This window comes from Pipra filicauda, unplaced genomic scaffold, assembly GCF_003945595.2.
Source record: "Pipra filicauda isolate LSUMZ 115617 unplaced genomic scaffold, ASM394559v2 scaffold238_size1193820_pilon, whole genome shotgun sequence".
Lineage (NCBI taxonomy): Eukaryota > Metazoa > Chordata > Aves > Passeriformes > Pipridae > Pipra > Pipra filicauda.
In genome coordinates, this window is record NW_024104352.1 from 357,159 (window position 1) to 492,963 (window position 135,805).

The window sequence follows — 135,805 nt, forward strand, 5'->3', positions numbered from 1 at the left end:
AAATACTGCACTGAGTGTGGTGACAGGGAACCTAATGCTGGAAGCACCATCATCGCTCAAAAGTGATGAAACGACCACAAAATACTTTGGAGCATATTTTTACAAGCAAAAGCGTATCAGCTCTTATGTCCTCATCAAATTCCAAATCAAACAATTACCTTGCAATTTCAAATGGCAATATTATTGTTTGCTTCATTACCTGCTGTGCTCGCTAATGTTGTTTGTGCAGGATGGTCACTATTTCTCCAGCTTAGCAGCAGTCATGTTTTAGCAATGAGCAGAAAGACCCATTATCAGCCTCCACAGCACCTTGGATCTCTTCAGGATGAATAGTGCAATATAAATGTAGAGGATTATTTAAAAACCCATTGCAAACACTTCTGGTGCATTAGCCATAATAATAGTCTGACTGTTTTATTTGGCGATAATCCAATTCCCTCATCAAGATACAGTACCTGGTGCATGTACTCACAGACCAACCAACTGGCTCATAAAATAGCAGGGTGGCATAATTATCAGGAAAAACAGTGATGTGGTTTTATATTGCTGTAAGTTATGGGTGTGTAGTAAAAGGGGACCATGTTCTTGAGCCAGTGAGCAAAAAGGTGGGGGGTTTACAGCAGCTATAAGTCCTGAAGTGGGCATTTAATACCATGTGATCTTTAGCTGTCCAGCCTGATTTTTGTGTACTGGGCTAATGGCAATAAAGGTGAAGTAGATAACTTGGGAGTTGGAAAATGTAGCAAGGCAATGTTTTCTTCGAGATCACTGAGCAAACATAGACGTGAAACAATTCAAATCAAAAGTAAAAATGTACAGGCCTCCATAACACCACAAATAAGTAGTTTATTTGAAATGTGAGGAGGAATCAAGAAAAAATTTCACTTCTGATATTTAAACAATATAGCCACAATAATACAATTAAAATGGATGTAGTTTCTGTAAAATTTAGTTTCTGATTTAGTGCTTATTAACAGATCTGCAGCCACTCTACAAAGGATGCCTCCAAGGGGGGATGAGGCATGGTACAGTGCCAGCATTGACAAAAGCAGATATATCATATTAATTGGCACCTCTAAATAATATATATATTAATGTTGATAATACTCATCAGTATTAACCAAATAATTCCTGAACAAATGTTGCCTGGGGATCTGTGCAACTGGCAGATTGTTAAAACTTTATTTTTCAACCGAACATTTGTTTAAGATGAAAAAACCTTCCTGGAAGGGTTTACTGAGACGCTCTCTCATGCTGTCAGTGATTGCTAAAGAGTTTGGATCTTGATGTGCCGTTATGTGCTCAAGGCTCAAGTTCTACAAATGGGGTCTGTGCTGGGCTCCAAACTCAGCTCAGTCCTGGAACAGAGCATCTTAGGCTTAAGGATAAGGATTTTTAGAAGCAACTCCACAAAGATATTGTGATCTTCAGCCTCTGCGTTGTTGATTCAGAGTTAAGCATGGAAGAGGGTAGAGGTGGCCCTTCATCACCTTGCCAGCTACTCAGATGAGTGGGTGAATTGCCAACTGAGCAAACCTCAGCTCGCAAATCTTCCTTAGTTCCTGCTTGTTTGTTCCTAAAGGAAAGCCTGGAGAGATGCAGATCCCAATATCTACATATGGCTCAACTAATTAAGAGGTGCTTTAGGCATAGACCTAATCAGGCAAGCCTTAGAGCACCTCTGTGCTGCAGATGCTTCTTTTCTGTAACTACAATGGGGCTCAGTCATTCACCTTCTGTGAACTATGGATTTTCTTCTGCCACAAATAGTGTCACCAGGGAAGAAAGTGTTACTCAACACGAGTAAATGTGACAGCAGCTGGGTCTGTAGTTAAGTCTAATCTGCTCTGAAGTGAGAACTGATGTAGGCCTAACCCTGCTGAATGAGTCAGTGGCAGAACCAGGGCGAGAAGAACAATCCCTTATTACCAGCTCTGCGATATAAACACATGCCTTCCCTCTCTGCCCTCCTAACCCTTCATTAACACAGCGGTAGCAGTTAGATTCAGTTTATTTTTTTCTCAGGATCAACTTTCACCTATTTTTTTGAGTTAGGCAGGAATCCTTCCTCCCCTCCCCTTGCTCTTCCTCAGCTTTCTCTGTTCCCATAAAACACCAGGAGTATCAGACTCCTCATGTTTGCCAACATGAAACAAAGTTTGCTGAAAAATACAAAATGCTTCATATTTGCTTGGTTGCCCCATACCTGTCACCTGGGTGCATTTCTTACAGTTGGCCTTCATTCTTTGTGAGGCACTGCAGCCCCACATGAACATTTAAAAGCTGTGAGTCAGGCCTCCAAGAAAAGTCATGCATGACTTAAAATCACAAGGATGATCAAAAACAATAAAATGCATTTTTTCAATTTGCCTTTGGGTTTTCTAAGGTTGTGAGGCACACCCATTCAGGTCTTCAAGCCCTGCTTTGCAATCATTAAGGCTAGAAATTCAGGGCATTCATTTGTCATGAGATGCACATAATTTCTTGTTTTCAGAAAAAACAGGAAATATTATAAGATCTAATGGCCAGAATTGGCAGCACTGGTGCTGTCACTGAATGTACTTAGTAAAACTGAATGAGTGATTTTTTGCTTTCTATCTAGAATGAGGATTGCTTTTCACATCAGCACAATCACTTCATGTTTAGATTTGTGAAACTACTTGAGAAAGTATAGGTTGTGTTTGCTGAGGCTTTTAAAAATTGTATCAATGGGTTGGTGTTGGACTAAAGTCACAGTGGGGTGGACTGTTCCCTGATTCTGCACTTCCAGCCTATGGTTGACTGTGCCACTGATTTGGCTTGGGTTTGGCATATTCATTTCATCTGTTGACCTTCACACAGCTCAGTACAGTTAGACTGAATACCATTCTGAATTTTTTTCCTCTAAGCCTTCTCTCCTTTTTTTTTTTTTTTCTCGTTGTAAATTTTGGACATTACAGCAAGATGCTCAAATGGCTGGACTTGGCACACCCCCTCATCCAGAGCTTCAGACTAAACACCTCACTGGCAGCCACTTCCCTTGGGTAAACAGGATTCTGCAAAATGACAATGTAGCTTGTCTGGGCAGGGGATGGGACACGTCCCAAAGTAAATAATGAACTCCCTCAGGGGCTCATGGCCATTGCAAACATCACCACCTCCTGCTTCCCGTGGGAGATGCAATTCCTAGAGCTTGTGTTCTTAGATGCAAAGAGAGCTCTAATGGTACCTGCCAAGACACGAGGTCCTTCCCTTAAAAAAAAACGATGAGAAAACAAAATACATATGATAGATGTTAGTCATGTTGCTTATTGCACTGTTGGCACAATCTCCACCTGGGGCTCCTATACTCACATCCAGGATTTGGGGATGAGTCAGACATACTGCATATGCACTTATGGGCAATTGAGCATACACAGAACATAGTGGGAATTTCATGATGTCCCAACTTGCTTTGGCTTCCCTTTGTGCAACAAGATGTCTGCAAATCCTAGACAGAGCTCTTTGTCTCTGAGACAAGGTTGCTGGATGGAAAAAAATAGCATGCCCACAGGGAATTGCATGGATGGAACATCAGTTTTTTTGATAGAAAAATAGACTAAAGTTGCACGTTACTGCTGGTCACGTGGTCTTGGTGATGATTTTCTGAAATCCGTAGACACTGGAGTCGTAGCACTCAAGAATCTCTATTAAACAAAAAGTTTTCAGCCTCCACATATGTAAAATAAAGCTGGTTTCATGTGATTCCCCAGCATATCAAAAAGTGAAGACAAATAAGAACACACTGGACCTGTGTTTTGAAAACTGAAAATCTGTATACCAATCACATGACTTTGGGGGACCTGAAAATTTATTTCTGAGCAGTTGGTGTCAACAACTTTCTAGTTTTCCTTTAATAGCTATGTCTGTGCTTGTGTGGTTTGGCTTCCTACACCTTCTGTAATAAAACTATCAATGTTATTTTGTATATATTAAACAGTTTTATTTTTCCTTCTAGTTCCTCAGTCACTAACAGGAGAGATAATGTTATATGCAAGGCAATTATTCAGGCATTACAAGATGAAAACATGGAATATATTTCCCTGGGAAATAAAGTTTTCAGACAGTCTTTTCCACATATGGAAAAGAAATGAAAGCTCCATCACAGCCTGTTCTGGTTCCCTGCTTCTAGCAAAAGAAATGTTGGGTTTGGTTTTTTTTCTTTCTTGAAATGAGAAAGATTGTTAAAAACAAGGATTCAAAACTGGAAGGAATAAAAAGGCACAAAGCTAACATAACATGTTGAAGAGAGAGTGTTTGTTAGCCTTCAGTGGTACTGTCTCCCTTCCATGAGGCTGTTTTACTGCAGGCAAAACACAACAACATAGCAATGAATAAAATATTAAATGCTGCTGAGACTTTTATAAGGACATTTTTATAGTTCAACCAGGTGCAGTGGCATTCTTTTAATTACCTGGACATGACAAAGAGTGCTGCAAAGCTGAAGTGTTGATTCTCTGCTATACATAAGACAATAAAGGTAACAGCCAGGGAAGGGAACTCAGCTGCAGGTAGAAGATTCTAGTCTGTCCACAGAAATGGTCAGTGCTGTTTGTTCTGATCTACCCATAGTTATTACACTGCTAACAGCTGGAAATAATTTTAAAGGGTATAAAACCCACTCATAAAAAAATATCACTTGATTTAGCCATCAGATGAATTCAATGTACTGTTGTCTTCCCAAATGCTGGCACTCTCCGTTTCCCATTGTGTTTTACTCAATGGAATGTATGTAACACTGTAAGGAGTAACGTGCCCAGTCACCTGCTAATGCTCACCCCTGTCTTCTTCCAGACATTTACTTAGACATTTCCCAACACCTTACCAGAAACTCATTCTTTGGGAGAAGAATCAGTCCTGACTCCACTGAAATATTTTCTACAAGTGGGGCCAATGATAACTCAAACAACATTTTTTTGCAATTAATCAATTTGTCCATGGAGTATAACGAGTGTAAATACTTGCCCCTCTGCTAAACCTGCTCCCTGAATGCTGGTTAGGGAAATGCTTCCTTAGCAAGAGACTGAGCTGAGAACACCCGAGTGTCTGCCATGCCCTCAACTCCTGCTGATTCCAAGGACAACCGAACTCATCCCATTTTCATCTGCTTTTTGCAGGTCTTCTCCCTTCTTCAGGACCTGGTATAATCTTATATAGCAAGCACTCTTTCACACTCAGTGACTCACAACATAAGCTGTTGTAAGGTAGGGAAGTATTTCTAACATCACAGCAGAGACAAATTATGCATCTTGCCCAAGATCACGCAGGAAATCTGTTGTAGCACGCAGAAAAAAATCTTAGAGAAGTAAGTTTGTGTTAGATATGGACTAATCCATAGGTCTTTAATGTTTATTATTGGTCTACTTTCTCTGATTTACTCAAGACTTAATATTGATTTTTAACTGATTTTTTACACTGGGATGTTTTATTAATAGAAAGGTTTCTGGTTTATGGTTTGTATTTCTCCCAATTCCTCTCTTGCAGTAGCATGGGCTCTGGCAGGCCAGCTCCAGCACAGTTAGCACTAGTTTTATATATGATCAGTGCTTCTCCCAGTATTTTCTGTGGTTGTTTTTGACACTCACATAAAAGTAGCACAAAAGGTTGTGTGTCTGTACCACAGTTCATAATCCAGCATTTTAGCACCAGCACATCTCCACCAGTGCTTTAAGCTGTGAGCTGGGCCAGCTGAGTTATAAACTAGGTCACCATCCCTTTCTCCAGTCCTTACCAGGAAGGTGGAAACATCTCAAGGAGAAGAAAGATGCAGACAGAAGGGTGGTGATGAAACTATATCCTTCTGTGGCCAAGCCCACCAGTGCTCATTGGCCAGAGATGACTGGGGGCTGTGATCACTGCTCTGCAGGCTGACACACTGGACAAGGTTGTCATGAGCTGGCTTGACAACCAGTAGTATTCTGGTTGTTAAAACCAGAGTTTGGCACAGGCTAGTGACTCTGACTCAATAAATATTATTCTGATTGGTTTTGCAGCCCATGTGGCTCATCAATGGCTGCTGGTGCCTGAGCTTTGGTTTAAAGTGGGTTGAGTATTCCTTTGTTACATAACAGCCACATCAATGCCTGTCATGGAGACATAACTTAATGTTGACATATTCAACTATATAATTAGCTATGTCAGAAAATTAACAGCAGCAGTGTATTAAACACTATTCTTTGTGAGAGCTACTGAGCATGGTGTGGGGTGGTGTAAATATTTTGTCCCAGTAAGGACAAGAAATTAGGGAAAATGAATATTCCCAAGCACATTCTAGAGAACACTACATAAAAGAACAAAGCACAGTGTAAAATAGATTTTTATAAGGCAGTGTTTATGAAGAATTTACATTACTTATACACCCCAACTTTCTCATAGCTGAAGTGCACAGGAGCCCATCACAGCTTCACATGTGGGACGTTATGTTCTAGCAGGTGTGACTTTCAGAAATAACAGGGTTTTGCTCAGAAAAAAAAAAATTCAACTGCAGTCTGGAGCACTCTACTGTGGTATGTGGCTCTCTTTCTGCAGAACTTGTTCTTTTTTGTGGCAACTCTGATAATTAGCAATTTCCCAGAGGAGGGAAAATTTTGCAAGCCTATGAGATGTCCTCTTTCATTTAGAAGAGGAGAAGTAGAAAAAGAAGGAAGAAGCAGAAGGAAGCAAGCTGGGAGGGTTTTATTGCTCTTCAACTATAGATCTGTCAATGATCCAAATCCTCAGTCTTGTTCCATGTGTACTTTTGCTCAGGAAATCCACTGGGTATTTACTGTGTGTAACTCGGGTAAGCTGCTAATGTGGCTTTTTCATATATCCTGGACAGTGCACAAGATGTTGAAAGATAGTACAGGGAATCAGGGATCAGACTTTTTCAGGTTAAATTAAATTAAATTAAATTAAATTAAACAGTATGTGAGTTGGACCAGACCTGGCTTTATAAAATGTTGCAGGGATAGGGTAGGAATGAGGATGGACAGGCCTCTGCTCTTCTCTGATTCTCTGTCATTGAGGTCCTCATAGGCTACAGCTGTGCAGGAGCTGCTCACATGTGATGGTACCCAAGGGATTTCCGTCTGTTATAGGAGAACAGCAACATGATACTTCTATCTCTCTGGCCCTTCCTTTGCCCTGTGCAGAGTGGTCTATAACCTGTGTTCACTACCAATTCCCTGGGAAACTGCCAGGACGGAGGTGAGAGATGGATGGACTGTTCCTCCTGATGTGATACAATGAGCAAAGTACACTGCAGAAAAGCAGGAAGGCTGCAACCAATTTCTGGCCAGAAAAACTTGGGGATTTCTTGATTGCTTCAGGATCCTTGAATAAAGGGTACTACCCAAAAGCAGCCCCAACTATCAATCTTCCAATAGGCTTCTTTTCCAAGGGAAATACCAGGACAGCAATCATCCCACGTCAGCTTGATGTTCCCTGCCAAAGTTTACGAGAGAGCTCAACGCTGACTGCGACACAATACTTGGATATTATGGGACAAAAATATGTGCTGTAGGTATATTAAAAGTCTCAGCTTCAAATTTCCCAAAGAAAGCATACAAAATCTCAAATGCATTATGAACATCTGTGAAGCTATAGAAATGTCCTGTTTTATTACTTTCTCCAGTAAAACATTTTATTGTTTTTAAATCCATCAAAATCCGATGACGTTTTGACAGAGAAGATTAATTGTCTCACTTAAGGAAACACTGATCAGATCTGCTTTGCTGTAAAACTTTTTATCAGCTGCAAATTTCCAGCCATTCCAGTATCCAAAACTGCATTAGAAAAAGACTTCAGGCAATATAATTTTACAAGAAGTGAGTAACTGCTTGGAGATTTTTGCAAAATGGCTTGCTTCTAAGCAATCAAAGCAACGTTTTAGCTTCTCTAATGAGGTAGTTCCCTCAAGGAGCTGGAGAATACTGACACCAGATAGTCCCTCTGTTGTTGCAGCAGATTTCTCTGGCATTGACAAATAGCCTCTCCGAGCTAGCAAGGTCAGATGGACAGGAACAGAACAAACAAGAACAACAAACCTGTAGTAGTCTGGTGCTCCTGGCATTCCTAAGCAGGTGGGAAGACAGATGAACAGGCATTTTTGTAATTTGGAACATTTGTATCTCGTTCTTTGACAGATGCTCCAGGCATATTGTTTGCTTTCTAGACACCAGGATGTGTCCAGGCACTGAGCACGGGACAACCCTCTAAATCCAAGAATCCAGTGACACAGTATGAGCTCAGAGCTCTGCTACATGCAGCGGAGACAACAGAAAGTTGCAAAAGCAAAAATTGGCTCGGAGCACCCTCAGGGATGCACTAAATTCTGCTGGACTTAAAGGCCTTGGAAGTAGTGCTGCTATTAAGGGATCACTGAGCAGTGCTGCCCTGACAATGGGATCTTTGGTTCCCTTAAATTTCAAGGACTAGAGCAGAGTCAGGTAGGGCCAGCTTTCTTGAGTGCGTGGAGACTTCTCAGTGGCCAAAGCCACCCCGTTAGAGCATCTCTGGTCCCTTTGTACTCACAGTTTAGCACCTGGGCACCAGAGCAGTTGGTAGCCTCTGGGCTTTCTGTTACAGTAACCTATTTGTGTAAGGGCTTATGCATACGGTATCTGGTTATTTTAATGTTACAGAATTTAGGAGTCCAGGTTTTAGCTTTAAATAGTAACTAATATTAATTAACCCCCTGTTTCTACTGAAGTTGAAAGGCATATGCATATAAACAGGATATACAAAGCATATACAGAGGCTGATGTGTTAAGATGGTTCTGTTACAGGCAGGGCTGGGGAGCACAGAGAGGCTCTCAGTGAGACTGGAGTTGCTGTGTTGATGACTAGACACGCACAGCATGAGCCACTCCTGCCCTGAAAGAGTTTACTATCTACACAGACAAAGCAGATGCTGGCGAAGAAAAGCACAGAGGTACAAAATAATTTCTTTGCTGAAAGTTACTCATAAGCCGACAATGGCACACTGTTCTCCTGAATACCAAGCCGTGCTCAATGAATTATTTAACATGGATATTAAAAGCTTAAGTAGGGAGTCGTTAGGGCTTTAAAAGGCCCCAGCCCAGATTTCTAAACAAGGCTATCTAGAAGGAAGCTCCCAAATTTGTAACCATTGTGGCAACACAATCTGCCTCATTTTGAAAGATATCGAGCAGCCCAGTAGCTCCGACTAGGACCAGCATGGAGCACTGTGCTGGTGGAGGCCCTTCATCCTGCGCTGCTCCTGCTCCAGAAACACACCGAGCAGGTGGTTTGCTCTCAAACCAGGTCCCTTGTGCAGCTCCAAGAGTATCAGTGAGCTGCTGGCTCTGAAGCAGGAGCCATCCCTCTGGGCAGGGCAGCACTGACCTGGCTCCACTGGCCCCTTGGATGCTTTCTGGCAGTGGTGGGCATTGTCCCACATGCTGTGCCTGGCATCCTACTTGCCTGTGTTTACAGGTTTGATCCATTAATTCTCAACCTCTACCAGTGTTCTTACCTGTTGTCCTCGGCGATCATTCAGTTTTCCCCAGATGATCTCTTCTCCCTCTCTCTGAGAGGCAGAAAAACATTTAATTATTTTTAGAGATGGACTCATCTCTGACTGGGAAAACACTATATAGAAAATAAAAGCAGAGTATTAAACCTCTGTACAATATGAGGCTTTTTTATTCCAACCATTTTCACAACAGACTTCATGAGTAAGAGTCCAGAATGCCATACATAAATGCCAAGAAATGGGATTTTCATTTCTGCATTTCTTTGATGAGAAATAGTCTCTGGGTTGTTTTGGAAAATGAATGCTGAAAGCTGGAAATCCTGATGGTAATTGGTGTTTTTTTCATTTCCATATGTGCATTTTTCTTTGCAAACTATGTAGCATCGGCACAGTAAATATCTTTTATGTAATTTAGAAGTAAAATGCGTTATGGAGCTTGCTGTTAGAGCTTGATGGTAACATCATATAAACAGAAGCATGAGGGAGTCTGAAAAGATCTTGGGCCAATTTCTGCTCTTGGCTAAAATCCTACAACCCCCTTGAAATCAGTGTCATTCTGGGCTTGCAAATACGAGCTGAATTTCGACTCTAATTCTACAGATCTCTGAATGTGGGCATTGCAATGGAGAGCTGGCATTGCTGCTCCTGAAGGCCACTGCCAAATAACTGCTGGGCCCAATTTCCAACAGGCCTAGCCAGCTCATCCTGTTAGGATAAGGCACAGAACAGAGGTCAAAGTGGCTGTGGATAAAAAAAAATCTGGAGAGACTCAGAATCAAATAAAATAAAATTTAAGACTCAGTTGTTCAAGAAAACCTTGTGCTTATTTCTTTTGGGTTTTTATAGGCTATCTCTCAGGAAGCAGGGGCTGATCCTGCTCTCATTAAAGCCTATGGTGAAAATCTCAGCAGTCTTGGGGGTTGCACACTGGGCCCCAAACAACAAGATTAGAAGAACTGAAATGATGTTAGCTCTAAACACGGGATCCAAAGCTCACTGAAGTGAAGAAGAAACTTCTCATTTACCAGCTCTGAAGAGAAATCTACCTCAAAATGAATACATTAGTGAGATTCCTCTAGTGATTTCTAAAGCTTTAGCAAAAGAAATAACAAGCTACTACGCCAGAAGCAAACATAAAAGGAACCAAAGGAAAAGGTCCTCTGTGTTAGCAGATGGATTAAATGGATTTGGGAGAAGGGAGTAAAAATCAGAAGAAACTCCTTTCAGAAAAATTGTGCCAATATTTTCTAAAGAGGTATATGAATAGATGGTCCTTAAAACCATGAAAATAAGTTGTGCTGGGATATCAGGGTGATGGGAGCATTAACGTGAAAACAGATCTAAGTAATGCAGGTCAAGGAGAATAAACACCATGTCAGTTGGGATGTTATAAATGAGGAAGTTCACTGATTTTTCCATTTTGCCATACATCGTCAAACTGCTGGCATAGCTGGGAAACCTTTCACCTCTCTCCTGGGTGTTTCAGCCTGTACTGGGATCCCCTATTTAATTGTCTGTAGCTTCTTTAGGACATCTCTATCAAAGCAAAATCATGTCTGGTAGAATGAAGTTGTTCCATGAAGATGAACATCCCGCTGAAGTTCCATGTACTTCAGGCAATCCTGTGTCCTGCTGAACATTTGTGCACTCTTAAAAATCAAAACTATTCTGATCAACTTAAGGTGGACCAATAGCTTTTAATTCCTTCTTTGCAGTGGTCCCCAGAAAACAGGCTTCTGTTTTCAGCTACTGGCTCAGGATCACTCTTCAGAAATCTCCTCAGCTGATTTCTGACCCTTGCTCAGAGTCAAGGATGCCCTTCCATGGGTGGTTAACACCTTAGTTCATTTCTCTGATTATACACTTCTCTCCTTGTCCTTATCCTACTTGACTTCAGCCAGGTTTTTTAATCTATCAGTCCTGAGATCCAAAAATCAGAAAATTGAACACTATTTCTCCAATATTATGCCTTCCATTCACAGTGGAACAACATGTACATTTAATTTTTAACTGCATCCTTCATTCTACTCAAGGAATAAGCCTTGCCATTTGGTTTATGATTTTTCTTCCTCAGAGATAGTTTGACTACTGACTTTTTTTTGTGCAAATGGCATAAAAAAACTTTGTGTTGCCTATTTCCCAGTTGTTTTCCTCTTCTAAGCTGTAGCAGCTTCTGACTGTACCAAACACACTGATTCTGAATGCTCCAAGAAACCTACTTACTCCAGCATTACTGTAACTGAGTTTTCTCATTTTGGCACATCAAAAAAACTGACAAGCTTCATACACAACTTCAGCAAGATCACATCTGAACATTCTGCTGCCCCCCCATGACATCTGATGCCATAACATTTGTTCCACCATGTGTTGCTGGTCAATAACTCCTGGCAGGAGGTGATTGTCTTGTTCACTGTTCGCAATTCCTTTTTTATTCCCACTGCTGCCCTGCCAGCTGTTGTGCTGGTCACTCACAACCGCAGAAGAATCAGTTGGCCTTTTCCTAAGCACTGTGAATGTTCCACCCTAGTATTCTGCCTTTATATTTCTAATTATGAGATGGAACTTAGCACAGAGAAAGCAGTCTGGGAGCAACCAAAGGGAATTTAGGGTTTAAAAAAAATCATATAAAAAAAGATGATCATGGAGAAGCTTGGAGGAATGTGATCATCACTCCCCACAGCTCCTTATGATTACTGCCAAGACCATGAAAGCGCTCCAAATAATGTTGTGGGGAATGCTGTGATACCCACATGCAATGCAGGTCATCTTCTGTTCATGCAACCTGGCATTTGGAAAACCTATTGCATCAGCTAAGACAGCCAAGAGTGAATAATCTCTACTGAAATAGCTGTAAAGCTATGTTAGCACTTCCACGCTGGTTGCGCCAGCATTTTCTGGTGTTGATCAAAGCACAGATAGTCAAAATAAAAAAAAATTAGATGCCTTTTTCCCATTAAGTGCTTTTGCCAGGTTTATGGATCTACCTACTCAGCTCACAACCTCCCTCCTAGGGAGGTTTCTACTTGGACTTTATCTTTGCTGAAATCTTTATGTATCCTCTTGCAATGGTCTGGAGTTCCTCTGCTCAAAAAAAGACCCAAAATTTTAAAATCCGTTCACAGTTCCCCAAGGAAATCGATGATCCTGATGGGTCCCTTCCAACTCAGTATATTCTGTGATTTTGTGAAATGGAAACATGTTTTACCCATCCTCAGCTTCTCTGGCTTCACAACTGCTCACTTTTCTTTCTCCTCCAAAACTCCCTGCAAACGCCACTCACCTCCTGGCAGCTCCTCCAGCCTTGGCCTGCTCCTCTCTGCTATCCACAGATAAAATTCCTCTTTTATTTGGCTTGTTTTTTCTCCCTGGAATCCCGTCCTCCCTTCCTATCTGCTTCAAGCCGCCAAGTCAATCATCATCCTTAAATCTCACCTTTAAACCTTCCTGCTCAGTGTGGACTACAGCCACCTGTGACAGGAGGGGAGACTGTATAATAAATGTATTTATATATATATATTTAAGAGAGAGTGGGTGTGAGGTGGAAATGGTCTGTATGAAAACAAGCTGTGGTAGATTGTCTCAGAGCCCCATGGGAAAAGAAAACAGAGACAAGCATGTGACACTATAGGTAGCAAGGGACTCCACAGCTGCCTTCCCACAGGGCACAAGAGGCCACGGGGCTGCGGGTGAGCGACTAACCCCACTGAGCGCCCTGACCGCGCTCCGGCAGGAAACCTTTCCCCTCACGGATCCGAAGGGCAGAGGGAGCGGCAGCAGGCACACACACAGGGGTTTATTTACAGAGGAATGAATTTATTTGCGGCGGGAGGAGGGCGGATGACGCCGTGCCGAGGCACCGCTGCCCGCTCGCCCTCCCGCCGCCGCGATCGCCTCAGGTCACTCCTGAGGGCGGGGGGGGGAGCGGGGGACGGGCCGCTGTCCCTTTAAACACCATCCCGTGGTTGACGTCGCCGCCGTCGCCTTGCCATAATTACTAGCGGGGCCGTAGCGCCGCCCCCTTTCTGCCCGCGGCCTCCCTTGCTGGGCTCGTCCAATCAGCGCCCGCCCGCGTCACTCCGAGGGCAACGAAACACGGAGAAAGGGGAAAAAAAAGTTTGGTGCGGAGCGAGCGGGGCCGGGCGGGCGCGGCGGGCCCGGCAAAGGTGAGGGAGCGCGGCGGGGCCGGGCCGGCTGGGCCGGGCCGGCTGGGCCGGGGCAGCGGCGGTGGCTGCGGCCCCGCACCGTGGTGGGGCAGGGTGTGGGGGGGGGCTGCGGCCGCCTGCCGCCCCCGGGGAGCGGCGGAAGGACTGCGGGACTGTGGGGAGAGTCCCCCCTGCGGACCCCCGGCCCCCGCATCCGGCGGGCGCGGGGCTTGCGGGGCGGCGGCGGGCGCGGGGCCCTCTGCGGGTCTTTTTTCTGCCTTTTTTGGTGGTTCCGTCGTCCGTCTCCCCACCCCCGACGGGCGGCTGCGTGCGCAGGAGCCATCCCGGGGCAGAGGTGTTTGTACTCGTGTCCTTGGGTGGAAGGGAGAGGCAGAGCCGGCCCGTCGCCAGCGCTGCGCCGGCCGGGCCCGGCCCCGCACGGACCGCGGGGGTTTGGGGGGCCATGGGGACCGGGCTGGACCCGGCGGCGGTGCCCTGTGAGACCCAGGGCTTCCCCCGGCTGTCCGGGCCTCGCCGCCCCTCGGGTGAGCCCAGGGCAGCGGTTCTGGCCGGTGTGGGGACAGCTGGGGTTGTGGCACCCCCCTGGTTAAGCCAAGGGTTGAAACTTAACACAGCCTGTCGTAGTTTTGAGTTTTATCGTGTGAAAAGTTGTTTTTGTTGTTGTGCTGGTGTTCACCCAAGAGCTCTGCGAAATTTAACCCAAACTTAACTCCTAGGTGAAAAGCCTGGAGTGATAGATAAGGGATGCAAACATCCACTCGTGTTTCCACGGGATATTAGGATTGGGGAATCCTAAAAAATAAAAAGGGCAGCTGTCTCTACTGTTAATAGCAGCAACAATAACGAAATACAGAAGGCTCCACCACATGTGCTGATGTAATGTGGAGGCATTCAGCAAAACCATGGTAGTTGCTTCAGCCCCTGCGTGGACTGACTTAAGTGCACCGTTGTGTTCTGGAGTCCATTCCCCGAGTGTTTGTCCAGACTTGTCCTATAATAGGTGTCATTGCGTAAGAGTTACAAGGAGCAAAGAGCGTGCCGAGTTTCTTTCACTCTTCTAAGGTTCTTTGCTTGCATCTTAACTGTGCCAAACTCTGTGTGTACTGGAGAGAGAAGGGCACAGCTTGGTAAGCTGCCCTGTGAGCTTCAGGGGAAAAAAAATAAAGAAGAAATTATGCTCTTCCTCCTACTACTTCCCAGCAAATGACTTTGTTTGTCTGATGTCATCTTAAAAAAATTCTTGTCATAGAGTGCTTGTCCTTATCTGAACTGTGGATGATGGTAGCTCAACAATTGAGGAAGTAAAGTCCTTCCTTTGTCTCTTTCCTGTCTCTCTTCTAACTTTTATGGTTTTGCTCGATTTGTTCTTCTAGTGCCGAGGTACTTACACCTGTTGTTTATATTTATTATCACCTAACACAGAACAAGGGGACTGGCTCTCTTCTGATCAGTTATATATTTGTTCAGGCCAAGATAAGTATGTTTGGGGAGGATTTTTCTTTCTTATGATACTACATAACAAAGTATATGACATATCAGTGGCCTAATTCCTTGGGTTTACTACTCTGCAGTTAGAGAAGACATTCTTCAGTACTGGAGAAACTGCCTCCTTTATGTATTTCATGGAATACCTCTTATAATATTTGTTTGTCTTAAAAACCTGTGAATCATATTAAATTTATTTTAATCTGTTATTATTTTACTTCCTGACTAATCTTGAATTTATGGCAAAAATGAACAACAGTGTGTGTGACACTGCATATTTTTAAGAGTGTGATCTAAGAATGTTAGTTTACATTTCAACTTCTTGTTACTTCATGGTCTCAGATGGCACATTGAAAACCTTACACAAATAGCTTGAAAGAGATAGTGGCAAGTTATCAGAGGGAGAGTAGCATTAACACAAACTACTGAAAAGTTGCTATGGTTACAGATAAAGGTAATCCCTGTTTCTGTGAAAGTGTGTCGTTTTGTAACAGCTATATTAATCAGTGTGATTTCTGAGAGAATTGGAAGTATACAAACTTCTGGCTCCATTTTCTTGGCAGCTAATCACTATGCAGCTTTTTCTATTTTTTTTTCTTTTTTTAGTGCTGAATGGGCTATGACTTGCATTCAAGATACTTGATTTGAGCTACAAAGAGTATTATAGATTACATATAAATGTGCTTGGACTATGCTCAATTCAATGGAAACTGTAGTATGCTTATTTTTGCTCCACCCAAGAGATACCTGATGTCAAGGAAATGTCTTTTTAAATGTCTAGATCCTTTTGCAAGGACTTTGACTAAGGCAAGTGTTGTGGCCATTCATCAGCAGAGGCCTTGGTGGTGCAGCTGTACAAGTTACAGTTCCATGTCCTGATTAAAAAAAAAAACAAACAACCAAACAAAAACCAAAACCCACTAAACCAAAAAACTCTGCCCAATCAACCAAATCACAGCCCCCCAAAAAACCCGAACAACCCATGAACAAACCCCCTCAAACTAAACCAACGTGGCAACTGCTGAGGGATTGAGACCTGTTATGGATGTCCAGCTTTATAGGCCAGGGGAATACGAGGCAGGACAAATGATTCTGTTAAGGGTTTATTCCCTACACAGGAGGAGACAGTTGGGATTTAACATGAATGAGTAGCTAAGATTTGGGTGGTTTGAGGCAGCTGCTAAAACTGCCAAGGGAATGTGTTTGGTGTATCTGTGCTGCTGTCCAGACGAGTCACCAGACCTCTCTGAAGAGCCGGTATTTACCACGTGCGCCTCTTTGTTGTTTCCAGGTCTGAGTATTGCACAGCAGTGGTACATCTTGGATTGAAAACAGCAAGAGGAATCTCAAAGTTCAAGATTACTGAAATCTCATCAGTCTGGTATGTTCTCTTCAAACTCCTGGAATAGCAAGTTGAATTCTTTTTATGTGAGGGCCTCCTTAGTTACAGCTAAGGATTAAGTTTCCTGGTAGGTTTCTAGGATCTTGGCTTTTCATCAGCAACTTAATTCTTACGAAGTAATACACTACTGAGAACTATGACCTGTATATTGCTGGGGTTGTGTAGAAAACTGTTTTTGGTAGTGGTGTTTATAGCAGGACAATGAACTCCTGCTCCCAGAACCTTCAGTCAACATACACTCTGAACTTGTTTTCATCTTGCCTATCCAGTTTGGAAATTCCAGGTACTTATGCAGACTTTTAAAACTAAAGTCAGGTTGGAAAGGGGCTATTGCTGACAAACTTTGCAGACGCTGCACACTGATGTATTGAAGAATGCGTAAGAATATGAAAAGGAATGTTGGTTTCTTCACTCAGGGATTTTTTTTTCCCGCTCTTTATGCAGAGTTTGCCCTTATGAAGTTAATGTTGTATGGGTTTGATAAAAAATTAGTAATAATGTCTCAGAATAATTTCTCAAATGCCAAAGTTCTGAAGTTGCTATGCTAATGGGCTTTTAAAATTGATGTATTTCTAAAAATACCCAGCAAGTTTGAGAACTGTTGTTTATAAACAGGATTGCAGCATCTCAGGGTGTGAAAGGAATGGGAAGTTAAATACTACTTTCAAATCTGTCTCTAATAAGAAAAGCAAAGTCAGAACTATAATAATAAGAAATAAAAAGTTCAGCATATTAGTGCTGACATAATTGACAACCAGAGGGTAAAGTCCTTTTCTCCAATGCCAGTTCAGTATGTGCACCCAGCAGATCAGTTCCTTTGCTACTCATTAACATGTACAGAACCAGGAGGTGTAATGTATTCAAGACTGAAAAACAGGTGCAAACCACTGAAGAAAGCTCTCGTGGTTCACACTGATCTCTTGGGAACTGGACAGCGAGTAACCATCTCTCATCTAATCCCTGAACAGCTATCACATGTAGCTTTTGATCACTACTATTCTTGTCTCTGTTTGAACTGGTGACTTAAAGATGAAAGGCTCTGTTCTTGATCTCTTGAGCTGTCAAGTCCTCCAAACTTGCTGTCTTCTGTATATGTAAGATTACAGAACAAATGGCCCTTTAGCTGTTTCATGATTACAATAGTCAGATGAGAGTCAGGTGCTTTCTGTTACTGTCCTCAGTGCGAAGTTGGGTGGCACCAAACTGATTATTTTTTTTTAACACTGCTGTCAAAGCTTCCCTGTTTAATGTTCTTGCAGCTGCAATCTGCTGTTTCCAGGTTTTTTCTGCATTGCCACAGATATTGTAAGAGTAGCAAAGGCTTAACTTAAGCCTGGACCTTAAAGTGGTGCCATTGCATTTTCTCCAGAAGGTATGTGTGTTTACAGAGAAAATAAGTGGCTTTTGTGCAGAAACTGATGCTAAAAAATTAGGTTTTTTTAATGTCTAGTTTCACTAGGTCTCCTTCAGCATGGGATAATAACTTGAATAGCAATTTTTTTATGCTCAGATTGCTAACATCTGGATACAGATTGCTAATCCAGTGAGCTAGGGAACCTCGCAGGATACCCCACTTAGCAGATGATGTGGGAATCTTCACTTTTATGAGGATGGCAAACTACTCTTGGGGCATTTGTAGTATTACTGACAGTTGTGTTGTGTGGGTGGGTTTGTTTTGGTTTTAAATGAGATGAGGTAAGCAAATCTGGGTGGTCAGTGCTGGATGGAGGAGAATATGTTTTGCCATCCCCCTTGTGCTCTGGGTGAGCTATGCTCTTGCTTTATCAGAGACTGGCCAAGCTTCTGCCAACCCAGAGATTCGGAGGCAGGTGGAAGGGGCTGATGAGCACCAGAGCTGGGCTGTGGGAGTTGGCCAGACTGCATGAAGGGGGGAGAGGTGGGGAGGAAAAGGGATGAAATGTCTCCCTCTTAGTGATAAGAGCTCCTGCTTGCCTGCGTAACAGAAGCATGAGCTGAAGTGTTGGATGTTTGATGATAAAAATTACTTGTTGTTGCTGTTGCCAGGTGGTGAAATTGCTGTGGTAGCTATGGAGCTGGAAAGTTTTGGGGTAGTGTGTTTTGGGTTTTCTTTTCCCCTCTCCTTTTGAAAGTACCCAAACAACACCACTGACTTTAGGGTTCTTGTGTCTTCTAACACTAGGCAGTTTGGTTGATATGATTTGTGACTTGTGCTGCTGTTTTTATGGGCCTAAAGTTAATGTGTTCTAAATTGAAGCTTTCCAAGATTGGTTACTGTGATACCTAAGGGACACTTTACTAGTCTGTTTTGTTTGCGTGAACTGTGTTCTTGGTTTTGATTGCTTAGATAAGAGTTGGTCAAAAAAGTGTCATGTAAGTGTGACCTCAGGGTTATCCTCAGGGGACCCGAGATTAACCTCCAGCAGTGCTGGCTCTGGCAGGGCACTGAATTCAGATGCAAGGGTTAAGGTCTGCTCCTTTCAGCTTGTATTTTAGGTACTGAGGGGGAAGTTATGTGAATATTGTTTTTTCTGTGCTTGCTTCATACATAGCAACTTACAGCTGTACCAATTGCTGCTTTTTGGTCCTGTTTGAATTTGTGGCATGGTAGGTTGCTCTAAAATAGGAGGTAACACAAAATGTGCTATTTCACAGTTTTAGAGAGTTAAATATCCTTCCTGAAGGTGTTTTTTATGCTCTTTTTGGTGTTTCACAGCTCAAGGGAGTACTTAGCTGTAAATATTTTCTTGATGTTATGTGGTATTTGCTAAACTGCCTTGGACTTTTTAATCTCTATTAGGGAAGTTAAAACATCTCCATTTTGTGGTATTGGCAGTGGGTGAAGTAAGGCAAAGCAGGCAGCTCCAGCACTGGGAGAGGAAAGGTGGCAACAGCCAGAAGAACAACCTAAATGTGGTTATGCTTCCTCTAGCTTAATATTTTTTAGTTATTTTACACTAAACACATGAAAATGTTTTATGCAAGGCAGCCTTGCTGCCCAGATAAGTCTTGTGTAACCATGATGATACTTTGTGGGTGCAGGAGGGAACACTGTGTTGTGGCTCTTCCTCATGTTGCTTGTTTGGAATGGGGCAAGGTTTGTCTCAAACCAGGTGTCATATCTGCCCTTGTGAAATATTTATCAAGCCTTGTTTATGTTTACTTTTCTTTTCACTGTATAGATGGATAGGGAACCACGTCAGTGTTTGCACTGAGGAAAAAGAAACACTTTTAATCTAAGGATTAAAAGGACAGGGTTTTGTCTAGTGCTGAGAGGAAGCTGTGCCGTGAGAAATGCTGTTGTCACAACGTGACCAGGATCTTGCAAATTCGTTCAGCCGAGTGAAGCCTGAATAAGCACAAAAAGTTTCTGGCAGGAACCGTGGTACCTTGTGGGATGGAGACAGTCACTTCCTGCGGAGCTCCTGCTGACTCATGCTTTAAATGGGTGGAAGTCTTTGGAACCGGCGACCCGATGTATTTTTAGCCGGGGTTACTAATTTATATAGTGTGCTCGGCCTCCCAGGGCAACTCCAGTCACCCTTAAAGCGCGGATGGGCTCCAAACACACATCTAATTTTATCCCCGAAGTGGAGCAAGCAGCAGTTGTGTAATTGCCGCGGGAGAAGAGAAGAGAAGAGAAGAGAAGGTGCTCTGCTGTCCCCCATCCCCGGTCCTCCTGGCCGGGGGGCTGCGTGCCGGGAGGGGTGGGCGCCCCGCGAGGTCTGCATGTCCCGGGGGGGCCGTGGGCTGTCACGGCGGGAGCGGGACGCGGCCCCTTTAAGAGCGCGCGCCGGGGGTGCCCGAGCCCGCCCAGCCTAACCTGCTAGCGAGGAAAAGTTCTTTGCGTGACGGACAGGCCACTCCGCCAATCGGCGAGCGCGGCCCGGCCGGCGGGGCGGGCCCCCGCCCGCCTCGGCCAATGGGAGCGCGGGGGCGGGGCCCCGCGGCCGGGGTAGGTTGCGCCGAAGTGCAGCTCCAAGTGAAGTTAATCTGGGGTGAAGCGAGCAGAGAATTGTGCAGATCTTGGTGGTAGGAATTTTGCGGTTCTAATCGCGTCGTGTGGCGTCGTTCCGCCCGCCAGGGCAGCGGAGTTCATGTGCGTGGGGCTTTTCCTTCGTCGTTTCGCTCGCTAATGATGGCAGGATATTAACATTTATGCAGGGAAGCAGAACAAAAGGGCTCTTTAGACAGGAAATAAGGTGCTGAGAGAGGCTCAAACTTGACCGAGTTTCTTTTGTCATCTGTCGGCTTGCACCGAGTGTTCTGGCGTGGAAGAATCGAGTGGTTCCACATTATCTTATGGAGAAATGTTAATTCCAAAATAGCGAGGATAATGCTGCTGTTTTGGAGTTACACAATGTTACAGGAAGAGAGCTCGATTTTAACTCTAACTTCCCTGATTCTGATGAGATTGGAGGTAACTAATTATGACAGCTGCTGTGGGATTATTCAGTGATAGCATTTGCTCCAAGTCGTTTGTCTTAAATTGTCCTTTGTTGTATCACTGAAGGCTGCTGTGCTGTTGTCTGTGTGTTTGTTCTTGATGAGATGAATGTCTCACAGGTCTTTAGCGTTTAGAACAAAGATATGTAAAAACTATGTAAAACATGGCAATTTTTCTCTTTTTTAATACATTTTATAGGGTGTCTGGGTCTGTCAGAGCTCTGATTACAAACACAGGCAGAAAAATTAAATGTTACTGCTCTGTGTTGCAGCTACTACCCTTCCAGCCAAAAAAAAAAAGGGGGGGGGGAAATTGTATTTTTTTTTTTCTTTTGGAAAAGGTCAGAATCTTTTTGGAAACCTGTATTGTGTAATGATAACAGGTGTTTTATTTGAGGGAAGATTATTTTCAGTTTGTGTACCAGGTTTATCATATATGGTATTTTTAGTGACACTGAGCATCTGAAAGGGCTTCAGGAACAGGAAAAGTATGATTTGCCGTGGGTGGCATGGGATAGGGTGAGAGGGGGGAGAGCAGGAAGTGGTGAGGCAGGAAGCAAGGGAGGTTCTAATGAGGATAGAGACTTTCTTTTAATTGCCATCCTTTCTGTATCTTTGACAAGTATGTTAGATGAGGCCTTATACAAAACAAGGCTTTCAGACTGGGAAATGTATTTTCTTACTTCCCTAAATATTTCCTGATTTTTGTAAAATTACTTGTTTGTCAATATACAGCTGCTCCTGGGAATTGGAAAGAAATACTCATGCCTCTAATACTTGTTGAGTCTAAGGAGTTGATGGGTTGATGGGTTTTGTATGATTAGTCATGGTGATAGAAGAATGGATGTGAAAATTGAGCAACAGTCTTCCAAATGACCATGGAACGCAATTGCTTAGACCTCTATTGAATGTAGACGAGTGTTATTTTTAAAGTATACCTTATTCTTTCAAGTTTTGCATCCAGTCATTCTGTTTTCTCCCAAAATGCTGGGTATAGATTACTTTTACGTATGTCAGTGTCTTGACACACTGGCATCTTGCCATGGTCCAGTGGCTTATAGGTCTGAATCAATAATTCACTCTTGCGATCTGTCTTTCCCTGTTTATAACATTTTTAAATGTTCTGAATTGTATTTAAACCCTGGAAATACTGTCTTAGAATAAGCAGTGACTATATATGGTCTTTTAGCTCAGAGGTGGGACAGATTTCCTGTATCAGGGGAGATATTTAAGACCAGAACACATAAGCATTTAAATACCTGGATTTATATTCATTTTTTAACTTGAATGTGATGCTAGGCCTAGACAAGGTGACTAGATCAGTTGTATGAGGTTAGGGCAAGAAGAATAATGGAGCTTACTTGAATTTCTATAGGCTTGTGATGTGTATATTGAAATTGCTGAAACAAAAGGAAGACAACTAAAGTATTTGTGTGCTATTAAATATTACATTTAGCCAAAAGCTGGTTTTGCTTAGAACAAGAAAAAAGCTGTTTACATGAGGTAGCTTGGTTCCTGTCACTCGATCACTGAGCAACCATTCTTCTTGGGTCCCCTCTGCCCCCCAACTTAGGAAAGTTGTATTATCTGGGACCAGTTTTCCTGATTTATTCAACACAGGAGTGAAATGTTCAACTCTCCAGCCACATGTATACAGTTCTAATGCAGGCTGTTTGTAGAAAGCAAATATGCCCTAAAGGATAAACACACCACTTAGCTGGCACAGCTGTACAACTTCTGTATTCAGGCTACAGCAAATGTTTCTTGCCTGCATTCAAAGCCGTTGCTGGCAGGACCTGTGTTGTCCCTGCATGACGATTGGTTGTTCCAGCATTTCTTGTTCATAAAAACCTTCTCCTGCACATGCTCCATCTGCAAATCTTAAACACTGTGAATGTGCTGTGTGCTGTGGGATTTATGTGTCTGCTTCTTGTGCCAGGATGGAATATGCATCTCTGATGTGAATAAGAGATTCTTAAAAGTGACTGTAGCTCTGTGTACAAAATGCAGGACCAAATTTTGTCTCCCCTGTTTATGAGGCAGAAGATGTCTGTGCCCTACAGGTCACTGTCTGCTGGTGGCACTGCCCAGTGTTGTGAGGTGGGTGGCCCAGCATGAGCTGGGATGGTGACCCTGCTTTCTGGGTCTGTCCAATGCTGCTTTGAGCAGGATTCATGTCTGCCATGGGCTCATCTCTGTAAAACATCCCTGAGCCTTAGGGAGGGCAGATGCCGACCCTGCAAACAGGGATGTGGGCTTTGGATCCCTCCCTGAGGTGCTCCCTGCCACTTTCCCAGCAGAGTGGGCTCTGTGAGGTCTGAAGGTAAAGCCTGGCTCAAATTGTTCTAAATTAGTGGCTCGAGCCAACCCAACTGGCTCTTTTCCCCTCCTCTTCCTCCCCCTGTTTCTCAAGTGGTTTAGTGATCATTTCTGCTAATTGCCCTGTGCCCAAGGCACAAGGGAGGGGGGAGAAGAATAATGACATCCTAGAGAGCGTCAGCGATATCCATAAAAGGGCCACCTGCCCATGGTTTTAGACGTGGAGTTTGGCCTCTGAGTAGTTTTCTTGCAGTTTCTAGGAAAGGGGTGAGCTGAGGAGGTGTGATCAGCACAGCAGTGCTGTTGCAGGGCAGATTGGTGCTGCAGGACCAGCCCTCTCCCGCAGATACAAGGGCTCCTCGGGAGATAGTTGTCCCTCTGTGCAGCTCACTCTGGGTGGGGCGGATCATCTGGCCAGTGATGTTTACAGTGTAATAAGGTTTTGTGAAAACAAGCACTTAATTACACATGACCTACAAACGAATAAAAATAGCTTGGATCTGGATTCTTGCTTTAAAATCTATTAAACAGAGGCATGAAACATTCGGGATTTTTAAACCTGCTTGGGCTTTTTTACCTTTAGAAATATCAGGAACATTAAGTCCTTCCCTGTTCTTGTTGGATCTCCGATGTGTCATAAGCTTCTCAGCCCTTAATTGAAGGGGTGGGGTGATATATTTTTAACAGATCCCTCCTTCCAAGTGTGTTTATAGGGCTTTTGAGCTAAACAGAGATTAGCAAAAACAAAGCTTTGACAGTGCAAAAATAGTTTCTCCTCAATCAAGTTGTGGTTTTTTGCTCATTCTCCAGTTGTTGGCAAAACCTGAGGTTTTTTCATTTGAAAAGTAACTTTTTGGCTATTAAATTATGCATTAAGAGATAAACTGAGTTAAATCCTAACCTGATCCATCTTCTGCTCCATTTAGATCAACTTAAGGCAGTCTTTTGAGTATTACTTAGACAAATGAACACACTCGTTTGAGTATTTCCTAAAAATAGCTCCTTTTTAAGCAGCAGTTTTATTAAATGCACAGTTCTTCCTTTAACTTAATGCTTCAGCAATCTTGCAGAAGCTCAGACTGTCTCCATGCTAAAGACCACCCCTGCTCAACTGTTCTGCCCTGCCAGGATATATTTGCATCACAGGACTAACCTTCAGGATATGGTATTTGTCAGTCTGAAACATAATAGTCCTGTATCTGGAGAACTAAACTATAAACAGTGTGGCTGCCTTGGCAGGCCCCGGCAACCACCCCAACAGTTTAACTAGCCCAGGGTTTAAGACAACACTGTGTCTGTGTGTCCTGTGATTCATGATGCTAATGCACCTTTATCTACGGGAAGGATTAGGGAAACAAATATAAACTTAATAATCAAATTGGAGTGGGAGCTTAGTAGCGGTATTTCTGAGGACAGAAGCGAGGCATTTTCAGTTCATTTAAGCATTTTGCATTGGATGTGGTTTTTAATCAGGGACTGAAGTTTTCACCATTAGCTTGAACAAGACAGCAGGCTGAGTGGTTTTCATGTGTGTGCCATGGAATGTAATTGGGCTGATGAAAGAAAAATATTGCATGAGGAAGGCAGGCATTTTCCACTTAGGTTCTAAATTGTGTTCAGGGCAAGAGACAAGAGAGAACCACTGATTCTGCAGGCAAAAGTTTTAGAATTTGGTACCTAAATTGGACATATTAGTGCATTTTTATACAGAAGGCTATATCTAATTTAGATTGTCAAAAGATAAAATTTGAGTTGTTGAACATGCTGGTTTTGAGGATGGGTTGGCAGAGGATAAAAAATAAAAAAGGATAAAAATTGTTTCTCTACTACCCCATGTATGAATTTAGCATGTTTTTCTAAAATCATATGGAATCAAGGCCTTCATACAATACAATGTTGTCATGAACCAGAATGTTTTCTGTGCAACAGAAATCTGGTATCTGTATCATTATCAAGGTAGGGGCAAAAGAAGTGTTCCTAGATTGAATGGTTTGTAGATTGTTCTTCCTGCCCAGCTCCTTTAGAATTGGGCAAGACACTTTAGAGGTAGCTTTTGTTGCTGATACAGGAGACTTTTCTAAGTGATTTCACCAGACTTCTCATGTTGGGATTATCCTATCCAAACATCATGCTAGTATGACATACTGTTGGATATTTCTGTTAAGTCGCTGAATAAAGTGATTTTGTAGGTATTAATTAGAAGTAGTTATCAAACAAATGTTGTCCAGGTGAAAAGTGACAAGAAAAGTAATTATCTTAGTGGTTTATGATATCAAAAACATTTGAGTATGAGCTTGCAAAAAAAAAAAAAGGAACTGTGGCAACATGGAAGGACTTACCTGGAATGCTCTTTAGGGAAGAGGCTTTAGAATTGCTCAATAGGATTGTTTTGAATATCAGCATATTTTCATGGTGTTTGCTTAAAGTATCCTGGGGGAGGAGGAAAGCGGCATTAGTAACAATAGGCCAAGGTAAGTGTATTATTAGTTACATAACAAACAAATTGTCAGCTGAGTGTGACAAACCATGCAAGGGGTGATACTAGGAGTGCTGAGATCAAGGAGTGTTTGATTTGTTGTGGAGTGTCCTGGCAGCTGGGCATGAATTTTTTGCCTTCTTAATAAGTCCAGTCAAACTTGGTGCTTTGATTGCAATTTAAAGCTCCTGTGCATAGCAGTGGAGTAATTGGCTTTAAATTTTTTTTCTTTTAATAAAACAACAAAAATATCTAATTTCACACTCTGGTCACTTGGTTGATTGTGTTGCCTTCCTGCATTTGCTTTTCTCTTACTTGGTGTCTGTCAAACTTTTGGCTGTTGTCTATGGTTTCTCTTTCTACAATAATTAGCTTGTTATTCTGCAAAGTCATAAAGTGACTGTGACCCATGGTCTTAAGTTTATACCTAGTCATTCTCTATATAAATAAATCAATCCCTGATTAGTTGCTACCTGCTTATCCTTCTGTCTTCAATGTCAGATTCCCCATTGCACAATCGGAAATTGTCTGCTCTGAAGAACACCTGTGTCCTTGCTGCAGCTCTGACACCTTGATTTCTCAAACTGGCAAGGCCTGAGATGAAGAATTTATTGAAACCTCTTTGTATGGCCTGAGAGCTCTGTCTCACCCTGTGAACTTACACAGAGTGGCACATACAGTGTAAAATGTGTATTGTAGTGTTGCTGTATTTCCTCGAGTAGCATCAAGTAAGTCGTTAAAATGGGAAAGTCTTCTCTTGAAACCCAGGGTTATGGGTTAAAATTAATGATTTTTCTGTGTGTGTGTGTGTAAAGGATATAAATATTCTTCAATGATCGTGTGGGGATTTTTGCTTTCACAAAAGGGGTGTGAGACAGAAGGGATTTCTGGGAGACAGTGTAGAGGCGTTGGGGTTTTTTTTCAATAGTGAGGACAGGGTACTTGTGGAATTAGCTTCGCTGAAGTAATGGTGCCTGTGAACACATCTTTAACAAGCTAAAGAGTGTTGTTCTTCCTGGTGTCCCTCTTGTTTATGACCTTATACCATAATAAAAGGGAATATATTATGCTCTTTTTCCATCCTTTCCTGATAGAAACCTTGTTGGCCAGTGTTGGTGAATGGAAGGGAACAGGCACACTGACAGAAAGCCACACCTTGCTGACAACTGAGGTTCAGCATCCTTTGAGCAGATTTTTGTTCCCTGTTTATCCATTCTAAAGTGTGATATTGGCTTTAATATGTCATAATTGGAGATCTGCCTTGCGTTTTCCTATGTTTGTCTACTTTTCCTTTATATCGTGAATTTTCCTTTCTCTAGAGAAAGTGCTGTTACTTTGTTATGTGTCGGTCTATTCTCTGGCAGAATACAATCACTATGGCAAGAGGATAAAAGAGAAGTCAGATCTGCTTCAAGAGTTATTGTTCAAAATGCTTCTAAAAATGTAAATTTCTGTTTACGTGGCTTGAGGAAAAACGGGAAATCCCATGCCACTACTTATCAACTTGGCCTTTTAGATACAAGTCCCTCCCTTGAAGCCATTTATGGCTTTATTTTTCTATGTAGAATTGTAGGAAAAAAACTCTGTACAAAGGTAGCATCATAATAAATGGGGGGATTGGCATCCAACCATGCTATTTTTAGGCAATTGTGCTCTTAACTTGCTGATCTAAGTGTTCTGGACAGTAAGTGGGGGAGACATTATACTAGAAATGTGTGCTCACATAGCTGAATCTTGTCTGGAACCAGAATGAATAGCAGACTTCCAGGAGGGCAGTTCATGGAGCCGTAACTGGAATATTAGTAGGTAAAAAGGATGCCCTGGTGATTAAAGCACAATGTTTGCAATGCAGACTTTTACTCGAAAGCTGTCATCTCTGGCTTTCTCCTCAGCTGAGAAACTGAAATATGTGCAGTCTGTTCTGTATGGGCTTAGGGAAGAAGTGTAAAAAACTATTTTCTGTTCCATGGTGGCAGTGGGGGAAGAAATGCCAGTTGCTCTCAATCAAATTGCTTCCAATATTTAAGCTTTTCTTAAACAGTGTAATGACCTCCCCATCTAAGCAAGTGGTGTAGTTTTGGAAACCTTCAGAAAGGAGTATGTCTCACAGCAAATTTCTGATCATTCCTTTGTCCCTTATGCCTACCCACTGTCTCAGGTTGTTAAAGCTGACACAAGGCAATTCTTACTAATTTTCATTCTGACCTTGTTTCACTCTTGGTGATGTGTTCGTTTTTCCTTGGTTTAAACTGTGAGTCTATGCCTTAGAGTTCAGTTCTGTCACCAACATGGTAGGTTCACCTTCCTCCTGCAGTGCACTGTTAACTTTGACTCTACTGGCACAGAGCAGCACCATAAACCACACACAAGAGCCTATCCAAGCTTTCAAGGAATGAAGTCTTCAAGGTAGATCCGTCCCTGTCCCACTGCAGTGCTGTGGCAGAGGTATCCAAAGCCCCAAATTACCTGTATCATGAAACCATTGCATTGGTTGCATATAAGTACATATTAAATGCATGTGTTTAGGTTACACTTGGATGTTTACATGTTCCCTTGTTTCAGGCAGTATAAAGTAAAAGTTGAGGGGAAACTAAGGAAAGATGCAAAACTTCATAGTGTGACCAGTTGGTGTATTCATATATTTGGTGAAACTTGACAATACAGTGAAGTGTTGGATAAATACCAGTTGCCCAGCATGGTGCTGCTGATCACCTGTGTAATATTTTCCTATGCTTTGTGCAGGGTGATAAATTTTAGTCTATTGACATCCAGTAATTAGAATTATGTAAGCTGACTTCCCCAGTGATTGAAATAATAATTAAGGGATAAAAAAGGCAACAACAAAACCCCCTAGAATAGCATTAAGGTTAAAACAAAGTAGCATCTTTAAGTCCCTTGACTAAATTTAAGTGTATTGCAGAAGATGAGGAATGCAGCTTCGCCACAGGGAACATCATACTTATACCTCTTACACTGAAAACTTGTCCTTAAATACCCTCTTTGTTTAGTCAGGATTTAGCTTTAGGTTGAGCTCCCCATCAAACCACAGTAAGGGTATTGTATAATTTTGAACACTTAAATTAGACATAGTGCATAATTCTAAATAGAGCTACACATCATGCATGATAATCACAGTGTTCTTGGGAGTTAAGCTGAATTCAAGATGCCCTAACCAGAAATGATGATTGTGATGATGGTTTTATTTATTAACACACAGGAACCCTGATATTAGAGCAGGAGCTCCCTTAGCATTAAGCCCACATAGAACTGTAGCATTATAAGCTAATTAAAATTCTGCATACTGCTGTTTATAAAAACAAATTATAACATGTTTTGTGCTTACTGTCAGTTCTCAGCAACAGGTGCTTTGTTAACAAGAAGCTGTCTATTTTGGGAACTCGTGTTAAAGCGGCTTTTATCTCTTCTGGGTTTGATATGCTTAAAATAAGTGAAACTCATGCTCTATTGAGAGAAGATTACTTATTCACTGAAGCTCAAAAGAAGCGATTACTGAATCTATATCTATTCTTTCAGTAATTATGAGGGTAATCTTGTAAGTGTTTGAATCTTCTTACAGATTATTCTTCATCAACTTGTAAAGTAAAACCTGTTTTAAAATATAGCATTAAAGATAGTTTATGGAGTTGCTTTCCTGCATCCATTAAACTTTGGCCTGGTATTTTAAAGGAATGTAGAGAATTCTAGAATCTCCTGGTTCTAATTTTATACAACCTCTGATTTCTGAAATGACCAGCTTCAAAATATGATGCCAAAGAAAGCAGAATGTAGCCCTGTCTGGTCTGTTTCAGAGTAGCCTTTCTTAACTTTTATAGAGCATTTTAAAAGAAGGCATTTCTTTACTGACAGATTTCAAGTGAACCCTAAATTTATTTATAGGGCTGTGTAGAAATACAAAGGGCAACTCAAGGATTCCTGCAGCACCTGAATGCCAAAATACAGGTATGAGATGGCACAAACTGCAGAGGAAAGAAAAGAGCTCCTCGAGCAGTATCTGCAGCTTGCACAGCTCGACACCGGTTCAGCCACACACGATGGAAACTGTGGTTTGTGTGAACTGACTTAGCAGACTGCTGATGAGCAATTACTGAGATGGTTTGATTTTTCTAATGGGTGTAACTCCTGAATTTTTATTCCTCTTTACCAGAGACACCAGAGCAAGCACTCCCTAAAAGTGTGCTCTTTTAATAGTAGCTGGGTATTCCATCACAAGTGTAACTTCATGCAAGGTTTCTGAGGCAGTCTCATCTCAGACAGCCATTTTCCAAAAATGGACCTGCTGAGCCTGTCTGCCTTTAGCCTTAAATTTTGCGTGATCTGGGCAGGCTAAACTTAAGTACAACCTCATATTCTGGGAGAAAAACACTGTCCTCTGGGTTGTGTATGGACATACAGTGCTTTGGGTAGGACAGCATGGCCATTGGGGTGGCTGGCTGGTGTCCTCTGTGTTCCTCAGATACGCCTCTTGGGCTTCTCTCACCATGACTCCCCCAAAGATACCAGATTAAAACCACCTTCCCAAAACACAAGACGTGCTCTTTCCTCTGTTGACTTTTCTTTGTCTATAATTCCTCAGAAACTGTCTTTACTTTGTACAGAACAATTATAGTTACTGTGTTGCTCTCAGTGTTTTTAATGTTTAACTAGTTATTTTTATTGAAGGTCCCTGTCGTGTCTTGCTGTAAACAAGCGTGTCCAGCCCAAGGGTTATTTGCTGGTTTTTCTCTTGAACCTAAGAAGTGACTTTGTGGTGTGCGTGAGTTTTGTTTTGTTGTTTTCACTTGCGTTCAGGTTGACCTCTCCAAAAAGGCAGCTTTGTCAGCTTAGATTTTCTGATAGTCATCACTGAAGAGACAGAAACTTAGAACATGTTGGTGATGCTCTTTCTGAAGACATCTCTGTGCTGGTCTGGACTGGAGTCTGCTGGATTAACTGGGGTTGCCTATAAATGTATTGTGCTGCTGGGGAATAAGTAGTAACTAAGAGGCTTTTAAGTTTTCTAAGTCAGAGGAAAAATTGATGTTTCTTTGAATCTCACAAAGTTTTGATGCTGTCATATGCAGGGGCCTAATTCTAGTGGTGCTGCAGTGTTAGTCTTGAACAACAAAAGTCCAAATGTACACGCTTAAATGTATTAGCAGTGATAATCCTTGGTGTCTTGACTTCTATTTTGCTGCTTTAGGCTCAAATTCAAAAACATGATAAATAAGAGTGTTGAAGGCGTTATACAGAGTGCTGCATTTAATCTTTTAGGTGCTACAGCAGTTAGCACATGCTTCAGCTTAAAGTAGTGGTCATTCCTGCAAAAACCCCACCATCACACTGATAAGCTCTCTGTGGTAGCTTTTTGGAATTCCAACACTTTCATGAAAATTCTCTTGTCTGTATTCTGCCTCTGAAATCCAGCATAAACAAAATGTGTTTCCTCCTACGAGGTAGTAAAATGTACATGTTACTTAGCCTGTTAAATTTGTTTTCCTTTTAGGAATAATCTTCAGTAGAATAGTGAATTTCATGGAATTGCCCCTTTATTATGTGTGGTGACTCTACAAGAAAGTTTGGAAACTAAATAAGTAACACTTGCTTATACTTCTGGTTTTTGTTTGTAGACTTCAAGTGGTCAGTGCAAGTAATTTGATGCTTTTGCATGAGGTGAATGAGAATCTGAGGTACCTACAGCAGTTAATCTTTGGGTCTAGTAATCCTTACTTTGCAAAGGTTAAGCGTGGCTACAAGTAGTAATTACAGTTTCAAAGTAACATCTATTAATAGTGTATGCAGACAAGCATGAGAATCTGAGTCCTTATTATCAGTGATCTCCTTGATACCAGTACAGAATCTGTGTGTCTTTGTTCTTGCCTAGTAAGAGTGAAGAGATTGTAGTGAAATGTTCTCTTGTTCCTCGTGTAACCTTGAGTACAAGAGCAGACAGCTGTACATAGCAATATACACACTTCAACACTGGAGGCTTTGTCTATATGAAGCGTTCCTGGGTTGTATGATATTCTGGCTCAGATTAGTTATGAAAGTTGCTCATGTTCTTTCCCTTCCTAAGACCTGAACTCTCTCTTTTCTGTCCATCTGCCACTTCTGAGCTCGCCCTTTCTCTCGTGTGTGGCTCTTTTCCAGTAGTGTGATTCTTTCACAGTCTTCCTGTAATCTTAAACCTGGAATACAGCTTTCTTAAGAGTCCAAAATTTACCTATATTTTAACTCGTGTACTGAAGGATTTAAACGTGCTGACTTCCTAAGTTTGAGGTGAAAAGAGACTTCTGTAACTTGTTCCGTCTTTTTGTGAAGTTTCTGCTAGGAGTGTCTGATATATCAAAGTGCTTGATTTTAAAATAAGTCTATGCATGAAACAAAAATAAAAAACTGTTCAACAGGAATAGACAGGAACATAAGTAGATAGTGAATGACTTGTCAAGTGAGTTGAGAGAACATCTTATGTAAGTCTTTGGTCACTAGTGTGAGTATTTTGTTTTTGATACTAAGTCATATAAATTCTAGTTCAGTAGTTTTAATTGCAACTTAAGTCTACTTAGTTGTGGACAGGAAGAATACTGGAGGCCTACTGAAATGAATGGAAAGCTTTAAAATGCATGGATTCTCTTGGTGCTGAGGAAGTTGGATCACTCCTGTGTTTTGAAAAATGCAGCAGCTGTGTGTTCTGCTGCTACAGGAACAAAGAGGTCGCTGCCCTTACAGATCTGCTTGCATAGTTGGTCCTTAACCATATTCACTTTTTTTAACTCAAAGCATTCTGATGAAACTGGGTCAGAGTGTAATACACATATAGCTGTGCTGGCAAATGTGAACCAGCTGCAGTCTTTTAGCCAGGGTGAGCTGTAGATGAAATGACATGTCTGACTGCAACCAGCAAGCTGGGCTGAGCTGTAATGACTGAGGCCCCTATTCAAATCTGCCAGTTCTTCTTGGCTCCGCAGCAAGTTGCTGGGACATGGCAATGCCTTAAAGCAGCTACAAATGACTGCTCAGTGAATTTAAATTGGAGCCTTTTGGGAGACAACAAGTAAGTAAAAAGAAAACAGGGTTGTTCTGTAGCTTGCTATTAAATTGTGAGTCTAGTGCTTTATACCCTGAGAAGTGTCCTGCTTTGAGCAGGACACCTGAGCACCAAATTCCACTATGGAGCGATATCCTCAGTCACAACCAGTGCTCTGGTAACTTCTGCAGCAAGATTCAACAGAACTCTGCTCTTGGGCCTTTTTTTGCCATTTGTTTTGATAAGCCTGTAGAGGAATGCATTTCCTATTTATTGTTTTTTGTACCAGCATGCCTTTTCATATGGTGGTACAGGTGGTTATTGGATGTCTGTGCCAGTACATGCTCTAAAGTGAAGTGTCTGCACAACTACGTGTCTTGCTTTTATTTGTGCCTGGGATGAAGCTTTATGTGTTTAAGCAGCGCAAAATACCACTTCTGCAATTTCTTCCTTGCTTCATTAGCTCAAAGAAAATGACCATTAGTACTGGTGCTACTTAAATCAGTGCTGAACTGTTTCATTATAGAGGTGATTATGACAGAGGAGGGAAAATTTTAATCACTTGTTAAAATTGGATTCATTATTTGAGTTGAGTGTCACGTAAAACTGTCAGTGTGTTGGTCTTTCACAGGGAAGAGTAGCTCACACCAAGTGCTGTGCTTTCTCTTTGAGAAACAGTTTCGAGCTGGCATTAGTGAGGTTCAGACTGTCTGGTGTGGTGCTGAGGCAGAATGCTATTTGGGTGGTCTCATCAGCCTCAGCGTTAGCATTTGGGAGAGATCCTTCCCATACCAGTCACAGATTTTAGGAGTGTTTGCAGAACACAAGACGGTACTTCAGCTGGGGTAGTGGATGTGAGGATCTCATTTTCTTACTGCAGCCTGAAGTATGAGGATAACTGGAATTTAGGAGACCTTTTTCTTTGGGGAAGGCAGCTGAACAGAAGGCTGGCTTCTGTGTGTGGGACTTTTTTTTTTCCTTGTTGAGAAGGGGGGGAAAAGAGATTATTCTTAAACCTTGTGTGTTTAATCCTGCTAAATGCTGCTCTCTCTGATCTTGCTGATTAACATTTGAAGCCTATAAAGCTAGAGTATCAGTTATTTGAAACTAGTAGCATATAAACATTTTAATTAAAACAAAGAGAAGAAGATGGGGGGGAAGACCAGTATTGCAGTGCCTGCTCTGTGGAAAAAAAATGTACACAAGTATTTTATTTACTTTACAAAGTATTGGAAGAGGTAGCTCTTTCCTCAGAGAACTTGATGGCCATAAGAGTTACCCTACTTTAGTGCTTCAGCTCTATACATTTTACTATCAGGAACGCCCTTTATATATTTTTGCTTGGTACAGAGAGGACTTTACTCTGAGGATGTGCTATAGTGAGGGGGGAAAGATGGGACCCGTAGCAGCAGTAGTAAGGAGGAAGGCCTTATAGATGCATCAAGTTGTTTGTGTATGACCAGAGTAACAGGAATGGGTAGACCTTAAGCACCAAAGGAGGACTTAGCCTGCAGAGCTATGTCCTGCCATGCTTATAGTAACAATAAATATTTTTGAGAAGCAAATTGAGGTAATTTCGTCTTAAATTTATCAGCTAATGCAAAAAGAGCCAGTTTATTCCATAATCTTCAACAAAGTGGATGTTCTGGGGTTGCACTGAGAGGAGTTGTTTGAGGCTCTTGCACTTCCTTCTAATATGCTTCCTTCTCATTAGTGCTTGTACAACTGGTTATACAAGTATACTGCAAAGGAGAGCAGGGAAATGTGCTTAAAATATTGTAAAGAGTCTGTTGTTCTGGGTTTTTTTCTTTAAAATGAATCAATTCTGCATTCAGAATAACATTCAGAATTCAAAGAATTGCCCTGTGCATGTTGTGCAAGCACAGCTGGGGGGGAACAGACAGAGCCCAGAGGCATTTCCAGGAATTTTACAAGTTCAACGTTTGTTTTGTGACACCTCAAACAAGTAGGACATACATGTAGTCATGTTGATCCTAAGACCTTGCAGTCACTTTAGGTATGAAATTGCTTCCAGTTTCATACTGAAGCCAAGCTAGGAGACCAGTTTTGAAATACAGAATAGGGTATGCACTTCCACTTGGGATTTATTTTACAGTGGGCTTGATGCTCAGCAAGAGCTGACTGCCCCTAAAGAGGGTCGTCCTATTTTTAGACATGTCACTTCCTGTGCAGTGTGTGTCAGTTCTCTGGAGCTGATCTTCTGTCAGATCAGCAAGCTCTCCAGTCCACCAGAATAAATAGTCCTGTTTTTTCCATCAGATGACTGAACTGATCTGACTGGAGGCAGGGGCAGGGGTGTGCAGCAGTGGGAGTGGGCTCGCCCCTTTCACTGCACTGTTCCAGCAGTGACTGCCCACCATTACTGGCTTATGGGATGTTTGGATCTCCCTGCATGAGGAATTATGGACAGTTTTGAGACAAAAATCTGAAGCTGAGCCAAAAACTGGGGTGATTGGAGGTCCTTCCCTCCCCCGAAAACATCTGTTCGATGATCTCCTGCTGTTCATGTTTGCTGAGCTGGGGACAGAGTCCGGCTGCTCTCTGCCTGTGGCTGTTTGCCTCCTGCCCAGGCGGTGGGGAGGAGAAGTCCCTGAGGCTCATTGCTGTGTCATCCCGGCCCTTGCCCTCCCGAGGGAGGGAGTGGATGTGCACGGGAGAGGTATGTCTGAGGTGCAGTGCCAGGAACTGCCAGCACTTGGATCTCTCTCAATGCCTGTTTTTGGCTAGTGGTTCTCCTAATTCCTTAAGCCTCTCTGCTGCTGAAACAAGTGGCTCCACACGTGTCTGCAGCTAGACCCTCTCTCCTGCCCAAACAGCACACGTGACAAACGAGCTGAGAAACCAGTCTGTGGTGAAACTAATTGGCAGAAGATGGAGTGGTTGACTTTAAGTTTGATCACTTCCTTGTTTCATTTTGGTGCATGTGAGCGCTGAAAGGGAGGGCACAGCATGAGGGAGAGGGAGTGAGAGCTTATTATACTAGCTTGGCATTCTGTGGCTTTAGGGTTCAAATGGATGAGTTCAACCATCTCAGCAGCTTACAGGCTGCTAAAACGTGTTGTTCCTCCTGGTCACATGTCATCCCTCACATCAATTCCAGAGGTTTTCCTCTGTTGTGCTTTCTACTTTTCGTGTTTTGGTATGTGATCTGATTGAGCTCACTGAACTGTCAGAAAACTGTATGTGGTGGTGATAGCCCTTTTTTTTCCTGGTGGTTTTTTTTTTTTGGTAGTTCATGGCACTGATTGGGTGGGTGAGGGTCCGGCCGAGCACTGGAGCTGGCATGGGGTATTGTACACAATTGCCCCCTTCAAACACAACAAACTGCTTTGTTGGTGCAATTTCTTTCTCATTTTACTTTGTAACATTGCATCAGTTTGATCCTATCTCTTCTTTTTATTCCTCAAATATTAGCAACCAATGAAGGATATTCTGCTTCCTGTGGCCCTTATTAAAACTCTTCAGAAGAATCCCTGGCACTTCCCCTTGGAGATTTAAGTGTTCTGGAAGCTCATGCCAGTGGCTTGTGCTTTGGCTGGTGACAGTACCCACTGGTTAATGAACTTGGGAACTGGCTTAGCTGGAACTCAGGCCAGCTTTTCCTGTTTTTCATCTGGGCATCTTTGTGCACCTTTCACAATTTGTTTATTAAATGGGAGCAGAATTATTTATCTTTTTACATCCGTCTTAGAGATTGTTATTCTGTGTTTGCATTTGCACCTGGTCCCTTCAGCAACACTGTGTTGGGGAATATTAGCAGTAGCTGGTGCTGTTATTGAGTTCCCGTGTGTTGCTTGAAGCTGATATTGAACAGAAAGGCAATCATGGTACATTTTCAAAGTTAGTGTGGTAGGGTTCTTTAATATGCTGCTGCCTAAAATTAAAAGGATTAATATGTGTATTGTGACATTGAATCTCTATTAGCACTTGAAATTCTCAGTCAAAAGTGTTTTTAATTAGTCTTTCAATCTTAAACATTCTATGCCAAGAGTGACTTGCGTAAGGTTTCATCCTTAAATTGTTTCTAGTTACCAAAGCACAGAAAACTCGTCTTCCTTTACGCTCCCCTGAAATGGCTTTGCTGGATGTTGGGCCCAGCATAAAAATTAAATTCCCACTGCACTACTTGCAGTTTCACTCTGAAGGACTGTCTGGGGAAAGGCAGGAATGAAAGTGGTCTTTCAGCTACAAGTACAGTACTTCAGCAAAATCAAATTTAGCTGTCCTGTGAGGTCAATGGGGGCTTTGTATGTCGAAAGCAAGTGCTTCTGTATTGTGGGGAATGCAATCAACAGCTGAAATAAGCTTAATTGCAGGTTGAAGCTGAAAAAGGTACTATCAGATTTTGTCTTCTTGCCTGTACGTCTTCCTTATCATATATCTTGAACATCTTCTCATCCTAAGAGTCACTTATTGCTGTGAGCAGAAGACTTGTTTCTGTGTTACTGTTGGCTTTGCAACCCAGAGGTTTGCTCTTGGTATCAATTTCATATGTTTTGGGGAAATAAAAACAAAATGCAGTGGGATGTGGGTGTGAGAGGAGATGAGGAGATTTGTCTGGAAACAAAATAATGGGAAAGTTGTTTGTATTTGAAGCCAAATGCATCTTATGTAAAAGGAAATCTTTTTTTACCCTGGTGCTTCTTAATGTGGTTTAATCTAGTTTTATAACGTGGCAATTGGTGAAGTATTCAACTATCTTGAAACCACTTTCCCTCTGTTTTGTTTTTCTTTTCTTTTGAAACGTATACTGATGTTACTTGAAAGATTGATTTCGGGTTTTTTTCAGTGATATTGCTCATTTTTGGTTTGACTTAAAGAGTTAAAATCACACATGCTTCAGCTTAATTTTTAATCAGGAAATATAAAATTACTGACCCAAGTCGATCTTGAATGAAATAATTGATACCTTAATATACATAGTTTCTTAATGAGAAACTGTTTTTTCTTTCAAAACTGATTTAAAAGACAATTGTATATTTATAGAGTGGGGCAAAAAATGGAAAATTAATTTCATCTCACCAAGTGACAGATGTCAAAACTGATTTACAAGTTAGATCACTTGATAATAATTAGGAGGCTCAGAATACTGATGAAAATGGTCATTTGCTCTAGTTTTCTTGTAAATATCTGTAAACCTTCTTAATACAAGCCAGGGACAGAAACATATAAATTATACAGTTGAAGATTAAATCTAAGGATGTTAAATATCATGGCAACTCATATATCTCTAGGTTTTCACACAAACTTGATAAATAGGTATGTGTACCTGGTCTCATTTTTTTGACTGAAAGGGTGATTATTATTTTTTTTTGCGTGTGAAAAATCATAACACGGGGTTTGTGGTAAGAAGTCATGTTGTCTTTCACTAATGACGCAGTGACTAAACAGTGACGTGTGAGTTCATGTGACTGCTGATAATTATAATTATTATGCAGTAAGCAAGCCTGTGTTACCATGCTGGTCTCTCATTTTACAGTTCTCATGCACAGTATTAGGTGTTCAGGTTTCAAGGAGAATTCAGCCTGAGTTGTCTCCCTCACCTATCTCCCCTTACCTGACTGACAGATGCAGTGATGCTTCCAATATTTGCTAAAACAAATTTTCTTTGTGGGTATATATTGAACATAAATTGGTGGGGCTGGGAGGGTCTGAATGTGTGGGTCATGCAAAGCCCACAGATGACTGTATTTGTGGTACTGGGCAGACTTTATGGACTTCTTGGGAAAGGGCACTGAGTTACCCACAAGGCATTTATTCTGGAAGATCTTTTTGCTGAGCTATGGGAAACTTCAGATTTTCAAATGTCAACTGTAAAAGAAAGGTTTTCTCAGGCCTCTAAATACCGGGTTGTATGTATCAATTTCAGGTTTATAGAAGAAGGGAAAATGGCTCAAGAAACGAACCGTAGCCAAGTGCCTATGCTTTGTTCCACTGGCTGCGGATTTTACGGGAATCCTCGCACAAATGGCATGTGTTCAGTGTGCTACAAAGAACATCTTCAAAGGCAGAACAGTAATGGTAGAATTAGCCCTCCTGGTAAGTAACACCGACATATGTGTGTTTGAGCAGCTCAGACTGACACAGTGGACAGCAGCTTCCTGCTCATGTCCAACTACTAGATGTTAGGAGCAGTAAGATGCTTGAGTAAAATGGTTTGCACTCCCTCATGGAATGAGCCCGGATGAAATGCTCATAATATGATTGTGCTGCGATTAATCTGCTCAGAAGTAGACTCCTGATACCTTTGGTAGTCATTTGAGGGTTTCCAATTTGAAGATCTAAAAATGCAGAAAAAATACCAACATATTTTTCCTGAAATTACTGACAGTAGAGGTAAGATTTACCTTGGGGTATGTTTGTGAAAAGCATTTAAAATACAGGTATTTAATCTCTGCAGCCTCACGCTGAAGGATTAACCTGTAGACACTTGATAGTTTCTCCTTATCTTCAGATATTTTTTGTTCTTTTTAGCCCAGCGCCCTCTGTACTATCCTTTCCTTCAACTTGACCTTTTAAATTGAAGAAAAAGCTTCCATTGAAATCTGGGGATCTAAGTTCTACAACTTCAAAATGGATCTGAATTTGGCATTAGGATGCTATGTTAGTGTTTCTCACAGATCCATCTTGGTTTTTCAAACAAATCCCAAGCTTCTTATGTCAGAATACTGCAGCTTATGCTGAGAAAGCTGTTTGTCGATGCTTTAATTAGCAAAAAATAGTAACTATTTCAAATCTCCAGCTTCAAAATTCTCCGCAGTGTAAGTTCTGGGGGCCTGGGGCTGGAATGAGATGGAGATATGGCCAAACATAATTACTTTTTTGTAAAGTTACGTTTCATTATGATATAGGCAGAGATTCAATTACTTTCCTGGCTGGTGTCATAGGGGTCAAAGAGTAATTGCAGTGTGTAACTTTTGTAATCCCAGGAAGTAGTGTAACACATTCTGCATTGGTCCGTGTCTTCCAGCAGCCTCTGTCAGTAGTATAACCGAGTCCTTACCGGTTCAGTGCACAGAAGGCAGCACCCAGGAAACTCAGTCCACTTTAGATTCTACATCGACTCCATCTATGCAGCCAAGGTAAGGTGTCTTTATGTAAAGATCTGTGTCAAGATGGTGAAATGAAGTGTACTGATCCTGCATAGTTTAAATGCTGGGACCTGAATTAGGGGAAGGTGTAAGATCTAACTGCTGACTTTAAAGCATGGGATCTCATGGTGAATACTAGCAGATCTCTCAGCTTCATCTTGCATTCAAATGGAAATTCGTCTTTAGAATTTAGCCTCAAATAGGAGCATTGCCAGCTTCATGCTGTTCTGAGGAGATTTGACTGGCTAGTCTTCTGATTCCACAACTTGCAGTTGTACGTTTACCAGAGGAGAGCTCTTTTCACCTTAGAAATTTGAGGGGTTTGTAAAATGGCAGAGAACTGCTTACTAGAGCTTTCATAAATAAATGTGTGATAATGTGTTAAGAGCCAGTTGTTTCACAAAGATTGGAGAGTACTAGGACAGGGGAAGGATATGTGAATCTTGGTACATGTTGTGCTACTGAACTGATTTCTTATTAAACAAGTAATTTCCATCTGGATTATTCAAGGATACATAATGTCCTCTTGCAAACTGCTCAGACTTACTAAGTGTTCTCCATTTGTAAAAGCTAAATGTTTGTATTTGGTGGCTGCATTTCAGTTCGGAATGACACAACCAGCAGCAACTCAAGTGCTTTGGAAATTTTTTGAGTGAAAAGTGTTAGTGTGTTACACTATGGAAGCTAACTTGCAGAAATACTCATTCCAACTTTTTTTTTAAAAAAATCAGAATGTAGTAAAACACAGGTTGAGGGTGATTTCATCAGTTATTGCTGGCTGGTTCTGCTCAGACTGTGTTTTCTGCTCGCTAGCTTTTTATAGGACGTGTTATCTCGTGCTTGGATCCTGCATATGAACCGAGAGCTAGGTGCCATGCTTGAGGCTATATTTAGTCTTTCCATTCTGAGACTTCTAGTTGGGATAGAAAATATATATCTTACCCTGAAACAACTCTTCTGGTGTGTGTAATAAAAAGAAAAGTCATCCAGGTCAGTGCACAGATCTGAACCAATTACAGTGCCTTGGCTTTGTTCTCATACAACTTCTGTAGAATCATGAAAGAGAATAAAAGCACCTCATTGATCACTGGCTTGATTGCAGGAGAAATAAGTGGATGGTTGCTCTTGGACTTGTACTTCAAAAGAATTGGTGTCACTTATTTGGCTTTTTCTCTAAAATAAAAAGTAGGAATTCAACTTCAGTCTCTGGGAATACCTCAGACTTACAATACTCTGAGGACACATACAGTAAATTGACAGTGTAACCAAAGCTGCAGTTGAAGACCTTTGTGCAGTTCTTGGCAGTTAAAATTGCAACTCGAGTACTCTGGTTGTGCCGTGGACCTCTGCTGGGAGAGTGTCATGGTCTGCTGGCTCATGGGCTGCTGAATAATCCAATTGTTTGACTTCAAAGTGAATCCCTAAGTGGAAAGGAAGAAACAAATAATGTGAATGAGGTAGGGCTACCTCCTGCTTGGGACTTCAGGTCTGCCTTGTCCTGGATGAGCAGCTTGGCTGGGAGCGACTGCTGGTATTGAATTGGTTTCTTGTATATCTGTTCAGGGTGTTCATCTGTGAGTTTTCAGTCAGGCTGTGATTTAGCTGTGTGACTGACAGGGTGTGGAAGTTTGGCCAGCACTGCTTTATGCTGTGAAAATCTAAGGGGTTCTGTGTGCAGGTGCAGCTGCTTTATTGCTGGAAACATAGACATGCTGCAATCTTCTCATTCCTATCACTAGAACACCAAAAGTAGCTCCTCTACAATTATCTTGCTGACTTATGTTATAAAAATCCTTGCTTATTGAATGTTGCATTGTTACTTTTGTGTAAAAAAAAGTACATGGTATGCCAAACTACCCAAAATATTTCCCTTTTTATAGTTGAACTGGTTTATTGCATTCAGTATGAATGCAAAAAATGTTTACCTTTTTTGTCAGTTCAGGTTGTGGTGTTTTTAAATCATTTTAAAAACAACTTCAGAGTGAGAAGTTCTGGCATGCTTTTTCATCAGGAGGTGCTCTAATGTATCCCTTTCAGGAAAAGAACGTGGAAATGCATCATAAAAGTTGTAACTGTCTTCTTTTGCCCCCAGCCCTGTGTCAAGTCAGTCACTTTTAACAGAATCTGTAGCATCATCCCAACCGGATAGTACGACTGTGGACAAAACAGTACCTGAGACAGAAGAATTGCAAGGTTGGTGCCTAGTTTTCAGAGGGAGAACTTAGGAATAATGTTTTTAAACTTTGACTGTTCTTAATATATTCCTGTTCAAGAGATGGCTGGTTCTCAAACCCAAATGTTCTGTGAAATCAGAAGGCAAAATAAGGATAAACTTTCTTTTCTTAAAAGGCAAGTCAAGCTGAAAACTGTTATGTTTCACTGGTGATGTCAGTATCTGCCATAACAAGTGTGTTAATTGGTGTTGGAAATGCACATTGTAAATCAACATTTTTTTTCTGTCTTTATGCCACAGCTATTACATGTAAGTAGAGTTTTGAGTATCTGCTACCTCTCAGAGGAACCATTTGCAGCAGATACCACAGAGGTTTATGAGCATATTTGTGATAGAGGGTGTTATGACATAACCATTGCAAAAACAGCTTTAATATCTTTTAGAAACAGGAAACACCTACAAAAGAACCTTACACCTATGAACTGTAGTGGTGTAATATTTTGACCTACCAAAATTCATTTTATCAAATATAAAATTACCAAACCACAGACTATGCTTGGTCGAAGGAAGATGGCTGAGTGGGTTGTTTTAACTATATTGGCCTAAAATCCTTATTGCTGGTACAGTGTAAAGGTTTTGTTTTTTTTACTTTCTTTCTGTGTGCAAGCTTTCAGAGCTTAAGACTAAAAATTTTTAATAATATTTTTTCGGAAATGCGAAAATGCCAGATAATATACAAAATGTGCTCAGATTTGTAACCTGTAGACATTATAAAAAGTATTTAAAGGTAAGTCACTAAGTATTCTGCCTTTACTTCTGCTGACACAGTTAAGGCTTTAGTGGGTGAAGTCACGTTTCTGTCTAAACATAAGAGTTTGGATTTTCTACAGATACAACTTGTAATTCCACTTAAAGATACTAAATATTAGTACTTTCAGTGTACCTCTGGTATCAAAGTTTTGCTTCTCAGATTTCTAAACCTGACCTGTCCCTTTTTGTGGGGTGGAATGTGAGAGTCATTAGTCAGCTACTGTGCTGGGTAAGGCCACGTCCTTGGTCACACAAACAGTGACTGTAAACCTTAGGAGAAAAGTTTTTATGCTATTACTATTTTTACTAATCTTTGAGATGGTTCTCAAGGTTCACTTCTTACTCATTTGGATAAATTTGTGCTCCTTTTAATTCTCCACCTTTAAAGCTCATTCTTCTTAGTAGAAGGTAAGATAGGTTTTTCAACTTAAAGCTTTTAATTGGGGGGCATATCTTCATTTTTTTACAGTATGTGTTTCAAGGATCAACCTATATCAGGTGTTTAGATTACTCAGCTGAGTCCTGTGTCCTTTTCTTTGTACCCTGGTTTCTAAACTAAGAATACCACCGCCATGTAGTTGCAGTTCTAAATTACAGTCCCTATTTATAACTCACTGTGGCAGGGTCAACCTTATTTCCTTAGGAGTTTTTTCTGTGCTATCCCTTAACTGAAAATTATAGGAAATGTAGTGTTTCCAGGTTTAAATATTTTGATTTGAAAATGTAAGTTGGGAAAGAAAGCAGCTTAGAATGGATGCTAAGAGGATTTCATTGAATTGGTGTCACAGTTGTACATCCTAAAGTTTCTTTTATTTTCCCCACATTTGAATTTCAGGCTGCTGTCAAGAATATAATACAAATGTGTGAATCAAAGTTCTTTTAGTATTGCCTGACTTTCTAGCATTAAAAAAAAAATTAGAAAATCACAACAATGTGGTAATTGGTCCCAGACTGAAGAGCATCTAATGCTACTTCTGTTGATTTAGGGTAGGAAAAGGAGAAATTATGTCTGCTCTAATGACTTGTTCAGTATTTATTCTGCTAAAATCTTGCCTTGTGGGAATGTCTGTTTTGGGGCAAATTGTACTATGCTACTTGTGTAAGGTCATGTATTGTATTTCGTTGAGTTCCCCGTAACTTGCCATTAAAACAAAAATTACCAGGCTACAACAGCATTGAAAGAAAGATTGGGTGAACAATTAAGCTTTCTTAGATTACTATTATTACTTTTCTAAAGCAGACAGATAAATGGGACTTGTGCTGTGTGCACACAGTCCTTGCTGTTTGCAGACAAGCTAAAACCATGAGGGGATAAAAATCCCAAAGAGCAGTTCAGATGTTTTTCTTTGTTCAATTTATGCATTGCAAAAGAATAGAGGAAAAACTATAGAATATAAGTCTAGGCTTTACAATTAGTGTTTCTGTGGTGATACTTGTAGATATGCAACACTGCAAAAAGCCCAGATGCTCTTAGATAGTAGTACTAGACTTTTTTTTTAAACTTTAATGTTCTTAAATACCATGAAGATACCATTAAAGATGACCTAAAATGAAACTCATTAAGTACAATCCAGCTTTTCTAGAAGCTGTCTTCTATTCTGAGCATCTCTCCAACTCATTTTAGATTGCCTCCTGGGCTGTTGTACCTTTTGCTTAACATTACAGCCCTGTTAGGATTAGCCAGTCAGGATTCCTGATTTGTTAGCCAGAGGATTAACCAGGCTGCCTCCCAGCAAGCCTGCAAGCGGGTAAAGAGGCACTTCCCTTCCCTGGGCTTAATGAGTTTAAAACCATCCAGGTTAGGATTCATGCCTTGTATTTCAGGCAGGTTTTCAAAGGTAAATGAAACTTGTCGTGGAAGGCAGGAGCACTCCAGCACATACTTTATGGAGCTCTTAAAGCTGAAGAACATAGGGCTAAAAGTATAAATTGAACTAACAGATGGGCTCTCGGCCTGTTTGGGGCTGAAAACTTGTGAAAGCCAAACCAGCCCCTCTGATTTTCAAACTTATTGTGAGTTGGAGAGGAGCATGTATTGTTAGCATTGCAAAATGCCATCACTCATGTAGTGTGGTGTGGTTACTACTTTGAACAGAGTACAAACTTAGATTTGAATAACTGGGCACATCTAGGTTTTAGTGAGGTAAACCAGTTTAATTCAGTCATTGATGACTGAGTTTAAAAAATTGATACTAAAACAATTAAGCTGCTGCAGCATTTTGTGTGGAGGTAACCTGGACCAAAGGTGAATGCAGTTGAACTAAAGGCTTTAGTTTCAGTGGACCTCATCAGGGCTGGTTCAGTAGGCAGTATGGGAAAGGAATTGATGGATACTTGAGATTTTTGTGATAGTACCAGGGAGGTAGAGTATGACTATGATATAACTGTATAAAATAATATAGGATATCCCGATATACTGGATGAATGCTCCAGGGAGAGAGGAAACATTCAACAGAAAGATTTAAAGCTAAATTTTGTAGATGAGTGTGCTCTTACTTAATTTGCCTCTTCCTAACATTGAAATAGTGTATTTTAGGCTGATTAGTTGAGTTTAGTGTTAAAATGTTAGGAAGTAGTGATCTGCTAAGGATTAACTTCATATTTCATTCGTCTGGTGGAGTGGGGATTCTTCTTCCTAGGTCATCTAATCAGGTGCTCTTAAGAATTAAATGTAGCTTTTTATTCTCTTCCTGTGGGAATGAGGAACCTTTTTCTTTAAGAGGCTCTGCCTAGTTATGCAGGGGTGATAAATGTAAAACATCCAGAGAGAGAAGAGAACAGATGAGGTGTCAGGAGTCTTGCTGAACACAGAGGGAGCCGAGTTGTGCCTTCAGGGATTTGCAAGGGCTGGAGTGAGCTCTGTCTTGCGGGTGCTGTTTTTGTGGTCAGCCAGAGCACACTGAAGGTCAGGCAGGGTTGGCACAAACAAAGAAGCAGGAAAAGCTTCTACCTTTAGGAGGAAATCCAGACTCTGCTTGTTTTGATCAGCTAAGAACGTGTTCTGTAAATCAGGGAACTTTTAGCGGCCAACTCAACTTGTCAGCTCCAGAAAAATGAGTGTGTGTTCATGCCTTACTCCCTTTTGGTTTGGCACCCTGTACTGGTGCTGCCAGTGCTTCTGTGCTCTGGCTAAAGGCAGAGCTGGGGCTGGGGAAGGGAGGACTTTTGTTCAAGGAAAGCAGGCAGCAGCATCCTGGAATCCAGATGAAGTCCAGCAGCTGGGAGTGGCTGCAACATGTTTCCTACAAACTCCAAGCTGCTGGGCAGTCTTGTATTTTACCTACCTTTGTTCTGTTGTGGTCATAACAGCTAGCTTATAGATTGAGCACTGAACCACTGGCACTTGGTCATCTAAGGGTGTCTTAGTGTTTGGGATATTCGTGATTGTCATCCAGGATTTTGAGTCAAATCTCTGGCTTCTGTGCAAATTGAGACCTAAAATTTATGGTTACTACAGCAGATACAAAGTGAGTGACTTGTGGCACAGTAGAAGAATCTTCCCACTCAGTTCTACACTGAGCAGCAGCTCTTAAATATTTTTAAACCTTTTTAATGTGAGAGCCATACGCACAAAGAAAATGTAAGTATGTATGAGAGCCTTGTTATGCAGGGAAGAGTGCCAGTTCTCCCTAAATTTAGCAAATAGTTACAGAGGCTTTTAGTGAAACTTATATTGAGGTAACTGGATTTTGCTACAACAGGAAATGCAAGCTTGAGAGTCTTAGCTGCTAGAGGCTAATTCATGGCATGAGGCTGACTTAATGAATTAATAAACACTGCAGTGTCTGTTTCATATAAAGCTGCAGAAGTTCATTTGAGTAAGTCTTGCCCCTTCTGGTACTTACCTCTCCTATTTTAGTCCTTGCTGCTTTTGATTCTTATCTCGAAAACCTTTGGATGTTATCTGTCCGCTCAGGAGTGTGCCCTTTACAGCCTTTTAAAACCATTGAAGCTTTTTTGCCAACTATCAATTGTTAGAAATTTCAGGACAAAGAAGAGCTCTTCTTGTAACATACATAGTGATTTAAAAGGATTTAATAAACCATGTGTAATAGTATCTTTGCTAGATGAACTTGTGGAATATACTGTCCCCTCAGGCAAAGTCTTTGCTGGTGATCAGGTATCTTGCTACCCATTGATGTTGCTTAGTACAGACTATAATGTTTTGATACATAGACAAAATGGTAAGTGCCCTTTCCTTTAAAAATAAAAAATCATCAGAATAGCAGCACAGGAAAAACCCCACTGGAATTGTCATGCAGAAGAGCTGTCGACTGTCGTAGAACTAGCACAGAACTGCATCTGACAGTCTCTGCTGAACAAAAGTCCAGCTGCACAGAGATGCCTGCAGCTTTTTCTCTGACAAATGTCTGAGCTTACTGTTGTGTTCCTTTCCTCACAGCACTGGTTCTAGCTCTGCTTCCATTGACATTTCTCCCAGCTGGAGCTTGCTTTTGTTCTTTGCTGCAAATACTCCTAACTTCTGTGTGCCTTACTCACTGGAGACTTGTTCTGCTGTGGTCTCATTAGGCAGAGGTTGGCTCTTAGCCCTTCTTGAAATGAAGTTGGGGGTTTTGGTTTCTATTTCTGTTTTGTAATGTAAGGAATGTGCAAATACTTGAGGAAAAGCAGCCAACTTCTATTTTTACCTGGGTCAGGCAAATACTACCATTACTTGTTTGTATTCTCCCATACAGCCTATAACCTGTTTCTTTTAGATGTGAGAGAACATTAAAGTAGGTTGAAAGTGGCCTTAGCAAAAGCATCTTTAAAATTAGGTGTTCACCTGCTTCCTTCTGTGTTTCAGGACAGTGTAGTTCCTCCCTGTAAGTCTGTGTATCCAGAGCTGATGTTTCTCACCCCAGGTAGTGACTAACTTCTGTGTAGGCTTTTTCCAGGTGTGCAAGAGCAGCAGCATCACAGTGGTAGATATTGTTCTGAAACACTACATTCTGTGTGGTCTCAGTGTTGCAGCCTTCAGCAAAAATAGTGTTGATTCAGGATTTGAAAGAGGGTGTTTGGCTCAACCAATCCTGTTGCATACAGTGCTTCTTACAAGCAGATTGTGGGAACTGGGCTGGTAAGCTGTGGGGAAACACTGGGGTGTTGGATTTTCGTCCCATATCTGAATCTTACTCTTAAACCTAATGTTTAATTACTCTGAGTTTTTTATGGTATTGTATTGTGAACTTTATGTGAGCATTTAGTGAATCCTCCCCTTAAATTATGTTGACGGTCTAGAAGGAGGGAGTTGCAGTCACTGCTGAGACACCATTACACTTCAGGTGTGGAAGCTGCAGAAAAATGGCTAATTGTACATCATGAACTTTAAATTATTGTAGGACTTAGAGGAGGGGAGAGACAGACTTTTTTTTCCACTGTTCTTATTAACTTCTTTAATGTCAGCTTCAGTGTCAGAGAATGCAGAGCCTACACCTGAAGAACAAGACAAGTCGCTTGACAAACCAAAACAGAAAAAGAATCGTTGTTTCATGTGCAGGAAGAAGGTTGGACTTACTGGTAAGAAATACTGATTTCAGTTTTCTGAGATTTGTTGTTCAAAGCCTTGGACTTTTGAAATGTTCTCTTAAAGGGAAGATGGGGCATGGTCGTCTCGATGTTGATTTGAGATAACACTTAGTCAAAGATGGTTTCTGCTGACTCTTGCTAGATTAGTTATTCATGTATTATTTTGTTTTTCAGCCTCCTGTCTTTAAGTGAAGTTCATAATTCCAAATACTTCCCTTAGGAACTCTGCTTAGCTGAGGAATTGGATGATAGTTTGCTACCCTTCACTAACCAGCTTTGCAGTGGTCAAGTGAAAGGGCCTGAGAACTTGAGTTCTGCAGGGTGAAGGTTCATAAACAAAGAAAAGAGCAGAAGGTGTCTAGGAATATGTTCTATGCTAGTGTATCGCATGATAGGAAGGAATGGTCAAATCAAATCTTCCTGTGATCACTTAAAAATGTATTATTTGTGATTCTTATGCTTTCTGCAGCAGAGGCTCTTTGGCTGATTGACACTGGTGACTGAGATTTATTGCTAGTGAGTGAATACATTCAGGATTTAAAACAAGCCAGTGTAATTAAGAATGTTGAAATGTCTAAGCTGCTGTTTCTGTCCACAGGGTTCGAATGTCGGTGTGGGAACGTTTACTGTGGAATGCACCGTTACTCAGATGTACACAGTTGCTCTTACAATTACAAAGCTGATGCTGCTGAGAAGATCAGAAAAGAGAATCCTGTAGTTGTTGGGGAAAAGATCCAGAAGATCTGAACTGCTGCTTCTGCTGGAATACAAAAATCCTTTGACCATCTGCAGATTAAATTGACTTGAGCTTTTTTCCTTAGTCATCAGGAACGTAGAGCAGTGTATCTTGCCTAGACCTTTTAATCATGCATGTCATCAGATGAATAGATTTTTTTGTTTTCATTTTTTTTTTTGTTTTGAAAATGACTCTGAACATTATTTTCATTGCAGTTTTCTGTGGCTGAAGACTTAAGTAAACTTTACAAATATTATCCTTTAAGATCATTTTAATTTTAGTTGAGTGCAGAGGGCTTTTATAACAAACGTGGAGAAAATATTGGAGGGCTGTGCTTTTCCAGGATAAAACATGCATGCGTTAACTTTGCAGTTTATTTTCTTGTTGTATATAGCTTTTCTCTGCAGCACAATTTCCTTTTTTTTTTTTTTTTGATAATGCCTTGTATGGCACAACTAGTTATCAGTAACTGAATGTATTTTAATCATTATGGCTGCTTCTGGTTTTTTTTCCCATTAACGAGAGGTTATACATGTTCGCATATTAGCTTGTTTGCACCCTCTACCTATTTATGTATGAATCATTTGTAATGAGAGTGTGTGCTGAGATTGTGTGGGGGATTTTTTGTTGTTTTCTTTTTTTTTTTAATTGGGGTTTGTTTTTGTGTGTGTGGGGGGAAGGCTGTATGCACTTCATTGACTGCAGTTTTCATTGGGATTTCATCCATCAGTTTGTCTGTACACAAATATGAAGAATGATCTGAAGTACCTGTGCTGTATTTATGTTTATCCACGTCTTAACTTTGATTAAATAAAATTTAAAAAAATCTGAGCCCCTGTGGCTGTCACTGGCATATATAACTTGGATTTCTCTTGCTTTCTTTTAATGGGGACCTTCCACTGGTGATTTCTTTACTTACAGTGTATTTATTCACAGCAATCATGTCTATCCCAATGCCAGCTAACTTTTGATTTATTTTTTTTTTAACCTTTTCACTGGTAACTATCAGACACCAGTTTCCAGAAGCTATTTACTTTGTGTGTTGCTTCTGCCCGGGGAGTGCTTCCCATGCAGTGTGTCACTCATGTGCAGGAGTTTGGGTCATTTGTGACAATGTACTTGAGCTGGGGCAGACCTGCAGGTAAAACTGATGTGATCAGTGGAGATGTGGAGCAGCCATGTGTGTGATTCTGGTTCTAGGAAATGGAACCGTGGGGTTTGGGATCCACTATCTGACAGACAGCACTGCAGGAGGAATTGTTCTTTTATTGTCTTGTGAAGGTGCTCAGTAAGTGTCTTTCTTCAGGTGTCATGAGATTAAAGTCTGTGCCTCAACCCTTCAACCCCCCTGGTCTTCTCCATAACTTTGAGGTGGTTTCTGTAGCGCCATGGAAACTTCAGCCAGTGTTGCTTATCACCAAACCTAACACCACACTAAAGTAGCACCAACTTCCCTCCAAATGGTACTAATCTGCAGTTGAAATTTCACTGGCTGACTTGCTGTTGCTTTGAAGCATTTGTGAAATAAATGTAATTGCATAGCTTTATTTAAAACATTAAATTTTTAATCAAAGCTGGCTCCATCCTTTAAAATTCAGAATGCTTTCTAGAAGCTATGGCTGGCAATTAGTAGATAAAGCACTACATTTGGGATATAAACTGTGCAGCAGAAGGAGCTTTCTCTGGTAGCTATAGAAAGTAATCTGCAGGACCCAATAATAAAAGAAGTAGCTTGTGCTTGCAAAAATGTTGTAACCATAATCTTATGAGCACATGGGTTTTATAAAGGAAGGAATAAATAACTCTGACTGGCAAGTTTCAGTAATGGCCTGCCTTATCAGGGGTCAGAGATCCTGTATTTCCTCAGATCACTTCCTCTTGCACAGCACAGACCGTGGAAGAGCAGCAGCGTCATCTTTGACGGGTGTTTGTTTGGTTTCCTCTTTGCTGCTACTTCCCTATTCTCTAATCCACTTTGATTTCTCCCTCTTCCCCTTTTCTGGTCTCTCCCTTTTCCTGAGTGTGTCCTTTTCTCTCTCCTATGCACCCTCCCCACCAATCTGCCTTGGGCATGACTGATACTTCTGGACCATGCGGAGTGGAGACACCAGAGATTTCACGATGAGGGGAAAGCGAGTGATGTTTGTATTTTCTGATGTCTGAGAGACTGAAAAAAGAAATGATACAACAAAAGTGACTGCCTTTGGAATTCACACACTACCTTTACCACCACCTGTTAAAAAGCAACAATCTCTGGCTCCTGATCACAGTGTAGGAAATGCAGCTGTGCTCCCAGGATCCTTTCCTGGCAGTGCCCACAGTGAGGCAGGTCTGCATTGGGCTGTTCTGCTTCCACACCTGTCCTTCTCCAGGCCATCTAACGAACCTCCTTTGGCCTGGCTCGTGCAGGTCTCTCAGAGTTAAGAATATGGAAAGAGTATATGCTCCCGATGCATGGACTTGCATTTGGACTGGAAATCCACCTTTCCCTGACACCTGAGAATTGTGTGTCATGTTTGTTTGCCTTGGCATTGGCTCTGTGTTATCCTGGTGGCTGATCTGCTTTTCATTCTGTATTTTGTGTCATCAGCTCGAGGTTAGCAGGTTAACATTTTAATTAACACCAGCATATTCACAGCACTACAAAATGCTTGAGTAAATGTCTTCTCACATTGGACAGGGTGTTTTGGAACACGCTTTCAATGTGGTTTTGCTTTGTTTTTGGAATAAGCAGGTTCTATAACCCAAATCCTCCAATGTTGCTATGAAACATTTTCACTGTGCTTAAAACAATTCCAACAGCCAGTGAAACGGAGTTGTACCTTAGGTACAGGAACTTTACAAGAACTTCTCCACAAGTTTGTGCTATGCATTGTATTATTTAAAGAAGTACCCCCTTTAAACAGCACCTTGTGAGCCACTAATAAGTGGCTATCCCAGGTGGGCTGTCATGGATGCTGTTGTATCATCTTGCACAAATCTCTGGCTGTAAAACTTGATGCATTTCTTCTGATGACTGCCAAAAAAAAAAAATTGAGCAGGAAACCAATTCCTTGGCTTGGCAGTCATAAATATCTAATTTTTTATTGGAAATAGGTGGTCTTTGCTATTTAGTTCTAATTTCAAGGATGTTCCCTCAGCGGTCTCTACTTCTGAAAATGGGTCAATTTTCTCCTGCAGGTGGGAGAAAGTCAGGACTAGAAGCAGAAGGATTGGCCTCCCTGCTCTTTATGGTTGGCTGCATTTTTTCTCTGGTTTTAAGCTGCTGGAACTATCTGGGGAAAGTAGAAGGACTCAGAGAGGTGCAGCTTTGCAAAACTAAAATACACACAAAGTGCAGTTTTGGGTGTGAATTTTGCAACTTCAAGGACTGCTGAGCTCCTGGTGGGAGAACTGCTCAGCGTGGGCATAATCGTTTCACCAGCATCCTGGCACATAAGTGACCCCTCAGAAGGTAAATGAGTGGGTTTCCCTCTGGTCTTGCAGCTGTCTGGTCGCATCCTTGACCCACAGCAAGGTACCTGTTACAGGAAGGCCTCAGTTTCGTGTGAGGGTTTATAGAATCATAGAAGCATTAAAGTTGGAAAAGACCTCCCAGATCATCCAGTCCAACAGTTAACCCAGCACTGCCAAGTCCACCCCTAAACCAAGTGCCACATCTACACATCTTCTGAATGCCTGCAGGAAAGGTAACTGTGGGCAGGGAGACCCTGTTTCCCCGGGGTCGCTGCCTGCTGGGAGCAGTCAACAGCTGCTGACTCAGGCAAAGCTCTGGCACTGATTAACCTGCCAGGGGACCGGGCAGAGGGGTGGGATGGCGACTGAGCAGCGATTGGTTTGTGTCTGAGGACAGAGGGTGGGATTTGATGCTTCCCTGCCCTGGGCTACAACACCTGGAGAGGATCTTCCTCCTCGGAAGGCGTGTAGCACCTGGGAGGTGGGTGCTGTCATCTGGGAGCGGGGACTGCTCAGGGTTCAGCATGTCTTTCATCCAGGTACACAAGGACTCGGATTTTCCTCTCCAAAATCTCCCCTATGGGGTTTTCTCCACTAAGGAGGAGGTGAGTAACAGCAAACTTTGTCCTTGGGGTGTTGTAATTGTTCCAGGGCTATGAGAGAGCACAATTTCCCGGCAGCCTGGGAGAAAGGAAAACTTCCCAGCCTGAGACACTTGCACAGCCTTCCTGGCTTATCAGCAAAGCTGTAGCTGCTGCATTTCCTTGTGTGATTATTTTGATGTCATCTTCTTTAAAACTGCGCAAAAGAAATGAGAGGTGTTAGTAGTGATGAGAAGTACTTTGGCTAATATGTATGGTCGTTTTTGTGTGTTTGACCATTTCTGTGAAATCATTAAATCTGTTTGATCCTCTCACTCCCTATGTAGAGGCACAGCACAGTTCACACTCAGTTTTTTTAACTCAATCTCTCATCTTTTTTGTGACTGATTGTAATCACAGTGTCACCCTTAAGAAGCCACATTTAAATAGTGCTCTTAGTGAGTTTGGTTAGTGGCTGCCAAAGCATTCAACCAGGGCACCAAATGTATGTTTTATCTGTTTTTGCAGCTGACCTGTTGTGTTTTACTGGGCATGTTTATGCACTGCTGCACTAAACATGTGCAAGTGTGTTACATTTAAAGCTGTGCCCAAAGGCTACAGGTTGAGCCAGCTTCAGATCTTGTATTTTTGATCACATACGAAAACATGGTTCACCTTTCTGCCAAAAAGGTAGCTCCCAGTTTCTGTTTTCATGAATACTGAGCCCAGCTAGGCTGAACCTCACACCTCCAAGTGCCTGACGGGATGGAGGCCCAGAGATGAGTCCTCCCGGAGAAAAGGAAACATGGCAAGAGCTGCATCTTGGAAGGAAAAAGCAGAGAATTTATTTATCATTGCTCATGGAAACTTCATGATTACCTCCTGGTTTCTGCTGCTTATCCGTGCAGGTTTAAAAAAAAAAAAAAAATTAAACCATAAGATTGTGTTTTCTGATGTGGTGTTTTCTAAAGATAAAACTGAGATGGTTCATTTAATCTCCTCCTAGATGTGTGTGCTGTTATCTAGCAAGGTTGGATTATTTTTCTGCCTTCTTCAATAACTACTTGAAGAAAACATCTTCACTCAAACCCTGTGACAAGACAAGCAAGGACTTACGGAAATTATTTAGGAAAATAACATTCTAAAAGTAGCCCAATGTTTTAATGATTTCAGGGTAAAACAATTGATGTCATTCCTGACTATCCCAGTTACAAATTAACCTGACGTGACCTTTAGTTTTTTTTCTCCAGGAATGTTTGCTGAATAAATACTTACTACCACACTTGGAATCTTGTTTAGAAATTAAAGGTTAAAAAAACCCCAGGTTTAATAGCACGGATGGTTATTTTGGTGAGCTTGTTTTCAGAGTGACTGTGTCTAGTTTGTCTTTATTTGCCTATAGACACAAATAATTGAAATTTGTCTGCATTTTTTAGCCCCACGCAGCTGTGGCGGAGCTGCCGTGGGTCTGTCCGTGCTGCTGCCCCGCCGGCACCGCCGGCTCCGCACGCGCCGGGGATGAACGGGGGCTTTGTCTCTTGGGCTGCATCTGTCCAGCCAGAGCAGCCACAACCCACCGTTCCTCTCTGTTCCCGAAGGGAGGATCTAGGCTGGGGTTCGCATGCGAGCCGCGTGGTGTGAGGATGGGTGGTGCAGGGCAGCCCCGTCCCATGTGGTACAGAAACAATGTGCCTGGGCAGGGTGCTCTGCGTGCCTGGTGTCGTCAGGGCGGTCCAGAGCACCCGGAGTCCTCTGGGAAGGAGCTGGGGTGCAGAAATGCCTGTTTTTCTCTCCTGTTACCTGGTTATAGGGATGGGATCCATCCTGCCCACAGTCTGTCTGTGCTTCAGTTTCTCACTTGTAGAAGGGGCAATAGCATTTGGCTACTTCACAGCATATTCCAGGTGTATAGGCTTACTCTGCAATGCTTGTCATTAATGAGGGGTGGGCAAATACTTCTGGAGGAAAAGGAGAGAAACCTTCTTGTTGTGCTGTCTTTTCCCCAAAAGATGGGGCTGAGGCTGTCTTCTGCCTCTCAAGGTCTGCTGGAAGGCTGCAATGATGCTCTGCCCATAGACACTTTTCAGCAGCCAGACACATAGACTGGCTCTTAATGGCCTGTTGCCGTGGCATCAGACCCTTGTCCCAGATGGATTAAACTCACTGTGGTCACTGTCTTCCCCCATGCCCTCTTTGGAGAATTTTTGGCTACAAGCATAATCTCTTCTTCTCTTCCCCCCTCCTCTTGCTGCTTTGCAGCCTCGCCACAGGCTTGGGGTAGCGATTGGAGACCAGATTTTGGATCTCAGCGTCATTAAACATCTTTTCAATGGACCAGCTCTTGCCAAACATCAGCACGTCTTTGACCAGGTATTTATCAGAGTCTATTCTTCTAATTTCCACACACATTTTAGAAATGTTCCACAAGGGACTTTTGCAACGTGTGGTGAGATAATGAACATGAACTAGAAATGTGTTGTCAGGCAGGTTCTGCTACAGGAAAAACCATCACAGGTGTGACAGGAAGGAGAGCTGGGGCATTGGGGGTCCAAAGGGCATTTTCAGTGAAAGTGTCATCAGCCTTTGGCAATGCAGGGGTCTGACACAAAGCCTTAATGTCAATTCAATCTTACTTGTGCCTTCAACACTTCATGGCAAGGAATTGGATGGGATATTAATGACAGGGAGGTTGTGTTAAGGGTAAAGGTAAATATAAATGACCTCTGGTTACAGCTGGTTGAGATATCAAAGCCACTAAGGCCTGAAGTGGTGTGTTAGGATGGGGTGATGCAAACATGCAGCAGGTCCTGCTGCAGAGGACTTGTGGGGGGTGAATGGGGGTGCAGGCAGTCATGAACAGGTGGGACGGATGATTTAGGCAGCCACTGCTGCATAACCCTGGCCACAGGCATCCAACGCTCGGATGGGAGTGCAGGACATCTTCATGCATGTGAAGGATGAACAAAACATGGTCTTTTCCCTGTTCCCCCACCTCTGTGTCTCTGCCAGCCCACCCTGAACGCCTTCATGGGGCTGGGCCGGCCGGCGTGGATGGAGGCGAGGGCTTTACTCCAGAGGCTGCTGTCGGCCGGAGAGCCCACCCTGAGGGACAACACGGAGCTGCGGAGAAGGTGAGGGAGCGGAGTGAGGCTGTGGGAATGGTGAGCTTCCAGCTGTGGCCTGTGTCACTGAGGTCACCCTGTGATCTGAGCCACCAAAAGCAAAAGTCTGAATGTGGCCACCTGCCTCCTATGTGGGAATTAACTGGGGTCTGAGCACATTGAGTGCTTCCTTCTCTTTACTACCTCAAGATTAATCTCTGATTAATCCTGTAACTGCCTGCAGATCTGGGGTGTCACCCTCCACCTGGAAACACCAAGCTCTGCCCTGGGGTGTGCCTGGACCTGTTGCCTCTCTGTGGAGGCTGAGCAGGGCTGCCCAGGCAGGTGTGGGGCGGGCTGGACTGGTTCCCTGGCTATGGCCCCTTCACTGTGGCCTTCCATGAAGATGTGGCTGAAGTCTTCACCTCTCCCTTCCCCAGCGTCTCCCTCCCTGCCTGTCACACCTGGAGCAGTTTGCCCTCAGCAACTACCTGACTTTGCTAAAACTGAATCTGTGGTCGCAGATTGGCTTCAGACTTGAGGCAGTGCAGTGGCCTAGGGGCAGGAGGGGAGGACTGTGCTCTGCTCCTCGATGTACTGATGGAAAATGTATGTTCATTAACCCTATATCTTCTTGTGTGTCTGGAGTGATGCTTTAAATGGTGCAAGTGCCTGTCCTGACAGCCAGCAGGAGCTGTTCCTCCCTGGGGGACTTAGGCACACATGTGCAGGAGCAGGTTGAACCTCGGTTGAACCTTCCCTGAGCAGTGCCAGAAGTTCAAATCGGCCACCTCAAGAGCCACATCCCATGAAATCATCCTGCCCACGCAGCAGAGGCACAGGGTGTTTCTCTGTGCCCCTTGGAAACCCAGCTGGCCTCAGGCATGCCCCCCTTCCCACTCGCACCCTGACAGATGCTCCTTTTGGCTGTAACCATCTCAAGTAACAGCAGCTTGTGCAGTCATCAGATTTTTCTGCAAGGTTTTTTTGCTACAAGGCTTTGCAAACTAAATTAAGGAAGGAGCTGGGAGAGCAAGTCGGTCTCTTACGTGGTTCTTACAGGTGAGAGTTGCAAGTTTTCTGAGAGCTGAAGGCGTCATTTTTCATTTCAGAGCGTTTGTACCTCAAGCTTCTGCAACGATGCACCTGCCCGCCCACATCGGTGAGTTCCCCGCAGCCAAGGGCTCCTCAGCACTGCCCTTTGCTCCTGCACAGAGAAGCTGCTTTATTTCCAGCCTGCTCAGACAGTCAGATCATAGCTGTGACAGGGAATGGGTTCTGCAGCAGCCAGAAGTAGATTATTGCACATAATAAAGGTAGGTGCTGTCTGTGGCACAAGAATAAAAGCCTGGGGAAGCTCAATAGCAGCCAGAAGATTCCTGGACGCAATTTCCACTAAATCAGGGTTGTCTGGTGGTACATAACTCCTGTCATCAGATTGGATTACCTTTGTGATGCCTTTGTGACTACAGCCAGGCAGGAAACACTTGTTCGGTTTCCAACAATTTCTTCTTTTGCCATCAGAAAATAATTCAGGTCTTGCAATATTTTTCAAGGCAGATACTCCAGCATGGCATCCTAAACAGGGATGAGTTTCTACTCCCAGACCATTACTCTGCATCCCAGATCTTACCACCACTCCCATGAGGCCATGGAATGCTTTGGAATTAGTATATTCATGTAGAGATATAAACATTTTCCTGTTTCTAACAGAAATTTATATTTGGACCCAAACCAACTTGATCAAAGTCACTTGAGGGCATAACCTTCATAGGAGCAAGGATGTAAACTTGCCCATTTCCCATCCAACTTTGTTCCCACTGGGCTTTTGACTTCCATGGAGCACAACCCGGTTTGGGACAAAGCCTAGCCTGTCCCAAAGGAACCATGTGGAGTTCCCACAGGTGTGATACCTCCCTGAAATAGCTTCAGATTCAATATGTCTTGTCAAAAAATTGCTGGCTCCTTTCTCTCATGAGCACTGGGAACAGAGCACTGCCCTGGCAGTGTGATGGGGCTGTGTACCATGGAGATACAAGGAATTTAGGATTCCACAACACTTACCTGCAGCTCTGCTCTGTGCGTGGTTCTTGCTTGTCCTGAATGGCTGGATGCTCTGCTGGGAGGCTGAAACTGCAGGGGATAACTTACTGCTGGATCCTCCTGGAGCTGCAGGATAACTTACTGGGCTCACAAAACAATATAATGAAAATGCATCCTCCTAATTTGAGGTTTTTCCCCCATTTCCTCCGGTTTCCCGTGGTTCCAAAGGGTGGGAGCTGTTTGCAAGGATGGCAGCAGAGGGCAGCAGATGTCCTGACTATCAGCCGAGTCCCTCCACGGGGTACCACCGGCAAGAGGAAAAGCACTGGGAATTGCCTTGTCTCTGAAAGGGGGCTGCTGCTTCATGTCCTGTGCTGTTCCCTCTCTTATCTACTGAAAAAAAAAAAAAAAAGCCATTTTCGTATGCATAATTTATAGGTAAACTGTTAATCACCCCTTCATGCTGTAATTACATGGCCATACCCAGCACTCTCGCTCTCTCCTTTTCTGCTCTTTTCATTGCCAGCAGCATATGATGTGCTTTAGCCTCCCAGCAGATGAGGGACTTTCCTGCCATTGATCCCTATTTTATGGCTTTCTTCTCATGCAGGAGATTACACTGACTTCTATTCTTCACGCCAACATGCCACAAACGTTGGGATCATGTTCAGGGGGAAGGAGAACGCTCTGATGCCAAACTGGTGGGTAGCTTAGATTTTTCTCTAGTGCAGAATTATTTTGCAGGCTTATCTCTATGTATATATAAATTTTTAATGATCTGAGTAGTTTTTCAGGAATGTTCTGATTTCAATTCATAGCAGATGAGAACAGAGTCAAGAATTTGATACCAGAACTGAACCTCACATATTCCCAGCCTCACCCAAGTGCACTGCATTTTGTTGCAGCAGCCACACCAGTTACCCTGCAGCCCCCGGTTCAAAGATAGATTTACCTAAGAAATTAGTTTTTGCTGAGTGACAAAAAAGCAGGGCTTAAGCTCTAAGGAATTAATTGGAGCAGTGGCACTGAAGTGCCTTGACTGCTACATGGCTTTGGATTACGGTTCACTCATATCTTTATATCAGAGTCAGTAAGGTGCCAGTGATCATGCCCATCTTTGCAGAGCTCTCTCCTTGTACCTCACAACCCCACGGTGCTTCCACCTCAGAAAGCTGCTCTGGTACCCAGCTAATCATGCTCTGTGATGCTCTTTCACAAGGCTGCACTTACCTGTTGGTTATCACGGCCGAGCATCATCTGTTGTGGTGTCTGGGACGCCCATCCGGAGACCTGTGGGACAAATGAAACCTGACAATGGTGAGTCCATGGTAGGATTTTAATGTGGATTCTTACTTTTTTTTTTTTTTTTTTTTTTGCTTTTCCTCCACATCACAGAGTAGTGGAGAGGAAGGGTCTGGGAGGCCTTGTCTAAAGCCCAGCCTTGGGTCAGGTCAAGAGAAAGCTGTGGGTTGAGTCCATCTTGTGTTTCTATGCCAGGCAGCACCAGCTGCTCTGTTTCTTCTGGCCATTACATCTATTTCCCTACCTGCCTTCCTGATGTAAAATACTCTTTCTCCTACCTACAGATAAACCTCCAGTGTTTGGTGCTTGTAAACGTCTGGATATCGAGTTAGAAATGGTGAGATGGGTTTCGGTTTTTTTTCCTTACCACTTGAAAAACATTAAAATAGAACCAGGGAAGAAAGGGTGGGTTTAGCTTCTTCTAAACTGAACGTCCTATAAGGTCCGTTCCGGTGTTCCCCTCTGAGCAGTTTGTGTGGCAGGCAGTAAAGAGTTCTGTGGAGAAAAGCTTCCCTTTTGACGTGGATGAGGGTGCATTAGCTCGCTGGGAGGTTTGCTCATACAGCTTTCAGGTTGGAAACGGCTTGACTGCCCCAGCCTGAGCACCAGTGCAGCAGTCTGGTAGAAGGCAGGCAGAATTCCTTTTATCAGACACCAGAGCCTGTTACCTGGTTAGCAGCTACCTCTGCACCACAGCAGGATCTTTCAATGGACACTGTGAGTTTTGGAAGTACAGGCTTGAGCCTAGAGCAGAGGAAGCCCTGGGTTCTTGGGCGTGTGACTCAAACTCCTCGTCCTCCTGACTGGAAAGATGTAACCTGTGCTGTGGATGTTGTAACAAAACGTACTTGGAAGGCACAGTGTCTTGTGGCTTAGTGTGGTCCAGAAGGGAGAGCTGTATAGGACTGTTCATTAAGATTTATGTCATTTTAATGATTTATATAATTTTTATATGATTTGTTCCCCATCTTTCCTCTTAAAAAAAAAAAAAGTGAAAGAAGTGTGATGTTGAGGCAAATTGTACTAAAAACGAGGTGAAAGCCTTTAATACTGTGTGCTTTGTAAATCAATGCTATAAAGGGGGAAGCAGTCCCATAAAGTGGGGTACCTGTTGTGCTACTGTATCTCTGCTTTGCAGCCTGAGTTTTACTGGCTGCTGCTGTGAAAGAAGAAGAAAAAACTTCCATATTGTTGGCAGAAGGAGACAACTGATTCCCCATAGAATCCTCTGCCATGTGCTCTGACTGTACATTTCCTAAGGGAGTGAGTGCAGGCACCCAGTTCATGACCTGTTTTATTTAGTGGTCACATTTCTCCATCTGCCTCCTCCACTGTCACAACAGGCTCCAGCCACGTTCAGCATTCCCTCAGATGACTTTAAACTCTTTCCTGTTCACTGTCTGCGGCAGAGTCCTTTCAGTGGGCAAACCTGTTCTGCATCCGGATTGTAATTAGGAGGGACTGTTTTTCACTCCTTCGTTTTGACAACATCATGCCCTTGTTTAAGCCTGTCTCTTAGCAACACAGTGTTCTTAAGTAAATCAAGCCTGCCTGCTTTATGGAAGGGAAGAAAGGGGAGTAGGCCACAGGTTTTTAAATCTAAATGTGTATGGGAAATCCACAGCCCATCCTGTCCAGCCTCTGTTGCTGGTGCCTGTAATCCTCTGTGCAGTAAGGATTTTTAGCTTAAAAAAACCTCAATCAGTGTGTTGCTTTTCAATTTCAGGCATTCTTTGTAGGTCCTGGAAACAAGTATGGGGAGCCAATTCCTATCAGCAGAGCCCACGAGCACATCTTTGGGATGGTCCTTATGAACGACTGGAGCGGTAACCAGTGCTGCAGGAGTCTGCCTGGAGAGGGGGTTACAGTGTCATGAGAAACCTTAGAGAGGGATAAATTACATATTTTAATAGTAGAGTAGCAATCCTTGAAACCACTGGGTACAGTTGGAAGGGATGAAAATGAAGTGCTGTCTGTATTTCTCAGTGTCTATATTAATCCATCTTCAATCAATCAGTAGAAGCAGAAATTACTGCCTAATGAAGATTTATTTACTTATAAAAGAGCTAATATCAGTCTAGTTTCTTCTGGGCAGGGATAGAGCAGCCCTGAGGATGGTGATTCCAAGGATGGTGATTGATTTCAGTGTCAGGAGAAGGAAAAGGATTTGGCAATCACAAATCCCTATGTCTCTACAAAGATTTAACTGGTTTAAATTGGCCCTCTGACTGGCAAAGACCATTAGCTGGGTGTAAAAGCATTAATTAAACTGGGGATAAAAATACTGGTTATATGGGGATGGCCTGACTTATTTTACTTATTGCTGATTTTTCTTCCTAATCTCGCTGGTCAAAGAAAATGGGGTTGAAGGTCCAAAAGGGATGGATTGAAATTAGGATTTGGGCACAATGGCTAGAAAAGGGTGGGGGTAACATTTCTGATTCATGTTACTCTTTCACAGGTCTGATGGCTGTGCAACTCCTAGGATACATTTAACTGCATCGCTTTGAATTTTCTCTTCCTAGCCCGTGACATCCAGAAATGGGAATACGTTCCTCTGGGTCCCTTCCTGAGCAAGAGCCTTGGCACAACCATCTCTCCGTGGGTTGTTACCATGGAAGCTCTCATGCCATTTGTGTTGCCAAACCCTGTCCAGGTTAGCAGGAGAAAGGGTTGAAATAAAGGAAAAGCAGTGGTAGAAAAATGTCAGCAGAGCTGGAAGGTCCCATCAGTGGAAATCACTGAGCTGTATAAATGCCAGGCCTTGTCTTCATGGAGTTTACAAGTGTGATTCTGCTTCAGAACATATGAAGGCACCAAGGCCCTCTGAGTTCAAGTGCTCATTGATGTCACTGGCCCTGGCACGTGGTGCCCTGAGTCATCCTGTTTTAACAGGGCAGAAAAATCATCTCCTTTAAAACACCTGGAAAATAAACTGATCAGAGATCTTCTTTTGGTAGCACTGAGCATCCAGCAGGCAATGGAGAGAGGGTGGACTCAAGCCAAAACACTTTGTTCAATCATTTCCAGTTGTCTGCATTATGTAAATGTTTAGTTAAATTGGAAAGGGTAACAGAGAGTCTTGCAGAGACCTCACCATCTTCTCTGTGCTGGCACAGGGCAAACATCCAGTGGAAATGATGGAGATGGCTTTTGGAGCCCAAGTGCAGAAAAAGGAATTGGATTGTAGGGATATCCTATCTGCTCAGAGAGATCTTTTTATGTGTGTTCATGAGACCAGTCAAAGTGATAACCTGAGCAGTAAGAACAGTGAAATGAATGGAGTGGGCAGCACAGGCTGGGTAAACAAAAAGTCTCTCGGGTGGCTTATGGAATTTTTCCTTTCTGTTTGTTTAGACTGTGATGAATTTTATGTACTTTTAGGATCCCAAGCCACTGCCCTACCTTCAGGATAAAGAACCCTACACTTTTGACATCAATCTCTTCGTTGCTATTAAAGGTATGGCAAAGCTGGGTGGGTTACAAAGCTGAAATTGCCAATTAAGGATTGCAGAATCACCATATTGTTCAGTCACTTTGCTCTTGGTTCCACAGTCCTTCTTTTCCATCTTTGCCCAGATTGTCTCTCAGAGAAAGAAGCAAAGCTGTTCTTGCTCCCCATTGGCCATACAGCAATGTGCCAAGGAGGGAATGCCTTCCCAGATGAGGCTTTTGATGAGGAGAGTCCCTGTGGGGTCTCCTTGCATGGGCAGGGGAAAGTGGGGCATGGAAAGTGCACATGTGTGTGGGATCCAGATGTCAACCCAGCTCAGACCCCAGCTCATGGCCCTGCTAACTGCTAGGTCCAAGTGTTGCTCCTGTAGGAGAGCAGAGAATAGAAGATGAGCAGCTTGATGCTACTCCGGTGCTATCCATCGGAAAAACCCACTTGTTTTCTATGAAATACTGGTCTCTATAGCAATAAAAAATGTTATTACTGGTTTCTCACTAGGGATTACAATGGTAAAAGAAGTCTCCATTCATCTGTAAAATAAAAGACTCCAACATCATTCATCCAACACAAACAAATTGCTTCTCTCTTTCTTACTCCTTATTTTCTGCAGGAGAAGGAATGAACACACCAACTACTATATGCAGATCCAATTTCAAGGTAAGACTCCAGTATGTTTTGTTTGTTTGCAGTCTTGCTGATGCCATCAGCTCCAGCCTTAGGCAGTTTTAAACTCTGTTTTTTTGCAGTAGAATCATAAAATAGAATCATGGAATCACTAAGGTTGCAAAAGACCTCCAAGATCATTGAGCCCAGATGTTACCCCCCACTGCCAAGTCCACCACTAAACCGTGTCCCTCACACCCACACGCCTTTTGAACACTTCCAGGGGCGGTAATGATTCCACCACTTCCCTGGGTAGCCTGTTCCAATGCAGCTGAAGATCCAGCCTGGTGTGTGTCTGCACAAGAGACAGAGGGAAAAGGTTGGAGGGTGGTGATAGTTCACCCCTGTGAGATGGAACCTCCTGGGTGCTCAAGCACTGAGGAAGGGGGCAGCTCTTTTCACTGCTTGGTTTGGGGTGCTCAGAGCATCCTAAGTTATGTGCCCATCTGGCAGTGGGAACAGAGGGCTCATAGGGAGAGGGAATTGCCTCTTGCCTTGTCAAGGTGCAATACAGCTCTGCAGCCACAGCTCTAATTTAGATGTAACTCACTGCTGCCAGCCTGGGTCTGCCCCAGTCCTTCTGTGGGCAGTGTGGCAGCTCTGCCTCTACCCACTGATTGAAGCCAGGAGATCTGAGTGCCAGCTGCAGCATTTCTCAATCAATTTCATATTCATATTTGGTTCTTTGCATAGTAATTACCTTAATCAGTAAATCAGTAGTCAGCAAATCAGTAATAAGGAGATTTTTCTGTAAAGCCATTAAAATACTGGACTTAATAATGGAGTCTGGGTCAGTAGTGCTGGCCTTAGAGAGGAAGAAGAAAAGGGAAAATCACATCCAGCTGAAAAAAGGGAAATTTTAGAGAAGTAAATTGCATGTTAAAGTATGTGCTTTATAAATGCTATCAGCCAGGCCACATAACTGCTCAGAATGCAGTTACTAAGTAACTGTGGATGTTGCTTTTAGGTTGTTGAAGTTTCCCGATTAAAGAGAAAATTTTTCCTTTAGGGACAGTCTTACCAGCATCATCCCGAGAATGCAGTATATTTTGCATAGCCTAGTGGCACACCAGAGAGGTTTGTCCCTCATTGCTTTAGCATCCTCTTCCTGCTTCCTCCAGCACATGTACTGGACCATGAAACAGCAGCTGGCTCATCATTCCATCAATGGGTGCAACCTCAGACCCGGAGATCTCCTGGCCTCTGGCACCATCAGTGGACCCGTAAGTGTTTAAGTAGTGACAATCACTGGCAGCTGGTCAGTGATCCAGAACCAGCTGAGCAGGGCTTGGGTCAGAATCCTGGCTGATCTGAGCAGCCACGGAACTATTTGCAGTTCTTCCCCAGGCACTTTGATCTGCTGCTGTTTTGGTAGCCCCAAAATCACACTGTAAAGAGTTTTCAGTTTCGTTTTTCTTTTTTTAATTGGTGTTTGGTTTTTAGCCGCTCCTGCATTCCTTTCTCTAATAACTGTTTTACAATAGATGCAAATTAATTTCTGTGTCCAAGCATCCACAGAGCCCATTTACCCTCTATGAAATGCAGCTTTGTTATTTCTGCTAAGAATGTAAAAGGTGCACGGGTATAACTTTTAGTTTCTCCAGTGAACTTGGAGCCAACTTCACAAGGTGTTATTCCCCTTGAACTGCCATATGGGTGATTGTTGCAATTTATGGGTAACTCACACTTTCTGAAACACCAAATACAAATCCTGTACATACTGTCTCAAAGACAGCCTCAGGTAAGTTGTTTTCAAGATGGGATGCCTGTACTTCCAGTTTGAGCATTTTTCATGTGCTTTTTGAATCTTCTAGCTATTGTACTGGCAGAGTGACATTAGAGATTCACAAACATTCGCCAGCTTTGCTCTTTTGAAGAACAAAATGTAATTAAAAATCTGAAACGTGACCACATAAAAGCAATGGATTTGTAGAAGTCTCCTCCATTTGTTTCCATTCTTGCTGTGGCAGACCCAAACTGCTTTTACAGGGTTGAGCACTGTGTTAAATGCACCAGATAACAGCTGTAAACATCACTGCTGATAGCCAGCAAGTAATTAAAATGCAAAGGCAGGGAAAGAAGCCAATGTGTCAATGAATTAAATCAACAGCAAAACTCTGTTCCTTAGAGGTAACATACTTGTGTGTCTGGTCCCAGCAGCAAGTAGCTGAACAGCAGGAGAGATACTAAAAAGTTGTTAATTTGTTTATAAACCCTTCCTGCAGGAGCCAGAGAGCTTCGGCTCCATGCTGGAGCTGTCCTGGAATGGAACAAAAGAAATCCCTATTGGCAGTGGACAGTCTCGTAAATTCCTGCAGGACGGAGATGAAATCATTTTGACAGGTACTGGTGGATAACTGCTCTTACACTGCATCAAGGACACAGTTCCATGGATTGATCCCAGCAGGGCAAGCACCTGGTGCAGACACGGGCTGTTCTGTACATACCTGCCATGCAAGCACAGTTGTTTCCATCCTACCTGCCAGGAGGCAAAAGCAGGTGGATAGAAATTTCCCTGCCATAAATGCTTTCCAGATGAGGTTGTTGGCTTTGCTAAGTAGTTAAGGCTCTTGCTATGCTGGTGTGTGAGTGCTAAGGGGACGATGGAGCTAGGTTTGCCTTTAAGGGTGAAAATACCCTGAAACTAGAAGCAGTTGATGTATTGTTGCCACCACAGTTCAAGTTTGCATGTAGAGCAGAGCTCAGCAAATGCTGAAAGAAGTTATTCTGCAAATAATATTTCATTTGTAGCCTGGGCATCTTCAATGAAGTGTGTTGCAAATCAAATATGTGGGAAACAGCATGAAGCCTGCTAGAACAGCTGACCAGTTCCCCTCTGAAAAGGGCTCTGCTTCAGAGCTATTTCATGCTGGGACATGATTTTAGTTTTCGTCTCTATAAACTAAGGATTTTGTGAATTAAAATCTCCCACGGTGTTTTGTGATCTAAATCCCACTCCTACTTCTTTTTAACCCAAACCTAGCGCAAAACAAATGTATTTTTAACTTTCCTCTTTTCAACCCCTTTATGGCTTTGAAGTGGCACATATTTGGCAAGAACAGTCATGAGAAACTTTTGGTTCACGCCTGCATGTCTTTGCTATGTTGCTTACTGAATTTTTAGGGAATGTTTTGTGGGATGCTGTGCATCATCAGATGAGGTCCAGCCTGGCTCTGAGCTGCTCCATCCCGCTGATGTGATCAGAGATAGTCTGCACAGGAACAAATGGCTCAAGCAATGGGAAAACACTGACAGGTGTGACTGAGGGCAGATAAAATGTGAGTGACTAATACCTGTGAGCAACCTGAAGGTGTGATGCTACTGTGAGCCTACGTACCTGTGCCTTCTTAATCCAACCAGGACTTTTAGAATTTTTGACAAAACAGTCTAATATTATCATTTTTTTTCAGAAAGATTTTTAACAAAACCCAAGAACTTTTATGTGATGAAAAAAGAAAGCAATGTACGTATTCCAGTCTCCCAAGCAGTGGCTCTATAAGTAGTTTTGGTGGTGCTGCAGCCAGAGCCCCAGTGTCTCCCACCTGGCAGCCTGTGCAATAGCCTTGAAAATTGTGTTTCTGTGAGATGCTGCAAGTTTTACAGAGGGAGATGCTGAGACAACTGGAGATTGAGAGGTACTGGACAGAGCCATAGATGATGAAAAACAGGAGTCCCCAATACCTCTGACATCCTTCAGCCTCCCAACAACCCCACAACTACTCATGCTGACACATGTAGGAATCTGACACTGCTCTCTACAGGCTCCCTATATATCCAGTGCAGAGACACTCCTCCAGCAATTCCAAGTGCCACACTGCCCTCCAGAGTTGCCAATCTCCCTCCACTAACTACCCTAAATTAGGGTACAGTTAAGTATGATGAACATCCCTTTCGATGTTCATGCTGATGGTCCTTATTGGTGAGAAGCACCTTGTGGTTTGGGAACTGCTGCCATGGGGATCCACCTCAGGGACAAATGGGATTGGTCCATAACCCATGTTATTCTTCATGCCCAGAACAAGCTGTGTTACTTACATAAATACTTCGAATCCCGAATGTCTTTAACCATTAAAGATGGCAGAGTGGCACTGGTGTTGACCTGGATGAGGGCACTGTGGACCCAGTGGGACAGTCTCATGTTCATTGATCTGCTGGGCTATTTTACACTGGCAGCAGTTTGTGACTGTGGTGGTCAGGGCATTGCAAAGAGCCAGGTGCTGCTGGGGCTGTCTGCTGGGACAGTTTGGGATCTGCTCCTATTTAGTGATGTATGGCAGGTCCAGTGCCTTAAGGCACTCTTGAGGCAGGGCTAGTGCTATTCCATCTTATCCCCGAGGTGCTTCCAACTGCCCAACCCATCATTTTTAGTTTCCTGTTTCAATCTCATATTCTTGTTTGCCATGTGGGAGCTATTTCAGAGACCTAACACATAAAATGAAAGAAATATATTTCTTTCTCCCAAGAAATGTGTCAGGGAGGGAGCATTGCAGGGGACAGGCTGCTGATGGTGTGTGGCAGCCAGCTGCAAAAACCCCTCAGTAGCTCCTTGGCACACATACAGCTCAGGCCAGGGCTGCTGGCAGCACAGAGCTCGCTTTATTTAGTGTGCTTTTCCTTGGTGCTGCTTTAAATCGTGGCTGACAGCGGGAATAACTAAACTAGACTGAAATAATAAGCTGGCACTCAAAGGAAAGCTGGCAATGAAGCCTAATGAGACAAATGGAAGCGGAGCTGAGCCTTACAGCACCTTACTCCAGTATTGTTTATGGATGAGGAGTACCTGGCAGACACTGGGATGGTGTCTGTGGCTTTACACAAGCATTTACAGGCACTGCTGTCCTTGGGAAAACTTCATTTCAGCCTGGCTGTGAGAGCTGCACCGTGGGTTAGAGCTGCAGGGTCTGTCCTTGTGCTAACTTTGGCTGCCCTGCAGCCTGAGCCCACCCATCCTCTTCCTCAGAGGTGATTTCCACTGACCTGTGCTAAGGATGGGAATTAGAGTTAAGGTCTGTTCTGTTTAGCTCCATCTTGGCCTCTTGAAGGCAGCTGTTTCTTATCACATGCAGGGAAGGTTGATGTATTCCATCAGGAAAATCCATCTCTAACTATGAAATCAATCCTTAAAATCCAGCATATGCCACTTGTGTCCTCCCTTTGATCAGCTGTTGTAGCAGAAAGCTACAGTAGGTCTCCTCAGCTGTTTCTTCCTAGAATAGACTTCCCAGATGGGCCAGAAGGCCCTGGCTGTGTCTCCTCCCCTGCCTTGCCTGCAGCTTTGCTGGTGGATGCTGTTTCTGGAGCAGCTTGGCTGGCCTGTGGCAGCAAGAGGCGCTGCGGCATCTCCATCCCAATGTCATCTCCTCCATCACACAGGAGTAGGGAGAGATTGAGTTGTCCCAGAGTTAGAGATTCTGTCACAGCCCCACGAGTTCAGCAGCAGCCAGCAGACCTTCCACGTCTGTCAGAGAGGATAAATGAGTACTTTGACTCAGATGCCGAGTTTTTCCTGGAACTAAACCACTTGATTTTAGAAAGCAAAACAACTTCTGCAAGGGTAGGTCCTGCTGTTTGACAAGGTTTAATGACCATCTTTCTGGCCGTAAGCATCCTGATGTCCCAAGAGCAGACCTAATGCTCCAGAAAGAGAATCCAGATTTACTTGATTAATTGCAGGGCTGGACGAGGCAGCAAATGGCTTTGCCAGTTAGATTAATGGTGCTCCAGGTTAGGTTTGAAAACAGAAATATTGCATATCTTGTTTGCTCTTTGATCAATTCACTGAACTTGCATATTGCTGTAGTTAACATTTTGTGCTTCTTTTTTTCTTATATCTCTGAGCTACTTGAACTCTTCCAGGTGTTCGGGGTTTTTTTACCCCTCACTGAATTTCTGATATGTTTTCACTTGGTTTTGGTCTCTTTATGCCTTTATTCACTTTTATTCCTGGTAAAATCCTGCTGTCCTTACAGAACAAGCTGTCTGTTGTTTTCTGTCCCTAGGTTACTGCCAGGGCAACGGCTTCCGCGTGGGATTTGGCCAGTGCTCGGGAAAAATCCTTCCAGCTCTGTCAAATCCCTGATGACTGGAGTAAGGTGACATCTGAGGAGAAGGAACTCTTCCCCCCACCTCTACCAGTCACGCTGCTTTACTCAGATTTATTATTTTTATATGAGTGATTGAAATCTTATTATTTTTAATTATCAATAAATATCTTAAAGATGAATGTGTGTGATAAGAGAAATATTTCAATGCTAGCTTAAAAGTCTCAGAATAGGAATAAGATGATTGAAATGGAAAGTGAGATTCTTAACTCTTCTACTATATTAATGTTTTTTTCATAATTATAAAAAGAGACTTTCAAGTAAACTTAAATATTCAGAGTACTAAGTTGATGATAACATCTGAGATTCCGTGCTGACTTCCTTTTTCCACAGTGTTAATATGCTGGAGGTAAAACCCTGAAGGTGAGTTGCATATGGATGTTAAAACTTACAGACCATCCTGTGTAAGAGTTACATGACTATGCCCTAAAATAATTTGCAACAAAGCAATTTGGAAATGTGATAATTGGTACAACTGACAGCAACAGGTGAGGGTGTCCCTACTCCCTGCCCTTACACAACCAGAGGCAACTTTCCTGCCCCAGAATAAAGATTGATCCCAGCCCACAGGTGGGAGCCTGTGTTGGGGCACCCGTCAAAGGAGCATGGAGATGCCTCGTGCATCCTGCCTGGGTTTACAGAAGGGAATTCCCCATTTCTCTCACCCTTCACACCAGCTTCCCCGGGGTCAAGGAGCAAGGGTGAACTTCATCACTGGAGAGACTGCCACCAGACTCTCACTGGTGGCAGTCACACCTTGTCACTTAACAGGGGCTGTGGTAAGAGGACACCAAGAAGGCCAACACCCTTCCTCCACCCCTAAAAGGCATCTCTTGCCATGGCATCCCCTTGCAGCAGCCGGTAAACAAAGCCACGTGCCACTTTTCTCAAGTGTAAAGGGCATCTGCTGTCTCCTGCTGGCCTACAAATCAATTTAACTCCATGGCCAAGTGCCAAATCACATCAATTAGAGGATATTACTGATGGAAGGAGCTCAGGAGACCAGATAATGAACTCTGGTACAGTGCAAGGGGAACTTGTTAAATGTTTGCTTGGTCCTCAAAGTGAAGAACCTGATGAGGCTGCTGGTTTTGTGCAGCAACAGCAGGATGAGCACAGGCTGTTGCTTTCCTAGGCTGTCCCATTGCTGCTCCCAAGGTCTGCCAGGTAGTTTTGCTGCTGTGGGACATGTGGGCATTTGATGTCATCCTGGGGAGCACCTGGTGCTGATCAGGAATGCAAACCTCATGGCCATGCAGAAGAGGAAAATGAATTTGAAGTTAAAATTAATAAAAAAATGTGGCAGTGCAGATAAATCATTGCTAATGGGGCATGTGAACTGAAACAGTCTTCCAGTGTGCAACAATAATGGTCCCTTAAAGAATGATACCTGGAGGATCACCCCCAAGTCAAGGACTACCTGGCCAGGAAAACAGTGGCTCATTGTTGTTTATCAAGGAAAAGCTGTTTTCCCTTCAGGCTCTTGTAGAAATTCAGAACTGAACTAATAGGCAGATATTTATTTAATGTACTCTGCCTCGGTCATCAATTTATAGATGCTTTGTGCTGTCTTTTGACCTCAAAGGACAATTGTGAGTTGACACCATCCCTCTTGGATTTAGAAATAACCCATGCTGTTCCTCTGAGCACAGCCTGGCTTTGCTCCTGGCAGCAGCAGGACACAGAAAGCATTTATCCAGGGGAGAAATTTCTCCACAGAAGCAACAGCCAGGGTGCACCTTGCAATATTTGATGTGCTGGAAATGTGATGTCTGAGGAGAGGGGTGGACCTATACAGAGAGACAGGAGCTGATGATGGGGCAATATGTCATTAGTCATCAGTTTTGACCTTGATGCAAGACATTTTGCAGCCAAGAAGTACTGTGGTGTCAAGGGTTTCTGATCGCAGGAATACTTAGGGAAACTGTAAATCCATAGTGCTCTTCCCGAGCTTTGGGCAAGGTAAAGGCGAGTCCTGTACATAAGCAATGAGTTCCTCTCTCAAAGAGCCACCTGGGTGCAGCAACTGCTGCCAGCAAGTGAAAGTTGGGCTCGTTTCTTTGTGAGGCAGAAGGTCTGTGGTGCTGAGAGCCCACCTGCAAACCAAACACTGGCAGGATGGAGGCACCCAGCCACAGATCCCCCCAGGCTTGCTCCCATCCCAGAGTCCTCAGAGCCAGACTTCCACTCACAGCCCCAGCCCTGAGGGAGGAGGGTGGCTTTGCATCTGCTGTAGCCACTCTGTGCATCCTGGGGTCACCACCTGCAGTGTCTGGCCAAGCAGTGCTGCACCGTGCTGGGTATGGGTGGGAGCTGGTAAAGTCCTCCTGTGGCCCCAAGGTGACTGATCTGAGCTTGTCTAGCCTGGGGACATCTGGAGAAGTTCCAGGTTCCCAGAAAGTGCAGAATATCTGGAAAGGAGCTCAGGCACAGCAGGTTTCAGAGGTGAGCTGGACAACGTCCAAAACCTCACTCAGGACAGAGCTCAGAGCCATCTGCTGCCTTCTGCATGGATGGGGGCCAAAATGCCAGGAGATGCTAAAAAAGGAGAGAAATTCTTTTGTGTGCCCAAGGCCAGTCTCTTTTCACCCCCAGGAGAAGGTAGTGGGCTTTGTTTGGGTGGGCACTGAGGAGGTGGGGAGCCCATAGCCATGCTGCCCTCACCCAATGCAGAAAGCCCGGAGCCACCAGCACTGCTGATTCTCATCCCTGCTGAGGTACACTGTGTCAAGGGGTCAATGAAGGGTATATCTGTGCTGCAATGGGCAGTGCTGGCCTTAAAATAGCATTGCTTTGGCCTAGGACCAGCAGCATTATAGCCACAGCAGCACCCACTGCCTGGGATGGAAGCAGATTCTCACCCAAGTTTTGGGAAACACACAGGTGTTTCCCACTTGCTTCATCTCCCCTGGAGCAGGTGGAACCACTTTGCACCCTTGTCCTTTAAATTGAGGGTCATGGAGCTCTCTTGTGATTTGAGGGGAGGGTCTTTATAAGGTAGAGGTAAAAGGTCAGGCTCTTGGAGTGAGAGGGTGCTTTGGCCTGGGTGCTCTCAGTTCAGTGTGCTGGTTGGGTGCTTAGAAGAGTTTAATTTTGAAGTGCCAATTTCAGCTGGGTTGATCCTCTCTATGAAGAGCTTCACCTCTACTTCTAAAAGCTTCTGCCGCAGTTAGTTTTGAGCATGGCTCTCTGCTTCTAGAATTTATTAATTTTCATTTGATTTAGATCTGTTTTTCTTAGTTTGCTTATAATTTGGCTTCCAGCAAAAATGAAAAAGAAAAAATGAAAAGCAAATGCAGAGCTCCTTTTCCTCTGCCTTACCCCCAGGTTTGTGGGTTTGTGACCTGGGCGTAGGAGAAGAAAATCCTCCTTGGATCTTCAGAAGCCTGGAGGAAAAATAAAACCTTTCTGCTGTGTCAGCCACCTGAGAAGCTTAACTCAGGGTCATGCAATGTTGTGTGGGAAGACAGACCCTGCGTTTCTGACCAGAGGAAATGGAAATATGTGTCTAAATGGAAACTACAGCTCTTATGCTGGCCTGGAGCATCCTTCTTGCTGGCTGGTGTTTCATGCTCAACAGAGGTCAGCAGTTCTCATCAGCAGCTTGCGCTGGAGTGCACAGTCCTGGGCGTAAGTAATGCTGGGATGTTGGATGAAAGGTCTGGGAGGGATGCAGGAGGTGCTTCTGGGTTGAACTGCCTTATCACAGGGGGGTTATAAGGGCAATGAATCATGCTACCTGGCAATATTTCACCCTATTTCGTTATTTTGCTGGTAAGAAAACTAAGGGCAGCCACTGTTTGGTACTTTGAGATGTATTTTCTTACAGATCAAAGCATCGTCTGGTCGGTGCATAATGGAAAAGCTGGGTATAATTTATAATAGTGCTGTTGGTATAATTAAGTGTTTGAAGAAAAGCATGGAATAAAACCCTAAAATGTATTTCAGAATTTAAGGGGACCAATGGCTTTTGGGTGTGAAATGTGGGCATTCTTCACCTAAAGTTGTTTTCTGCAGAGTTTCTAATTAGAAATAGATGCAATATCATGGAAAAAAAAATAGTTTTGTTGAAAATGTTTGGGTCAGCAATATTCATAATTGTTTCATTAGCCAGGCAGTAATAATTCAAAGTAAAACACTCTTTCAGTAGCTGTTCAGGGTCAAGGTAGTGACTTTGTGAAGAGGGACAGAGACAGTAGGTGATATTCTTGTGGCTCTTGGCTTTGAGCAGTAAGGCAGGAGGCCATTTCTCAGACTGGATTGCTGCTTCTGTTCAGAATGCCCACACTGTTGCTGCTTAGTGAGAAAGAAAGAGATCATTTCTGAGATTTTAAAATTGATTGAAGGCTTTGGAAATACGTGAGGGACATGCTGAAGTACTGACACCATGCTGCTCCATACAAATCTGCTGTGAGCTGTTCCTTCTCATCTTCCCTCATTCCCAAGAACTTCTTCACCTCAACTCTTTCTCTCTTGCACAGGTATTTGGTTTTCCATGAAGTTTTAATTACAGACCTGTGCTTTCTAATTTTCACACTGTTTGCTCCATGTTATTTGCTCCATAGGCAGCTGAAACAGAGCTGGTTTAACACAGTTAATGAATGTCCAAGGGAAATGCTGCAGGGGCAGAAGACCCTGGTGGCAGCTGAGCATCCATTGGCTCAGCCTGTAGGATTGACACCTTTGGCAATGAATACAGAGGGATTGATTGGGGGCTGCAAGGACAGGGAGGGTCTCTTGTCCCCCTCCTCACTGCGCACTCGATCCAGGGCAGATGTGCTTGAGGGCTCAGGACCTGCTGCTGGCACCTCCACTGCACTAAAAGAGCACTGGAGCTGTGGAGTCCTGGGACCCTGTTCCTGGGGGACTCTGGGGACTGGCAGGGTGCCCAGATGTGCTGCCTGCTCACCCCTACCAGGCGCTTCCTTTGATCTGCAGAGGCGAGATGGCTGCTGCTTCTTGAGAAATCCAATTAATCTTAAATATAAAATAAGTTTTGAAAAAACTTTGCTTTCCTTATGGTTTCAGAACATTTAATGCAATTTTAATACATTTTTGATTGATTTCTGATTTTCCTCTGGGGGCTGCCTGGCCGAGTTCCAGTACAAAACATGGAGCTTTGTAACTAAGAAGTGTATCACTCAAAATTTCTCTATGATGTGGATTGAATTGAACCCTGAGAATAAATAACGAGGAATTTTAAACTGTATTGCTTTAAAAATGTGTGTGCAAGCAGAGTTTTCCTCCTACTTAGCAAGTAGTGGCCAAAGGGTATTGACCATTTTTAATGAAAACAGTTCTAAAAAAATTAAAAATGCAAATGCAAAAATGTGGACTGTAATCAAGAATTCCCATTGCAGCATTAAAACATGGTTAAAATTGGGAATTTAATTTCTGGTATTTAAATCAAATCACCTGAGATGTATAACCATGAGACAGCTGAAATAAGTGGTTTGAAGCCTGGTGAATCTCGGTTCAGATTCAGACAAGGTCAGAGACAGGGGGAGGGTAAGGAAGCAGAGAAGATGAATTTAAACTTTCCATCCTGCTTTTAGCAGAATTTTGGCACCAAGGGCATCTCAATAAAGTCATTGCAATGGTGCTACTGTGCTGATGGTTGTGCAGATCAGCACAGACCAGGGCTGAGCTGGGTGTGAACCGGGGAACTGTACATGGCTATCACTCCATGTGTTACCATGTTGAACTCATAGATGCAAAACTGCAGGTCTGGCTGCTCCTTTGGGATGTTTGTGTACCCCAGCAGTAATGGCTAGTCCACATGGTGTCACTGCTGTCCTTGGGTCTCTTTGGGTGGGGAATCTCAAGGCCTTTTAGGCTCAGTTGTCACTGGGCATTAGTGCTGGACTGCATGTGAGCTGCAGGTAGCCCAGGGGACCAAAATCAGTCTTGCTCCATGAAAGTTTGATTTGGGGCTGTCTTGAAAACTCCTTGCCTTCATTTCTCATACATTTCCTATTTTCTGGATCAACAGATTCTAAAGTGAATCAGTTAAACACCTGAGATCTGCTGTTCTTGCCACCCTCCCTGTGTGTGCCATGGAGGTTGCTGGAGTCTGAGCACAGAGTTTTCCCCATCTGAGTCCTGTACTGACTTCTGAGCTGTAGCAATGTGGGTTGGAGCTGCCTGCTGAGACCTGTAATGACCCAGCGAGCTGGAGACACCTTTGGACAGCACAGGCTGCAGTAGCATTGCTCATGTGGTTCTAGGTCTGGCATCAGCCCCTGCTTGTTTCAGAAAAAGATCTATGCTCATAGTTCTGTAGGGTGTCTGCACAAATTCAACTGCTGCTGGTCTCAGTTCAGGTCTGTTCTTATATTAGCCATAGTAGCTGCTCTGAAAACAGCATAACGACTCCAGCTCCTGCTTCTGACTAGGACACAGCTAAGGATTTATCAGTGGAATTTAGTCTTTGTGGCAAACTGGGTTCCAGGCACAAAGATCCTTCTGCCACAGGACTCGCTTCAGGGACAAGCAGATCTATAAAGCACCCAGCTTTCAGGCAGCAGAGTCTTTTTGCAAGATGAAAGAATTAGCAATTTTTTCAAGAGGAGGAGTTCCCTGGGTGCTTTTTACCCTGCATATCCTGCACTCTGTGGCTTCTTCAAAGAGACCCCACAGATGCTCCGTGCTCTTCATTTTCAGTTGCTAGCAGGAGGGATTTGGGTCTCAGTGGCCCCGTTTCTTTTGGTATGCAATTTGTTACTGATAATGAATTGCTGAAATACAGATGTTGCAGTCCCCCACTGAGCTGAAGCTCAGCTCAGTGCTCTTCCTGACTGAGGGAGTAACCTGAAATAGCCTCTTTGGAGGGGTTGACCTGCAGAGCCACAGGAACACCTGGAGATCCATCAGGTCTGTCCTGAGCTCCTGAGAGTCTGTAGTGGTGTAGCTACACAGAGAACAGTTCTTCACTCTCACGCTACAAGGAGGGCTGTCAGGAATGTACGTCCTTCTTGAAAATCATGTTGTGTTGTGAATGTGTTTTAAGATGACCTGGCAAGTAGAAGAGAACCACAAGAGAGACAGCAAGGAGGTTTTCCATGTTGAAGCTGTTTATTACGTTAGATAAATACATTTGCAACAAGTTTGAGTTATTTCCTCTGAGTGCAATTGCTGGTAGTATGGCACAATGAGTAAAAAAGAACTAAAACTAGCAGAGGCACTTGTTGCATGCAGCTGAAATTACTACCAAGCCCAGTGATGCAGCCCCTGCTAAAACAGACCTTCCACTGGCTGTGAGTGCGGATTTGCCGGTGGGGTCGGCACTGGCTGGAGCTGCAGTGATGCACCTTGGGTGGGAGGGTCCTGACTCCCAGGGCGGGGAGGATAATACGTCTGCTTTGGGCATGATGTTTAGTATTGCTTTTGGTTAAAGAGTAGTGAGGTTGTGTGACTGGAACCAGTGGGGAAAGGCAGAAGTTAGAATGCATTTGCATTATCTCTATAAAAACAATCACATTGACTTTTACGCTGTGATATATGTAGGGGTTGTTGAAGAACTTTTTTGTCAACTGAAGGATGGACTTGACAGGCTATGCCAGGAGGACAAGAGCATTTTTATTAGAAAATAGAGCTACACAGAGGGGTCTTTCCATTAGGATTTTCAGAAAAATCCATAAAATGGTTTGCTCAGCTGGACAAAGAGAGAAAAAAGTGGCAAACATTCTTGCGGATAAAATTTGTCAATTTGCTTCCCCAGCATTTGTAACCCTTTGTTCTTACACAGACTTTGCTCCTGCAAGGACTGTGTGTTGCTGTCCCTGCCCTGCCAAGGACAGGCACATGACTGACCCTGCTCTCTGTAGTTGAACAGCCTGCTCAGGGGCTTAAACTTAAGCACCTGTGTAAGTCCTTAGCTGAACAGGAGCTTATCAGTGACATGTGACAGTGCCAAAGAGTTCTGCATGCAGATAAACACTGAGTGGAGTATTGGCACTGGGAGGTGTGAGGACAAGCTCTGTCCTTGCTCTGCTTCAGCTGTGTGTGCAGGCAGGTGACCTGCAAACTGAAAGTTTCCTAGATTGGAAATTAGGTTGTTTTGGTTTTTTTGTAAGTAGCCCCACTAGTATCAAAGTGGGATACAAGACTTAATGACAAAAAATGGCTTCTAAACTTCTGGGAACAGAAGTGTTGCTCTTTGAGGTGGGGCATCCATTCCTATGGTACACATGGACCCACTCACGAATAAGAGAGAACAGAGTGTTTGCTGCAAGTATGATGAACATTAACATTCACACCTGGAAAAGTCCTCTGTTACTGCTGATTAACTGGCTAGCAGAAACTGAGGCTAAATAACAGCCTGGTGAGCAGTCTGCAGTGGGTAATGGAAGCAGTGGAGGACTCTTGCTAGAGGACATCAGAATTAAAGCCCATCTGCAAATCTTCTGCCTCCTGAACGGGATCTCCTACAACAGAGATCAGCAAAAATTGTGCAGTTCAAAAGATCTATGCAAAACTCTTCATGTGCCTTATAGCCTGCTATTTTGGGATCTCTGTAATCACAGTGCTGAGCACCTCACATCCTCAGAAATCAGTGGGATACGTAGCAAAGCCAGGTGCCATTTGGCATGGCTCAAAATCCTGCAATCAAAATGAGAGAGTAAATGGGGGTCTGGACAAATCCTTTGCCTGGGGAGAACTTCCCATGCTATATACTACGATCCAGACCTTCCCTATTAGTTTCATCAGGAAGAATTGTAAATAAGAACCTTAATTCACATGTCTCTATCTAAGGCTCTCCAAGTACTTTCTGGTACTGAGATAGACAAAACGATGGGAGACGAGATAATATTGTGCACTGAGGCACACAAAGTGACTTGTGTGATCATCAAACAAATCTGTCAGAGCTAGAACAGTAACTTACAAAGTCTATGTCCCAGTTCCTTGCCACAATTCCTTCCTTCCTCTTATGGCAAGAACTAGAGGTCAGGTAGGATGGTAAGGAAGAGGAGAAATAGTGAAATGCCCTTCTTGCAGTTTTGTGCTTTCAAGTCTTGTGTGTTCATGATGCTTGCTGTGGTTGCAGTACCTGCCCTGTATTGCATCCTTTCACTCCCATGAGCTGAACATGTAGTCACTAAAAAAAGGCAGCTGTGAGGAAACTAGAGTTTGAGGAACAGAGGACATGGGAATCTTGCAGTCCCCACTCCTCAAAGGTAAATAATAAATTTCCAGAGCTCCTATGTTCACTTATGACTTCTTGCATAATGGCTGTCTTAATGAAAGGAGAGAAGCAAATGTACCTCACAAATTTGTGGGAAAAATCTTCCATTGAAGGTGCTGAATCTCTCAGAGGTAGAATGCATATTATTGTGTGTTACTGCAAATGTTGTGCTGAGGAGTCTGAATGACAAAGCCAGGAGCAATGTCTCCGCTTATTGTCCTGGTCATTCTAGTCCTGTCTCATCCCACTGAAATACACCTGAAACAAAAGATGGATGAAGTTGCACGTGGAATCACTCTTTGAAAATCACAGCAAGTTCTATGGGATTGACACCAACAGTGTCCAAGCTCTGCTCCATGGACTTCTCATGGCTACCAAGCCATAGTCAGTGGTTTGACTAATCCATGGACCCATGGCAGAGGATATGCCTAGTTTTTGTATGAGTAGGATAGAGCAAGGTGGTGCTACAGGGTCAACATTGTCCAGTACCCCCTTACTCTGAGTGCTTCTGCATCCTGATCACTGGAAATACGGCTACAGTGGGGTAGGGAGTCTGTGCAGAACCAAGTGAGTCAAGAGTAAGTCTACTCATATAACCCTACTTAACCAGGGGTCCTTCAGCACTTCTGCTTAGAGATGCTCTGGTACACAAAACAGTAAAATCCGGGCCTTTTCTGAAATGCTACTATAGTGACTGGGGGAAATACTTGAAGCAATCTATTTCCAGGAAAGACAGGATGTTCTTGTTGCTTGTTCATGGTATTGATGGTTACCCAGGATTTGTGGGTGATACTGAGGATGGGACAAACTGTGCTAGACCAACAGTTATATTAGTAAAAGTCTGGAGAATCTTGTGCTACTTGAGTTACAATGATAACTGTAAAATAAGGGTTGCTGCATAGTAGTAAACTGTGCTGCCAGAATGGCTTGCTGATATCTTGACCTGTTGAGCAAAAATCATTTACACTGTGTGCTCTTAGAGATATTGCTGTTGTCCTGCATATCTGAAAATGGTCGTTTGTGTGTGAGCCTTCCCAGTGGGAAAAGGCCTCCTGGACAACAGCATTTTATGGCTCTGTCTGGTAAAGTCCTTTCAGTCATCTAGATGCTGCTCCTCCCATGTGGACGTTGGGATGGCACTGTAAGGGTCCATGATGACTTTTGCACAGCGAATGATCATCACAATCAGGAAGAGGCAGAGGAAAACAAAACATGCTAATGTCAGTCCCTTGTCCACGTCAACGTACACAGGCTCTGGGGTTGGTCCCTCCATTGCTCATGCCGCTCTTCATCTGGGTTTATATTTACTCCTAACATCATCAACCACCTGCAAAACAAACATGCTGTCAGGCACAAGTGATTGCTGCTCCTGGGTATGGGGAAACTTGGGGGTAGAACTGGAAACAGAAAACCTCCGTGATATATTGTTGCAGGGAAATAAACCCACTGGAAATGTCACAGCTCAGGTAACTGAGAGCTGTGAGCAGAAGAAACCTCATCTCCATGTTAATTTAGCCCACAAATACTTCTTGCTAAAATATTAGACACTAGAATGAGATGTTAACAAAGGAAAGAGAAGCAGTAATGAATGAAAACTATCCACTTGAAATATCATCTCTTAAAAGAGGCACAGACACTGTTCTTGTCTCAGCATTTCCTAATCATAAAAATATTTCCATTCCTCTACTAGTGTGAAAGATCAGACAAATGGCACAGCAGACTGTTTCTATCCCAATTTTCCTGTCTGTCCAAACATTCTCTGTCTCTTACTGGCACAAAGCAAAGTGAAAATTATGCGTACTTATTTTCCATAATCTTTTAATTTCCAGTACTCATAGGTTCTCCAGACAGTAGAAGATTTTTTTTTTTAGGAGCAAAATCATTTTTAAGTGGGTATTTTATCACCCAGAGAGGTACAGGTGATTGTGTGATTAGGACAAGGATTATCTTATCCAATGCAGATGTCTGCATAGCTGAAGGTCTCTTCTGGCCTCCTTGTGTGAATCCATAACCAAAATGGCCTCAGCAGTGATTGAGACCTTTCTGCCTCTGCAAGTTTTCTTCTGCATAGTTCATCAGCTGGTAACACAAATTGCTTTGTGTGATGATGCTGAAGGAGAGGAACTGACCTGACTTAGGGAATTGAGTCACTGCCCAGGGATGGGGGAAACTTTTTCTGACATTCACCTTTGGCCACGATGGGGGGTAGAAGTGTTGAGGGTTACGATGAAGATCAGGAATAGGGAATGCCTATTTAAAGCAAACAAAACAACAAAGTCATTCATATCAAAGGCAATACTCAATCTGAAAACTAGTTCCTGCTTCATTTGGAGTCAATAGATGGGAATGAGAAGATATTGAGCCATAGGGAGGATTGGGTGAAACTTGGGTATCAAATGGCCCAGCTGCTCTCTATCACTGCATTTATGCAGTGAGGAAATTCCAGGTACAGGTTTTATCTGCACAGCCAAGTTTGCCTGGTTATGTTTCCAGTGAGCTGATGCTGCTGGCAGGGCTATTGCAGTAGTGGTTCACATCTGGCTGGAGCATTGTGTTCCTGCAGCATCATACTGTGCCAGCTGCCAGTGGGTGTCCCAGTGATTCCTGAACTCCTGTACCCTGCAAATCTTCCTCAGGGTGAACTGGAGACCTTTTAGAACAAAAATTCACAGTTCCTTCCCCGTCTCATAATTTACTTCTTTTCAAGTTGTTTTCCAGCCTCACAACCTCTTGGATCCCACAAGGCAAGTATAAATCAGCTGGGCTCTTGAGTCTATTTTAAGCACAAGAATGTCAGATTTTTTTAATTTCCTGAAAATGCAGAAATTACTGCGACAGCCAGTCCTGCCGCAGGGAGATGAAAGAAGCTGATGACACAAAGTGAATGAAACCAAGCAGACATCCCATCATCTCATGGATTTACCAGTCACATCCTTAGGAGCTCATGAAGAAATCACTGAGGAGTGGGGTCAGGCCTGTAATGCTCACCTGGCTGATCAGAGGTCTAATATTCCCAGAAGACTCTGCTACTGCTCTATTTCACCAGCCAAGAGATCTTACATTACAGTTCATGTGATGAAAAAAGGGTTCGTCAGCAAGGCTGAGTATTAAGTATGAATACTTTATGAACACAAAATTGTTATCAAAACTACTAATGCAGCCCAGTCCTTTCCTGTGGGAAAGGACTTGTGAAGGTCCAACAAGGATGGATTTGATTTTTGTCTTCTGACATTCTGGCTATTGTACCATGTGAGGTTATTTCACACTAAGTTACCTCCTGCAGAATATCAGAACTACCTGGTAATTTCCATCAGTACCGATCTTTGAGGGGAAACTGCATTTTCAATCAAATGTACTTTCTTTGAAATGATGAATCATTTACTTGGAAAATGATCAGAGGTTTCAAGTGGAGTTCCATCCCTTGGAGATTTTTCTCTTCAAAATGACATCACAAAATCTCACAGGAGTCTGGTTTAAGCGCTGCATCCCTCTGCTTCCCTCTGCCCCAGGACTGTGGCTGGAGTATGTTTACCAGGAAAACTGTCATGCAGCCCCTTTCCTACTGGAAGGGAAAAGCATGTTATGGAAAGGATAGACCAGGCAGAAACCTTTACCCAGAGAGCAGAGTGAAGGTGTAAGGCATCGGAGCTGTAGTTTGCACAGGACATTACAAGGGCAACTTGAACCTAGTGGTTTTAGGTTTATATTGATCCCTTTTGGTGAAAAGTAGGCATTTTCAGTGGGAATAGAAATATTTTTTCCAAAAAGCTATATTCTTGAGGCTGTATAAATCACATGTCTTCCTTCCTTCTGCTCTCCCCATAAACCAGATAATGTTTTGATGCTGAACTACTATTATGCATTAAGTCACTACTGGTGGAGAACATATATTTTGGGACTGGGCAGAAGTGTCTGGCTTTCTAAATTCGCTCTTCTTGCTCACAGCTTGGCTGCTCACCTGAATACCAGCACTGTCAGAAGGGAAAGACTCCTCACCTTGTCAGAGCTGCACATAACACCTGTGCTCATCCGAGTCGCAGGTGGGTTGGGTGCCAGGAGGCATTTGGTGTTCCATGGTATAGGTTACTGCAATTGCATTCCAGAGGGCTTGGCAGTGCAGAGACTTATTGGTGCTAAACAGATCTGGATGCTGGAATAGGGCTATTTCCAAGGCAGTTGTCTCCAGGTTAATTTATTATGGCTGGAACATATCACTGTTCTAGATCAGGCACGTTGGGACCAGCAAGAGACAGTCCCCAAACGTAAAAGGAGCTATTTGCATGTGTTCACCCAGACTGGTTCCTCTTGAGAAAGTCCAGCTTCCAAGTATTACCATGGACATGCTATGTCCTGCTCCCTCCTGTCTCCCAGTACTTGTGGTCTTCCATCTCTGTAATAGCTGCATAACTTGTCCTGCTTAATTTTCATTTCCTTCAACTTCTCATCCCTCTGATACCCAGTGGTATGGCCAGGCTTGGAGTGGGACGTGGAAGTGTCTGACAGGTTGGTCCATGCTGGAGGAGGCTCTGCCTGTACATCCTACCATTTGTCTCAGCCCTAGGGGATGTGCTGTGGAGGTGAGCACAATGGTTTTGCAGTCAGTTTTTCTCAGTCTTGCTTGTGAAATCCGTCAGTGCTACTGAAATTAACTCTCGCTCCAGCTACAGACTGGTTGACTGGATGTTTTGCTCTTGTTTACTAGCACGGCTGTTGTTGACAGCATTGTGTGTGTGGAAAAAAAGAAGAGATCAGCAGAAACAGTTATAAAGTTTCACACTTGAATGATCAAGCTTTCTATGAATAGCCGAATTGTAGAAAATTACTTTTTTCCAGCTTGACAGCACAGAGCTTTAGAATTGTTTTTTTTTTAATTTCTTCAGATTTGTTGAAAATGTAATTTGGCCTAAACAAAGCCAAAGGATGAAGAAGGACAATCTCTGGTTCAAACCATTGGGCAGTTTAGCAGTGCTGAGTGTATGTTCTGCTATAAATCCCCCAGTTTTTCACTGCAATCTCTTCCCCTCTAACTCTTCTGAGAATAGATGGGTGACACAGGCAGGCTCACCCAGGGATGGAGCTGGGCTGGCTTGTGGTGGTCATGTAATTCAGTACCAAAAATTACTCTGTGGACTTGACTCCTTGTGGGTTGCAGAGGTCCAGGACCAGGAAGCAGTTGTGTCTCTTCAGAGGGGTTGGCATCACCTAGTTTTGATGCCCTGGTCCCCCTGGCTTGCGTTTGTCTGACCATTCTTGCAGTCAGGAGATTCTGCAGCCTGGGTCAGGGATATGGCCTGGGGATCAAGGACTTTGGTACCTCAGTGAAGAATCCATCCTGAGCATTTGGCCTTTGCTGTTCGCTTTGTTTTCCAGTGCTCTTTTCAAGAAGGATTGCCACAGAAGAGAGGATATGTTCCATTTTTATGACCTTATGTACACAAGCAGGCAGGTGTTGTCATCCTCTTTAGTGTACCAGCTCTGTTACAGACTCTCTGTAATGCTTGTGCTCATCAGTGTGCCTAAATTTTGCAATCAGTCTTCCCTGTGCAAGATACTTTAAAAGAAATGGTTTATTTTTTTTTTCCAGACCTGACAATCTTGGCACCGTCACTTTAAATATCAAGTAATAATGTACCACATATATTGCAGAGAGCTGGTTCCTATGCTGGTTAATCATGTTCCAACTCATCTCAACCCATAGGATATATAAAAAAAACAATTTTTTTTTCTTCTATACTCCTTTCCCAAAACAACATATGTACAGGGAGGGGAAGGAAGGGGAATGATGTGATTTCATGTATGCAAGCTGATCCCTACCTTCCAGACCTGGGTAGGAAGCCTGTCACATCCCAGCATAGCAGCATTGTGGAGATAAAATCCTCACTGTAGTCATATTTTAAAAGTTTTTGTTAGTCAGTGGGGCTTTAACGGCGTTCAGGCTCCGCTCAGGTTCACCTCCACCCAGACCTGGAAGCAGTTCTCACCGGTGTGCTCTGAAAACAGAAGATAATAATTGACAATTGCTCATCACGCAGGATGTGGGCGTGACCGGTTCGTTAAGCAGTTGGGAATTGCTCCAGCGACAGCCTGAGGCAATCGGATACAGTCACACACAGGATGGATTTGTTTGTCAGACATTCCCTAGGACAACATTCGTGATACAAAGAGTGGTGTTCAAGCCCGAAGTCATATCAATATTTCCTCTCAAGTAAGCAGAAATAACCTATTTTTAATTCATAGTGAAAAATCGACCAGGTTTGAATTGATACCACTCGAGAGTCTGCATAATTAGTTAAGGATTGGATTTTTTAACCTATTTCTTTCAAAAATGGCAGGAATTTAAGGGGAAAATTCAGTTGTTTAAACAAAACTACTTGATTTATCTGAACTGATACACCAAGACTTAAAAACGTACAAAATAAATTCAATCAGAAAAACTCTTAAAACTTGCTGGATGACAAACCTGGTTTTTTTCCATATTGGTGTGGAAAGGAGTTCTAAGATGTAGGATAGGAACTCTGAGAAGAACAAGCCACAAATGACCCAAATCCCTTGCGAGGGGACTCAGCTGAACAGAGTGCTACTCAGGCAAGGGAGTAGAGGTGAATGACCAGGAAGGAAAGTGAAGTGCTGCTTCAGGTCTATGTTATGTGTGTTTGTCAAAAGAAGTCACCTTCAATTTGAAGTTCAAATCTATAAAGGAATAGCCTGGGCACTTAATCATACTCTAATATTCTTAACAATCTAGTTTCGATTAAAAACTCACTGCCTCTGAGCACAGGAGTCAAATGCTGTAGATAGATATAGACAGATGAGCTTCTTGCTATATCCAGAGAGCAATAATATGACCGTTAGCTTAGTCTAAAAACTAATTGTCCTTTCATACTTACAATTCTCTCAGCAGAAAATCAATACTTCATTTCAGTAACTCTGTCTTCCTGTGAGCATGAATTCTCCTGTGTACCTGTAGTACACAGGCAGGTTTAATCTTTGTTTTTAACCCACTGTTTGGTGTTTTGTTTCGGTTGTTGTTTTTTTTTTTTTCCTTGCTCTACATGTTGATTTTAAATCCTTATGCTCAGCTTAATTTATGCAAACTCCTTTATTGAATCTAGCCCTCTCAGTTATGATCAAGAGAAAAATAATCTCCCTTCCACAGACTTGCTTTTAGCCAGTTGTAAATCACTGGATGTCAGTATTCCCTCAGAAGACTGAAGACATCATTTACAAGTGCCCAAAAAGTTCAAAATGAATAAATACATAAATCAGTCGGGAGAAAGTTTTAAAAATTGCTGTTGCACAGCAACGTGTTTCCTTCTTACACAGCCCCGTGGCAAGAATAATATTAATCTTTATTGAGAAAAAATGCAGCATACACTTAAAATAACTGTGGACTGCTTATAATTTGAGAGCATTCTAAATCAAATAATCATTTCTCTCGCACTTAAGGAGTATGTGGAATTACTTGTTAACAAAAGATAAAAAAAGAGATGGTTGTGCTTGGCAGCAAGTCGCTGTGTAGAGCTATTGAGTGAACTGATGGACAGTTGGGATCTGGAGTGAAAAGCACCTCCAGTCTCCTAAAGCTCAACTTGTGTGGATAGTCCTTGAATAAACTTTGCTGAAGTGAGAGTCTGAGAACATCTAGGAGTCTTTCTCAGAGATTGGAAGTGGTAGAAAAGTGGAGTAAGGATCTGTGATGGACCTTATGAGTTGGTGATTGTTGGACCCAATAGTGGGAAGTGCTTGCAATTGAGTAACATATATTAATTAAAAAAGGGCAGGTAAGTGAGGAAGGGGTTGTGATGATGTCTTTGTATTGGTTCCTTTGCGATCCATAGGGGAGCAGGAGAAGAAAGGCCATCCAATGTTCCCTCAGACCCCAGCTCAGGGGTTTTGCTACATCTCCCGTGCTGTCCTTGGCTGGCCAGGATCTGAGCAATGGGCCAGCCAATAGCCCAGTTCATCCCTTGAGGAAGGAGCCCTGTGTCTCCTGTGTGTGCTGCAGGGACATTTCTTAAGTTCCCTGTATGTTTGTGCTGTGGTGTGAGAGCTGCAGGGATTTTGTAAGGTGGTTCAACCAACCCATCGTCCTTGCGGCACTGGCTTCCCCCAGGGGCTGTGGGGAACGTTGTTTCATCCTTTAGTAGATAATGTCAGGAAAACACAAAGCAATACCCATGGTATGCAAAGTTTAGATGAGCTTGAAAAGGAACATCTGTCTGCAGCAGGACCACCCTTCATTCAATGCTTGTTTTGATAAGGGGGCTGAAGCTGCTTTCCTTATCACTGCTGTGACGCACAGTGTGTGCATCCCCTTTCATCATGGAGAGTGACAAAAGTAAAGGAGTCTTAGAGAAACAAATGGATTTGGCTTTTAAGCCATGGCTTGCGAGCTCTGAATAGATATGATATAAACTCATTGTAATGGAGTATCTGCTTTTTAAACTCTCTGCTGTTTAAATCCTCTGAAAGGAGAGAAACATGCCTGTTGGTCCTATCAGTTATTTTATAAATTAAACCATGGCTGTTAGCCAGGAGAACTTTCAGCAAAGCAATGGAAAAATTTTTCACTGCAGCAAAGCTGACAGGGAGGAAAAAAGAAAAACATTTTTTCCCACTACAGCTCTGAAAATTTAATTATTTTACTTTATAAAAGCAAAAGGTAGATCAGCAACTCTTTTTTACGTTAATATATCTACCTTCTGGTGGGTGATGTCCAGTGTTCTCTGACTTGCATAGTACTTCTCAGAAACACATCTTTTGCCCTCTCATCTTTAAAAACTATATATGCCTGGATCAGACTGAGGCTGTATGAACATTTTGACATTTCAGGAAAAGTACTGTGGATGAAATCTCACCAAAATAACTAGGTTACACCTGTCAAACTGCCACAAATGTTGGCATGAAGAAATCACATAGTACTGTTTCATTTCCAAATCACTTTTTTAACATTAAAAGTTAAATTCTCACTAATGAAGAAAGCTCCTAGTCAAGAAGGTGTTAAATTAGTAAGTCTGAGGCAAAACAGAAAAAAAAAAAGTGACAAGTAGTTTTGCTATTGTAATAGGTGTAGATTTTGTGTGTGCAAGTACTCATCAATCCATACTGATAACTAATTCATACACTTTTTTGACTACAAATTTTACTCAGATCTTCAGAAATTCGTGGTGAGAGGGATTTGATCAATTAAACATAAGCAAAAATAAAGCTCAAAGTCCAGAGTGTGTTTTGACCCCTAGATTTTCACACAGGGCTCCCATAGAAGGCACTGCTCATGTCTGTTCCTTTTCTGAACTGGTTTAATCTGAAGAGGAGGGTGAGGATGGATGTTTGTAACTTGTGCTCACACTTGTAACTTACTGTGCCACTGCTCTGATTCTTTGTGGCGATCCAGTTGGAGGTGTGATGCCAGCTGAACATCCTATCTTAAACTGAAAAAAATCTTGCAAAGGAGTCTTAAAGACTGAATTAATAAGCTCTGAGGTGTAGTAGGAGTATGGACTTGACTGCAAAGCAGGACATGGTGTTAAACACTGTCAGCATCTGTTGCCAGGTCACTGGGCAAAAATTGACCCACAGAAGGAACAGCCCCAGAGGCCAGAAATATTGTTGGGTAAGGATGAGAAACCCTTAGAAAACATTAGTAAAAACAGCCCTACTTAAACAGATTTCTCTCCTCACTGGTATGGGTAATTGGAAGAAAAAATAATTGAAGATCTGAAAAGAGTTAAGGGGCCCAGGTGATCTGAGTGAGTTTGGATTAGGGCTGTTTCAGGGAGCAGTGCTTTGTGCTATGTGAGACACCCGGAGAAGCTCACTGCTGCTTCCCTCTCCAGCTGGAAAGCCAGAACTGTTGCAGCATGTTAGCTAATTTTGGTTCTAATTTGCCAACAAGGGAAGTAGAAATATCATTACTAGTTATTCCCTGTTTTCTTTCCTCATGAGAACAGTTTTTCTCTTGTTACTAAAAGAACTGGGAGAATGAAAATTGGCCTGTTTTCAGAGACACTGAGTGCCTCCAGCACCATCTGGAACCAGTGCAAGCAGCCAAACAGCTCAACATCACAGAAAATCTTCCCATTTTCAGACCCCTCCCCCCCATCCTCACAACTCTGCACGTGAATACAGCACAAAAGCTTCTTTCTGATGAAGATCCAGTTGGCACCCACATAAACTATATTTTCCACTGTCTCCCAGCAGGGATGGATTGCATCTTCCTTCAGAGGGAGGCCAGATGATTTTTATTACAAATGAACCAAAACCTTGAGTCAGGACATGCATTACATTTTCCATGACAGCGCTGGCTGGAGTGAAGGATCCTGATAAGAATTTAAGGATAATTGAACTCTAGTCTATATCTCTGTAGGTAGGTAACAAATATAGCAGCCTCCAAATTTGGCGTGTCACTGAGCGAGGCCGGGGGAAAGGATAAATGGCCCATTGCTCAGACAAGTGAGGATCAGTCAGGATCCTGAGTCTGAGTCCCAGCTGTTCACTGTCTCTGCCTCTTGTCCTTCCCAGGACGTGTGGGCAATATCTGTTGTAGTAAATCAAATGTGTCCAAGACTACTTTTTGGCATCAAGACTGGCTGGTAAAGAGCAGTACACGCAAATGGGGACAAACTTTTTATCAGGGTCCATTGTGATAAGACAAAGGGTAATGGTTTTAAACTTCCGATTTAAAAGAAACCAGGGATTATTTGGATTAGATATAAGGAAGAAAATTTTTACAATGAAGGTGGTGAAACACTGGCACAGGTGAAACACCACAGAGAGGTGGTGGATGCCCCATCCCTGGAAACATTTGAAATCAGGTTGATGGGGCTCTGAGGAACTTGATTTAGTTAAAGACGTCCTGACTCACTGCAGGGGGTTGGAACTAGATGACCTTTAAAGTCCCTTCCAACCCAAACCGTTCTGTGATTCTACAAAATACTGTTAAGCTTGACCTCTGTGACAGGTTGTTATGTTATAATTTGGTTATATGGAGGGATGGCAAATTAAACTTGCAAACTCTGAGTATCTTTTAGTTGCAGAATGTATTTATGAGAAGTGCCAGATGGATGGGTGTAAAATGCAATTTATGTTTAATCAAAGGCAGAGAACAGTCAAAAATTATCTCTGAGAATGGTGAAGCAACAGACCACTTTCTGACTGGGATTTAGTGGCATGAGGTGGGGAGAATACTGATTTAATGACCACCAGCACAGCCTGGCATTGAAGACTGTCCAAGAAGTGAAAAGCCACCCAATGACTCTTACCCTGGTTGTCATTCCTGTTTCTGGGTCATGTTCCCTGGATCACCTTTAGGTGAAATCCTCAAGCACTGGTGCCCTGGGGGCTGCTGCAGGCCAGGTTATAATGTAGCATCCCTGCAGCAGCTCTGACTGGTGCTAGTGATGGCTTTGGCTGTAGCTTTTTCTGTGCTTGGGATTTTGGGGGGTGATGAATGCCTTTTCGTTCCCTCCTTCCCCCAAAACCCGGTCTGTATTAATGATAGTACCAAGTATAACCACGGCCTGAGTGTTACCTATGTTTTTACGTGGGTTTTTTTTTCTGATCATGCTCTAGCTACGTGTGCAGCCTTTTCATCACATCAAGAAAGGTCCTTTCCTCAGCTGGAAGCTCATTGACTTTCCTATAAAACTTGTAGTCAGAGACACTCTTTAATTAAGACTGTACTGAAAAGAGCTTTGATTCCAGACATGTATTACAGCCTGATGTTGTTTTCTCTGTCACTGCAGCAGATTATTGGAAGTGTAGTCCTTGATTAAAAAGATTGTGTGCAATTACATTCCATCTCCACATCTTCAGCTGGATCAGTAGCTTGTCAGTGGGTCATTGGGAATCAGACTGCCAGAACCTTTGTACATGTTCAATTTACAAAAGACTGTTTTTGGCACAGCACCCAACAGTCCCAGACAGCCAATACCTTATTAATGCGCCATTAGCCACAAGGAACATTTTTAAGTGAACCTAATGTACAGGGAGCGACGAGGGCTTACCTGGACTGACTCAGCAGTTTGGAAGGTCTTTTCTCCCTTGCAGAGATCACACTGACTTCTTCACCCCCTTGTAGCCACTCTTATTATTTTGGTTTCTGGTGGACTGGGTTCACTGGGGTTTGAAAGCAGGTCAGTGTGCTGAGGAATAGATACCTGATATTAGGGAGTTCTCTTTAGAATAACTGAAATGGTCAAAGGGATGATTAGTTGCTTTGTAAGTGTTTGAAGAGGATGGGACTCTTGAGTTTGGAAAAAAGGTGGCTGAGTTGGATGAGTTGTGGATGACAGGTCCATAGACCCTGAAAGCACCAAACAGAGGTCTTCCCTCTGATACAGCAGTTGTGGATGTCAGAGGATGGGCTGCCAGAAGTGGCCAGGCTTACACAGCGCTCCCAGAGAGCATCTCCTCTTGGCAGTGCTGAGCTGGACAGACCACTGGTCTGACCCAGCAACAGATTTCTTAGGTTCTTATTTCTTGGATTGCTACTGCTTTCCAGCTACCTCCTGGTAACTCCCCTTAAGAAAAGAGAAGATATTTAAGGTCTGCTCCAATTTCAGCTTCAATCTCTATTTGTATCTGTAAGTAATATAGCTCTAATACTGTTAAAACCAGGCACTGATCTTCGCTTCTAGTTTAACTCTGTCTCTTTATTATCAAATATATTTATATTCAGTACAGTAATGAGATTCCTCAAAAGCTTTTTCATGCATGAAAGGAAACTAAACTCAAACAGCTCAGTCCTATGAATAATAAGGAGAGATGTGTCCCATTGGGTCTCTGCTTGTCCCCTGACTTGTATTCCTTTATTGTCACAGGCTCATTTTATGTCCATGCTCTTGGAGGTTTAGTTAATTGCAAATGCAGGCAATGGAGAGTTGTCTTGCAGCACTCTTGACTTTGGGCCAGAAGCAAGTACACATCTAAGAGATAGAAATTACATCCCCAAATCTGTGTGTGCTGAAAAAGAGAGAATTACCTTTGAGCCCATCTCTCCAGACATGTAACTCAGTACAGATCATCCAGCCAATGATCTATAAAACTATGCAGGGAGCAAGATACGATGATACCATCAGGATTAACTAAATTTTCCTACCTCCTTTGGTGTACATCTGTGTTAAGATTTGTATTAGGATAGGAACTAAAGGATTGCAGTCATACCTCAACACAGAACTAGCCTTTTCTAAGGCAAATTTTCATATATGCACAAATGCAGATATGAATTTTTATTTTTTTTTGACTAAGTATTCTTTCTTTCCCCTTGAACTGTTTTCTCTGCAAGGTCTTCTTGATGATCCTAGTGCTGAGCCTCATGGTACAGAGTGACTCCAGATCTCCCACAGGTTCAATGTGCTGCAGCTGAGCCTGGAGCATCTGGAAGGACAGGACACTCAGCTCAAAAGCAGACCTTGCTTTTCTGTTGCTCAGCTGCAGTTCTGCCTGGTGCTGTTCCATCATTGCTGTGCTCAGAAGCTGCTCCTGCTTGTGTGCCAGCAACAGTCAGACTGCTTAAACAGGGTTTTGATGGAGGGGAGGGATAATGAAGTGGCAGAAAGAGATTTGTAATTCCATTGTGGTTCAGCATAGGCCTTCTTTTAGAAGGCAAAAAAGGGCAACTGGTTTTCAGTAGTTCTGCAGTGTTTCTGATTCACAGAAATAACAAAAACTTTGATTTTCTCCCCTGTTATTGGTTGCAGTGGTTGGGGAAAATGGTTCCCTCTAAAAAAACCCAGCATTTTTCTTTTGGGTTGAAATCTCTGTAGTTACAGCCTGGGATGCAGTGATATGCAAGATGCTCAAGTTTTGTGCAGTGGGAGCTAACAAATGTCACAGGGATTCTCTATGACAGGACAAGGCAAGGAGTCATGTTTTGCTTCGAGTTGGCTATTTAGAGCAGGATTGTTCAAGTCACCTGTAACAGGGAAGCACAGACCTCAATTTTAGATGAGTTGAAGAGTCAACATTTTCAAAGGAAAGCAAATAAAATCATGTGACCTATTGATCTGAATAAGGTGAAACTAAGCATTAACTAAGAGTAATATATTAAGAAAAGATACAAGGAAGCTCTTTTACTAGCAGAAACCTCCACCCTGCCACTGTAATTCAAGTCTGTGCCTGACAGTGCTGTGCCTTCTCTTTGTCTGCTCTGCAAACTGAAGTTTGCAAATGGAGATTTCATCAAGATCTCTATCCATGTACAGTGACTGCACCCGCAGCTCTGAGGGTGGGGGTCAGATACGGAAAGTAGCCTGAGACTGCTATAAAATATAGTTCTTGTAAATATGCCAAGCCTCAGAGTAGGAAAGACGTGTAATTGCTGGTGGCTAATGAAGATGGAGTGCAGGAAGGAGGCTGGAGAGCCTGCTCACAAACAGCCTGATGCATGTCATGTTACCAAGGTCAGCAACCTGTGGTGATACCCAGAGTGAATAATTGGGCTTGTGTGGCAGATCTGCCTAAGGCACCCTTCCTGGGTTGAATGAACATTGCAACTGCAAGCCACTGGAAAGCAGTGAGATGTACAGCACCAAGCTAGAAAATAGCACTTTATTGGCATGCTAAAATATGGTCTGCACATGGCTGGGTACCTCTCTTTGAATGACTTTTCCCTAGCAGAGAATAATGGCTGGCTTGTATTGACTTGACTGCGAGCACCCTTGAACTAAATTAGTTTTGTAAATGTGGGATTGGCAGTGGGTGGGTTGACTACTAGAGAAATTCTTTTAATAATAAAATGCCTCATAAAAATTGCATTGACTGCAACCAGGCAGACTGTGGGCAGCTAGAATTTTCTGATTGCTTCACCTTAACCCAGTGTTTTGGGGCTAACCAAAACACAAATGTCATCATCTCTGTGGCAAATGTCCCCCATGAGCAGGAAAATCAAGGGCAACTTTATTATTCACATGGACATCTGGTGGGTCAGGGCTGAGAAGAGGGAGATCCAATGTGATACTCAGAGTGAGTAAGGTTTGTGCTTCCAAGACATCTATATGAAAACAGTGGGCTGTATAGGCTGGCAGCCTACACTTGGCATTTCCCATATTGTGCAGTGATATGACAAGCACAAACTTTAACCCTCCTCCCCCTCAACTTTTTTTATCCCACACACTGACTCACTTCTGACTATGCAGTGAGAAAGACAGCAGAGTTTGTGCATTGCTGGGTGAGTCCCTATGTCTGAAGGCACCACCTCAAAGTCTTCCAAGGCCTCCATAAAATCAGGTCTGAGAGATAAGCAGTCTCAGGAAATCCTGCTGAACTTTCTCTCTGAGGAAAACCTTACTGCCAGAAAGGATGCTCTGATGAGAACACTGCATTCCCAAGCCAAATTGCCCTTGGTATCACCTCCCCTTCTCTGCCAGCTAATAAAACCCTAATTTTCTCAAAGGGAAGTCCAAGCAGAGTTTTGACTTTGAAAAATAAGTGCCAGCAATTACCTGATGTTTGATATGGCCATTTCTATTTGATATGCAATATTAAATAGAAAGTGTTTAAATATTACAGTAGCAGCATAAAAACTTACATTTGACCACAAAGAATGGTGTCCAAATTATTCCTTTGGCATCTTCTCTAGGTATAATTTGAAGTAAGTCTTCCAGTAGTCTTAAGTACTGATAGGCTGTCTTGTCCCAGCTCAAAACTTCTCTTAAGCTTATGAAGCAGTTTTCTGAATGCTGCACTGGGGTGGGTTTGTTTGTATTTTTTCTTGGTGACCTACTGCAGTGGATACCAACCAAAGAGTTTGCCAGGTTTCTTAAAAATATAACCTTGAAACTGTATTAGCAATCTGATGGTGAAATGTAGCCAGCCTATGCATATCTGTCCATCAAATGACACTGTAAGTGCCATGGTTAGGAAAAAATGCAGATCTGCTTTTGAGAAATTGGGGGCGTCCTTCCTACACACCACTCTGGTACATGGACCTGCCAGTTTATGCTGCAGGGACTCCCCTCCATTCCCTTCTGTCTCAGATCTTCTGACAGAGCTAATTATGGTAGCAAGTGACTTGCATCGATGACATTCAGGGAAGATGAGCATTTATGGGTTTGGGAGTTCTTGTGCACTGCCCTGAATTTCAGATGCAGTTTGTTGACTGTTGAAATGCACCTGACTGGACTGTCTTCATACATCGTTTCAAAGCAAAATAACTTGTCCTGTCTGCAAATTTTGCTTCTTCCAGTGAAAGTGTGATGGTTTGCTATTTATGTATGTTTAGGAAAACTTCGCTATATATTCACTCTTTTTACTTTACTGCCAGTCTTTTGGATAACTAATAGTCTCAGAAATGTGCTCTGTTATAGACAGGGACTCTCTTCTTTAAGCTTCAGAAACAACATTGCTTTTCTAACCCTAAAAACTCAGCCTGGGAACTGGATGGAAGTTCTTTGCTACCTCGTGAATCACCATCCTGGGAATGATTCCGCACTGGAACTTGGAACAGTCTAACAATTCAGGAGCCAGGAGACATCCTAGCTCCTCCACACACCCTGGCCTTACATATGGTGTTGCTGCATTGCTACTGGATATAAAAAGCCTACAGGATCTGTTTCAGTCAGGAAGCAGCTGGGACTGTGAATGCAGATGAGAAGTAGACTCAATTCACTCGAGTAAAACGAGGTCAATAGAAAACGAACATTATTTTCCTGTCTATAATTGCATTTTAAGTACATAATAAGTAGATGATGGTAACTATGTGCTAAAGAGTCCAACTGCTATTAATTGACTAAAATAGCTTTTGAAGGCTGTTCTGTTACGGATTTAACACAACATGGTGTTATACCATTGCACCAGGATGAGTTTGCAGTTAACAAAGTGTCTCTTCTCTGGGTCAAGCAGCTTTGAATTAACAGGGTTTTCCACAACTCAGATAGTATCACTTGGTACTGACTGTCACCTGCCTTTGCCCCGCTGACCTCAATTGAGGGGCAATTGCAATATATCAGCACCAAAATCCTGCTGTCTCCCATGTGAGCTGGAGGAATCTTTTCCAGTGGTTAATGTAAAGTTCAGCTGCTAGAAAGAAGCAGAGGTTAGTGGTTAGACATGACGAGCTGGGGGTATTGTGCCCAGCTGCTCTTCTCTGTATTTCTTTCCCTCTACCCCAATGCCAAATCTCTGGTATAAAAATCTGTGTTGTTTCACCTCAGTCAAAAACATTAAGAAATTTCCCCCTTGGCAACCCCTAGCAGGTCTGGGAGTAACACAGGGAGATACTTTGAGTGACCCTCTGAGAGAGCACAGGGTCAGCCACACCAGCAAACTGCAGGGCCTCTGCCAGGAAGGGGAGAGTGATGGATGGTTTGGGATGGAGAAGTGGAAATAATCATTTATCCCAGGTCATCAGAGTGAGGGTAACCATGTCTGGCTCTGTCCTGGTAAATAGTGCATTGAGTTACAGAAGCATGGGGAGATGGGAATTGAGTTTCTCCTCTGTGGGCTCTTCAGACCTGGGACTCCATCTGTTCTGGGCTTACATTTCGTGTCTCAGAGATGGGGAAAAAATAGGTATTTTCTTTGTAAGATGAGATAGGAAAGTCAAGTCTGTTTTCTCTCTCAGTGCATGGAAGATACATAGACAGATGCTCCTAATATTGGAAAAGTAGTTTTCTGTAGGGTCCTAGAATGAAAACATTATTTATCCTACCCTTGTCTAGAATGAAGGCTTTTGTTCTCCAGCCAGAGAATGAGGAGTGCACTTCTGAAGTGTCTTGAAGTTGGCTGCAGTACAGGTTGCTCAACATTAATTAAAAAAAATAATAACAGCATAATCACCACGGCAATACCAGCCCAGTGTTTTATCCCACCTTTTTAAACAGACTAAATAAATCACTGACTTAATAATTTTCCATGAAGTAGCGTGGCAACTGCTTCAGTTCACTGGCACTCACGCAGACAGCAGAGTCCTGGCGAAACTTGAACACCCACATTTGAAAAGACAGCATCTCTGCGTTTTGTCTTTTAATTGCAGAGCCTTAAATCACACAGCCCATCTAGCTCTAGGCTCTCTGTCTCAGCTGTATCTTATGTTAACCTGTTGTCAAAGCAAATTTGATTTGCAAATATACAAGAGCCGGGGTGATATTTTAATTTTAGATCACTTATGTGAATGCAATTTTCACATAAGGATTTAAGAACATGCCTGACTTTAAATAGGTCTTCAGGGTGGCCCTGAGAATAAAGCACTAAGGACAAGATATATAATTGCATTCAGGTTCCTGAATTCTTGTGGACTTGAATAAGAACAGGGATTCCTAGGAAGGATTCAAGAACCAAACTATTCCTATACCTCTGACTTTTAAACTAAGTCCAACTAATACTGTCAGATTTAAATTCATGCCCCAAGTATGTGCTTGGTTTGCTGGGTGGCACCTAGAACAGACTGTACATTGCAGTCTCTGGACTGGATATGTTGCTTCTCCTCTCTCTACCTCTGTTTTTGACTATCAAGGCAGAAAATTGAAGCATTGCTAATTACAAGCTGGAAGGAACTTTTAAACTCTGAAAATTAATGCGTTTATCTGAATTTCTCCTTGGAATACAGATTATTTCCTCATATCTCAAGAAACAGTGACCATCTCTTTCCTGTAGGTCAATGTGTATGAATTAATCTAAATCCATGTGAAAAATTGTATGAGATTGAGCTGAACAAAAAAATCGTAAATCTATGCTGACCAGGCATATTTTCAAAAAAAAAAAAAGGCTTAAAATAACCTGCTTAGTAAATGAATACAAAGCCTTTGACATCATAGATGCTTCAGACTAACATCCATACAGCTGGTAAAATGGAAGTTTGTCATCCTGACTATTAAATGGAAGGAAGGTCAGAGGAATTAATTAAGCAAATATATAGCAAGCCTGACCTAGCAGTCATTAGAAACTCAAATCAATGGGTATTTGTCTTGCAGGACAAAACCATTACTGCTTACAGTAACATTAAAGAACTGTGGACTTGGACCAAGTAGATAGAAATCTATTTTGTAAGGCTTTTCTTCCTAGCACAGGACCTTTTCAAGAGCATTTAACTGGACTTTTCCATTTTGGAACTGAATGGTAAATTCTATCCCACAATTACCAAGACCACAGCCTCATATAACCCCTTCAGTAGCATTTTCCCTAAACAAGAGCCAGTTTGTCAGCCTCTGACCTTATTACTATGAAAGCCAGAGTTCATGTACCAAAAAGAGAACTCCCTGGGATAAGCCTTTGGCCAGAGTTGCAACAAGTTCTGTTTTAAGTTTCAAACTCCAGTGATGTCAGTAAATAACAAAACCAGCCTTAGCTCCTGAGATGTGCTGAAGTTCATGAATGGCAGTTCTTTCATTGCCATACCTCAGAAGCTGGAGTTCCATACTCCTATTTGGGAGACATGCAATAAATAATATCAATACCAATGGACTTGCATATACATTTTCAGCCTTATTTTGCATCTTGGTGAGATATTGCTGCCAGTTTTGATCATGTAGGATCATGTCTACGGTGTCTCTGAACCCTTTTCAAGGATGGCAGTCATCTCCAGGCTCCTGAAAGAACAGAATATCCTGCTTTTATTGCTCATTCTATCACAGGCTGCTCTTAGGTCAGTGAATGATTTCTCTGTGCATTTAACAGGACACAGCATTGGTAACTGCCATTAGATGTTTCAAGTGCTAATCTTTTAAGAAGAAAAACTATTTAGCTTTCAGATTCATTTGCTTATACCCTAAATGTTGCAGGACTCTAATTGTAGATATAGTTCACCAAATGCTGGACTTGGTGACAATAATGCAATCTGGGAGCATTTCACTGGAAGCACTGAGCAGTAACTGGGAATAAAACTTCTCCCTGGTTGATGTGGTTCAACTGTAGATAGGTAAGACTATGTGCTTTGGATATTCCCTATGCATTCTCCTTCAGTGGTTCCCTTCCTGTTATTTTGATTTATTTTTTTTTCTGGCATAAACTTAACATAAGACAGTGCTGTGCAAACTTGATAACCTCAAGGAATTATTTGGGACACAGTGATCTAGGCATAATTCTGTCCTCATTTATCCCCATAAACAACAAAGTCCATAAATCACCTTCCATCTGCTTTGGCATGCAGTGGCACTCAGGAAAATGCAATGCAGAGCTCTCCATCATGCAATGTAAGCTGGGACCCTGTGGCCAGTTAAGTCAGCAACATAAAGGCTTGCTCCCAAACAGCAAGCAGAGAAAAACACAAGAGGAAATCTCAATTCCTCCTTCCTTTCTTATTTTTATTTTTATGTATATAAAAAAACCTCAAACAAACCAAATCACACAAAACAATGCACGTACCTAATAGAGCATCTATCTCTACCTTAGAGATCTGCCTCTACCTTAAAACCATCCTTTTCCTCTTTTGACACCCTCTGAGGTTGGTGAATTTTATGAATCCTCTTTTAAAATATGGGAGAACTGAGCTCTGTATAACGCCAGCTTTCTTTGGCGGGGAGGGCGGAGGGGAGTGGTGGTGGTGTGGGGTTTTTAAGAAAAAAATATTTTTAAGGGTTTGACTCTGGATACCTAAGTGATTCTCCATTCTGTCCAGAAAATTTAAAGTCAGAACTATAATATTTGGCTGTTAATGCAGCAAATTAGGTGAGCAGGGTGTTGTACTGCTGCGATTTGAGCACTTTGGAACCGCTGAGGCATGTTAAAATACTTTGATACCATTTGATGAATAATAAATGTATTTATTATTGCTATGCCACTCAAGCAGGGAAAACATCAGCTTGCATGGAAATACATCGGCAACTGCTATGCAGCAAGGAGAAGCTGATTATATACAAATCTTTCCTGTGGCTGGCTTAGAAATGTTTTCTTGAGTGCCTTTTGCTTATAATTCTTTCCTCTTTGCAAAGGAGAATTGTGGTTTTCCCTCTTTGCATGCACTTGCACTTCCTTGCCTTTTTTAGTTCCAGCAACTGGAAACTATTCCTTCATCCTTCTTTTCTGTAACCTGGTGAAAAAGTGCTTTTATTCCTTCACAATTTCCTTTTCTAAACAGCAGCCAGCAAGGACTTTATGGAGCAGTGATTTTCGCAGCACCCTTTCAGTGTCCCTGTAGTTGTTCTGCTGGACAAGCAAATGCAGCGTATTTTGAGAAGGATCAAAATTACTCCAGGTTTTCTGCTCTGTACTCATGCTAGTGTTTTAAACATAGCTTCTCAGAAAGTTACTGAGATTTAGAAGTACATAAAAATAGAGATATATGGAATTATCTTCTCCATTTTGATGTGATTGTTATTCATTCAAACACATTCTCACCCGCTAAATGTGTTTTTTTACAAGACCTTTACTAGTTACTTAACAGCCTGCTTGCCAATTTGTTTATGGGCTCAATAAGTGACATGTTAATCAAATATAAGTTTATATTAGCCAGAGCTGTGGAGGGAACTAAAGGAAAGTGCTAATACAACCAGAAGAAACTATAAGAATAGAAATTAAAATTTTTGCCAAGAAAATCTGTTTAGAACTAGAATTCATCCTTCATACTTAGTTCTTCAAATCAGGGGCAAACTCATTAAGATAATCTTACAAGGAGATTAAATGAAAAAAAAAAAAAAGCAATAGTCCATGTTATACGAGAAAAGTAAAAAAAAAAGTGTAGAAACTTAGAAACCTGACAGTCCTCCTCCTTTTTCCTCTGATATGAGCTGTGGTTAGAACATTGACTGATTTTTTTATTTCATGATAGTACAAATATGGGAGATCCTGGTTAAGAAAGCTTAATTCTGATTTTACTTATGTTAGTAAGTAGTGGATCAGACCTTGCTTTCCTCATGTTTGGTCTTCTAACATTATTCCTTATTTTAAAATTCTCTTTGATTTGGCTTTCAAGGTAAAGAATATGCTCAACAGCAGCAGTGACACGGCACTGACATGCACTCTGGAGGACTGGCATAGGTATTTGATGCCTTGTTTGCAGCTGCTCCTGTTTTCTCATCTCTCTTACAGCAGCATTGAGCAAAAATCCATTCTTTTAGACAGAAATGCTTTAATAATGGAGGAAAAACAAAAGTTTAGAATAGAAAGCTGTTGTTTGCTGCTATGAAGTAAGGTGGGAGATTAAATAATAGATCATGCACAGGAAAGATTCAAAATTAATCTAATCACTCAAAAATGCTGCAGGAACAGCCGCTCTTATTTCCCCCTGCTGGTTACTACTCTATTTTATGGCTTAAACTGCTCTAAAAAATGCTGACTTTCTCTATGCCATAGAACTTCCAAATATTTCAGAAAAGTGCTATTGGGCAGTTGTGTAATAAAATTAACGTCTGCTTGCAGTCATATATCCTGCTGCTGTCCAAAGATCCTCTTCTCTCAGGACACCCAGTGAATTTAATAGAGCTGGGGAAGAAATTTTTCTTTTCCTGATCAATCTTATCACATTTTCCAGACATTCAATGGGTAGGACACTTTGTTGGATCATATGATGAAGAGGGGAAAGAACAAGGAAAATGTTGTAGCCAAGCAGCTGGGACTCTAGTTTGGTGCTTTAGAAGAATTCCTTCCAACACAGCCCTTTCCTCCCTGAGGAACAGGACACCTTGGTGGTGCTGCTCTAACTCCAGAGTAAGGCAATCCTGGTTTTCTTGCAGAAAACAGATTTGAAATACCATATCAACTGTATTTGGTTATTGCCTATGATCCTTGCCCAGAGAAACAGAGATGGCAGTCCTTTGAGAGGTTCCCAGGGCTTCTCTGCCTCTTCCTCCCCATTTCTGAGGAGTTACCTGGAGTTACTACCTGTTGTGTGATTTTTCAGTTAAGGTTCTGTAACACCATCTACCTTGCAGCTGAAAAGATGCTTTCAGCTGATGCTGAGCCATTTGAGGAGCTCTGTGTGCCTCCAAACAAGGCCACTTGGCCCATCTCAAATCTGGCCACTTCACTACCCTGGACATGCACAGACTCTGTGTCCTCCAGACGTGCCGTTCCCGTGCTTGCCACTGATTAATGTCCAGGATCTCCTCAGAACAGACCTAACCACGGTGTGAACTATTTTACATATCATGGAACTAGTATGAGCAGATGTGACTTGCAAGTGGAGGAAGAAAGAAAGTGTTGAAAGTAACAGGGTTTTTTTTAAAGGGATAAAAAACGGTAGGTGAGGCAGCACGAATTCCCGTAGTTTGTTGTTTTTTCTCTCTTTGCAGGGTGACTTGCTCCATTGCCTCCTATTATGTTTACTAATGGGTAGCTTAAATTGTCAGTTAAGCTACCTCTCAATATAGCCAGAGGTTTTAAAGTAGGAACATAAGGAGATTACAGGAACAAATTGTCAGGAGAAAAGAAAGCTAAAGACAACGGTTCTGATCCTTACGCAAATAAGGAAACAAGACTTTCTTTACACAGAGTATCCCGTTCTTACCAAATCCAACAGATAAAATTCTGCAAAAGTGCCAGTGTTATTTCCTTCCCTGATATTAATTTTAAAAAACTGCTGCAGGCATGGATGTTTTGCAGATACTTGCTTAAGATACAAATAGTTGTCCACATGTAAATAAGAAAATACAATATTTTTCTTGCTGGGAGATGGAAAATCACTTGGAAAGTTCTTCTGCGCTGTGTCCAAAATATCAGCAAAGCATTTGTGTACTTCAGTGTCCCAAGGCAATGTTCTGAGAATGATGCCAACCATCATTGATTTTCATTTCGGAATGATTCCTTAAAAAAACTATTTTCGTTTGAACAACCAAAAGAAGGCATGAATTATTCCCTTTCTCAACATTTCCATGTGCTCCTTCTCTGACAGCTACCCACATAAAAGCTTTATCTTTAGGGGGTGAGTAGTAGGGCACGCAGAAAATCACAGGTTAGTACAAAAATGCTGGAGTGGATTTTTTGGCATGTGTGTGTTTTCTGACAGCCTCTAACGTTCCCCTACTCACACTGGTGGTCACTTAATCCCTACACCTGAGAAGGGTGGGCTTCAAGACCGCTACAAGTTCAGCTGGCTCAGTTAGACCTGGGATTACCCCTTTGTGACATTAAAATGTCAATAATGTATGCACCAACCTTGCCAAATCTCTCTCTGTCCTCTGCTTAGAAAGCATTGACTCCACAAAACCTCCTTTTAGATGCCAAATTCATTTATTTCAACTCCTGTTCTGGAGTTGGCTTCCAGACTCCACAGCAGTTTGCTACAGCACTTGTTTCCAGTTGGCCAAGTTTGAAGTGCACTGGAAAGGCTCATGTTTCCTGAAGATGAAAAAGTTTCTCTTTACTTCATTCACCTGAAAAAGTGGCTTTCAAAGCTGTGTTAGAGCTATTTCTAGCAAAGTTCATGTTGATGTGTTTCAGTTATTGCTATCACATAACACATAACGTGGCCGTAACTGCAGATGGGGTAGGGAACTTTTTATTAGCCTATTCCTTCCAATATAGTAGGGTTATGTTGCCAACACAGCAAGCAACCAAGGTCATGTATCTTTAGAATTTACCTCTTGTCGTCTGAGACAGAGTAATAGACTGCTTATGAGCTCTCAGTCCATCTCGGAAAACCAAATAAGTTTAAATCACTAAATCACAGAGTTCATAAAAAAAGCTCAGCCTAGGTTGGTTGCACCTGTGGTTCCCTTACACAGCCAGTCTGTCACATTCAGTCTTAAACTAACTCCTGTGATTTTAGCTAGGAAGAATTCAATGTGGTTCTCTGTTGCCAAACTGCCCAGTGAGGTCACTGGAGCACATAGAAATGATTTTGAGGGTGGCATGTTTACACACTCACATTAATTTTGAATCTGTGGGGCCAGGTTGTTATGGTAACAATGGTACCTGTGGTATAGATAAATGGTGAGTCTGATCCTTCATATTTACAAGTGATGGGAAGGCTGATAAGTTCCACCTACACATGTACAGCATGTCCAGATGTTTGAAACCCAGGGAAGTATCACAGAACAATTCGTTCCATGCCCAGTACATGGATACTTCAGCATTAACCACAAGAAAAAAAAAAAAAAAGAAGCCTAACAGACAGTTGAGGTGTTTTCTTAAGAACAGTGTCTGCTTGATTAAATATCACCCGAAAACATAACATCACTTTTAAAGCTAGATCCCAGCTGCATGGGAAGCAGAAGAAAGCTGTTCTGTTGAGTCAGACAGCAGGTTTTGGTGCAATCTCTGCTGTATTTAATCTGTACTTCCCTTGCCCACGGGCCAGGGCAGAGAGCAGAGCTCATAAGTACTATTGCTTCAGGTCTACAAGCTCCAGGAGGGAAGTTCAGAGTATTGAAAACAAAGGAGGAATAGAAAAGCTCTGAGTGTTCTTTGTTTCATGAGAAACTTAGTCTATTCCTTTCATAACGTGGACAAATGCTACAAAAAGTTTGTGTTGTTTGTGGGCTCCAGTGGCTCTCAAGTCCTTCCTAGTTACCTGTTTAGTGGGGAGCTGGTGGAAACACCAAAGATGAACCCTGAGGTTTGCATCTGTGTGCGTGTACATGTGCACAACTATATATCAAATGCCCTCTCTGTATTTTACTTTTATTCAACCTCTTACTCTGACAGCCAGTGATGGTTTCTGTATGAATTGTGCTTTTTAACAGCCAGACAGTGTCCTTTTGAATCAGTCATGGTGTCATGGGGTAGTTTTGGAGACAAATACTGATATCAGCCATTCCCTGACTTGTTGCTGTACAAGTCTGTCCAGAAAGCTTGAAATGAAGCGGTGTATGAGCATTCCCCTTCCCGTGGCTGCTGCTGAAATGCTCAGCTGCTTTGTCAAGACAGACAGGTGTATTCAGCTGGGACCCATTCAGGTGACACACTGCTTTTTCTCTTAAAGACAATAAATGCTTTAGCACTAACTACAGTCTAAGGAAACTTCATGTGGATATATGCTTCTTGCATTTTCCTTCCAAATCGTGACTTACTGGTTGTTTTTTTTTTTTTTGGTTTTGCTTCTTTTAGAGAACCTGCTTCATTTGTATGCACTTAGTATTTCTTACCAAAATCTCAGGTTTACAGGGATTATATAAAGTAAATGCTTAAAAAAAAAATACATTCCCTTGCTGCTTTTCTCTACATTTTGAGATCTAAGGATGTCTAAAGGGCTTTTTAAATCAAATCCCAGGCTATAGAGTACTATAGAAAACACCCTCCCTAGGAACAGTATTTCTTCATAAGAAAAGTTATTCCATCTACTTAAATTCCATCTGTAACCAAATTTTATTTGTGCCTGTATTATGCTTTCATTCATCTTCTAACATATTATTTCCTTTGTTCTACACGTAATTTTAATCAAAACACTATTAGGAAACAACAGGATGGTACATAAATTAATTGTCTACAACAGTCCCATTATGAATCTTTAATGTATGTGCAAGGACTTGGGCAAATAAAGGCCCTGAGGAGAGCTGGGTGTTTGCACAGCAGGGGCTGCTCACCATGGCCAGGGTTTGCAAGGTCACGATCTCCTGCACTTCTTTTTTCCTGCACCACAAGCAGCAGAACTTTTGCAAGTGCCAAGTGGCTGTAGATTACCAAAAATACTGTCAACATACCTTCCATAGAAGTCTCTTAGGTTCTGATGCAGTCAGTGGGAGTCTCCTCATTGCCTTCCACAGATTTGGGATCAACACCCAAAGCAGAAGGCAGCTGGGGAAAAACTCCTTTACAGATGCAATTATGGGTTCTTTTTTTTGTTTGTTTGTTTTTTTAACTTCCTATTAGCAACCTGTTCCCCATTCTCCAGGCAATTCTTAAAAGAGTTCATTACTAAGAGCTGGAAGGAAGCGAAAGCAGGTGTTTTCAAATAGGAGAATCTGCTTCTTCCCAGAAAATACCCATGGTGAACATGGAGATGAGAACTGTAAATGCTGTAACGGTGTGACAGAGTCTGAATGGGAGAGAATAAAATGCTAGTCATCTTCAGTGTGCTGACCAAATACAGCACATGAAAAGAGCAAGGGGAAATCTTTCTGAATACTTTTGCAGCTGAACAAGGATTGGATCAGCTTTATTTGTGTATTTTCTTTCTGGCTGTCTTTTGCTTGCAACTTGCAAAACTGCAGTGATGATATCGTGAACTCAGAGGCAGAATATAATCCAGAAAACACTATTTTCTGGTGGTTTGCTGATGCAGACAGTAGAAAATCTCTCAATTTGTCTTCCTAGGAAATATTTCCACTGGCTGTAAGACAGAAAGATGGGCATGTAAAATTGTAAACAAACAGCAAAAAAGAAAGCAACGTTTTGTAAAATTGTGATTCTATATATAGGGGTTATCTAACTTTTAGCCATGTGGGATTTTCATATGCAGTGATGCTTTTGAAGCTCTGCTGAAGTTACTGTGCAAGGATATAAAATTCCTTTTTACAAAATGCTCTCATATGCTTCTAGATGAAATTTTTGAAGCATAAATCCTAAAGAATCCCCCAAAATAGAAGAAAAAATTAATGCAAGGTTTATTTTTTTCACAGTTCAGTCTTTTTGATTTGGTTTATTTGAGTTTCATGACTTTGAGTAGTTATGATTTGTCATTATTTGGACTTCTAATACTGGGAGATGCTTTCCTGACAAATCTTGTTGACAAAAATTGGCTCCTTCTGTGTTGAGAGCTAAGATTTCCTCTTCTTTTCAGTGCCACTGCTTTTTGAACTCTCTGTGGCTTCTGGTTCTCACTAGGATTTTCAAAAATCACTTCCCTGGAAGTGTTCAAAGCCAGGTTGGATGGAGCTTTGAGCAACCTGGTCTAGTGGAAGGTGACCCTGCATCTGGCAGGAAGGGGCATTAAGGCCCCTTTCATCCCAAACCATTCTGTGATTCTAGGATGGATCCCCTCCTAGCTGAGCAATGTTCAGACTGAGGGTGAATTCTAAACTAAACTGGTGAAAATCCAGAAAAATTCTGCAACATATGGTGTGTTATGGTTATTTGGTAAGAAGTCATAGATATATTGGTGATGCTGACAAAGGGAGTGAGAGCTTGAATTTGAATATGGAAACAAAATATGGTGACATCAGTTACTTTAGACTGGTTTATAATACAAACTGAATGTGTGATGCAGCACATTCTCCAGTAATCATGAAATCAATCAGACAGGGCAGGGAGAGAAATGGGAGGCTTTTCCACCAGATAATTTAAATTTGCTTGAGCGTGGGGTTCTTTACAGTCATCAGCACTGATCGAAAGTCTAAAGTAAAGCTTTGAAGGAAAACCTGTGATTTATGATAAAAAGAAATACGTAATTCTGTGTTTCTAGCAGAAGAAATGTGAGCATCTGTGTTTTCAACAACTTTCTGTCTCATTTCTTCATCTTTCCCTCTGAACAAAATGCCAACTGACAATGGGGATATGATGTTTTTCCTGTCCAGGAATCTCTCTGGCTGACTACTACGAATTCATTGTATACATGGATAGGACCCCCAGAGGTTTTGTCTTCCCAGAGCTGGACAAAATAGATTTGAAACTCAAATGCCAAAATAATGCTGAGAAAAGGTGTGTGTCTCTGCAGCCATTGTTTAAGTACATTCTTGTTTAGTTCACATGCTGTTTCCTTTGTATTTGCATTCAAAACGAATGAAAACATTAATAAATGTTCCATGAAATAACTCCTGAAGATTCAGAGCTGAGCAAATGGCATTTGGAGTTTCTTCTGGATGTTTCAGTGAAAATCAGACATCTGATTTGTAGTTTGTTACTGATGATCAAGTTTGTCAGAATACGTATTTTCATAGCCTTATTTTAAAGTTCAACGTATTGAATTATCCTCCAAAAAGCCAGATGCCAGAATTCTTGCCTAAAGCTTTAAGAAACAGATATAGGAGGTGGTGGAATCACAGACCAGTTCTTCTGCATCTTCTGGAGGTCGACTGCCTTACCAGGTGCACTTTGAAGGTACCTTGCAAATCGTAGAGTGTGATTTTTCTAATTCTGCATGATTTTTGGGTGCATATCTACACTTTTTGAACAACACTTGAAAAAGGCAGGTACATTGTTTTTTGCTCCTGTTTAAAACAACAGCTCAGGCAGCAGGCTTTAGGAAGTTCTCAATCTTAGTCCTTTAATCCTCCTTGAATACTATTGCACTGCTGCTTTACTCACAGTGGGTTCTGGGGTTTGTGTGGGTGTGGAAAGTGAAGCGAGTCATTGTGGCAAAAGAAATATCCTGAATTGTAGCTATTACAGAGTATTAAGTAATTGCCCTTGGTAAGAAGTGATAGTAGAAAATAATAGCATATTCATTTTGTTGTTAAAAATGGACTGTCTAACCATATATCTGAAAATCCCAATTAAAGTCAATCTTGATGCTCACAGCAGATAAGTATAATGAAGATTCTAAGAGATCTGCTTTCATACATATGAATAAAATAATTACTATGCAGCATATCTAAGTAGTTGACGCCATCAGAAAGTCTACCCTTGAACAACAAGAAAGGAAGAAAATGTCCTTTCTTTTGTAGTCAGAAAGAAAGTCTTGACTATGTATGTGGCACATTTTGGACGTCACTAGCTGTAAGATATATTTCTTTATAAACATGACAGCTCTACTAAGGATGGTACAAATATTCCCCGCTCTTGTACAAACACAGCTAAACTTATCTCTTTGAGAATGTGCCGAGTGTCGTATCTTTTAATGTAACATCGTCTGCGCCGTTGGTTCCTGGTGCAACTATGACACACGTTTTCACTGTGCTTTGAAATCATGCAGCATGTTTATCCACCCACTGTATATTCTTTTACGCAGTTTTGTACGGGAAGTTGTGTCTCTTGTACTTGAATGACACGATGGTGCAGTCGTATTTCATACTGTCAGGGAATGTTATCAGTGCTTCTACACGGCAAAAACTGGTAGAAATACAGTGATGCAAATTAAAGTAGTGGAGGTGACTACAAATGTTAAGCAACTGCTCTTCATTAATTAAATTGACTTGCTACTCATTACTGGCAATATAGGATAAAATTAGTAAACTTCCCTTTGTGTGTATCTCTCCGAGGCTGCAATGCAATAAAATGAACTTGACTTCCAAGGAAAAGGTCCTGCCAGTGTTACTTACAGACAAGATGAAGAAGTGAAAATGTTTGTTTACCAATATACTTACTCTAGACTGGGAAATTAGATTTTATTCCTAATGTACTCCATTTTACATTTGACATGAACAATAATATTTAGCAAATAATTCTGTGGTTCCAGTTCAGGAAACACATTTTGATTAGAGACTCAGAATTGCATGAAGGCATAAAACCAGCCATAATCTTTCTTTTTGTCTGGTGATTCTCATTATAAATCCAATGTTTTTCCAACATCCAACTCTTATTTGCATTTCTTTTCCTCCCCCGCTTTTTTCCTTAGAGAAAATAATTTGAAAACAGTAGCTTGTCAAATTACTGGAATTAGTTTACCTGAAAATATCTGATGATAATGTCATCAAAGCTGTGTGTTCTGAGCATATTCTAGTTACAGGTAAAACCCCCGCTCTTTCCTCATGACAGATAAACCAACACTAGGTTAATAATGCTCAGTCAGAGATATCTTATAATAAATCCTCCTATGTTCCAAATTCTTTACTGGCTTTGCTGGATATCTAGATGGAGAAAACAGGAACAGATGAGACACACACGGATTGTGAACCTGTGACTGGAAAAACTGCACTAATCCTAGGTTCAGGTCCTTGAAGGAGAGCAACTATAACACCTACTAAATGCCCATAAACAGTCAGGGAGAAGTTGGGATTGGAGAAAAAAGGAAGAGGGGAGCAGATTAGATTGAGGTGTGATTCTCCCTCCTTGTAGATTTGTCCATCTTCAAAGTTGTACAGCTAATGAAGAATAATTATTGCTTATTAATTGCTCATTAGCTTAACAATTGCAACTCAATAACACCATATGTCAAAAGGCTTCTCTTAGGCAAAAAGAAGAAAATTCTCTTGACTGCAGCATCAGAGGAAATAGCTCTTAGCAGCACCTGAGCATCAGTCCCGAGGAGAAAAGACTCCAAGACATGCATGTTGCACAGGAGTGAAAAGGTGCCAGAACTTCCAGGGTGTTTCTTGGTGTCATTATCTGTGCCTGGGACCCAACATTACACACATCTTCAGCAGCATGTCTGCAAAAACTCTTCCAGCAGAAACTGAACTTCATTGGTCTAATTGCTGAGAATTACCCCTTCAAATATAGTGACACTACAAATTTTGCTCAAAGCTAAAATGACAGATATATCAGAGGAATTTTTTTCATTATGTTAAGACTTCCTATAAGTTTCACGATAGTTTACAATAACTCAATAAACCCTAACTTTAAAACAAAAATTGAGTTGGAAAATCAAAGACTGCTTTCATTAGTGCTCCTTTACAGGAGACTGATGACTATTTAGTGTTGACATTTGACTGAACAGCAAGAAAAGGATCCCTAACTTTTGGCAGTTGCATGTTCTGCTCTCTTAAAAATTTAGCATACATTGCCTTAAAGAGTTAAACATGCCTGAAGCCCAAAATGGCAGTGAGGCTCAAGGCAGGCAGTTATCCTAAAGCCGGAGCCTCATAAGTCACTGAGAAAGCTGTATCAGGAAACCAGAGGAGTGAAGCTTGGTATTAGTCCCTAAATAACAGAACAAAACCTGCATGGTTAAATTTGGTTTAAATGCTGCAGTTTCTTCCAAAGGCCTGCAATTACTGCTCAAATGCTAATTTTGCAAACACTTTCAAACTATGTAAAAATCCCTCTTCATATAAACCAAACTTCAAATCATGCTTTCCCTCTCCTACTCAGTACAAACAGAAAGCTGCTGCTGCAGAGTACAAAAACAGAACATCTGAATCTGAAGAAAGCCACAGCTATGCTATGATAAAGTACTGCTTACAAACATTTCTCTACTAAAAAAGCATCTGCAATTTCAGACCACAGTGAACAATTTACCACAAACTAGAAATTAGCCATATGTGCTGAAGTGAAATAAAAGTATTATCCATCACTGAGGCACTCGTTCACATAGTTTCAATGTACAATTTATCATTATCCAAAGGCACAGCCCCTGTAAATCCAGCATTAGAGTACCAGTACAGAAAATAGTTTGCACCCAAGCACAGGAAGCATGCTGCATGATTCAGAAGGAGAACACAAATGTCCGCTGACATTAAGTTATTAAGCACCATCTCTGAACAAACACTGTCAAACATGACTATAGAAAAAACCTACAAAGAGAGCAGTATTAGTTCAGCACAGGACACACAAGCAAGTGCTCCCCTGCAACACCCACACATGCACACAAAGCAAACCATACAGTCCCTGTCACTGCATATTGACTTGATCCCTTCACTTCATTTAAAAACAACAACAACAAAAAATCATGCAGCCCTGACACTGCTCCCAGACTGGAGGTTGTCTCTCTCCCAGCAAAAGCTGCAAGGTTTCAGCTCCTGATTAGCTCAGGGAACCGGTGCCTGCTGCAATATCCCAGTCACTTACTGCATTGCTTTTCAGCGGAGTGAAAGTGGCTGCTCTTCCCGGGCACACATGGCTCGCTCAGCTGGAGGGTTCTCTATTCAGCACAATTCAGCTCCAAAGTCTCTGCATGTGGAGGGGAATTGTCTGTGCTCTGTACTGGGGGTTTCTGGCTGCAGTGGCTGCTCACCCTATCCATTGCCTCTGGTGTATGCTAAGTAAGCAATCCCCTGGGTCTTCATAACGAAAGGATGAAGAGTCACAGCTTTCGAGAGCAGATAAGGTGTTCTGCCGAGAGCCTCTGTGCTTCCATGGCATTTTAAAGGCAAAGGGGCTGGGAATGCCTCATCTTGCTTTACAGTTCTTTATCGAGCAAGTTGTCGTATTCTGTAACTTACAGTCGAATTCGCAGCTGAACCCTAATTTTTTTGTTTCAGAAGGAGCTCAAGTTAGCATTACAAATTCAAGCCAATGCATTTTTTAAATGCTGAGGAACACTGTTTCAAATGAACTAAATCTTCTGTTTTTCAGAAGTACAAGTGAAGGGGAGGGGTTTCCTAGCTCTGAAACGGACTGTACCAGCCCTGCTGGATACGGTCAAAAAGTAGTAGCCTAAAACTTCAAAGATTTTAGCATCCCAGATTTAACAGGCTCAAAGCATTGCTCCAGTCTTGAAGGAGGGACTGTCACCCTTGTCCATTGTCTGCTGAGTGTCTGACACCGTATGGGGGGTCCTGCATGCAGACAAGGTAGAAATAATGAGCAGCAATAATAAGGAGGCAGAATGAGCAAGAGTCACAGTGAATAATTTCTCATTAGGAATCCTAATCTTTCACTGCACGGAGGTGTTTGACTCTGTGCCTTTGGGAAGCATTGGGGGAATTGCACTTGCTTTCCCTGTAACCGGCTGGAGTGAGGTGTAGGACGGGCGGATTTGTGAAGCTGAACTGCCGCCCTCTACCACCCTGACCTTCAAAGGGACTCACAGGAGAAAAGCCCCATTCTGGGGCTGTGCTTACCTGTTACCCAGGCCTGCTAATGCTAATTGTGCCTAACCATGCATGGCAAACCTGTGAAAACAAACACATTGCAGTCCTGCGGGCAAAAGTGAGATACTTTCTCCACTTAGGCACCTCCAACAGGGAACGCAGCAGTCATTACTAAACATTTCCGAAGAATTAGGTGCTGTGTAAGGTGTCGATTAGGGCCCCCAGGCTCTTGGGCAGGGGAAATTTTCTCTGCCACTGGAGGGAGCATTAAGATATCATGAGAACAGCAGCAGCTTTGAGTTGGTGAGAGAAGGTTTTGACTCCTTTAACAATGGCTTTGAGCATCCCCGGGGGCTGATTATCCTTTCAGATAGCACAGGGAAATCCCAGCCATCAAAACAGTGTGGATAATAAATTTTGCAGGACTATTAATTGGATCCTTTAGAAAAAGGGCAGTCAAGGACAGACATCTAGAAAGAGGCCATCGTGTCTTTTTCCCTTTGGAAAGTGTTTTATTACCTGGAATTTCTGTACAAATGCAGCTTTCTACAATACCCCTCAGCATCGTTGGTCCTGTACCTATTGTTTACTGTGCTGTAACTTCTCCCTGTGAAAATGCCAAAGATACTCAGTCTTCCTGCCTGACAGATGTTACTGGAAAGGTTCTGCTTTACACTTTCCCAAAAATAACACCTCAGAAGAGAGGGGAAACCAGCACATATTGGTGTCAGTGCCCATGGGTTCCTGTGTTTTGTGAAGACGTTCCCGTAGTAGAAAAACTGACCTTTTTTTCTCACCCTTGTGCTCACAACAGTGTTTAGCACCTCAAGGTAACAAATTTGTTGAGTCATAGAAAGTAAGAACCAACAATGCTGCCTTGAATTTTAAGTTTGTTTTATGCAGTAATTATGTATTATGTGTGCATCTTAACTTTTAAAATGCAGACAAGGCACAGTCCCTGTCCCAAGGAGTATCCAAAGAAGTCAGGCAAAATGATGCAGACATGTAACAACCAGGATTGCCAGGGGACAGCCTTGCTGCAAGCAAAGCAGGAAAACCTGGATGGATTTGGGAGCCACAGCACTGGTAGCAGAAACAATTAACGCACACTGAAGGATCTCAGCTTTTATAAGACCCTGTAGAAAGGAGCTCCAATTCTTCTCTTTATTCCTCCCTCACCCTTTTGGAGTATATTGATCCTTCTAGTAAGTCCATTTACTTTCCTTGGTTGGGGGATAAGCTATAATGGATTTCTTTGAAGTATGAGTTGGACAAAAATAATCAAGTCAGCAGCGTAATTAGGTGTGGACCTTTTTAACATTCCAGGAGACACCAGCCCTGGCCATGGGCAGATAAGTAGTCATTCTAACAAGCATAATAATCTCATGTTCTGGAGCTGTGGTGAGGGAAGGATTATAGGTTGCAATGGATCATTTTCCTCTGGTTTTCTGGGCTCCTTGCCTCAGTTCAATAACACAGAAAGTCTGCTATGCTAACACATCACTTTACTTTCTGCTGGTTAACAGTATTTTAAACCCTGAAAACAAAGAACCAAGCAACTGATTTACTGGAGACGAGGCACAAAGGACAACAGCATTGACTCAAAGCCTCTAGGAGACATTTATCATTTAAGAGCACAGTTGTGCCCCCACCCAAAACCCCCACAAGAACAAAAGAAACCCCAAACTATCTATGTGGTCATTTCAATAAAAAATAAACATATTGTAAAATAACTGTCACATTTAAGGAACAGACCAATAAATAGCCTGGGAGTGTGGGGCTGTTGCTTTGTTGTCGTGTGGGGAGGTAACAGTGACTAAGAAACAGTATTGCACAAGATGATTTAACTGAGGAGATTTTCCAAGCCAGCCACAGAGTATATTGTATTCACAAACTACAATAAAGGAGAATTGAATTTTGACCTTCCTGTTAGAGAAATGTAAAGGATTTATAATTGATTCTGGAGGTGTAATATTGAGGAGAGCCATATAGTGCAGAGTGCTTGCCTGTGAGAAAAGTAAACTAGTTCATGTATGAATTTATGTTTATTGTAAATGTATTTATTTATTTGTCATGAATACATAAAGATTTACATAGCAACAATGTATCTGTGTCAAGAACAGATTCCATACACTTAAAAGAATTTGGGAGCACCCTGGGTATGCCTTTACTGAGTTAATGTTACAGGTTAATTGTGGTTGCATTTAATATTCCTAGAAATAGCCTGGGATAACTTGTGTACAGCAAGATGAAGAGCATGGCCTGCACAGTGGGAAGCTGAGCTGGAGGCCAATGTCCGCAGGAAGATCACGTTGTCACTTCTCTTTCAGGCAGGGAAGAGAAAAATGGGGAGAAAGACACTGAGCAAAGGCTTATCATGTCACTTGAGTCATCAGAGGACTCAGAGAGTACAACTTCAGGTTACAAGCCAAGAGTGCTTTGTGCCTCCTTCCAAAGTTAGGCGAAAGATCATCCTTTTTCCTTACTTATTTAAATAAATTATGTAATTCAAATTTGAATTATTCTCTTGCTTCGTCATCTTTCAGCTGACTCTGTGGTCAGCTGCTCACTGCAACTTATAGAAATCAAGGACTAGAAGAAGGACTTCCTTGCTGCACATCATCTTGTGGTGGCAATTAGAGGAAAATAACTACAAAAAATAGACATTTGCACATTGAGTTAGGACAATAATAGTTTGTTTGATGTGTGAGATCAGATTTGCATACACACTGAATTAAACTTGTCAGGGTTGAACTGTGTTTAATATGTGAGATGGACACCAATTCATAGCGATACCACTAATGATCTGCATGCTGTTATTCCAGAATAATTTGACCTAAGTTGAATGACAAATGCCTTAATTTTCAACATAAGCATATAACTATGAACGAATCATTTAGAACTCTGCTTTAAACACGTCTTTACTTATTTCAGATGAATTTTCCTGAATATGCTTATGTAGTCAGACAAAAGTGGATGCATGGGAATAATGTTTGTCTCCTCTAGGAGGACATTCTCAAATCTTTCTTAAACTGATTTCATTCTATTCCATTTGAGATATTACAGTTTGTGAAGACGAGGAGAAAAAGGAACTGAGTATTTAGTCAGCAAAGCATCTCACTTGAATTAGAGATGTGCTTTCTAATTTAATGGGACACTTAACTGTGGGGATCAATATCTTAATTAGCTAATATTTTTCTCTTAAATTAGCAGATTGCTTAGTCTTCTATAGTCTGTTTCAGCTTTTCTTCTTGAGTTTCTCTTGGTGCTTTTACTCTTATTGACATGCTACAAATAAAATTTGTTATTTAATTCACAACTTTTTATCCATAATGTTTTCCAGTTCATAAGTCCAACTTTACTTTCCTTACCCTTTCCAAATGGTTGTTATGTCTCAGATCAAGAATGAGAGGAAATCCTCCTGTCACCGGGGAAAATCCAGGTATGTCCCCAGTTTAAAACTGACAGTGGGATCATGGAATTTGAACTTGGTCTAACAGAATATTTAAGATCAATCCACAAAAATTGTAGTCCCTGCACCCAAAAATGCATTAGACCCTTCAGAGTTGATGAGAAGGCAAGCCCAGCCCTAAAAAACCCCTTGAGTTTGGCAAAGGCACGTGCTCTGAGGGGATGCGGGAAACTACAGTTTTGTATTTCAGGATGAGGGGAAAAAGAGCAAAGTGTTCCTGAGGAAAGCAGATGATGTGAATGGAAAGGCATGCAGACAGCCCCAACTGTCCATGAGGTCAGAGAATGTCTTTTCTCCAAACACATTTTGCATTTGGATCTTGCCAATGAAATTTTTGGGCAACCGACTGATATTAAATTCTGGCTTTTGTGTTCATTTTGGAGGTGGTTTTGACTTGAAAAGAGATAATCATAGGCTGAAGGGTAGTTTATGTGGTGCAGTTTTGACTTTGACAACATAGGGGTGAGAACTTGAGGTGGTTGTGGCAAGAGACTGGAACTACTGAGAGCCCTGAACAGCAGCTGAGGAGAGGAATGTGGGAAGAGAGTGGTTTAGCTGCCTCTTGGACATACTGAAGAAAAAGGAAAGTGAGACCTGGAAAACACGAACAAACCCCAGTCCCAGCTATCCCAGACTGTACCAGGAGAGAGGCTGGGAATTCACAGCTCTGATATAGGTTATGAGATAAAGCCAGGACAGGTGACTGGTCTCTTACTGCTCTTCTGTGATGGTTATTTATTGAGCAGCAGTGAGAGATAATGAAGTTCCTTTCCCATTTGAACATTGTTAATTCTACCCATCAAACCTCCCTTGGTATTGAAAATTTAGAGGAATAAAACAAATTATTTTTATGTAGCCAGTTCCCAAAAGCCTCCAAGAGAATGAAAGTTGAACGAGATCTTCTGAGAAATATTTTTTTCTCTTTCTCCTGTGTCTTTGGGGAAATGTGTGATCTGATGAGCTCCTTATCTGTGCATCTTTATTCTTATTCTCTTCAGGGCTAAAGTCAAACACTCAAAAGGCTGGGTCAAAAGAATTGCAATAGCAGAGAAAGCAATCTGGCTGAAAATGAAGGATTTAGCAAAATGGGTCTTTTATGCAGCCAGTTTCTACAAAGAGAAAGGCAAGTGCTGTGCCCGTGCTGTCCCATTACTGTTCTCCTGACTTAATTTAGTCAGGAGCTGGGATGAGAAAGGAATTTGGCTCTGTGGGTCCATAATGCTCTCCAAGGCTGTCTGACATGGGTAGTTGTGGTTCTTGTGCAAGTAATGCTTTAAAGAATCTACTAAGAAATGTTTAGAAGCGGCACCTGTGAGTTATTTTTTTAGCCCAGAGTTGCTTCAGGAAAGAAATGGATTGCTCCCTGTCTTTACAGTTTGCCTGTGATGGGGCTGGGAGTGCTGAGCACAGAGTTAACAAGCCCTCCTGACAGTAGGGAGATCTTGTTACTTCTCAGAAACTGTGCTCAGTCTCTCAGTGGAACTGAGTCAAAACGAGTGTGGTTCCTACTCTTGGAGGTTGGTGACCTGGGACTTACGCTAAGTTACAGTGATGGAAAGGACTCGTCTGTCATTTCATATGATGTCTGAGGGTAGACCCAGACTATTAGAATTTCTTTCAACACATGAATTTTAGCTTATTAGCTAATGTCTGGATACATCGAGTGGTTAATAGTTGGGTGTGAATCTGCTCTTAATGCTTTGTATTAAGCAACAACTTAAAACTTGTGAATTAAGATGTCTAGGGAACAAAACTAAATCAAAAAATAATTACAGCAAGTTAGGCCTTCTTAAGAGATGGGAACACTCTCCAACCAAAAATAGGTTATTAAAGGATGGATCATAAGACTGTGGGTAATAGGATCATACATTACAGCAGGCTCCCTTCAAGTGTTTGCCATTGTGCATGGCATGTATCCCTTGGAACAGCATGCAGGTAAAATATGCATCATATCTGGAATGTGTAAGTCATAGATGAGGAATAACAGCTATGAACGATCTCATTCAGTTGGGTGTAATTTTCAGATTATGTTGTTGTTACTCAGCATCACAAGACATTTATGATTGGGAGAACCAAAATGAAAATATGGACTTGGAACAAAAAATGGTTCATCATGCCAAATTAAAGTAATTTTTTTGTTTTGTTTGGTTTTGGTTTTTTTTGTTAGAGAGCAAGTCATGCATTCCTGCTGTGGATGCTTTGTGGTTTCTGTGCAGGAAATAGGCATCTTGCTGCAGTTCAGAGAGCTGCAGGGAAAATATCTTCAAAGAACATAAACCTTCCAGTATGTCCTATTGCCAAAGGGAATATATATAGGCATGTTGAGTTGAGAAATGGTCTGAAAACATCTCAAAAAAATCCCTAAAAGTCAGACTGTTGCTCCCTTTATCTCAGCATGAAGTGAGGAAGAAAAGAATTATTTGCTAGGGTGTGGATTAAGAAAAGATTGAAAATGTCTGAGAGATGTTACTATTCCCTTTTGTACATAGATAACATTCCTTAAGAAGTGGTGAGAATGTGACATTAGTCATATAAATTGATGTCTATTGGAAAATGTTCTTCTGTCTCCATTCAAAATTACCTTCGAAAAAGATTTGTGTTCATGTTTTTTACACACCTGGTCTTCATCACAAGGGAGAAGAAATTCCCACCTGCACACAGTCCCCTCCTGAGGTTTTGGTTGATGTTTAGGAGCAAACACTATATAAATGATAACCAGTCCTTTGCTGATGTAAAAAGCACACCTAGGATCCAAATGGAGAAATCATAACCCCCAAACTGACTGGTTGTTTTGGAATTGCCCTTTCTGGAGGGGCAATGAAGCCACGAACTGGCCCTGAGTTAGTGAGCTGAGAGGTGAAGGGCCTTGGGTGGGACATGTCTGTTTTGCTGTCATAGTCCTGTTCCTTCTGTAGAGCATATTTTGGCCCTATGAAAGGCAGCTTTTGCATGCTTAGAATTTTTTTCATTAGACAAAATAATTTTCCGGGCTTACCCTCTGTGATTTCCAAGGGGTGCTGTAAAACAGTATGCCAAGCCCAATTTAGACAAGAACTATTATCTCTGAGGTTTTCTAGCTGATGTGCTCGGTAAGATGGTAGTTAAATTGCACCTGTGGGCTTATTATCCAGCCACACCACAGACCTCACTGTGAGCCTGAGATGAAGCTGCATGAGTAGGATTTTTATTTCACTCTTGTACCTGTTATATATTAGTCTGTTCTATAAGTCAGTGCTTGATTTGGCACAGATGATCAGCTCTGATTAGAGCTCCAGATGTAGAAGGAAGAGCAAAGTTACCCCTAGATCTTGATTTATCTACTACATGTATCTTCTTATAAAACATTATGGCCTTAAAAATTACCAGGCAGTGTAGGGAAAAGCTGCATTAAGATAATGAGTTTTCTGAGAGATGCAGCTCATGCTTTAGGACTTCACTCATTGCACTGTCATAGCAAACGATGCAAGAAAACTTTCAGTTACTAGTTCAAATAAAATCAGCTCAGCTTGGTGACAAAATAAATCAACCTCAGGCCTCGGGCATATGACGAACAACAATTCCAGTTGAGACCTCCATTTCTTTCTGATGAGACTGTCAAACATTATTAAAAAATTATGAACACAATTTTTTTCTGTAAACAAAGAACACTTCATTATAATATCTGCCAGCTGATCTTCTATGCCCAGCATATATCCGCAATGAAAATTAAATGCCTTTCCTTGAAAAATAAAATAGAAGGTGGAAGTAACTGAATGTAGGGGGGTTTTTACATACACGGAAGGTCCTGGTTACAAAGCCTGTACATTTATTCTGCTGCAAGCATCTTTTTTAATCAAAATAAATCTCTGTTTCTCAGCTGTTAAGGCAAAAAGCTCTACTCCAGTAAAACTGAGCTCAATTATAACAGTTCATTACAGCAAACAAAAAGCTCAGTTCCCTAGAGAAGAATAACATTAAGAATGACGAGTTGTTTGCTGTTTTATTACCAAGTGTCTGTGAATGGCTCAGTACTGAACAAATTTCTTTTAATTTTTCCTCATATTAGGATTATCTGTCCTTTACTAAAATAGATTTTAGATCTCTGCCACAAATTGAAAGACCAGAAAACAATCCTTCTAGATCTCAGCCTTGTCATTGTAACACAATGTCTTCTAGGGTTTTGAGTTTTTGGTTTTTTAGTGACCTGCAACTTCTTTTGACATTTGAGAATATAATCAGCATTTGTTACTTATTTAGTGCTGCTAAATATTTCAGTATAAAGAAAATACAGGAAAAAAAACTCATCTCAGTTGAGTGTGAGAGTGTAGCCAACCCAACTGATGGAAATTTTCATGGAAATCCCTTTGCAGACTTTCTCATTCACTATTCAGCTAAAAAGGGAATCAGAGTTCATTCTGACATTTTCTGAAGAGCCTTTCACACCAGTAATAACAACTTTTCTTTCTTTCTGCTAGTCATTCCACACTGATGGATTTTTTTCATCAACTGCCAGGGGAAAAGAGAATTAATTCCTCTCAATGAGTCCCACTGTCTGGGATAATCCGAAGACATAGGACTGAGTTTTCCTCAAGGGTATCCCAAAATCCATTTCCACATCCTATGCCAAATGTTGCTCAAGGGAAAGCCTTCAAAGGCTGGAAGAAGACTTTTCCCTGCCATAGCATCAGTGCACAGATATGGTCCCGAAGCTCTGTAAGTGCTGTAGTTCTCATCCACATCTTTTGCATCAAGAGAGCCACGTTTCATTCCTTCTGCCACAGGACAGCCACACTTCATTCCTCCTACTGCCACTGTACTCAGACGTTCACACCGTCTCTCGCACTCACCCACTCACTCTTCAGTGGATTAACAATGACATTCTTCTTGGAAAGAATGTGTTCTCCAGAAGCTCATGACTGCAATGTGTGGCTGTTTATAAATACCAGCATGTTGAATGGTTTTCCTCCATTGCAAAGGAACATTTCCTAATTCTGCAATGGGATACTGCATTTTATCCAGCAGCTGGATGTTTTGTCTGGGTGGATTTTGCAGTGGCTCCAAAAGTTTCTTACAAAGTACCACAAAACCTCCTGCTGTTGCAATTCCACCTCAATGCTAAATCAGAAGAAAACTGTTGCCCTTGCACCAAGTATGAGGAGAGCCCCAGACTTTAGTGGAAGTTGATTCCAGATGGATCCAGGCTACTTTAGGAAGGCCTTCTCTTAATGTTTCACCTTGTTAGCAGCGACTGGGGACACAGGCATATTCAAGGTTGCAAAAGACATAAAAGATTTTAATAGAGTGTTATGTGGGCCTGAACAGAATAGAATTGGTGACAGCTGTTGCAGCCCTATCTCCTCTTTTGTTCCCACTGAAGCTTTCTGTAGCATTGTGTCCTAAGTGTTCAACATCCAGCTTTGCTGTTGGTACATGACAGCTGCTAAATCTGACATGCACACTGATAAAAGCTAAATTTTCCCAGAAAACTGGAAATGCATTTGTAAGTTATTTTTCCTCTTCCAGGTACTTATGCTTATTTTCTTAGGTTTTCAGTGTATGTCATTTTAACTGTAAGCAGCAGAAGTGTGGAATTAGGCAAAGAAGTAAGATGCAGTGTTTTCTGTTTTCAGTGCATTGCTCTACCCACAAATAGTATATTTTAGGAAGTCTTGAAAAATATTTTTCCATTTTCTGCTAGAAGGGTTCTCTTTTATTCAGTTCCCACGATTTTTTAAAAGGAATCAAAAAAAGTAAGAAACCTCGGGCTATAGTGGAAAAATATTCTTAGTACAAAATGGTTTATAAAAAGAAATGGTATGAAAATATGAGTTGGAGGGGACAAGAAAAGAAAGATAACTAGAAAATATTAAACAAAGGGACAATTTTAGCAAGTGACTATACCAGGCATGAAAGCTCTGGCTGCTAGGAATTTTTGGAAGGAAGATGCTTGTTTATACAATACCTCAGGACAACTCACCTACTCTCTCACCTCCTTATTCATATGAATAGCTGAGAAGACCTATGAAGGAAAGCAAATTCAAGAGCTGGACACACTGTGGCACAGAAGCCTTTACCACCACTGATCTAACCCGTAAATCTGGGAATTGTTTGTATAATGTTCTAGATAACTGATCTTAACTCCTGTGGTTTGGAGAACCAGGGGAATTAAGTGTACTGCTTTCATGAAGAGTTTATATGCTTCAGCCTGTGCATGTGAAGATTATTTATAGAGTTAAGTCCAAGAAAGCTGTTTAGTCTGGGAGAAGATGGAAACCAATGGTAAACAGAACAGTGATCAAGACATGATACCTGGGGTAAACAACTTCAAGGGAGTTAAAATAACAATAACTCAATAATCAGTAGGGAAAATGCTATTTTGCAGGCCCCGGGCAGTTACACAGCTGGCTTGCCAAGTCTGAGAGCCTGGAGATCAAAAAGAATATGAATCTTAAAAGGACTGCGTTGGAACTGGAAAGGAGGGAGTGGGCTGTGAGCAACTGCCTGGGGATGAGAGGAAGACTCTGAAAAAGGAATGGAATGCAGCCGAGCCCAAAGATGGAGATAACTGAACAGACTGGGAAAATGTGGGCTGAAACTCACCCCTGCACAGGGCTTATTTCAGCAGTAGGTGGAAGTAAGTCCTGGTGCACCTGGGCATATTGTAACTAGAAATATCTGATTACCATAAGGATTTGCACTGATAGTCAGTCTTTTGATAGGCTTTGGTTTTCAGTGGATGAGGAAGAGGACAAACTAAAACTGCATTTTGGAGCTGATATTCCCTTACAGTTTAGAATTCACCTTTTTCTGTGCTAATATTTCCCTGCATTAGCCAGACTGTACTTTCTACGCAGTGGAGAAATTTCTTGTCAGTTCTACTTAAAAGGATCTGTAGAGTGCTAATGTCTTTGTTCAGCAAGCAGTGTTCATCAAGCTACCACGTGCTTACCAGCTGCAGTAGTAGCTGGTGTTTCTGTCCATTATTGGCTAGTGGAAAAAGAAAAGTCTTCAAGATATGCTTAAATTCTAAATGAAATAATATATTTCATTCAAATTGTCTGGTAAGTAAGTGCCTTTAGGTTGAACTTTCCTGAAAAACACATTTTGTTTGAACATGATTGTGACATACTTTGCTTTCCCTTCCATTTTTTCCTCTTTTTCTTTCTTTCTTTCCTCTAACACTGCTCCTGAGCCATGCAGGCTAAGACAAGCCATACTCAGCCCTTTGGTAAATTGTGATCATCCACATGCAGCACTTCTCTGCAGTCAACATCACATCTCCAAACTCATCTCCTGGCAATGATATTCAAAACCAGGAAGGTTTTATACTGAAAACAGAAGCTTGTTGAGACAACAGCATGTAAGTACAAGCACTGTCTATGTGGGATGAGAGTTTATGTTTGGAATGACTCTTTTCTCTTTGAAGCCTTGAAAACCATAATAAATATTTTGGAAGCTGTTTCTCTGGCTGGGGTTTGTTTGAGATTTTTTTGAAATCTCATTGTGCCTGCCTCCCACCCCATCCCACAGATCTGTGTTGTCTATCTGCTATGGCTCATCAGCTGAAGGCTCCATGGAGCAAGGATTGTCATTATCTTCATGTTTCAGTGAGTTGGCCACCACATGCTACAGAAATATTTGCTATAAAACAATAACAACAGCTCATCCAAGCGGCATTCACCTAAGTACTGAATTATTGCTTTTGAATTTGGAATTTCTTGTTCAGATCTTCAGGAAAATACTACTTTTTCTGAGAGGAAACCCCTCTGCAGTACCAGAGCCATAGCCCACAGCAGAACAGGGACCATTAGATAGTGACTTCCATGTTGGAGTATGTGCAGTTGGAAAACAAAACCCTAAATATGCTTCTATCCAGTTTGCTGTGCAGTAGCCTACAGACCTTATGGTGTAGTTGAGTCCGTTCCCTCTCTCCTCAATAAAATGGATGTTGTGTTACAGGCACAAATCTGCCCCAGTTTGTGCCAATGTGGGCTCAATGTCCAGGTCCCCCCACAGACTAATGTTAGCACGGAGCACTGAGCAATGCAGGAGCTTGGGTTTTTCCATCTCTGCAGAGAACTAGCTTAATGTACCCATTGAAGATAAAGCTGTGCTGCTCAGGGCAGCAGGGGATTATAAAGTCTATCAGAAATACTGTGCCACAGAGTTTTCAGAGTGATGTATTATCCTTGTTCATCTGCCTCCTCGAAATTAACATCCACCTGAGCAACTCTCTGCATCTTGGCTAAAGGCCAACCATGTTCTCAGCCCAGGGCAGGGAAAAGGAAGGCTCGGGACTGCTCCCAAGAAACTGCCATCACAATGGAGGCACTGACAGCCTCCTGAAGCCCATGGGAAGGCCAGGTCTTAAATCGTCACAGATTTACAGCTTTGATTTGTTACTCACCAGGATCCTTGCTGGAAGAAACATGTGGACTTGGAAAAAGTGAGTCTTGAAGGGTGACTTTAAAAAAAGATGGTATTAGTGGTTCTGGCTCTGCATGGTACTCAGAGAGAGCCTACTCTGACCCCCTGCCCAGTGTGGTCAGTGAGTGGGTAGGGCTGGGAGTCGGTCATGAGTGTGATATTTTAATATTCAAATGCCCTGAACCAGCCATAAACCTCAGTGACTTTTCCTCACAAATGAAGACATTTGTGTAGGGGCTGCAGACATGGGAACAGTGTCTTTTGCAGCACCAGTGGATGTCAGTTCAGGGGTGTGAGAGCTGGGAGCAGCATATCTGGTTTCAGGGAAGTTCACTGTGTTCTATGAATAGTTATTTTCAGGCTTTCTGCTGCAATTTTGCTTTGTCTCCATCTACAGCTCTTGACCGTTTCCCATGAATTCTCTTGCTTTTTTTCTACTCTTATACAGCATAACAGGAGCAAGCATTGTGTTTGGTTTTCAAATGTAACAAATTGTTTGAACTCACCACCTTCTCCCTTGGGAAAAAGGGGATTACAAATAAATAAAGAAACATTTTTAATTATCAAAAGTCCTCAGCATCTCTGACTGATGTTATTTGGAGTCTTCCCATTGACACTGATGTCAGTTATAGCTGGATAAAGGACAGGAAGTTATGCATAATGGTTAAATATACTTTTTTTTTTAAAATCTGTGCCTTGTTTAAAAGTGACATAGAACATGGGAGACAGAGATAAGGGTTAAATAAATATCTAAATAGATAAATCAATGCTAATATGCTTAAATAGGTAGGATGAGTTATCAGGAACTTCATAACAGCTTGCTGAAAGTATTACCAGGAGACAGTACCTGAGTAGGATCGGGGTGTTTCTTTCACAGTACCTCACTGAACATAGCACCTTGATATGTATGAAACAAAAATGTCTTCATTTTGATCTATAATTTTACTGCGGGATAGAGGGAAGGTTGTCCTAGCTCCAATAAAATTCTAAAATATCTTTTTATACAGCTATCCAATACCACTCACACTCACTGAACATCAGGGTAAAATTGTATTTGCTCTGTCTTCTGACAGCCACTCTCAAAGAAGGTACTCACAGAAAGAAATAATTTTCATCCACTTAAACCATTTTGACAATCTGGCTCCCTGTTTTATCCCCAAATTTTTCTAATGTGATCCATAGGATACAAATGCAGTGTCTCTGTCTCTGTCCTTGCATTTTCTTCTTCCAGCACATATTCCAGTAATCTTGTGTCAAAAATAAATAAATCCAACAATGTATGTTATTACCTCTCACTGTTCTGTGTCTGCTATTCAACATTACTTCATAACCCACTGAGTTTATTAGGGGATTTTTAGAAGGCATTTCTGGAAATGCTGGTCAAATGTAATTCCACTGAACTAAAGAAAATATTTTTTGACTTTGTGCTGTTCTGTGTCACAGCCAAATTCATGTCTGGGTAGATATTATTTCTTACTTTTGCCAGATAAGACAGTGATACAACAATACCACTGTCTCTGCATTCCTCATATTTAGGGATCACTGGTTCAGCAAGCTCTTACTAACATGCTATTAGTTGTCTCTAAGAAACATGTCAGAGGTGAGATAACCATTGCCAGGATTCACTTTTGTGGATCTTAAGCTCTTTTTCATTACAAATATGATTGGTGATTAGTCAGAAATCTTTATTACTGTATTTACCTTTGCATCTTAGGGGGTTCATCTGCTTCTCAGATTTCCTATTTCCATCCAAATGATGTTTTCCCTCATATGAATTGGTTTTGAGATGTTCTGTATATCCAAAGTTAAGATTCTTATTTGTCTAGATGGTATTAAATAATTCTTTCTCTGCAGGGAAACTGGATTCATGGACTGCACCTACTGAAAAATTATTATTGACAATAAACTAATCGAGATCTTATTTCTTACAACACTCTGTTACTCATAAATGGAGCAGACTCAGAGGAAAATTAATTACATTGTCCTAAGCTCTGCAACTACGTTGACAGACACGGTCTTCCTTCGTTAACTCAGAGGTAAGAGGGGCAACTCCATCCCCCTCTGCTGCTCTGCCTCTGTGGCCTGGACTCTGTGAAGCTAAAGGTTACTTGTATCAGTCAGACTTTGAAGCCCAAATGTCTTCCTAGCTGCAAGCAGTGTCTTTAATGGAAATGAAGAATGCAAAATGCAAGTCTTGATAGGTAGAATACTTCAATACAGCACATTTAGCAGCCAAATATACTGTGGGTGTTAATGGTGTCGGAACAGAGATGCAAAATTATTGAAGCAAATAAACTTAACAGTTAAGTTACATTATGCTTTTTTAAATGTGTTGTTCAGTTTTGGTGCTTTTTCTGTGGCTCATTCAGCACAAGTTGTGTGCACTATCTAGAGTTGCTCTCTTGGTGATTTAAATGATATTCAGTACCTCTCATTTTACTCATTAATACTCATTCCTTGCAATGAGAAGGTCTCACATTTGCACACTTCTTTACACCTCTCGCACTAATGAGCACTTGCTCATTATGCAAGAACTGCAGAATTCCATTCAATACTAACATGAGGTAGAGAAGATGCTTTAAGATGTGCAATGTGAGATCCTCATAGTTGTAAAACTTTTTTAATAAAAGTAATCTTAAATGGCAAGGTTTTTTACGTGGTGCATCAGTTCCATATCATGCCTGTTCATTGCTTCCTCTTGACTTAAAGCATTGCAAGTACTCAAGTACCATGTTGACAGTGAAAAACTGATGTCATAGGTATCTGTGGGACAATTTGGTTCTCTCAGAACTCCTGGAGGTCCAAAGCAACTGATCCTGCAGACCTACTTGTTCACATGACTGAGGGACTTGGAGGTTAGTGCTTCTAGGAACTCCATTTCCATCCTGCTGCTGTCCACAGGTGAGTGTGAACTTTGGAAGAGCCATATCCCAGCCTGTCATGCTGCAGCTTGGCATTTCATCCTTACATTTTATTTTTAATGAAAATATTTCAGGGCATGTGATCCTGCAAGCACTTGCATTAACCTGCTTTAAAACTGGTCTATGAAGTCTAAGCAATTTTCTGCATCCCATTTCTTCTACTTCAGCACTTACATATTCAGAGTAATACCTTGAGTCCAGTGCTCGGCTGACAGTCCAACCCACACCATGAAAGCAGAATCTGGGCATTCATCTACATCTGTGTGACATCTGTATAATTTAAATAACCTCCCACGACCCTTGTGTGAATGCTAGTGTTCATGTAATTACTGACAAAAATTATCTTGCCCATAAACTGGGTGAACTGTGTATAAATCCTTGATGCCAGGGAGTAGGATTCTGAAATGTGAGTTATATTCAGAAGGAATATAAAATGCAGAAGAAATTACTCTTGCCAGAAAAGAGATTGATTCACTGAGTTCTATTTAGCTTTTAATTTATAACAAACTTGCCTAATCTCAGTTTCTGTAGCTTCTGTTAAAATATTAAACAACATTATATCAAGTACGTCTCCTGTGATATTAAAGGGAATGGAAGGCTTAGGCACACATTAATTGCATTCCAAAATGTGGCATAGACCTTAATAAACCTAATTTAAAGAACCTTAGAACAATGACATTTATGCTTTAATTAGAGCAAAGGAAAGCTGGGACACACACTTTTAAACAAACAATTTTTCTTGCGGGACTCGGCCTTTCTGACAAGGTGCACATTTCCCTGCACTGTGCCACACATCAGTCTTCTTCCACAGGCAAAATTGGCTTCCTGGAGATGGACATTGTCAAACCAAAACACAAGAATGAAAAGCATTATGAGAACCAAGCAGACAGTATAGGCAGCCTTAAAACAAGGCTTTCTCAAAAACCGACTGGACTTTCCCAGGAAAATGAAGTAATTTATTTCTCTTTAAGGAGGACACATTAAAATAACCAGATACGTTCCAAACCCAACAATAACAGTTTAAGATGAAAAATGTTATTTTAATGATCCCTATCACTCTGGTATTCTAATCACAGCACATACGTTTAAAATGGAAAACATCCAAATCTGCAAAGAAACAATTGACATGAGACAAAAACCCCATTCAAAATCAGATAGATTAATAGATCTAATTTATTTTAAAGATATTCACAAACTGTTACAAAAAACAGATTGGTCATAAGACTCTAAGTTGTTACCATATGCATCTCACAGATTCTGTGTTATGTTCCTTATGCTGGCAAACTGACTAATGATTTCAAGACTGTTCCCCAGACAAGAACATGACAATTTGTGTGCTCTGCATTAAAGCACTTTGTGCTCTGCAGCAGAATGAAACATAAATTTTTGTGGAAGAATTTAGATGTTCTTTCACAATCTGGTCTGGTAAAAAGGAAATTGTGTAGCAGCTTAATATATATTTAAAACTGACAATCTCTCTGAATGCAGATGAATGATGTAATATGTAAATACTGCACTTGTATTTACTTTCATTTTGCTTTTTTTATCTTTTAATGCTGTAGTCACAATCTCAGTATTTCATTATCTTGCAGGTTTTCACAGCAGACCCTTTGGCTGTTGTTTTTCTGCAATTTGACAGAGTTTGGAGGCACTTGGGACCATTGGATAAGCAGAGCAGCCAGGTAGACTTGTTGAAAATATCAGTAATTTTATTGTTTACTCTGAAACCTAGTGACACTAATCAAAAATGTCAATATTGTCAACAATTCAATAACATTTTCAATGAAAAGTATGGGTATTTGGAAATACAGCAAAAATATTATTTTTAAAAAGCTGGTCATAAAATAAATTTGCAGTTTCTTAGGGAATTCTGGTATCTCTAGGACTTTCTTCAGTATGAGTTTAAAACCTCTAACTTTTAGGTGGAGGGCTGGTGTGGCAACAATGCATTCAAGCCCAGAAAGCTGTGATGACTTGCTTCATTTAATAGGACAGAAGTATTTGATTCTGACTTTTGCAATTTATCCTATTTTGATTTCTGTACTAAAGTGTTATTATAATATATTGCAAAAGGCTAAGCCAGACACATGAGGATGGTTGACAAAACTCGATTTTTTTTTTGTGGTTGAAATTAGTGATTTTGATATGCCCGAAAGAAAATTTGTAAGTAAAATCTTTTTTTGGGAAAAAGAAAGCAAAAACAAACAAACACCCACCCCCCCCCAAACCCCATGTTCCAAACTCTGATGAAACTGCAGATTCTGGAAAAAGTTGTTTCATTCAAGAAACATCATCAACCTCTATCTTGGGGCTCATTCAGGCAATTTAATGCACACAAAGCTAACACTTGCAATCAAGAAGGACAAGCGATACATTTTTAAAAGGGAACTTCATTTTGGAAAACACTAGAATTGTAACACTGTAGGAAGTCTGTGGCATCAGGCCAAGTACTTGATATTAGCTGTTAATTGGAACTCAAATTCTTACTCTTTTTTGTGAGCATGAAAAGTGATGAACCCAGAGCAGCTCTGAGCAGGACTGGATGCTACAGGAATCCCTTAAAACCATTGCTATAAATGGTTACACCTCATTAGCAAGAGGCTCATGTCTAATGTCCAAATCCTGGTAGAACAGAAAGTCAGAGTTCATTTATCTTAGACTTTAACAGCCCCGAGCATTAGCAGAAAGCCCAGGTGGGTAGAGGACATGTTCCTGTGCTCCTCTGAACAAAAATGATGATGCTGATGAGCTATGCAATGGATGTCAGGTGATCTGGGAGTGAATCTCCAGCCCCATGTGATCCCGTGATGAGGCAAAGACATGAATTTATTGAGTATAATTTCTTCTTCCTGGCAGTGAAGACAGGAATAAATGAGCAGTTACGGCTGAGTTCTTCTCCTCTATTTAAATCCTCAGACTTGCCCCTCAGCATCACACTTGAGAATTTAAAAACACTGAATCACACCATTTAATTGTGGGTACTTAAACCTCCATTTGACTGCGGCAGAGTTTTGTTTTTGAAGATACAATACAGAAAACCAGAAAATTTAGAGTTAATCTGTACATGAAAATATGGGGTAAATATAGCATGAGCACCAGAAAAATCATTGGTATTTTAAGAAATTATTTTTCTTCCCTATTACCACTATGCTGTTGTAGCACAATTCAGCAGAGTTGGCCTGGCATGTGTGGCTGTGTGTTCCAAGTGATGGTTAGATGATTAGTAATTCAACATGACCTTGAATTCCATCACCCTCAGACTGGTAATCACACAGCTTATGTCTATTTTGCTATTGCTTTGGGTAGGAGAAGATAGAAGGATTTGCCTTCTTTGTGAATACTTGAGCAGCAGGGGCTAATCTGACTCCATATGGTATTAATAGAACTTCACCTTTTTTTATTTTTTTTTTATTTTATACTATTAGAATAATGTCCAAGAACAGCACTTGATATTAGTCATGGTAGTATGAAAACATTGTGTCAATATTTTTTCCCCGAAAAATACTGCGAGAAAAGATGCATTTTGCAGCTGCTACTCTTTGGGACACATTCCTACTATTCACTCACCTGTGCTTAGGGGTAAGGCAGCAAGAAGCAAAACAAATACCTCAAACACTTACTGAAGAATGTGTTCAATGGGAATAAGAATAATAAACTGTTCTAACTTGGGAAAGCACAGAGTACTCAATCCTATTTTTCATAACTATTGGTCATTTCAAGATGAGATTCTCAAAGGCCTGGTTTGCTCAGGCCTTTTGAAGATCCTAAATTTAGTGGGGTGGCTGAGGGTAAATAGGGGGATGCAGAACTTACCCAATCCACATTTTGGCACTGTACAGTGTCAAAACTGTGTACACATTTCTCATTTCCAGACCGTGACCGTTCCAGAGGTGACTCCACCCACATGATCCAGCTTTCAGGCAGCTGGATCATGACGAGGAAAACTTGCTGTTCTCTATGGAAATCATCTGTTTCAGGCAACGGGAGCAGCAGAGGAAACATTAAACTGATGCTGAGCATGATTAAAGGTAAATTTAGACAAGGATCAGCTGTGTCCAGCACCACTGCAGGAAGCGCTGCTGGAAGTACTTTCCTATTATCCCATATTGTTACTTATGCTCTGACTTAACCACATTTCACGCAGCTCCTGCCTGCAGTTGCTCAGTGCTCTGGTCTGTCTCCATCATGCACAGTCACTGCCATAGACAGTTGGGATGTAATTGTAACATGGGGGAAAATGTGTAGCCTTGTCCAGACAGATACACCTGCACAGCCTTGACATCCTCCCTCCTTGGGGTTGGGAATCAGCATAATCTCTGTGGTCCTCTATAGCTTCAGTGCACCAAGGGCATTTCTCGAAAATCCTGTTCTCAGATTTTGCCTTCCATCACCGTTCAATACTCTAATTGATAGATGGTAACTTTGAGGTGAAGCACAACGTGCTCAGAATGGGAAATACCTGACAAAACCTGTAAACATCACATTACAAAAAGATAACTCAGGCTCTGAAGAATCAGTCACCAACCCACATGTCTCCTTTTGGTCTCTCTGGCTTTGTCTATCTTTCTGCCTCACACCAACGGACAGAATAAAATACAGCATGAAAGAGGTAGTATGAAAAGACAGTGTCCTGCTTACACCCCACCAACAAAACTTTTAAGGTATTTCCTTTCCAAGTTAGCTGTGAGCATGTTGTCCTGGAGTAAATTCCATGGACTCAGGAAAAAACGATGCTCTGGAGTGGCAGCCAGTAAGTGGCTCTTCCAGAAATGCGAACTGGCGCACAGGGCAAACAGGAGAAGCCCAACATATCATCCCAGCCCTCATCACATTCCATTTTGCAATATGGTGACAATTGTGAAACAGCTAACTACTTTTTGTTCATGTTTTCTTAGACAAAGATGAGCGGGACAAGGAAGATGGTGGTTTTCCAGCTTCCAAACCCCCACAATTCATTTGCCTAATATTGTCTGGGAGTCTTATCTTCAACAAAACTCTGTGCGTGTGAAACACTCAGACACAGTGAATTGAGATAAGATGAGCAGAGTAAAAATGCATTTCAGTCTCTGGATATCCAGGATATTTTGTGACAAATTTCTTCATGATTTTGTCCAGTCCAAAGAAGGTATTTGTTTTGCTTCTTGCTGCCTTACCCCTAAGCACAGGTGAATGAATAGTAGGAATGTGTCCCAAAGAGTAGCAGCTGCAAAAATGCATCTTTTCTCGCAGTATTTTTCGGGGAAAAAATATTGACACAATGTTTTCATAGTACCATACACTGTAGGCATTGCTATTCCACAGTCTTTTTTTTATAAGCATTCATCTCAGCTGCCTTGCAGTGCTATTTCCACTGTACCATTATCTCTTACCCCAAAAGATGCAACCACCAAACAGGAATCTGGGTGCCAACTCCATCACTCCACTGTTTAAAATCCTGACACTCAGCCTTCTGTTTGAGGGGATCAATACATGATCTGGCCTGGATGGATAGAAATTAATTGATGTGACATTTTACAGTTAATTCACAACACTGGGCTAATGCTAAGAGTGGTTTTAATGATGCAGATGAAACGTTCTACCGCATGAATTCCCCCAGCAGCAGTTTGCTGGAAGCTGCAAGAGTACACCAGAGGGAAGTATAACTCAGCATTTGCCTTGTCTTTACCTTCCTTCCTCAATCATTGCAGAGTTAGTGGACATTGTCAGACACAAAATGCTCAGCCAGGTGGATCTTTGGACTGATTAGTTGTTATGTGTTGGCAACTGTTTTTAATATAAGTATACTACTACACTTTTTTATATGTTAGCAGATACGGTAAAAGAATTTTATTATATTTGAGGTGATCTGGAAGAATGGATAAGAAAGAAAAATTATCTATGGCTGTATATTCATCTGTTCAAGATGGTTGTTCCTTCTTTGTTAATTCAAATGTGAGAACCATAAAGCATATGGTAAGGGATGGTCCATCACTTTTAAAGCACACTTTTGCTAATGTAGAAATAAATTATGATGCATTCCATAATTCAGGGATTAGATTTCTGAACATAATTAAGCATGTACTGCCTGGTCTTTGAGACATGGGTACATGTGTTCAGTTTGTCTATTTCAGAAATAAAATCAAGTAGGAATATTTTGTGCAAGCTCTTTAAATAAAAGGGTCTCCTGAGAATTTGCATAAAATCTTACTCACAAAACGTAAAATGTGTCATAAATCATAATTCAATTTATAAGACAATTAAATGCATGTGTTTCTGTTCTCTTTTATGGTTCTTGGAAATTGTTATCTTGCATAGCTGGAGAAAGAGAGGCTAAAGAAAGCAGAGAAGAATTAGAATAGAATTAGCATTAGAACAGAGGGCAAATATCAGACAGTCACTTCCTTCACATATTTGTTTTTTCTAGCTGTCCTGTGCCCAACTGAAATAGCACAGCATATTTCAAATTCCTCATAATTTCTTATTTTCCTTAGGACACAGATTGCCTCCTATGTCTCATGGGAGTCAGATGGTTTTGTTGCAATTAACTGTGAGAGATTTTCTGCCATTTTAGTCTCTGTAGCTTATGATACCAGTAAATCTCTCTGATGAGATAAAGAAAACTCTGTAAAGGGGATAGAATGTTGTTTATGAAACTTATCGAAGTACTCTTCATAAATTCTCACTGCAAACAAGGCAAAGGCCTCCCTCAAGTTGGCAGCAGTATTTTTATAATATGCCATGTTCTTAAAGTATGCCTTTCAAACTGCATTGCCATAAATGTAAACGTGTCCTGGTCCTATTGTATGTTTTATTGTAGGCCCAAGCACATCAATCTTTTGTTGATTACGAATAGATCAATTCTAGAAATATTGTAAAACTAGAAATCATGAACCGAGAAATTAAATACTTTTGTCAAGATGTGTGGTGTGGATGTTGTATTACTTGACTCTTTATATTTTATTACATTCATAGACTTTGTAATAGAGCAGATGGGGCAGCAGGAATCTGGGAAATCGGCAGTTTGGTCTCACGCTGAGCAGTGAGTGAAAAAGGCCCTTTTCCCTGCAAAAGACCAGCTCTGGTTTTACTGTTCATTTTTACTAAACTGACTAATCTTTTTCTCCAGGTACTATTATAGGACTAGTGAGTTGGGGGGATGCCACACAGTGGCAAAATTTTAACAAAAAGTCTTCACCTTCCTGGAGCTACTTGTGATGTGCATGTTTGTTTCAGCAGAATTTAGCTCAGGACCTTATTTCTGAAGGTGGAAAGGGATAAATATGTTCAGGACTCTCTACTGACTTGGAACTCCATTCCTATTTCTTCAACCCAACAGGTCTCATTTGCTTCATGCTTTAAATAGTAATATCCCAACCAAAATAGATCACAAACACATCCCTTCAAAAGAAAAAGCTCTTGGTTCAATATAAGATATATTGCATTTTGGAAAAAGAGACTTCACTTGCATAGTTCTTGGTGTCAGTTTGCTGATTCAGGCCCAAGTGCTATTTCTGGGATCTGTCTCTTTGTTCATGTCTTGGGTTTATGTAAGTAGACCAGTATTGTTTACATGGTTTTGGGTTTTTACCCATTTGCTTCACAGAATGATTTCAGGGATATAATTAGGTATGCACTGTGGAAACTATATTCCCAGGTGCCCTGTGGTCAGTTCTACCTGAGGTAACCACCAACAGCCTCTATCAGCTTAATGATGTCTATTGTTGGCAGTACTTCTGTCAGAGAGCGAGGTTAATATCAGGAAATAAAATAAAATCTGCTTAGTAAACATTGTGAAGAAAACAGGTTATGTGTTAATGTGCTTGCACCAGCTATTCCTCTCTTAGGCTTTATAATCAAGTTTCAATGTTTAAATTTTGGTTGTTAATACATGGTTAAACTTATACAAACTTTGAAGCAGCTTGAAATGTTAGAGCTGAAGTTAAGAGATAAAAGGTATCTGTCAGGTGTTTGGCTCCCAGTCCAGATTTCTACTAGCATAGGAACACTTCTCTAATCTCGGTTACATTTCTTAGGTAACAGACATCTGCCACAGACATTTCACCTTTAGAAGGGTTTCTGTAATACTCAATGTCATTTTCCCCACAGGAAAACCACTACAGAATTTAACAGCAATAGCTATAGAGAACATCATAGAAATTACATTTCTATACCTCCAGGACCGAATAGACATTAATATAACTTACACATTCCTATCAAGGTCTTTTATTGCATTTTATAGGAAGAATACAATTTTCTCTCACATTATATGGGATAGTTTAAAGAACAAGGTTGTAATTTCCTTAACAAATGCTTTTAAGACCTTCCTATGATAGTTCACATTTTAAATTTTATCATTTTCTCTATAGCTTATTTAGGCAAGTGTGGTCACCCATATGTGACGAAACAAATTAAAAAGGGCACATAATGTTCCAGTTCCAAGTACTTGGGTGGATGGGGATGCTTAATATACATATATCATACTCTTCCAAAATATCAAAGACTTTTGGATGAATTGAATGCAATATATTAACTCAATTACAATGGAAACACAGATCAAAGAATGTAGCTGGGAGGTCTTATTAAAGTATGAGGTTTTATTAAAATGTCACTGG

At 41.8% G+C, this 135,805-nt stretch overlaps 3 protein-coding genes across 9 annotated transcripts; 2 read left to right on the plus strand and 1 right to left on the minus strand.

Annotated features, from left to right (window-relative positions):
* The first annotated feature begins 13,620 nt into the window (after positions 1-13,620).
* On the plus strand, positions 13,621-50,007 carry ZFAND6 (zinc finger AN1-type containing 6). 5 transcript variants are annotated; one of them, XM_027746165.2, is made up of 7 exons: positions 13,621-13,659; positions 16,436-16,525; positions 38,681-38,850; positions 39,782-39,893; positions 41,995-42,095; positions 48,292-48,405; positions 49,013-50,007. In XM_027746165.2, the coding sequence occupies exons 3-7, from the start codon at positions 38,700-38,702 to the stop codon at positions 49,159-49,161; spliced, it is 627 nt and encodes a 208-aa protein (XP_027601966.1). In that variant the 5' UTR covers positions 13,621-13,659; positions 16,436-16,525; positions 38,681-38,699; the 3' UTR covers positions 49,162-50,007. The 5 variants fall into 5 exon arrangements, with proteins under 5 accessions (XP_027601966.1, XP_027601965.1, XP_027601964.2 ...); XM_027746164.2 differs by lacking the exons at positions 13,621-13,659; positions 16,436-16,525 and adding an exon at positions 20,472-20,557; XM_027746163.2 differs by lacking the exons at positions 13,621-13,659; positions 16,436-16,525 and adding an exon at positions 20,553-20,624 and having other exon boundaries at positions 39,785-39,893.
* A 3,059-nt stretch (positions 50,008-53,066) lies between these two features.
* On the plus strand, positions 53,067-69,973 carry FAH (fumarylacetoacetate hydrolase). The gene is made up of 14 exons (XM_027746194.2): positions 53,067-53,211; positions 55,447-55,557; positions 56,197-56,318; positions 57,401-57,450; positions 58,942-59,032; positions 59,551-59,648; positions 59,918-59,970; positions 61,360-61,459; positions 62,159-62,289; positions 63,018-63,093; positions 63,698-63,744; positions 64,872-64,973; positions 65,976-66,093; positions 69,750-69,973. The coding sequence occupies exons 1-14, from the start codon at positions 53,131-53,133 to the stop codon at positions 69,827-69,829; spliced, it is 1,260 nt and encodes a 419-aa protein (XP_027601995.2). The 5' UTR covers positions 53,067-53,130; the 3' UTR covers positions 69,830-69,973.
* Positions 69,974-76,902: 6,929 nt separating this feature from the next.
* On the minus strand, positions 76,903-111,992 carry CTXND1 (cortexin domain containing 1). 3 transcript variants are annotated; one of them, XM_039381719.1, is made up of 4 exons: positions 111,451-111,992; positions 84,850-85,025; positions 81,165-81,285; positions 76,903-80,362 (listed from the first exon to the last, which is right to left on the minus strand). In XM_039381719.1, the coding sequence occupies exon 4, from the start codon at positions 80,306-80,308 to the stop codon at positions 80,129-80,131; it is 180 nt and encodes a 59-aa protein (XP_039237653.1). In that variant the 5' UTR covers positions 80,309-80,362; positions 81,165-81,285; positions 84,850-85,025; positions 111,451-111,992; the 3' UTR covers positions 76,903-80,128. The 3 variants fall into 3 exon arrangements, with proteins under 3 accessions (XP_039237653.1, XP_027602008.1, XP_039237655.1); XM_027746207.2 differs by lacking the exon at positions 81,165-81,285 and having other exon boundaries at positions 111,451-111,981; XM_039381721.1 differs by lacking the exons at positions 81,165-81,285; positions 111,451-111,992 and adding an exon at positions 95,955-96,029.
* Between the last annotated feature and the right edge of the window lie 23,813 nt (positions 111,993-135,805).

Coding starts and splice junctions, on each gene's coding strand:
- CTXND1 (XM_039381719.1), bottom strand. CDS start 80,308: ATGGAGGGACCAACCCCAGAGCCTGTGTACGTTGACGTGGACAAGGGA.
- FAH (XM_027746194.2), top strand. CDS start 53,131: ATGTCTTTCATCCAGGTACACAAGGACTCGGATTTTCCTCTCCAAAAT. Junction 59,033..59,550: donor AACGCTCTGATGCCAAACTG/GTGGGTAGCTTA, acceptor CTCTTTCACAAG/GCTGCACTTACCTGTTGGTT. Junction 59,971..61,359: donor TGGATATCGAGTTAGAAATG/GTGAGATGGGTT, acceptor TTTCAATTTCAG/GCATTCTTTGTAGGTCCTGG.
- ZFAND6 (XM_039381715.1), top strand. Junction 38,851..39,781: donor TGGTAGAATTAGCCCTCCTG/GTAAGTAACACC, acceptor CGTGTCTTCCAG/CAGCCTCTGTCAGTAGTATA. Junction 48,406..49,012: donor GAAGAAGGTTGGACTTACTG/GTAAGAAATACT, acceptor TTCTGTCCACAG/GGTTCGAATGTCGGTGTGGG.